General features: G+C 39.0%; 1 protein-coding gene across 1 annotated transcript; it reads right to left on the minus strand.

The window, feature by feature from the left end:
- Positions 1–31125: 31125 nt before the first annotated feature.
- Positions 31126–73161, minus strand: KDR (kinase insert domain receptor). The gene is made up of 30 exons (XM_019740175.3): positions 72798–73161; positions 69067–69160; positions 67449–67645; positions 64397–64527; positions 63988–64156; positions 63264–63403; positions 62488–62665; positions 60951–61065; positions 60697–60860; positions 58640–58796; positions 57396–57519; positions 56776–56884; positions 55798–56118; positions 53555–53701; positions 53088–53219; positions 50196–50302; positions 49640–49775; positions 49168–49272; positions 47606–47719; positions 46944–47032; positions 46195–46348; positions 43905–44002; positions 41532–41654; positions 41268–41379; positions 40602–40701; positions 40091–40196; positions 38883–39034; positions 33807–33906; positions 33227–33312; positions 31126–31489 (listed from the first exon to the last, which is right to left on the minus strand). Exons 1-30 carry the CDS (start codon positions 72862–72864, stop codon positions 31267–31269), a joined length of 4050 nt encoding a protein of 1349 aa, XP_019595734.2. The 5' UTR covers positions 72865–73161; the 3' UTR covers positions 31126–31266.
- Positions 73162–144179: the final 71018 nt, after the last annotated feature.

Genomic DNA, 144179 nt, shown 5'->3' on the forward strand with positions numbered 1-144179 from the left:
GGCAGTATTTTATCTTTTCTAATGGTGGAGTATCCCATTGTATATAATGATAAAGGGGACAATATATCAAAAAGACATAACACTTATGAATATGTATGCTCCCAATCAGGGAGCACCAAAATATATAAAGCAACTACTAACAGAACTAAAGGGAGAAACTGACAAAAACACAATTATGGTAGGGGACCTAAATACACAATTGACAGCTATCGATAGATCATCCAAACAGACAATCAATAAAGAAATATCACCCTTAAATGACACATTAAACCAAACGGACATATTTCACAATTGCAGAGCTTTGCATCCCGGAACAACAGATTATACATTCTTCTTTAGTGTGCATGGAACATTCTCAAGGATAGACCATATGTTGGGACACAAAATTAGCCTCAACAAATTTAAGGAAATTGAAATCATACCAAGCACATTCTCTGACCACAACGCTTTGAAATTGGAAATCAACTGCAAAATGAAAGCAGGAAAAACCATAAATATGTGGAGATTAAACAACAGGCTATTAAAGAATGACTGGGTCAAAGAAGACATAAAAGGAGAGATCAAAAGATACATAGAGACAAATGAGAATGAAAATACAACATATCAAAACTTTTGGGATACAGTAATAAGAGGGAAGATTATATCATTACAAGCCTCTCTTAAGAAACAAGAAAAATCCCAAATAAACAACCTAACGTTACATCTTTAAAAAACTAGAAAAGGAAGAACAATTTGAGCAACAGGTCTAATCAATGTAGTTATTTGGACTGGTTCCTCACTCCTAAACAGATTAGAAACAGCAAGATAGAAGAATGTTCAGAGACTCTTAAAGGTAAGTGCACCAATCAAAACAAAAAAAACCAAACAAACAAATATTAGGAACTCCTAAAAGCATAGAAGTCGGGAACTTTGTAACGGAGAGCGCTAGATAGTTGTAAATTAAAGAAAGTCTTAAAAAATTGAGGTTTACAATGATGCCCTAAGCCAATAAGAAAAGTTTAAATAAACTATGTTTGGCATTCTATGTTTAAGAAAACAGGGTAATATGCAACATAATTTTAAAAGATTTCATTCGAAATTTGGAAGCTTAAGGTATGTGAACAATTACATAGACATTTTATCTTTGCAGAATATCTTATTTTCTGCCAACCCCAGATAAGTGAGGTGTTACTGAACTATAGCCTGGAGAACATCTGACCCCTACGAGCCTGTTGAAACTTCTCTTACGGTAGCATAACTTTAGACTTGGTTAAACATTCTGACAGTTCTGATTCCACCATATATATGCACAGTAGTCTGGTATAGAAAGAACTCCAGCCTGGCATCAGACATATGGAGTTCAAGTTCCTCCCTGTCATTAACATCTGCGTGGCTCTAAGCAAGTCATTTATCTTCCCTGAGTCTCAGTGTCTTCACTTGTAAAAGGGAAATAATTCTATTTATCACATTATAATTAATATGTATTATTTTATATTGCATATTACACCAATATGTTATATGTAGTATATTGTATTTATTATATGAATATTATTATTATGTTTCATCAGCCTGCTGTGAGGAACAAATGAGATTATTTTTCTGTGACGTCGCTTTGTAAGGGGCAAAAAAATAATCAAAATGAAAGTAGAGTATTTGGCAAAGTAACCAGCCTTTCATCCCTTTCTTGTTTCTGATGAAACGTCTGACAGTTTTTCTAAACCCATAAAACGAGTGAGAGGCACATGGGTACAATTTCCTATAGATTTATTCTGTCCCAGCTCACCACCATCTGGTCTCCTGCGCTGCTCCCTGACCAGTGGCTGGTCTGTACCCCCATTTCTTGCTCTTATTTCAGAATGACTGCCTTTGGAGACTGGGGTTTCTCAGGAAGGACATTGCACAATCAGAAAACACTGATCTGCCAAGGCTGTAACATTTTTTTCCTGGAACCCTTTCAGGAATGTTTCACAGGAGGTGGGGGAGATGGCCCATGGAACAGAGAGTACTAGGCACCAGCAACCAGGTAATAAATGTCCAAGCATTCCTTTTCAAAATCTAATGAAGACATCAATCTTCATTAAGTCAAAGGGTCGGGGGTCCACAGCAGTGAGATTTACTGAGCTGCTTCAAAAAGCTGGAGAAACAATGACCAAAATACAGGCTATAGAGAGAGAGGCAGTGAATTCTAGAACTCGATGATATCTATTTTCAACAAGTGTTGAATTTGCCAATAGCAATTATCCCTAAACATGAGCCTCAGGCTCTGCGTTGTCGGAGCCAGCTTGCACAGATTCAAGAGAGCTGATTACTCATGGCTCTTCCCTTTCCACGCTCAGTGATGTCATGTTGGTAGCTTGTAATCAGCCATGGTGGCAGTATTTACATCATGGAACTCAGCAGGTGCCACAAATAGGGTATTTCCTCCAAGAGAGCCAGCTTACCAGCACACCACTGCTTATGCTAGTATTCAAATGTCAACAAGATGTGTGGAATCCTGAAAAAGCTTTCAGAACAGCAGTGTTGTTCTTGAATTTCCGTGTGAACCACTGAAAAAAAAAAGTTAATGTGTATATAAATATCAGAAAATCTGTACTTTCAGATTCCCAATTCACCTTCCTCATATAGCCCATCTTTTCCTTTAGGCTGAATGCAGACAGTGGGCGCTGCGAAACTGAGAAAAACCTGAGTCACTGTTACATCCTTGGCATTGTCAACTTGATTGTTGTTGTTTTTGTTCTTTCCATGAGTGTTTCCCAGGCTCTGCCCTGCACTAGTACAGAGGCTGCCTACGGAAAACAATTTTTCTGCAGGGAGTATACCCTCAGAGCTTGAGGTATTCTGGGGAAAAGGAGCAGCTCCACTTGGAGGAGTTTTGCCAAACAGATTGGATTCAGCTGAAAGGGGGCAACCTTGGTAGGGGAATACAACTTTCTTCTTTCTTTCCATACCAAACTGTAGGCTTAATAAAGAGTGGGAGAATAAAAATGCAAACAGGCACAATTTTCACTTCCACAGGCCTTTCTTTCACTAATCTCTTTGTGGCTATAGCTACCGTGTTTCCCCTAAAAATAAGACCTAACCGGAAAATAAGCCCTAGCATGATTTTTCAGAATGACATCCCCTGAATAGAATCCCTAATGCATCTTTTGGAGCAGAAATTAATATAAGACCTGGTCTTATTTTCGGGGAAACCTGGTAATGGTTTTCACCACTCGTTACTGGAAAAAAAAAAAAAAAAGATCCACAACAAACAAGTTTCAGTCACACTCCCTGTTTTCAGCCTGGATTAGAAAAGAGGAAACCATAAAACAACCAAAGTCTGTGCCTTTGAAAATATCTTACAAAAAAAAAAAGTAAAGGAAAAAAAAACCAATTCTTGAACTATGACAGGTGGTTTTCAGAGACCACTGGAAGCTTGTCTTAATGATCCTGGTGAAATGAGATACATGTGGTTGTTGGAATATCGCCACCTCCTTGTTTCTTGCTAGTAATGATCTTCGTCTGAAGGGAGGATGCTGGCCTGGGCACCATTCAATGCCACTTATGCAATTTGAGGTCTCAATTTCAAGTATTCTAGAGCCTTCCATTCATATCTTCCCTGAATCTCTCTCATATACAGTGACTAGTCACAAGATGATGAAAGAATGATGGGCTCATTGGGATGGAAAGCCATTTCATTGATGGAGGCAGTGTGTCCCGGCAGCTTTTACAAAATCTTCCTGCTTGTGGTGTCCCATACATACACAAACCTGCTGGCTGACTCAACTGCTGTCTTGCTTCCATCAGATAGCCAAGGCCATCTCAGAAGATTCTTTTCAAAGTTGGGCATGTTTTCTTGAAATATCTTATCATTTACATTATCACCCCCAAGATGAAATACTTATAAATCTACTAAATATGTATAAAATCTGTGTAAGAAAAACTAAAACTTTTGATAAATGAAAAAAAAATGCGATAAATGGAGAGAGTGCCATGTTCATAGATAAGAAGACTCAATGTTGTCAAGATGCCAGTTCTGCCCATCTTGATCTACAGAGTCAAAGCAATCTCAATCAAAATCCCAACAAGTTAGTTTATGGATATTTACAAAGTGATTCTAAAGTTTATAGAGAGGCAGAAGCCCCAGAATAATCAACACAGTATTAAAGGAAAAGAATAAAGTTAGAGGACGGATACCACCCTTTAAGTCTTTAAGACTTACTGTAAAGAAACAGTCATCAAGACATTTGGTATTAGCAAAAAATAGACAAATAGGTCAATGGGACAGAATGAAGACCCCAGAAATAAACCCCAACACATAGAGCCAACTGACCTTTAACAAAAGAGCAAGGCAGTGTAATGAAGCAAAGATAATCCCTTTAGCAACTGGTGTAGGAACAACTGGACATCTACATGCAAAAAGATGAACCTAGACACAGTCTTCGCACTCTTCCCAAAAATTAACTCAAAATGGACCACAGACCTAAATGTAAAATGCAAAACTATAAAACTCCTATATAATAACATAGGAGATAACCTAGATGACCTTGAGTAGGGCAATGACTTCTTAGATACAAAACCAAAGGCACAATCCATGAAAGCAGTTGATAAGCTGGAATTCATTAAAATTAAAAACTCTGCTTTGTAAAAGACAATGTCAAGAGAAGACAAGCCACAGACTGGGAGAAAATATTTGCAAAAGACATATCTGATAAAGAACTGTTATCCAACAGTTCTTTGTTATTTGTTTATTTGAAATAAACAAAGAACACTTAAAACTTAACAATAAGAAAACAAACAATGTGATTAAAAAATGGGCCAGAGATCTTAATAGACACCTGACCAAAGAAGATAAACAGATGACAAATAAACATATGAAAAGATGCTCTACTTTATATGTTATCAGGGAAATGCAAATTAAAGTATCAATTTTATAGTGAGATACCATTACACACCAAGCAAATGTTAGCAAGGAGGTGGAGTAACAGAAACTCAGATATATTGCTGGTAAGAATTCAAAATGGTACCGTCGCCTTAGAAGATAGTTTGGCAGTTTCTTACAAAACATACTTTTACAATACAGTCCAGCAATCACGCTCCTTGTTATTTACTCAAAGGAGTTGAAAACTTATGTCCACTCAGAAGTTTACATAATAATAACTTCCAAAACTTGGAAGCAACCAAGATGTCCTTAAGTAGATAAATGGACAAATAAATGTGGTACATCCTGACAGTGGAGTATTATTCAGCGCCAAAAAGAAATGAGCTATCAAGCCATGAAAAGACATGGAGGAACTTTAAATGCATGTTACTAAGTGAAAGAAGCCAATCTTAAAAGACTACATATTGTATGATTCCAACTATATGACATCCTAGAAATGGCCAACCTACAGAGACAGTAAAAAATCAGTGGTTGCCAGGATGGGGGGGTGGGAGGGATAGATAGGTGAAGCACAGGGGATGTTTTAGAGTAGTGAAAATACTCTGTATGACACCCTAATGATGGATATATGTCATTATACATTTGTCCAAACCCATAGAATGTACAAGACCAAGAGTGAACCCTAAAGTAATAAACTATGGACTTTTGAGTGATTATAATGTGTCAATGTAGGTTTATCCTTGGTAATAAATGTACTGTTAGGGTGAGTGACATTGAAAATGGGGAAGACTGTGCATGGGTAGGAACAGAGGGCATATGGGAAGTCTCTGTATTTTCCTTTCAATTATGTGAACCTAAAACTAACACAATTGTTTATAACACGATGGTAAAAATTGAAGTCTTCTGTTTTAGAACATGAGAGTATGTGAGTAAGTCTGGGTCCCAGTTATCTATTGTGCATTTGCACGCTAATCCAAACCTTAGTGGCTTAAAAGAATTTCTCTCACAGTCTGGGCTCAGCAAGGTGACTCTTTATTGGGGTCCCTCATTAGATTGCAACTGGATAAAGGCTGGAATCATCTGAAGGCTAGACTGAACAGGACTCCAAGTTAACCTCTTCCCATCCATATCTGATTCCACCCACAACTCCTGTGGTCGCTGTCTCCAGTAGAGTAGCTTGCTTTTCCTAAAAAGAAAATGGACAAAAGGCTGAAGCAGACACTTCAGCCTTAGTCATCAGGGAAACGCAAATTAAAACCACAGTGAGATACAATTTCACACCAATTGGAATGGCTAAAATTAAAAAGACTGACACCAAACTCTAGCAAGGACAGAGGTGAATTGGCAAACTACTTCCACAGGCCAAAGCCAACTCACTACCTGTTTTTGTAGTTTTACTGGAATACAGTCACACTCTTATGTTTATAAATTGTCTATGGCTGCTTTCACACTACAATAGCAGAGTTAAATAGTTGCAACAAAGACCACATAGCTCGCAAAGCCTAAAAGATTTACTCCCTGGTCCTTCACGGAAAAAGTTTACCAACCACCAATGTAAATCAACTACAACTCTCATACATTTATTGAAAGAGTGTAAAATGGTACATCCACCTTGCAAAACAGTATGGTAATATCTTATAAAGTTAAAAATACACCTATTTTTGACCCAGCAATTCTACTCCTAGGTTTTTACCCCCCAAAAATAAAAACATATGTTCACAAAGGACTTGTACAAGAATGTTCGTAGTGACTTTATTTATAACAGCCAAAAACTGGACACAGTCCCAGTGTTCATCAATAGGAAAACAGATAAACAAACTGAAATAAAATGAAATATCAGTCAGTAATATAAAGTAATGAATTACTGATATATGCAACAATATGACTGAGTCTTAAAAATAGTATGCTGAGTGGAAAAAGCCTTACACAAAGAGTATATACTGTATGACTCCATTTATACAAAATTGTAGAAAAGGGAAAACTAATATGGGGGGAAAAAAATCAGAACTATGATTGGATTTGATGGAGGCGGGGTTAGCAGAGATTGACAGGTTGGGCATAAAACAACTTCCTGCGCCTGATGGTGCTATCTAAAATCCTGAAAGAAGTTCGGGTTATACAGGTTTATGAATTTGCAAAATCAGCAAATATACACTTCAGTTTTATTAAGATTGATTTCCTGTTTGTATATTTTACATCAAAAGAAAAAATTGCAAATACTGAATTCTACTTAATGTTATGCAAGCTGAAATATATAGAGAGAAGCATATTGATGTCTGCAATTTACTTTGCAATTCAGTAAAGAAAAGATGAATTAATGGATGGAGAGAGGGATAAGTAGATGGACAGATACATGATAAAGCAAATATAGTTAAATGTTAATGGAAGACTCTAGGTGAAGAGTATAAAGGTGTGCACTGTCAAATACTATCAACTATGTTGTAGCTTGAAATTTTTCATAGTAAAATGCTGGAATATTTAATTTAATTTTATTTTTTTCAAAAAAAGAAGTAGCCAAAAATTCTTTAGAAAAGGGAAAGGGGGCAGATGGGCAGAGATTGTGTAGTTAGGGAGTTGCCCCTTCTTCCTTGCTATGATTCTTGCTTTATAGATAGAAGAAAATGCTTTTATAAAAAACGGACTAAACAGAGATTCCAGTAGAATGGAATTTTACAGGATATCTATATTAAGTGATTTTCAAATCCTTCCAGAAGAGGTCGGAAATGTTCAGGTTCCTGAAGTTGCAGGAGATTTCCTTGCCTGAATTTGCCATGGCCTGTTCATGGCTAGTGGCTGGTTTGGAATTGAGCTAGGGAATCCCAAATGTGGCAATCATTGGCTTCAGACTGAGATCTATTGAGAAGATAAGGTCTATAAATGGACATCTCAAAGGATTTGTTATTCGAGTATAGCCCAAAGAATGTTTACCGTACGGCCCTAAAAAAGAGAGGGAAAAGTCTCCTGTACTGTAAGTACTCCACAGAGGTAGAAACATACCTATATTTCTCATCGTTTTATCTCCAGCACTTAGTACAGTGTCTAGAACAAAGTAAAGTCCTCTTCAATAGTTGATGAACAAGTAATAAATGAATGATGACCCCTCCTGTTGGAAATCTTGGGATAGCCTTCAAAATCAATGATCCATACACTTCAACTGCCGTCACTATTCTGCACCAGTGGAAATAACTTCCCAGCAAGGTCTTGATTGACATACAATTTTACAACTTTGTGCAAATGGCCAATATGTTTCCCCATATTTTCTACAGCTACTGCCATTTATTGAACAAGTACTATAAAGCTAGGGACTATTTTAGGCACCTTACCTTCTTGCCAATCTTTGTAATAATCTTGAAAGGCAAGAATGAGATGAGAAAACTAGTGCTTAGTTAAGAAAATAATTTATCTTACTGCTAGTAGGATATGCTGCTAGTAGGACCCAAAGCGTTCAAATATAAGCTGCCTGACTCCAAAGCTTAACTACCACTCCTAGCACAGCAGAAGGTAAACGTGTTTTGTGCACTACAACACATAAATAAATTTAGAAAGGCTAATATCTAGTTAGGTTGCTTTTCCCTATGTGCATATATGGAGAACTTACTCTTGGCAAGGACCTACTGTAGGTCATGGTTGTGTGTGTGGAGTAACTGCCTAAACAATTAAAAGGAGGAAGGAAGCATATCCTCCCTGGCCTTTGGCCTCTCCCTTCCTCACCCTCTAGCAAATACGAACCTGTCCAAACCAGAAAACTCCGACTATCTCTGGTAGAAATAGTTGCCCCAGCATTATTATTCTCCACCAGCACAGTTTGTTGTTTGTTTTTTATATCTGTTCTCAGGGGAGGACTGCTCCTGGGGTTTGTTGTTTCTCCATGTCCTTCAGGGACACTCCAGAGCTCTGTTTCTCTCCCCCACTGAAGGTCTCTGAACACTGGACATGTATAAATACTCCTGCCCTGATTATGACCATCTGTAAACAATAGCACAAGAATAGCATCCATGCAGGGACATAGAGACCACAGACCTGGGGAAGAAGCTAATCCTGCAGAGAATCAGAAAGTCCCTAAAGTTTGTCTTTAGTGCAATCTGTCACTCCCCCATCAGTGTCGCTCTTCGTGTTGAAAACCTTCCTACCCAGCCGGCACCTTGTTTAGAAATGAATATCTATTAATACATGGGCCTGAGTTAGGGCAAGTGATTTTCTAGGCCATAGTCAAAATGTCAGACTGTTACAAGTAGACTCTCATGTCATACAGGTTCAATATTATAAATCACTGTTCTATTCCTGGAAACACATTCATATTTTTGGATATGAAAATTGATCAAAAAATAAAACAAAATTCCTATACATTTACTCATTAATATGAAATATACATAATCCAGAATATGTACAATTAAAATAATAATTACAAAGTTCAGACCCATCTTAATACCTAAATCCCAAAAGAGATCCACTTCTGAGAACAATGACTGAATTCAAGAAATTGAATATAGCTAGTGCCCCAGAAGCCCTTACATGACCCTACCCAATCATATTCCCTTGCCTCTTCATTCGAGGAAATCACTATTCAATCTTTAATGGTAAAAGATTTCTGGATATATATCCCTAAACAACATAATTTGGGTTTGCCTATTTTTGAACTTTATATAAATGCACTTCAACGATAAGAATTCTAATAAGTATCCTTTTGTCACTTGCATCTGTCTCTCAACGTTATATTTGTTGTTCGAGTAAGACTTTAAAATATTAATTGTGAGCTATTTTTAAATGTTCACCTTTATGAATTTTTCTTCATATATTGGAATTAGATGGACCTCGCCTTCCTTCTGGGTAAATCTCCAAATAGTCAGCATAATATTCTTCATTGCTACGTGGCTTTTTTGAATAATTTTGTGGCATATTTGACTTACAGAAATGTCTTTAAAAAGAAAACGTTGGGGGAGGTATCACTTTGTGAGGGGTGTAAATGTCTAATCAGTATGTTGTTTAGTACACCTGAAACTAATAAAAAAATTATTCACACACACACAAAATTCCATCTTTAAAAAAATATTGAGGATGATAACTCCATTCTCTCTTTCTTTTTCTTCCCCTTCTCTTTTTCCTTCTCCTTTTGCTTTTTCATCTCCTTCTCCTTCCTTTCCTCCTTAAATATCGTTAGAGACTATCTCTGAGGCGTCCTACCACAACTCATTTCACCCTTCCACAAACCCATGATATGTGAGAACTAGTAGATCCACAAGTCACAAATGAGGAAACTAAAGCACAGAAATGTGAATTACATTAGTGCACTACAGACAGCCAAGAGAGATGTGAAACAAAAATCAAGGAAACCTGGAAAATAGAATGAAAATCTGCAATCACCAATCCAAGAGACTTTCCGGAGAGAACAAAAGGAGAAGAGAGGCAATATTCAAAGAGATTGTAGCTGAACATTTTTTGAGAATGAAGAAATAAATAACTCCTCAGGTTGAAAGGGCACATTAGGTCCTGAGCACAATAAGTAATAATAAATCTACACGTAGGCTCATTGTAATAAAACTACAATTATTAAATTCAAAAAAGAAAAACCTTAAATCTGCAAAGGAGAAAAACCAATTCTCTCCAAAGAAACAGCAATTAGACAGCAAACTTCTCATGAGTGACAATAAGTACCAGAAGATAATGGAATAATATGTTCATAGTTATGAACATACGGCTAAGAAAGAATTGTATAACTGGCTAAACTATCATTCAAGAATGAAGATGAAATAAAGACATCTTTAGACTGACAAAGGTTGAGGAAGTTTTAATGCATAAATTCTCATAGAAAGGAATGTATACAAGAAGAAATTGAAACCAGAAGTAAGACATGAATACAGAAGTAATAATGAACCCCCAAAATGGTAAATACGTCATTAAAATTTAAAAAAATCTTTTTTGAAAATTTACTTATTTTAGGGAACTTAAATTCTAGTTAACATGGTAGATGGAGATGGGAACAGTTTAAAGTGAATGCATTTTAAATTCCCATGTTGCTTGAGAGGAAACTAGAAATAGTGATTAATGTTTTACTTTGTTCAGAACAGGTAGCTTTTCTTATAGAGCATTGGTTTTAAGTATTCCTTTTATATAAAAAAAGTATTTTTATATTTTCTAATTTTAAAAATAATAGTATCATTAGGCATTATATAACAAAGCTCAGATAAGATATGTAGTTTTACAGTGCTTTAATATCTGATAAGATTTTACATTTGTAAAATTAATGTATTTTTAATACTTTATACTTGTGCAAAAAGATTTAAGCTATATTTTGAATGCTCACTCTATTTCCCCAAAAAAGAGCTTTAGTCATTAAGGGTTGAGTATTCATGAAAAAAAGGGTTGTAACATTTCGAGTGGTATAGTTTGAACTTGAAGTTGCCTGCTACAATCTGGAATGGGAGTCAGAACACCTCAACTTTCTGTGTGATCCTGGAGAAGACATTTTAACCCTCTGGATGTTAGTTTTCCATGTCTAAAAGGTAAGAGTTATATGGTCTCCAAGAATCCTTCCAGTAATGTGTTTCTAAAGCATTCAGATTGTTTCCAAAGGCTTACTGTTTACAAAGGATGCTGCGTAACATCTCCGTGCAGATAGCCTTCTCCTACTTTTGTTTAATTCAGATTAATTCCTCAGTATAAATTCCCAGGAACAGGATTTGTATGTGTAAATATTTTAAGGCTTTAAATGCAACTGACCAAATACATTCTCTAAATTGCTCTCCTAAGGCATTGTACCACTCATATTAATTGATAAATTGGTAATAGTTATTGAAGGCTTTAAAAATATTCTTAATTTCAAGTCTGTCACTCCAGGACTAGGAATAGATCTCTAAAAGAAAGAAAAGAGCAACACAATAGTATTTATCAAACTACTACTTATAATAAAGAAAACTTGGAAAAGAAACACACATCATACAATGAGGGCTGGTTGTTATGACACATTTAACAACAGAATACTATGTGACCATCAAAAGTCAGAATTTAGAAAAATATTTAATAACATGGGAGAAATTCTCACAGTATATTTTTAGTGAAAAAGCAGAATTATAAAACACCTTACTGATGGAAGGAGAACTGACTCTGGGTGGTGAACACACAATGTGATATACAGATGATGTATGACAGAATTGTACACCCGAACCCTATGCAACTTTATGAGCAATTGTCACCCCAATAAACTCTAATTAAAAAAAAAAAAATGAATCTTTTTTGAAAAAAACACCTTGCATATTATAATCCCATTATAACTTTATATATGTATGTTTATATATAATATGCACACATATACACACAAAATATATATGTATGTGTTATTAATATTTGGCTGCTAATTATATATATATATATACACACACCCTAAATATATATGTATATATGCAGTATATGTATACATTCAAAATATATATATATGTATACATAGGAAATTAAAATCACTTATTACTTTATTTTCAATATAATAATTAATATTTGGTTTTAACCATAAATATGCTATATATGCACATGTTTAGAATATATATTCACTATTACTTTTAACCTAACATGGTTATTATTTGGATTTATCCATATATATGTATTACTATACATGTAATACATGTATTATATAATGTAATATATAATGTAATACATATATATTATTTGTATTTAACCATAGATAGATAGATAGATAGATAGATAGATATTCTATTAGGTTGGTGCAAAAGTAATTGCTGTTTAAAAAGTTAAAAATAATTGCAAAAACCCAATAACTTTTGCACCAACCTAATAAATATATATATATAATTTTATACAATATATTCATAAAATCACTCTTAGTAAAGAGGCTATTATAAATAGTACCTGCTTAAATTAAAATATATGCATTCTATATTTAGAATATATATAGATATATAAATATTTATATATATTTATATATGTGGTTAAAGCCAATATCATTGTTAGGTAAAAAGTGTAAGTGATTTCATTTCCTGAATTTTAAAAACATACATAACTTTTGTGACCTGAAAAAAAAGCAGTGAAGAGAAAAATAAAGCCAAACATGTAACTCCAGTTCACCGCATCATTCACAGTGACTGATACTCTGGTGAGCACTTGAATTGCCTACCTCATCCATTCTTCATTTTCCTTCGTAACAAACCCAGTTTCTTCAGGCACACAGCCATGTGCTTCGTGGCAAAGCCATGGGTTTGGACCACCTTACCCCTGTTTTGAGGAGGTTCCTGATTGACCTGAGGATTATCCCATTCTCTTTGCCAGTGATTGATTCAGAAACGGGCCAACTCTGACCAATGAGCCATCAGGTGAAGTCTAGGGTGTGGGTGCGGGCTTCCAGGCATCATTTGCTTGCTTCTGAGAGGTTTCTCTTTTTTTTCCTTAGATTATCACGTCTGGACCTGCTACAGCACTCTCACTTCCTGTGTAACACTGAAAGTGCCACTGAAGACAGAAAACCAGAGAGATGGAAATAACCTGGATCCCCGTGGTGTCAGAGAACTGCTGAAGCACACTCTACCTCTAGACTATATCATGAGGTGATAAATATTCTTATTGTTTAAACCAGTGCTTCTTAACTTTCACTGTATCAGAATTTCTGGGGAGATTTTAAAAACCACCAATCTCCGGGTTAGTCTAAGATAAAGTCAGGGTCTTCAACGATAAACCCATCTGAGACAGGGTTTTCTGTTAGTTACACCTGAAAGTGTTTTGACTGATAGAGACACCTTTACAGCCATCCCATCATTGTTTTCCTTAGATTTAAGGGGTTTTCTCACATAGGTTCTTCTTGGAACTGAGATCTTTTCTTCTAAAGTAGGCCATTACTGATGTCTGTTTTTGGGGACCTAACAAAACCCACCCAAAGCCTGCTCCATGTGACTTTGTATATTTGCCACATGTTGAGGCTCAAGGATATGGATGAATCTGCTCGATCATTTCATAAAAGTGTTTATTTTACGTTTTCAAAAAGTATTTTGTGAAGCATTACTGTCATGCGGGGGACCCTGCTCGCTGCGCCATTTGTCATGCGGGGGACCCTGCTCGCTGCGCCATTTGTAATGCAGGGCGGCCTGCGGGGTCTCTGCTCCCGCTCCCCATACAAGAACGCAGGATATGGTGAGGCCAAAAAGGAACCCCCATGGAGCCATAGGTAGGGGAATCATACCACTATATTCTCTCTGGCGGCACTATACTCTCACTGGAGGCTGGATTCACACTGTCCGCAAACCGCCATCCACGTTTGCCAGCCCAGCCGCCATCCTCTTGCTAACCCCCATTCTTCTTCTCTCCTTCTCTCTTCTCTTCTTCGTAGCCACAGCAGTTATATTGTGGCCAATGGCTCACTGGTTACAGCTGACAGCCAACTAGCCACAGCTGATGGCCATGCAATCACAGTTGGCCATTTACTACCTGAGCCAGCACCTGTCTATGTGAGGCCGAGAGCCTGGAAACTACTCTCTGGGGCTCCGCCCCCACACTCCACCCCTACAGGCTCTCGCCTCACAATCTACGCGACAAGCGTCTTCCGCGAGGGGACCTGTGCGAGGAGCCTGGGGGTGAATGCAATATCCTGGACACAGCCAGGCTCTCTGGGTACAGCCAGGGTTTCTCAGGGCACCACCAGTGCTTCTGGGCACGGCCAGACTTCCTGGACTTCTTAGGGTACCACCTGTCTTCCCGGACACAGCCAGGGTTTCTCAGGGCACCACCAGTACTCCTGGGCACTGCCAGACTTCCTGGACTTCTTAGGGTACCACCTGTCTTCCCGGACACAGCCAGGGTTTCTCAGGGCACCACCAGTACTCCTGGGCACTGCCAGACTTCCTGGACTTCTTAGGGTACCACCTGTCTTCCCGGACACAGCCAGGGTTTCTCAGGGCACCACCAGTACTCCTGGGCACTGCCAGACTTCCTGGACTTCTTAGGGTACCACCTGTCTTCCCGGACACAGCCAGGGTTTCTCAGGGCACCACCAGTACTCCTGGGCACAGCCAGACTTCCTGGACTTCTTAGGGTACCACCTGTCTTCCCGGACACAGCCAGGGTTTCTCAGGGCACCACCAGTACTCCTGGGCACAGCCAGACTTCCTGGACTTCTTAGGGTACCACTAGTTTCCCCGGGCACAGCTAGGGTTTCTCAGGGCACCACCAGTACTCCTGGGCACTGCCAGACTTCCTGGACTTCTTAGGGTACCACTAGTTTCCCCGGGCACAGCTAGGATTTCTCAGGGCACTGCCACTTTCTCTGGGAACAGCCACACTTCCTGGACACAGCCAGGGCTTCTCAGGGCACCACCACTCTCTGTGGGCACAGCCACACTTCCTGGACACAGCCAGGGCTTCTCAGGGCACCGCCACTCTCTGTGGGCACAGCCACACTTCCTGGACTCAGCCAGGGCTCTCAGGGCACTGCCACTCTCTCTGGGAACAGCCCGACTTCCTGGGCACAGCCAGGGTATCTTCAGGGCTCAGCCAAACTTCCTGGACTCAGCCAGGTCTCTCAGGGCACTGCCACTCTCTCTGGGAACAGCCCGACTTCCTGGGCACAGCCAGGGTATCTTCAGGGCTCAGCCAGACCTCTCAGCGCACTGCCACTCTCTCTGTGCCTCTCAGGGTACCCTGCTGGAACAACAGCGACTCACAATCAAGGTGCTTACATATTCTCAATGGCGGCCAGTCAAGACAAAAGCAAATATCCCCCAGTTCCACTAACAACAGTTCCCAAACAAACAGTCAAGCGGTCCATTAAATTAGGGATGGAAGGCAATTCCCCATAGTCCATAGTCATTCACCAGGGCTGTCCTGGGGGTGAGGGACGACCTTGACCTCACCCTCATCTCCCATGGAGGACTCAGCAAGTGTTACCTCCTGGGACTATAAGTCCTGCATCCGGGCTGCCTGAGCAGGAACTTCCCCGGCCCACAGGGCTGCAACGACCTTCGCTTTCTCCGGCCTGTGCTGGTTGGGGAACCGTCCACATCTTTCCACCTCTCCACGGGGCTCCATCTCTCCAGCAGCTGCATGGCTTTTCCTGTGCTGGTGGGAGAACCGTCCACGTCCTCCCACCCCTCCACGGGGGTCCAGCTCTCCGGCAGCTGCTCCTCCTGGTCTTCCAGAGACTGGGTGTTCATATGCACAAACTGCTCCACCGTCCTTCGGGGAGCTTTGGCCGGCACCATACCCTGCCGACTACGCCATTTGTCATGCGGGGGACCCTGCTCGCTGCGCCATTTGTCATGCGGGGGACCCTGCTCGCTGCGCCATTTGTCATGCGGGGGACCCTGCTCGCTGCGCCATTTGTAATGCAGGGCGGCCTGCGGGGTCTCTGCTCCCGCTCCCCATACAAGAACGCAGGATATGGTGAGGCCAAAAAGGAACCCCCATGGAGCCATAGGTAGGGGAGTCATACCACTATATTCTCTCTGGCGGCACTATACTCTCACTGGAGGCTGGATTCACACTGTCCGCAAACCGCCATCCACGTTTGCCAGCCCAGCCGCCATCCTCTTGCTAACCCCCATTCTTCTTCTCTCCTTCTCTCTTCTCTTCTTCGTAGCCACAGCAGTTATATTGTGGCCAATGGCTCACTGGTTACAGCTGACAGCCAACTAGCCACAGCTGATGGCCATGCAATCACAGTTGGCCATTTACTACCTGAGCCAGCACCTGTCTATGTGAGGCCGAGAGCCTGGAAACTACTCTCTGGGGCTCCGCCCCCACAATTACCTTTAACACAATAGTTTCACTGTATTTTAGCAAATGTTGAATTTATGTATGACTATGAAGTAAATACAATATTTGAATAACTTCCGTGTTTAGCTGGTACATTGTGGAAGGTACAGGGCTCTAGAATCTTCATACAGTCCATTTTTATAAATTGCCAATGTCGTGCGGGAGACCCTGCTCGCTGCGCCATTTGTCGTGCAGGGTGCCAGGCGGGGTCTCTGGTCCCGCTCCCCACATAAGAACGCAGGACATGGTGAGGCCAAAAAGGAACACCCATGGAGCCATAGGTAGGGGAGTCATACCACTGTATTCTCTCTGGCGGCACTATAGTCTCACTGGAGGCTGGATCCACACTGTCCGCAAACCACCATCCACGCTTGCCAGTCCAGCCGCCATCTTCTTGCTAGCCCCATTCTTCTTCTCTGTTAGCCTAGCCACAGCAGTTATATTAGTGGCCAATGGCTCACTGGTTACAGCTGACAGCCAACTAGCCACAGCTGATGGCCATGAAATCACAGTTGATGGCCATTTACTACCTGAGCCAGCACCTGTCTATGTGAGGCCGAGAGCCTGGAAACTACTTTCTGGGGCTCTGTCCCCACAGCCAACAAGCTTCAAAAAGTTTGTTCATGCCAGAATATTTGTAAAATCACTCTTAGCAAGGAGGCTGTTGTAAATAGCACCTCATTTAGAGAGCGCAACAAGCTCTCAGAAACGAAGTCTGACCCAGCATCAATTCTCAATGTAGACCATCAAAAGCCCCATGTCTGAACAGTCGGTGGATACAGTGGGGGAGGGGAGGTTGACACCGGAATCTTGTTTAGATAAACAGTGGGGGGAAAAAAATCAGAGAGCCATAAATAAGAATGACAGCTTTCAAACGGATCCATCTCTCCATCTAACCAGGCACTAGGAAGCAAACTGGTCTGAGGAGACATAACTCTGCACCTTTCGTTAGAGATGGCTGTACAAATTAACACAAGCTGTGGGCTGCCAATAAAACATTATAAGCCAGGCCTGCAAGATGACAGGATCACTGTGGGAACCCGGTCAGGCCTACCTACCACACTACTGATGGTTTTTCATGCCATTAAATAGCAATTAAGTTAATAATTGCAGTGGTTTATCTCATTGCTCGCTCGCTGCTGCTTTTAGCCCTGAACTCAAATGTGCTGTTCCTCAGCTTCTGCCAGTGAGCAAGAGGGAGAGCTTTATCAGAAAGTGTAAAGATCACTTTGTGATTATTATTCTGTCTTAGAGCAAGGCTACCGTAACCTAAGTGCCTCTGTGCAGCTCCTGCTGGGATGTTATCTCCTGAAGGCTCTGGAAATGAGTACCACGGCATTTAGATTTCCAGCCATGCCTGCACCACTCCACCCACACACACTTTTAAGAAAAATTTAATACTGGGCTGTCTTAAATCACACAAAATGGCAATTGATAAGATAGGGAGTACACTGTTTTTGTCTCAGCATAGCCTGGCTGCCTGGTCACTCTTTATGCCAGACCCACCTGGTTCTGGCTGACCACAAAGCTTCTTAACTTTCTTGCCATCCGAAGTCATTTGCACAAATTGTCATCTGGTGCACTAAATGCTCAAGAGAGGCATACTGTTCCCTTCAACACTTTATAGAGCAGGCCCCAGGAAAACTGTGGTCTCAGAACCTCAGCAGATTGCAAAGGTCAGTGGTAGCCTGCGACTAACTTTTAATTAAATGCCTGCTGGGAGACTCTCTTGTCATTTAAGAAAAATCATTAAAGCTTCTACTTAGAGCGATTCAGTCTCTAGTCAGTAGATCCAAGATCCAGCCAGCATTTTAAAGAGAGCAGTTATGTCACTAAGCATTCACATCACAATTTGCCTCTGCAGTGAATGTAAACTGGATTCTCAGATCAGACATTTTCAGTGTTCAAATATTTCTGATTGGAAGATACATAAAGGAAACCAGAACAGAAAGAGAATGTCAACTCCCCAAAAGGTGTTATGCCAACCACCCATCTTTAAGTCATCTTATCCTGCCCAGGCACACAAACACTGGAGACCCTGATTACTGGAGTTCTAGCTGGCCAATTCAAAGGAAAGAGACTGTCTCTAGATTTTGCTTAAAAACCCCAAATTTTAATTTGCAGCCTTCTCCCCAGCATCCTACCCCAACTGTTGGTTATTTGCCTGAAAAGCCCTATCTCTATAAAGTTTGAAGACACTCAAAGACATGATTACAAGTGCTGTTCACTGATTGCTTTTTTCTTTCACCATCTCAAAAAGTTTCCAAACAACATAAAGTCAACTATGACTGAAAAGCCCCAAATGAATTTCCAAAGATCAGGCTAGACCAGGCAGACAAAAATGGGGACGGAGCAGAGCATTTTGTTATAGGTGCTACTAACATATTCATCGAATACATTTTATTTTTGATTGTCTTGATACCAACTGGAGTCAGGAATGGCAGATTTCTCCACAAAGCTTGTGGAGAGAGGTTTCTAATGAGCCCTGAAGTATTTGTTATGAGTTTAAGCTTCTTGAATCAGCTTCTGGGATTCAAACCTGAATCAACTACGTCCCAACTGTATAATTTTAAACAAATAAATTAACCTGCCTAAACTTCAGTTTCCTCATCTGTGAATTGGTGATAATATTAGTCCCTAGCTCACAGGGTCGTTATGAGACATACATTACATAATAGATATATAAGTGTTTAGTACTCTGCCAAACACAGATTAAGTTCTTAATAATTATCAATTATTATTGTTTCTTATTATTTATATTAAATCAATGGAATTAATATGGAAGTGCCATTGGTACATCTGGTGAGGACCATTTTATAGCTACTTGCCCAGAAATAAGACTTAGAGTCTCCTTCCTTCAGCTTTAATGGCCTTGCCAGGCACCTGGAGGGGCACCTGTCAGATCTGGAGGGGCACTCAGCCCTCACCAAGATCAACTGGCAACTTACCACAGTGCCAAAACCTGTGTTCGCAGAAGACACTAAGTGAGCTGGCTGCCATATTGAGTCTTGATATGACTTCTTCAAGACCCCCCTCAGAGACGACACTCTTGCCCCCGCCTCACCCCCTCCCCTGCCCCATCTTCTATTAGGGAAAAAAAGGCCCAAAGGCCTTCGGTCATTCATAGCTGTGGCTCTTGCAGGTCCTTCTTCCTTTGGAGCCTAGGGGTTGCTGAAACTCCCGTAAACTCAGCCTCTTGATCCATCATTAGTGGCTATGCTAATGATCTGGCAGGAAAAGATACCTGCCCTTGGTTCCCCTAGGGCAAATTCACAGTAATTTATGAACTGGCAGAGCACCCCTTCCTCATGACTTAATATGCTTAACAGCTAATTATATCTGTGTAGGGATTACGCTTTACATTGTCCAGCTTTACGGAAACAAAACCCGGGCTTCCTCAGAATCCCTTAAACAGCTCCTTATCTCTGAGAGGGAGATCTTTATCAGGGCCATGTGTTAGAGGGCCTGTGCAGTTTCTAAATGTCCCCAGGAAAGTCTGGGGCCTAATCAGTCCACAGGCCCAAGGAGGGGCCTGAACAAGTTCCAACCTGATGCGGCCAGGAGGCCAAAGTCAAGAGGGGAGGTTTCTCCCTGTCTTCCATCCTCCATAAACCTGTCAAAGGCTGAGTCTGGATCGAGATAACCCACATCAGCTCCTCTCCCCAGGTAACCAGGGCTCCTGTGTTGACCTTCATGCAACATGGAGCTTGAGTGTGCAAATCCCAAAGGATTAGGGGTACCTTATCCAAAGTCAAAGAGAAATCTTTGCCCTTTCAGGGGTGCTGAAGAAGGACTATTTTGGTGGCAACACTTGGCTTTTTAACTCATAAGCTAACCACACCCTCCAGCTCCTAAGGAAACAAGTCAACACCAGCAGCTTCCATTTGCCAAGATGGCAAGTTAGGCCCCAGCAGGAGAAGCAACTTGCTTTACACGCAGTTTTCTCAAGGATTGGGAGATTCCCAGCCTTGGCAAACACTGAAAACACTCCTTCCCTTGGGTTATAACAATTCAGTTAAAGACCTCATCTTAAGGAACTCTTGGGGGAGGGGGACGGTGGAGTGCAAAGAGCAGGAAATGTCTCCCCATGTGAGGAGCCCAAGAGCCAGAGAGGCCCTGCTGGAGCTTTCCAGCCTGTGACTCACGGAGCCACTTCCCTGCTTAATCCAGCCTGGACTCCAGCTCCTCGGTCACTGTGTCTCAGCATCTCTTCCTGTCTCCATTCTGCCCAGACCTCTGAACAAAACAGAAGTCTGGAGTCCATGGCAAAGACTGAAGTGTTGTGTATATATTTGAGCATCATCTGTGGAAGCAGCTATTTTGAAAACAAAAAAAAATAACTTCCCTGCCCTCAGAAGAACTTGGTGAGCTCTTATAAATGCCTACTTTTACCATTTGAGTCTGAAACCTGGGTTATCACCTCTTGAAAAAAAGAAAGCAGGCAGTACATTCCTTTACATTCATAATGATAATAGGTAAGGCATTTGTTGAGTGTTTATTATGTCCCAGGGACTCTATTACTGTGTTTCCCCGAAAATAAGACCTAACTGGACCATCAGCTCTAATGTGGCTTTTGGAGCAAAAATTAATATAACACCCAATCTTATTTTACTATAATATAAGATCGGGTCTTATATAATTAATATAATATAATATAATATAATATAATATAATATAATATAATATAACCAGGTCTTTTATTAATTTTTGTTCCAAAAGACGCATTAGAGCTGATTGTCCGGCTAGGTCTTAGTTTCAGGGAAACAGGGTCAGCACATCTATCCATTACTTTACTTAATCCTCACAACCTTATGAGGTATGTATTGTTATTATCTCCACTTCATGAATGAGGAAACTGAGGCTCAGAGAGGTCAGGTAACTTGCACATGATTACACAGTTAATAAATTACAGAGTCAGGATCCAAACATAGGTCTGTCTTACTCAAGAGCCCAGCTTCGTGATCTCTAATATGCTGGGCTGAAATGGAACTTGGAGACCACCTGGTCCAAGTGGTGTTCTGATTCCTTAACTCCTTACAACTCCTTAACTCCTCTCCAGGAACTTGCAGAACAGCCTCTACTACCCCACGGAAGGGTGAATCCATGAGTCACGAAGGAAAGAACATGTGATTAGGAATCCAATGATCTAGGGTCTCCTACTCTCGTGGTTTCTACCCATTGATCTAATTTGCCATTTGGGAAGACAAAAGAAAGTCAGAGTACTTTCCATGGAAGCCTCTTCATATATTAAAAGAGAGCCCTTGCATACCCTGTAAATCTTCTCCAGTTGAACGATTTCCAGTTTCCCAACCATTCTTTTTGTAAGACCGTCTTGGTCACCCTCCTGTGGGTATGTTGCAGCTTGTCAAGTTACCTCTTAAATGTGGTTGCAAGAATGGAGTGTCAGAATCCAAGTGGGTCTGACCAGTTTGGAGACAGTGGGAAAGCTCCCTCCCTTGATCTCCGTGTATTCATCTAGTTACACAACTTAAAATTTCCCTCACCTCTTTGGAAACCCCAACATACCCTGAAAACACAGTCAACAAAAGCCCCTGAGTTTTTTTGTGCTCTCACTGGTGGCTAGAAGAGCAGGTGAAAATACCAAAAGTCAATTTGCTGAGAGCCAGTTGGAGAAAATTCTATTTACCAACTGACTATTTTATCATCGCCTTCCATAGATATTGAGTGCCTACTATTGTCAGGCACAGTTCTAGGCACTGGAGATAAAACAGTGAACAAAATAGACAAAAATTCCTGTTCTGTTGGAGCTAACATTCTTAGCATAATGGAATTGCTCTGGCCACCTTTGAGTTCTTCTGATTCCTTTGACTGTCATTTCAATAGCGCCTCAAGTAGCATATAAACCTTAATTTTGTATTTCTAGCAATCGATAAGAAAAATTCAGCTTTTCATATTGATTTGATTATTTTGGATCCCTTTGCAGAATTTCCATTTTAATGGCAAATTTGTAACGTAATCTTATGCTGAAATTGATTAATTTGAATGAATCACTGAAAATGATTAAATACATTCATGAGAAATGTAAGCCTGTGTCCATCAACTTTGGAAAAATTGAACATTCCACAAAATTCTGCTTCGAAGACAGAGTTAGAAGCAACACATTACAACTTCAGTACAAATTGTTGTAAACCATCCAGAAAACTTCAGTACAAATTGTTGTAAACTTTATAAATAATTCTTAAAGATTTGGGTTTATTGATAAATTTAATTTGATGAGTTAATCATTGGGCAAACTGATCATTTGACAAACCGATTTTTAGCAAATTGGTCATTGTCTAATTGACTTTGGCAAAGTGATATTTGTTAACCAATTTAAAGCCATTGTTAAAGCCATGATGCTCCATCCCAAAATTGGTGCAGAAAAATCAAATTAATTTGAGTCAGCCTTTGAATCCTGGCCAGTAACCTTCTCTCTCCCTCTCTCTCTCTCTCTCTCTCTCTCTCTCTCTCTCTCTCTCTCTCTCTCTCTCTCTTTTTATTAAAGTACAGTTGACATACAATACTATATGAGTTTCAGGTGTACAACATAGTTATTCAACATTTATATACCTTACAAAGTGATCACCATGCTAAATCTAGTAACCGTCTGTCACTACAAACTTATTATGATACTATTGACTATATTCCCTGTGTTGTACATTATATCCCTGTTACTTGTTTATTTTATAACTGGAAGTTTGTACCTCTTATTCCCTTTTACCTTTTTTTATCCATCTCCCCACCCCCATCCCCTCTGGCAATCATCAGTTTGTTCTCTGTATCTAGGAGTCTGTTTCTGTTTTGTTTTGTTTGTTCACTGGTTTTTTGTTTTGTTTTTGTTTGGGGTTCCACATATAAATGAATCATATGGTATTTGTCCTGAGTCTGACTTATTTCACTCAGCATAACACCCTCGAGTTCCATTCATAGTGTTGCAAATAGCAAGATTTCATTTTTTATGACTAATATTCCATTAAATAGATAGATAGATGATGATGATGATGATGAAGATATAGATAGGTAGGTAGATAGATAGATAGATAGATAGATAGATAGATAGATAGATAGATAATAGACAGAAATGGATAAAGAAGATGGGATATCCCATTTATTGATGGACACATGTTGCTTCCAAAGACTGGCTATTGTAAATATGCTGCAATGAACATCAGGGTACAGATATAAAATTAGTGTTTTCTTCAAATAGATACCCAGAAGTGGAATTACTGGGTCATAGATAGTTCTATTTTTAGTTCTTTGAGGAGCCTCCATACTGTTTACCATAGTGGCTGCACCAGTTTGCAATCCCACCCGCAGTGTACAAGTGAGCTCTTTCTGAATCCTGACTCTATCAACTACAGTCTTCCTACTGTGTTTCCCCGAAAATAAGACCGGGTCTTATATTAAGATTTGCTCCAAAAGATGCATTAGGGCTTATGTTCAGGGCTTGTCATCCTGAAAAATTATGCTAGGGCTTATTTTCCAGTTAGGTCTTATTTTGGGGGCAACACGGTAGGTGCATGTCTTCCAGCACTTTGTTCCTCGTGCTATGCACATCCTTATATAAGTGTCATGCAGGGCCTCTGTTCCCGCTCCCTGCACAAGAACGCAGGACATGGTGAGGCCAAAAAGGAACACCCACAGAGCCATAGATAGGGGTTCATACCTCTACAGTCTCGCTGGCAGCTGGGTTGGAGACACAGGAAGCAGGAGCTGCATGATCCGCAATCTGCCGTCCACTTCTCTGCCCACCAACCAACTTGCCAGCGTAGCCACAGCAGTTATATTAGTGGCTAATGGCTAACCGGTTACAGCTGATGGCCATCTACTCCCCAATCCATCACCTTTCCATGGGAGACCGAGAGCCTGGAAACTGCTCTCTGGGACTTTGTCCACACAATAAGTCTTTAAATTTAATGGACCAGGGAGAGCAGTAAGTTCCATACTGAACTACGCACTCCTCATTTATTATCTCCGATTTAATGAGATAATATATGAGACGTGCATAGCTCAATGCCTGGCATATGGTAGATGATCAACGGTGGTTTTCTGCCCTTCAAGCTGGTCAGGTCTGAGTGACTACAGAGCTACTTGAAATGTCTATCACCATGAAGTAGATAAACCTAATGAAAGTTAAATCCACAATGTATATTTATCTAAAAACCCTAATGTGTCATGATTAAAGTTGCTCTAATATATGTCATCCAAAATTAATACTCATTGGTACTTATTTTAAGTGAAAATTATTAATTAATTCTGGAAGATCTGACCCAGGAATGGTTTCTGGCATGACATTCTCTCATCTTGCCCCTCAGTCAAAGAAGCAATCAGCTCCCCTCAAGTACAAAAGACTATAAGAATAAAAGCTGGGCAGAACACTGAAATTCACTGATGAATAAGGTGATAAGAAAAAAATGAAGATGTTTCTCTCACTTTATGACAGGTCCTCAAGGCAATTTGCCAACTATATTAGACAGGGGAAGGGGGGAAAGGCACAGCAGTATATCATGATTTATCCACGATGTTTAACTAAAAGAAAATTCATTTCTGTTGACTTCAAGTACAGGCTGCTTAAAAGATTCTCAAGGTGGTTTATTCAGGAGCGTACTTTGATTTGTGAAACAGTTGTATTTATGCAATGTTGCATGTTACCTGTTGTTTTAAGATGACCAAGGAGAAGTCGTTATATAAACCAATCCCTACTGCAAAATTCCTAGTAAAACTAATGACAATGATGGAATTTATTCTTTCTGTACTTTGGATTTGCATCCGCTGGAAAAGTTTAAAATGTAGAACAGTATTAGGTTGGTGCAAAAGTAATTGCTGTTTAAAATGTTAAAAATAATTGCTAAAACCCAATTACTTTTGCATCAACCTAATATAATGGACAACACAATGTTACTTATGTTAAAACCAAAGGTTCCTTCTGTGTTGCCACGCAATGCCTGCCAATATAGAATTCTTCGGAGCACTATCAGAATCTCATCTCGTTTTACAAGGGAAATGCAAATTTTGCAACATGAGGCAAACCAGACAAAAAGAAGTCTAATTTCCTCCACCTTCTGTAAGATGGCTTCTTATCTGGTTGTTCCCATGAGCATCCTGACTCTAAATTTAGGTTGAGTGCCCCCATGGTGGAATCTATGTATGACAATACCTAGCAGGGTTCTTGAACTCAGATCTGTATTCAAGAAAAACCGAATAAAGAATGAGCCAATGATGAGAACTATGCTCAATTTGTTAAGGTGAGACCATACAGATACTTAGACAATTGTGTAATAAGATTGGAGTTCCTTCTCTCTGTGGTTCTGTTGCTAACCCTTAACCCATGCAGCTAAGGAAATAGTCTTGACCATTGCCTGCTAAGGTGCCTGGTACACAGTAAATGCCTAACAAATACTCACGAAAACCATCAGTGAGGATCCTTCTGTGTACCTTACTCTGGCTGGTCACCTGATCTACAGTGCGAAGACTACATCTTGCGTTAGGGTTCCTATTAATTAACTGACTTATATTAGTAATCTTAATATTAGTAAACTTAATATTAATAAACTTTTAAAAAGAGTATCTGGCACATTGTAAGTGTTTTATAAGCACAGTTAAATATAAACACACAAAGAAATAAAGTATAACTCGCTTAAAGTTTAGTATGAAGGGCTGAATCTTTGGTACTTCTATGGAAGGCCTTGCTTTTCTGCAATATATGCTGCAGGATATTGTCTGCCAATTTTCTTGTTAACCTGGGGAATGAATGTGAGATGGTTTTGGTCATCATATATCTAGCTTGAATTCCCTACTTTGCATCTGGGTTTTCATTTGCATTTATGCTCTCTCTGTGGCAATGAATGGAATGTTTTCAATCCCCTTTGTCAGGATAAGTCATTTCAGCTTAAAGCAATCACCCACGCAGCATAGTACTGGGCTCTCATTAAACCTCTCCTGGTAACGGTAGCTCAGAGGTCTCCTGATGAGTCATTCCATGCCCCATATCCTGTGAGCCACACATGGGCTCAGAGTCAGGCAGTGAGAGTACCTTTAACCAAAGAACTCAACCCAACTTTCCTGAATTTATTACCCCAAAATGCTCCTTCCTGAGGAAGGGAGAGGACAAACAGAACAAAGCATGGATCAAAACTAGAGCAAAGTCCCGTTTTCTTATTCCCTGACATTTTTCTATTGTAATGTATCTAAAAGTTTAGAGCATCAAATAAGCTGAGGGTACACTATCACCAGTATTGATAAGTACACCAATCGTAGGTTCTGAAGTACTTGGAATAAACAACAGATGAAGCTAAAATTAAAAGCAACAACAACAAAAAACTAAACCATATATTTTTGTTCTTTTATTTCTAAACAAAAAAAATTAGTGACATTACTGAATTTGATGTTGTTTTATAGATGTCAAGAAGTTATATAAAGGTCATGTGTTGTAAAGAAAGTAAAATCTAAGGTACAATTAGAGGTCTTCTCACTAACATTTACTTGGTATCAATCAATTTACTGTGATACTCATCTTATCAGTAGTCTTCCTCAGAATACTTTTTCCTTAACTCAGAGCCCTTATCTTTGAGTCAGACCTCTGCCGGGGCTGGTCTGTCCTGAGCTACAGAACTGCAGGTCAACTTCGCTGTTAAATTTCTCTGTAGGTTGCTCCTCCAAGATTTCTCTATTTCTCTCCCTTCAAAACCAGAGTAAATGACTTTATTTTAACTTTCTCATGTCTTTATCACCTAAGTGTATCTGGTAACTTTTCCCAAAAAAATTGGAATTAAAATTGCTTTCATAAAGACTGCCCAGATTTTCACTTAGGTCTAAGCCCTTACATGGAACAGACTCATTTAGAAATTGCAATTTTATAAAAATGATCAGTAACCCCTTTGAGCTCCGCTCACTACATTCCTGGGAAAGCATGGACATGGCATGACTACTGCCACTAAGGGGAAAGGGCATGCAAATGTGGAACGATGTGTATGAAAAGCAAAGGCTTTCGTTTTGTGGGTTTGCCTACATTTTATCACCTTGGTGATAAATAGCTGGGTGAGAGGCAGAAAGCCATGCCAGGGGAGACAGGAAAACTGGGTTAACTACAAAGTTGTGGGTTTGAGATTTTTACTTTTCTTCTTTCCTTTCATTGAAGAGGACAAAGGAATGTGCGTTAATAGGAAAACCTAGTCCAGGGGTAATGAACTTAAACCTCCGACAACTCTCATCTTTCCTGTTGATGTGGTCGAGGAGAAAGGCTGGGGGTGAGGGTGGGAGCGGGCGTGCATGATGGGCAGAGGAATAGAAGTATAGTGGAAAGAGAGAAACAGAAGGTGAAGGGATAGAGGAGTTTGAGATGAAGGAAAAAAACAAACCAAGTAAAAGGAAAGACGGAGGGAGGGCAGGAGGCAAGGGGAGACAGTGTGGCCTCATCTAAAACACAACAAATGCCTCCAATTAAAGCTTTGAAAATAAGACCATGCAGGAAACCCTTTAAAAAGCCACAAAGTTCTCTTCAATACAGGGGCAAATGAGGAGAGAAAAGGGGCTAAGAACAAGGGGTGTGGAAGACAGAAGAGAGAGGAAGGAGAGGGCCCCCAAACCTCACCTCCTAATCATTCTGCCTGAGGAAGTATTTCTTTATAAAGTGCGAAGTTTCAACTGAATCCAAATTCCTGGCATTGGAAACAGTGCCAGGGGCCACTTATGAGAAACATAATCTTTTTCCTAAAATGAAGAAATTTATGAGAAAATGTTCTCTGAGGTCTTCTCCATCTTGAATAACCCAGACTCTTCTTCCATTCATTTATTAGACAAGAGTATCTAGGAAAGCAGAGGCCAGACCTGACCTAAGTTTAACAACACCTGTCAGAAAACCCTAATCCACTAATCTAGCCAATGGCCCAATCTGTAAATGCTGTCACCAGGCACCACACACACCCAGAGCCACCCTCTTCTCCTCATAAAGTTGTACAGAACATCTCAGTGAGATGATAGAGCTTAAAAAATGATACAATGTATATTTTCCCAAACATGGGATACAGAGGTATATTTAATAAATGGTGAGGCCACGATGACAGCTGTTTGAAGAAAACAAAGTAGACCCCCACCTCACTCCATATATGAAAATAAATCCCAAATGGATTTAAATGTAATAAAATAGAAAAGAATAAAATTTAGAATTTTGGATTATTTTAGAACTGGGAAGATCTTCCTTGGTAAGATTTAAAAACCTAGAAACCATTAAAAAGGGATAGGCTATTTGATTATATAAACATTTCAAAATCTTATATTAAAAAATACCACTAAGAGTAGGGCTACTCATTTGTGCCAATGATGTGTTAGATAACTCTACTCACTGAATTCAGGCAAAAGTAATGATTGAAAATGGCATCACTGGATCTGATGTTCTGACACTACAAGTATAGAGTGAAACATAGGAAATGATCAGTATGTGCCATACTTCCCTACACACCTGTCTCAGCATCTCTCATCCTCTGATTTTTTATTTTTAATTAAATTTATTGGGGTGACAATTGTTAGTAAAGTTACATAGATTTCAGGTGTACAATTCTGTATTACATCATGTATATATCATGTTGTGTGTTCACCACCCAGAGTCAGTTCTCCTTCCATCACCATATATTCAGTCCCCCTTACCCTCATCTCCCACCCCCCCACCCCCCTTAAAAATCATCCTCTGATTTTTATGGTTGGCTAGTCTAACAGGCGTGGGGTTCACTGAAGGACCACAAATACCGTTAGACTACTTATCATGTATGTCTCAGTCCATGAGGCATTACAGAATTGTACACCTGAAACCTATGTAACTTTACGAACCATGTCACCCCAATAAACTTTAATTAAAAAATAAAAGAATCTCAAAAGTGCTTGGAATGTAAGGAGAGAGAGAGAGAGAGAGAGAGAGAGAGAGAGAGAGAGAGAGAGAGAGAGAATTATTTGGGTCACAAAGAAGAGGAGGGAGAGAAGCAATTATACCTCAAGCCAGAATTATTTACCCTCAAATAGTTATGATCATATTATACCATTATATTTTTTACCAAGAATACATTTATTGATTTATCAAGTATATAAACATTTTATGAAAATATCCTTTATAAGAAGAATAAGGGAACAAGTAAAAATGAAAAACAACCACATGGAAATTATGTTGGATTCCCCTTTGTCCATTTTAGAAATGATAGGTACAGTAATGCAACTTTGCAAGGGGATTCCTTCAAGTTTTCAATTTTTTTTTAATAAAATGGCATCAATTGCTGAAAGCATTATGACCTTTGTTATGCTACATAATACTGATCCAAAATGTGAGTAGTATGAAGTTCATTATATATAAGATTTTAATATATTACATTTGTTTCTACATAAACAGACTATAAATATATGTGCCATAGCATGTTTTATAGTCATTGTTCCCAGCATCTCACACTATGGTACCAAACGAAAAATACATTTTGTTTTTTTAGAAAGAAAAGAACAAGGGCAGAAACCAGTAAAAATAGCTTTACACGTTAAAAGTCTACATAATACAATACATGTTGTTACAATTTTGGCTATAACATAATTTTGAAATCTGACTAATAATTATTCAGAGTGTGAACAAACCAAATCAGCTTTCACCACGGTGTAGAGGCCAAATTACTAAAATACTGACTAGTTGGGGGTGGAAGGGAAGGAGGAAGGCATGGGTAGGACAGAAGGAACAACAAAGTAAAATCCTTCCTGAAGCTGTGACACCACAGCTTGATACTGAACCCACTGCATTCAGGCTCAGACATATCACATCGGGACAGATACGTGGGTATTCATCCAGAAGCAGCCCAAAGCTGGTTTATACAGTCAGAACTCTTCAACACGACAGGGAACCTCTGTCTGAATGTCCTTTCTTTGTGGTGTCTGAATAAAGGATCAGCCTGGGAGACCAGGAGCCAGAACTGCATCATTTCCTTCCTGGGCCTTGGCCAGGAGACACGTAAGAGTCCGGAAGGAACTCTCATTAGGAGTCGGAAACAGCACAAGGAACTCTCCTTTAGCCCAACTGGGAAGAGCACGCAACCTTCTAAAGCCAGTAACCTCGTCTGAAGCCTTTCTGTTTCCTCGCAGACTCCATGCCCACCTCCACCAGAGCCAACAGGACGCATCCACAGGCTCCAGCGCGCTCGCAAAGCAAGCCAACATCTTCCTTTCTATCCACCCCAACCTCACACGTAACAGTTGGCTCCGGACCCACATCCTAAACAAAGCTTCTTAGATGGACTCAGCCCTAAAGGTCTTTCCCATCTTCAACACCTAAAGCACTTCCATTGCCTGGTTTATCTTCTAGTTTAACCTACCAATTCCCAGGTATTGCTACTTCTTGGAGGAGGAAGCCATTTCTTGAACTTCTTTTGTTAAAACCTGTGGCAAGACCCATAGTAGGGGGTATCACATGTTTTTTTTTTACATGAATGAAAAAGAGAAGAAGGTCAACACTGGGAGAAGACACAGACACATTCTTGGGTCACAAGCCTCTCGTCAGGAAATGCCTAGGGGACTAGCTCCCTGCAGCCTGAGGTTCTTTTTTTTTTTTTGAAATGAAAATCAAATGTGGCTACTTCCTGGTGGTGGAAAGAACAACACTTGAAAATCTGAGCAGCACCTCTCGTGTGATTTCCAGGAATGGGGGATATGGGTGCCTCCTTTTAAACCGGAGAAGGGCTCAGTGTGGTCCCAGAGTCAGGCTGGAGAATCTGGGCGGCACTGCCAGCTTGTGGTCCAGTCTCCACCAGCTTTAAAAGTTCTGCCTCCTCACTGGAGTACACAGTGGTGTCCGTGTCGTCGGAGTGATACCCGGACTGGTAGCCACTGGTCTGGTTTGAGCCTTCAGATGCCACAGACTCCTTGCTTTTGCTGGGCATTAGTCCACTGTGGAAGAAATGGCAATCAAGTGAGTTGGTGGAGAGAAGGCAGTTCTTTTGCTTCTTACCCTAACCCCATTCCCCACCTCATGCTGGCTATAATTTCCCTGGAGACAACAGCCCCTATCTCTCCCACTTGTCAATCAACATATCAGGTTTACTCAGACCATGTCTATTTTCAGGTACGAGCATGAATTAGTCATTGCAGATAAGTCCTCTTATTCAGGTCCAGGTCTTTCAAGCCTGAGATGACATGAAAGGCAGTTCTCCTGAGTTATGCACAGGCTCCCACCAGTGGAACATTTTTATGGCCTTGCAGATTGACAAGTTTGTATACAGTGATAGAAGCCAAAGGGACTCTTTCACGATCTGAAAGGAAATTGGGATGTTCTGAAAGTCCACTTGTGCTTTCCTTTCCCCACACTGTCAATTAGGGGATTATAAGTCATGTTATGGTGTTAATAAAGTTCTTGAGCAACATTAAACTTTAATAGGTTGAAGCGTGTGCGCAATCGAGCCAAACATGTCAAAAACTGCTTTTTACTCATCAAAACCACATTCTTTGGAAGGACTGAGGACCTGGATCACTCAGCAGCAAGCAGAGAATGTTTTCAATGGTGTGGATTCCTGACAGATGGTAATCATGTCAAAGCTTAGATGTGTAGGCTGTGTTGATCCAAAACTTGGACTTACATTTTCAAAAGCCATTCTGAGATGTGGGTTTTCCCCCGTAATAAGTGTTTTACCAAATTATTCACGTTAAATACTGCAAAAAAAGATTTTATGTACTCTTTTCCCATATATGGTTTAAAAGTTATTTCAAATAACTAGAAATGCATTACTTCTTTGAATCCAATCCCAATAAAACAAGTTTAGTGTCACAAGCTATGGCGTGGCACAGAGTTATTGGTGAATAAGTATGTTTTGAATCAATAAATGAAACCTATGACTGGCTCTCACAATTTCTTACCTTGGGTCTAAGGCAAACAATAAAATCGCAGAATGGCACAATTTAATTTTTTTTTCAACATGAGCATCACACAATAACCTAGGGGTGCTCCCATTTTGTAGAACAGATTATAAGTAGATCAAAATCTCTATTCTTACCAAGAGTGAACCCACTAGCAAATAAATAACTACTCTGTATCCTATTATTCTTATAAGTACAGATTTTCATTCCTTTTTTAGGTTAAAAGCAGATATATCTATTCAGAACAATTATGGAACCACCTAGGAGAAATTATATCCAAAACCAAATTTAGTTTTTTACCCACAATTGAGTACTTAACTCAGCCAATAAAATTTAAGTGTCTTAAACAAATAGATATTGGCTTATTTATATATCATACTTCTGAAGGACAGATGCGCCATTTATCTACAATTTTGAAAATTCGTCCGAGTCCACAAATATTTTAATCACCTCAGTAATTTTAGGGATCACACCCAATGACCTCTTTGTTATTTAGCCAATACCATATAAACCACTGACCACAGTAAATATACTCAGAAATTCCCTAGTATTCATCATTCTCATAAAAACTGACCAAATCCTTTAATTTCAGATTCCTTTTTAGACTTGCCACTTAATTTGTTTGATTTGTTTTAGTTCTTTAGTGAGGTTGATGCAAACTTGTCAAATCAACAAAGACACAAAAAGGGAAAACTCTGTACCTACATTGAATGTCCTAAGTTCCTTCCAAAAATTCCTCTTTAGATTTGTCTTTTCTATTTGGCTAAGCCTTACCTAAAAGACGGAGCTAATTTGGTTCTGTCTTCCAAGGTTTTCAGCTCTTCTGATGCAAGAACCATACCGCTGTCGGTCTGGTTGTCCTTTTTAAGAGACAATGAGATGACACAGTTGATAAGTGTATACACTGACCAACTACTTATTTAAACTGATTTCTTAACCCATCTATCAGACAACACATTTCAATGTTCTGTAGAGGGAGGTAAAGGTGTCATAGCCAGAAACTGCAAGCTGCCACCACTTCCTAGAAGTAGACCCAGGCCAGGAAGAAGAGAGGAATTTATAAAGAAGAAGCTAAGAGGCCCATTTCCATCCCTCTTTTCACAATGATGCTATTCACAGTTGAGCGGAATTGGGCATGAAGCTACATTATCTTGAACCTTGGACCAGGGACTTTACTTACGAAAAAATCAAGGGGCCCCAATAAATTCTATTTCCATAGTGACCCCATGACACAGACCCTCAAGGATAGCCTTATAAAGAGGCTCCGAGACTCTAATGCTTAGGCTAATATTTATATAGCTAATGTTTCATCCTTTGTATTATTTCTAAGACTATTTTTAAAAGATGTACTTACATCTGGGATTACTTTTACTTCTGGTTCTTGCATTGGGATATCTTCAAATGTTTTTACACTCACAGGCCGGCTCTTTCGCTTACTGTTCTGCAGATACTGACTGCAAAAGAACAAATATTTATATTTCAGTGGTGGTATATTTGGCTGCAGATTCCACAAGTGATACCTAAGTTCATTATCTTTCAGCCACAAATTTAATAGCGACCTTCAAAACATCCTTTGGAAAAAGAAAACCAAAACAAAAATCTTTCTCTGCTAGCACACATTGAAGGCTTAATTTCCTGTGAAAGGCCATTTAAAAGTATAATATAACTGAGGGGCCTAGATGATCCCCTGTTCCTTTGAATCATACTTCTGAGGTCTAGGGCTGGCCTAAAGACAACAACAGCAAACTAAGTGATCAACTGCCTTCTGCTTGGCTTCCCGATTGCATGCGATTCCTCCATTGAGTTCTCAACATATTACTGAGTGTCTCACTTCTTTCTGGCCATCTCCAAAGAGCAACCATTCAACGAAAGCTGGGCAGAGGAAACACCTGTAGATCTCACTGAATCTCACTGTAGGATACTGAACCCAGCAGGATCTGAAGACACCCTCCTCTGCCTACATGTAATAGAGATTTAGTGTATATGCAGGGAGAGGGGCTGCGTCACACTCGCCCCTATTCTCAGCCCACAGAGTTGCTGGTCTTAAGAAAGGGCAGTGGTTCAAGAGTCACAAGATACTCTGTTTATTTCAAAGTCTACTGCTGACTACATAAACTTGGGAAAGTCATAACTATTTCTATGCCTCTGTTGCCCCATCTTTAAACTGCACTGGCTTTCCCTCTCTCACTCAGAAAGATGAATGAGGTGGTCAACGGTGGGTGGTAAGTGTTCTTAGAATGATGCTCTATCAACCAAAGCTTGTTTTCCTCCTTTGAATTCCCAAGGGTGCCAGTTTCCTTCAGGAGTCCCAAGAGTAGGACTTTTCAGGCAACACATCACCTGGCCTCAGGATGTGCTCCTTTCCTGTCCCGCGGTTTTGGGTAAGTCTGAGTGATCTGGTTAAAACTGCCCACAGCCGAAGTGGAGAGAAGGCCAGTCCTTTCCACAGGGAGGGACAGCAAATTCACTCTTTGCTCTGATCCTGTGTACTTCCCACCCAGGCAGCCCTCTGCACGTCCCTGTGTTTTCTGTGACCAAGTGGAATGAGGACTCACTTGGGACAAGGGAGAAGAATGGAAACCGAGTCTCCCTCCCTTCCCCCAGGAGGCTGGCTCCTCCCTACAGAGAGGAGAGAATGAGGATCACCAGTGACATCCTCACTCAGGAAGCTCCACAAGAAAGAGGACATAATATACATGGAAGGAGAAAAGCCCACTTCTCCTAAGTCCGGTCCCTAAAAGTGGCGGTTACTAAAAACTATTGGCAGGATAGTCAATCATTCATCCTCTCACTCACTCAGGAATCCCTTCATGAGAATCTTCCACGTGTCAGGCACTGTGCTAAATGCTCTTCAACCATGATCTTGTGGCATCTTCACAAATGGTAACTCTCTAGGGGTGGGTATTATTATCCCAACTTCAGATGAGGCACTGAGGCATAGAAAGGTTAAGGAACTTGTCCAAAATCACATAACTGGAATATTTGATTTATTATTTTAAGGGCAATGAACAATCACTGAAGGATTTTAACCATGAGATTGACCAGGTCACACACGCCTTTCAGAAAGATGACTCTGGGTTGAGTAGGGTAAGACCAGAGGCAACGAGATGAAGGAGGGCGCAATTCCACTTATCTGAGAGATAGAAAGGCCGCCTGACGATAGAAAGGGGATGCTCACAGGGTTTGGACAAGTGGGCGGATGCCAGCGGTATCTGTATATAGAGTCACCTAGAGTTGGTGAGCTGGGGCAATCACGTGGCGGCCTTAGCAAGGACAGCGCCTTGACTTCGGAGATCAACAGCTCCAAGAATTGCATGGCCCTTCACAGTTAAAAAACCATTTTCATGGATATCATTACATCTGCTCCTCACAAAGTTACCAAATAGTTTGTTCTTTTGTTGTTGTTGTTTTTTAAATTTCCCGTTTGGAGATGAGGAAACTAAGGCTTAGTGAGGAAATGGCTAGAACTGAAACTCAAACTTTGGTCTCAGACACTAAAGTCAATGTGGGGGGGAGGGGTATTGCTTTGTTTGTTTGTGTGCTTAACCCTACTCTACATTGACTCGCTGGGGGGAGTATCAGGAAGGAAAAGGAAGAAGAGGGCCGTGGACATGACTGTTCAAGTTTTTATTAAGCACCTACTATGTGCACAACCCAATCCTCTCCCATGTGTGCACTGACTGTGTGGTAGAAGGGGGGAAGGTGAGTACGTGGAGTGTGAGAGAGACCAAGGGTGGGGAAAAGAAAGTGTTACTTAAAGCTGTCTAATATCAGAGCCAAATTCAGGAACATTTCGCCAGCAAGCTGTCCCAGGAGATCTACAAGGAGCCTTTAGTCATTACTAACAATGAACCAAAATGAAGAAAATGTGCTATAACCTTTCTCTGAGAGAAAATTGAAAAGAAATCTTTGATAAGGTGCTTGGAGTGGGAGGTAAAACTCCCAGGGGAAATGATGGAGCAACCGCAGATGGTCCCCAAACTACCTTCAAAGAAAAATGAGTGCAATTAATGTGTGTTTTCTTGCCGGAAGCATACAAACTTGAGGCCAGACCTGATCCACAGGGAAAATGAGAGACAAAGCTCAGTCTAGACACTGGTGGTCCTTCCTCCTCACCCGTCCCCCACACACTTCTCAGCCTCTTGCTAAATGAATGCTGAACACATATTTTTTTAACCAGGCAACAAATCATGAGTCTGGCTCCTACAGTGATGTCTCTGTCCAGCTCTATTTATAATGCAATGGAATTGAAAATTATAAGGGAGAAGCAAGTGAGAAAGACTCTTTGGCTTTTCTACTTGACTGGAGACGTGGAAGAGGGAAAAAGAAGTCTGCTGAGAGGTACCCCAGGCTCATCTCTTTCTCCCCAGGGGAGCAGAACCACAGAGAGCGTCAAAATGAAGTGTGCTGTGTGCAGGTGCCTCCATTCTGCCTTTCTTTTAACCCTGATGATTAAAATTGAGCATGGAGTCTTACTTTTATAAAAGGGGAAAAGGTGGAGGGGGTTGGGAGGCGATGCAGACAAAAGATTCCAATTTCTATTTCATTTTTCAAATTATGGCTGGATAAAAGAGAAACTGGACTGGAAAGACCAATTCAAAAATCACAGACAGAAAATAGAAGCCAGGCCTATGTTCGGAGTATGGTGTCACATTTGTCCACACTTCTGGGGATAAATGTTAGCAGCCCTGTCTTAGATCCAGCATTGCATTTGGCACTTCCATTACACAAGCATGACTTCATCGAATCTCAGCACCACGTGCAAAGCACCCCAGCGAGCCAAGATGCTGCCGACTTGGGTCCTCACTCCACCTGGTCACAGAAAACCCAAGGGATAGAGTTCATGATCAAATGGCTTTCTGAGAAAGGAGAAGGCGGTAGTGTTACGGGAATAATTACCACACCAGAAGGCCAGCTGAACTTGAACTAGGGCTTTTTTAAACATGGGAGTGGACCTGTACAGCCTTTCATTTCATTACTCTTTCTCTCCGAGGGCTCCTCCTTGGTGTGGGGGGAAAAAAACAAAAAACGGCACTGAGATGACAGAGGAACTGGATTCATTCCGGGATGTAATTTTGAGCAGCTCACATAAGAGCTATCATTTTTAAGTGCTCCCTAAGTGCCAGCTACTTAGAAATGCATTATATCAGTAATTCTCAAAACAATAATTTTCCAACAACACCAGTGACCTTGCTTGGGTCTCAGTGAAGACCTGCCCCAGGTCACACAGCTGCTAAGAGGCTGACTTGGGAGAGCACGCCACTTCTATGTGACTCAAAATCTGGATCTTGAATCACAATATTGTATTCCCCCAGGTAATCAATCACTCAGCCTCATGCTCACCATCTACATCAAAAAAGATGACAGTTTCTACCTTGCCTAACACTGAGAGTTCTCAGGTGGGCAAAATCTGATAATATAAGGAAAGGTTCTTTGAAAAATGCCTACAGTTCTTGACACAAAAGGAATGGACGGGTCACTTGTTGGCCTTCTAACCACTCTGAGCTCTCTTCCCTCTCAGAGCAGAACTCCTGCTGCTCAGTGGGACTCCTGGGACGGACTGTCCAGGGCGCCTCCTCACCTGCTACCTGGCAACCTGCCCACGTGCCGGAGCTCCGTGCCCCTCCCTGCAGCCACAGCACACTCAAGCGGGCAGCCTGGGCCCACGTGGGTGTGGGGGTCCAGTTACAGGAGGAAGACTCCCAAAGGGGTAGGAAAAGAAACAAAGCAAAGGGAAGCAGTCCCAGGCTCAGTAAATGGCAATTTTAATATCATACTGTAGAAAATCATATCAACTTTTTCCTTATGCACAGGTGCTGGGAGAGAGAAAAAAGAAAGCTGCCTTCAGAACCCTTTTACAAATCAGGAAAGGACTGCAGTGCATGTGTTTTAAATAAGCCAAGAAGTCCCATTATGCAAATAAAATGCTCAAAATCAGACTTGGGCGGGGCTTTGGGGATGTGCTGTCCAGTCTAATTCAGGGCACATCCCATGGCACACTGTACCCTTAGCCCCAGAGGCATAAGTGTGTTTTCATATATGCATAGAACCCTTCCTTCCTGAATCTTTCCTAAGCCATTCAATTCCCATTAATAAAAGAGTACATGGGGATAATTTAAATGCAGATGTCTTTGTAAAATTGGTCTCTTTTTCTGGAGATTAACAAACTGTGGCATGCCAGCTATTTGCAGCTGCAGGGCTTAGCATTCTGAAAGGAAGAGCTATGGCAGCAATGTGGGCTACAGATGGGAGGAAACACACCTACCCAGGCCCTCTTCAAGGAGCATTTCCCTTTATATTAGTCTCAGGGCTATGGTTAACGGTGGAAGTGGGATGCTGCAGCTTTATAACGTGTCTTCCTTCCATTCCCCTCCCCAAGATGACCTTGAAGCCCCCCCCCACGCAAGGGGATACTGGCCATATACAGTACCTGATTCCTGCTGTGTTGTCATAATGGAATTTAGGGTCACACACTTCCTCTTCCTCTATACAGGAAACAGGTGAGGTAGGCAGAGAGAGTCCAGAATCCTCTTCCATGCTCAAAGACTCTGATATCGGAAGAACAATGTAGTCTTTGCCATCCTGAAACAATAAACACAGAATGCTATTGTTATGGCTTCAGTCCTTCAACGGCTTTTTCATGAAAAACAAAGGCCAAGGGGGCTTGGTTATGGGGTATGTTGCCTGGATATCTGAATGTAAAACTTGAAGACAACATTAAAAATGGCTTGTCCACACCAAAAGGGCACTTGAAAGGTATATGTACATGAAAGTATGTTGAAGGCGTTCATGAATAATAAGATCGGTGAGGGGACACACAGTGCTGTGCCTACAATAAAGACGAAGTTAGCTGTGGTCACAGATGCAGCAACAGGACACAGCTCCACGCGCCGGGTCCTTTAAAGGACACGTCATCCAATTTTAGCCTCTACATTTCAAGGCAATGGAAAAACGATGACAGTCTAGAGAAAAACCAATAAAGGTACAGGAAAATGGGTCTTCAAAAAAGAGGTTGCACAATTTAACATTATTTCATTAAAAGAAAGAAATAAAGGGTAATATGATACCTTTAAATGTTTGGAAGGTTTATGATAAAAACAGATTTGACCCATTATCCCTCAGCTGTTCAAAAGAAAAGCAGAAGGAAATTGGCTTCCATTCACTGTAGTAAGAGGTGTTGACTGGAGATTAAATAACTTTCTCGTGGTGAGGGCTAAATCTAAAATGGAAGTAATGGTGGCCTAGTGGTTTTACCGAAAAAAGAAAAAAAGCCATCTATTGTATAGGGTTCAGATGTGTTTTTGCTTGCAGAATGTATTAAAAACTCCATCATTGTTGATATTTTGTGGATTTTTTATTGTTGTTATTTTTACTTTAGAAGAGCATCTGAAGACTTAACAAAAAGATACATTGGTAGGAACAGAGTGGTCTGCTCCCAGGTTATGAATTAGGATCTTATCTACCTAAAACAGTAATGACAGCTTTTAGAAAATCATTACTGTTAAGATCTGGAAGAATATGGCTCCTTATTCAGTGGCTGGGAGGATAGCCTGGTGGCCGTGAGAAGATATAGGCAGTAGAGGGGCCCTTGACCACTAAGTACTCTTTGTAGAAGCTTCTTGGATGGAGGTCACAAACCTGCTGAGCATTAGCTTGTAACAGATTTCCCAAATGTTCCACCAACTCTGAAAACGTGGGTCTCTGACTGGGCTCCCCATGCCAGCAGTCAAGCATGGTCTGGTACCTAGAGAAGCAAAACACTGATGTCACGAACAGCCTCTTTCCGCCTGATCCAATGCTGCAAATAAGCACTTGAATGAGTACACATTTACAAAGAATCTACCAGGAGCCAAAATGCAAAACGGGGATACATCAGACACTGGTGTTCCCCTACAATGGAGCATTCAAGTGTGCGTAGAAAATAAAATTATAAATCAGCACGTAATAGAAACTAACAGGTTGGTATAGATAAAATGCTGTTATTTCAAGCAGAAGAGATGACTCTGTGCTTGAGATTACCAAGGAAGGACTGCAAGGGAGAAGCAGGACACGAACGGGGCCATGACGGTGTATATAATGCCAAGTCTTCTAGGTGGGGAGAATTGTGTGAGCAAAGAAAGAGAAGAAAGGGGTATTTTTAAAGTCTTACATTTCTGGTGTGGTATAATCAGGGGCTCTCATTCTGGTTCCTTCTTTCAATCGCCTACAAAAGTCCTCATCAATCTTTACTCCAGGATATGGAGAAGCACCTAGATTAACCACAGGAATGGGATGTTATTTGACTTGATTTATTCTTATAGAAAGCCCTGGCTGAGCCTGATTCTGGAACATCATCACCAATATCCTCATCACCTGTATTTCCTTTCCTTTCCTTTCCTTTCCTTTCCTTTCCTTTCCTTTCCTTTCCTTTCCTTTCCTTTCCTTTCCTTTCCTTTCCTTTCCTTTCCTTTCCTTTCCTTTCCTTTCCTTTCCTTTCCTTTCCTTTCCTTTCCTTTCCTTTCCTTTCCTTTCCTTTCCTTTCCTTTCCTTTCCTTTCCTTTCCTTTCCTTTCCTTTCCTTTCCTTTCCTTTCCTTTCCTTTCCTTTCCTTTCCTTTCCTTTCCTTTCCTTTCCTTTCCTTTTTCCTGTCCTGTCCTGTCCTCTCTCCCTCCCTCCCTCCCTCCCTCCCTCCCTCCCTCCCTTCCATTTTACAATCCTAAGCTTCCAAAAAAGTTTCACCCAATAAAGATCTACTAAAAGAGAGGAAAGGTATATTAAGGCCACTGACTTTTATTGTATTTGAAGTCTGGGTGGAGGGACCAAGAGAAGTGACTTACCTAAGGAAAATATTTCCCAGAGCAAGACACCAAAGGACCACACATCACTCTGAATTGTGTACACTCTGTCAAAAATTGTTTCCGGGGCCATCCATTTCAAAGGCAGGCGTGCCTGAAAGGGTAGAAGACAAGGAATCAGAACCCAACGTAGCAAATATCTGAAGGAAAACACTTCCTTTGCTCCTGAATACAGGTTCTGAAGCTTGCTAAGAGGTGTTTGAATTCTGTAACTTAATAGACACTGGGTTCATCTTTGAAACTTACATCTCCTTTTCTGACATAATCTGGGTCTTTATAAATATCCCGGGCCAAGCCAAAGTCACAGATTTTAACCACGTTCTTCTCCGACAAAAGGATATTTCGTGCTGCCAGATCCCTGTGGATACACTGCAAAAAGAATTATGTGTGCATTAGGTCTCGGCACAGCTGATCTTTTCTACATCTGTTGTGACCTCATGCTTTAAAAAAAAAAAATCCCACATCAGAAAACCAACTGATTAACAAGCACCGGGGTTAATATCTTTTATCAACACTTCGAAAAAAAGTCTGAGTTTCATTGAGACACACATCTGCTTATCCCATAAACAGTCCCAGACTTTGGAGTTAAATAATTAAGTTATAGTATGATGAGGGAGTCATAAATAGACTTCTCTTGGACACAATTAAGAATGTGTTTCTGGTCACATCCACACATCCCTTTTGCCTGGCTCCATATACGGTTAAAACATGTTATTCTAAGGGAGGCCCCAGAATGGGATTTATTTTGAATGAATGCACGGAAATCAGAAACAAGGGGCTCTCGCTGGTTTGGTGCCCTTTGTTGGTTTCCCCATTCCATATGTAACTAAAGCTGGACTGGCTCTGATAAACAATTCCCCATGGGGCTCATCCTGTTTTCAAAGTATAGGATTATCATACAGGTCTATTAAAGCAATTTTAGCTTCTCACTAGTTAAGTTGATTCTCTGGTGCACTAAAAAGGAAAACTAATTTTCCTTGGCTTTCCTTCTATTCTTTTCTGCTCCCCAGTTTCTCCCTTCTCTATACTCCCCAACTTCATACTGCTAAGCAGGTTTGACTCTACCTGGTAGATTTGTGAGAGACTAAGAGTCTCAGGAACTTTGAGAAATGATTTGGATGAGAATTCAAGTCTTACATCTGTGTAGAAGTGGTCGTGTGAGCCAAGCATTACTGACCACCCTGCACCTTGCATCTTGTAGCACTTTCCTCTGAGTGAGGCATATTCAAAAGTACGTTACCTAACATAAATGAACAAGACAGGAGATTCCAAACTACAGACAGCCCTTCCTACTTTCTTCCCAACCTAAGAGCTTCCTTTTTCAGCCCAACAATGAGGTGATATTCAAGAAACCAGCTGGTAGATAGATGAAAGGCAAGTTAAAGTGTCTCCCCCCTCCCCATTCTCATCCCCGTTACTGAAAGGAACCCTGACTAAATGGCAGCCACTGGTCTTAAAAAAATAAGAAAAAAAATAAAAAATAAAAGTCTCCAAGAAGACCTTTCTCTTTGGAAAAATCCTGTAAAACTTTATTTCTCTCCGTTGCCCATGGGAGAGACAAGACAAGAGCTCCTGGCAAAAACATCTGAGATCCTAAATCCCTGAAAGCTGTGATAAGCTTTAAACTTCAGAAAAAAAGTGGGTTAGGGATTTCACCCTAATTTAGAAAGCAAAACAAAATAAACAAACAAACAAAAAATAATTTAAGTCTTTCTTCCCCCAGTAGGTTGCCACAAATGCATTTTGTCAACTGATAATTTTTCTTGAAACTAAATTTGAATTGTTCATGTTTAATGTCAAACCATCCATTTTATCCTTTGCAAAGGGGTGACTTCAACCAACCTCGCTCCCTCTGTGGTGTTTACAACCTTTGGAATATTTGTAACTTGTCACGTCCCCACCTCAGCCTTTGTTTGGCCTACTTTTCTAATTTTAGCTGTTTTAATCGCTTTCATCTGAAGCCTGTCCTTCCTAGATTCTAATTATACTACTAACAAATACTTCTTGATGGATGGTGAGGAATGTACAATAAATTAAAAATAGATTCTCTCACACCAAGATATTTTCAAGGCGTGGTCCCTCACCTCTTCCAGGTTATTACTCAAATGTCACATTCTTATAAAGCCTTCTATGTCCGCTTCTTTTAAAACTGAAAATGGACACACACAAACACAGCAGCACAAGCATGTACAAACATACCGTTCCTATATGCTCTATAATCCTTTCCTGCTTTTTTCCCCATAGCTCTTACTCCTGTCTAACCTACTATGTATTTTACTTATTGATATTGTTTACTGCGTGCTCCACCCACCAGAATGTAAACTCCACGAAGCCGGAGAGTTTTGCCTGTTTGTTCACACAGCCTCCTTAGTGCTTAGAAGACTGTCTGCTCTTAGTAAATGCTCAATAAGTAGTATTTATCAAATGAATTAATTTCATGAAATACTTAAACCCCCTTAATTAACAGAAATGGGCCTTCCCAATAGAGCTCTTCTAATAGCCCAGAGTGGTGAATGAAGTACAGTCCCCAACAAACACCCTGTGCCTGGCACTCGACATCTTATTTCCAAATCTGTGCTCTGAAAAGATACTTTGTTTCCTCTTGAGCTGTCGTCCTACCTTCCGTGAGGCTAAAAACTCCATGCCCTTAGCCACTTGGAAGCTGTAACAGATGAGATGCTCCAAGGTCAGGAAGTTCTTGTACAGCTCTTCAGAAACTGTCGGAAGATGCAGGAGGACCCAGATCAGTTACTTTCACCAGAAACTATCTGTTTCTAAGAGTAATCTTCATTGTAAAATGTGGGAGCTACATTTCAGGAAACAGAAACGTATAGAAAATGCTTCTATCTTCTATAAGTTTGCTGAATACCAGTATGATTAACATTCATCATGTCCATTAGCAAAAAGTTTGGTTTTTTTCCATTTCAGCCAACTGAACTAGCAAACCCGGGAGGCAGAATGGAGGTAAAATTTAATGGGGTGAAAGAGGACTTTTAACAAATTTGCTGTTTTAGACGGTTGTTGGTTGTTTTTTTCCCATGTACCCAGAGGGATAAACAATAGTTTCATATCAAGAGCTCTAAAAATAAAACAGCAATATTCAGGATCAGTAGGTGCCTGACCATTGCGGTATGTACCTGAAGCTGAAGCTGAACAGTGATGGGTGTCGACCGTGGTTTAATATATATATATATATGGTCACGGGATGTGGAGTGCAGGGCAGGGAATGGGGTCAGTGGAACTGTGGCAGCTGTGTGCGATGTTGGAGGGGTGGTAGATTGGGGGAGAGAGGTTGTCACTTTGTGAGGGGTGTAAATGTCTAAGTATTACATTGTTTTGAAACTAATAATAATAATAAAAAAAATATTTAGGGTCATTGATTCTTTTCTCGCCAGGCTTTGTCCTGGGACAAAGGCAAAGGTCAAATTATAATTTACAACAGAAAACTAAAACTACCGGAAATATATTAAATTCTCTCACTTTCAAGCTGAGAAAGTCCTGTAAACACATTAAATCTGGCCTGTGAGGATGTTTTTCTCCTTCAAGAATACGAATTGAGACATGACCCAACCATCAAGAGAAAGATGAATTTACGTAAATTGGTGGTATTTTCTTTCATTCAACTGGTATAAATAAACACTAAGACATTAACGGGTGTTTCAACATGATCTCTTAACTTTAGTTGGATAAGATATGGCTTCTTTCCTGGAGACAAATACCAAAGTAAATGAAAACTCAATTGTAATAACCTTATAAGTATTAAAAAGGCTTCCAACAGTTTTCTCAATGACTTTGTATGCTTCGGGGTAGAAGGCTGTCAGTGAACAATTAGTGAAACCCCTTCATTTCCCAAATGAAGAAATGGAGGCAAAATTCTAGGCCAACACTCTTTGTATTCCAATTTACTACCTCCATCCCTTGTATGTTCAGCTCACCGGCTATCATTTTGTGAGTGAGCAGAATGGAGCAAAAGTGGCTCCACTCAGTGTAGGTCCAGTTATATGAAGGCTCGACAACCTCCCCAGGCTTTTCTAGACCACATTGTAGCCTCACACTGCCCGCCTGGCTTCTAAGGAAAAGAACTCAGATTTCACTACTATCTATGGCTTTATGTCAAGGGAAATAGAAGCAAGTTTCTTCCACTATTTATTTCATGATTAGATTCTTTTAAGCTCATGCCTCAAGAGAAACCAGATGTCAGGAAGCCCCATGTCTACCTCCAGGGAGCTCTCTCTGCTCCTTTGGAGGGAAGTAGATATATAGTGTATCCTGGACCTGGAAGAAGTCCTAGAAGTTAGACTGGAAATACAGCTCTACTCATAAGGAGCCCTAAAATATCATTGGAAGCATAACTGGATAAAGAAAAGTGTATTTACCAAGACTTTCCTGAGGAAGTATGGCTGGAAGGAAAACTTGCTAAGCCACTTAGGGTGGGGTAGAAACAACAGATGGCCCCTACACAGCCTTGGAGAAGGTTAGGCATGATTAACTGAAAGACTTCTATTGTGCTGGTGACATAGGCAATGCTTAGGCAATGGGGAGGCTAATCAGCCACCAGAGAGCCTCTTTGGTCCTTCCAGAACATAGCACTGAGCCTCTCCTGCCAATAAATGTTCAACTGGTATTTTAAGAGCATTGGTTTGATCGTTGCTGACTGTTGAGCTCTCCCAGGGTACCGAGATTTCTCAGGCCAGCCAGGCTTTGTCTTACAGTCTAGCCCGCTGCTTATTTAGAGCTTCCACACTTCACCTTTGGGGAGACTCAGTGAGGGCAGTTTAGAAATTCAGGTCTCTTTCAAATATTAGGCAGTATTAGACGTTTCCCGTGGCAAAATGCCTCATAACACCCTGTCATCTTGTCTGTTCCTACAAGAGCAGGTGTGAAGTGCAGAAGAAGCAATGGCAGGTACCTTCTTCCTCCTCCACATCACTGAGGGATTTCTCCTCAACGAATCCAGAGCTGGCTGAACTCTGGCTACTGGTGATACTGTCCAAGCGGCGTTTGGGATCCATGGTGATTTCCCCAACGTATTCTTTCCCTTGACGGAATCGGGCCCCTTTGGTCTATAAAGAAGCACATGAAAAACAAACTCCTTGAATACAAAAGAGATGCCTAAAACATAGTAAACTTTGGAAACAATTGTAACTACTAAAAAGAAGGGCATCGATATCTGGATCAGGCAGTCTCTGGGCTGAAATTTTGGACACGTGTTCTACACAATAGATTTTCTTCCATAAAGCCTAGCTCCTTCTTTAGCTTAAAGAGATAAATGCCTTGTTTCCAGTTTCACTCAGACACACTTTCAACATTAGAGTGTTCCATACAGAGGGATTTCTATTCGCTAGGGCAAATTTAACTAGGGGAGAGAGAGAATAATCCAGGGCTTTCCTTCCCTCCATTCTTCCCTTAATCACCCCTACCTCCTTCTCCTCTCAGGTACCATCTATGATGGGTCAGTAGATTAAAGTCACAAAAATAAAACATGAGAAGCATATGTCCCCCAGAAGGTAAAAGACAAAGTTATGACAGCCAAAAGGCAATGTGAGAAGATTCCTCAAGAGTTCTTCACAGAATTTTAACGAAAAACATTAACCTGTACCACTTTGAATTTTCCTCCATTTTACAATGTAGCCAGAGTTGAGTTAGGAAATAACATACCTTGTAGGGGACAAATTCACTTCTCTTGCTCCTTAAGTAAGTTGATAGGTTTCCAAATTTGCAGAATTCCACAATTACCATGAGTGGGCCTGCAGACAGCACATGTCAAGAAAAGAAAATGTGTTTTCATTCATGTTTCTCACTAAGTGTTAAATATGTTTTTAAACCAGAAAATATCATAGAAGAGTCTACAACCTTTCGATAGGGACAGGATCATAGAAATCAACTGGTCATAATCACCTTATATTGTAGCTTTTCTTTTTCCAAAAGGCAATTCCACAAGGTTGACAAAATTTAAAAAGAAAACCCACCCAGATGCTTTTCAACACATCACCTAAGATGACACCATTTCAGGGGTAACTGCTATGAAGGTCCTTTGCTTTCAAGTTTTTTGAGAAGTTTATTTTTCTCATCTGAACACCTATTACACAAGTAACAAACTGTATTACAGTGATACGACATTTTTTAATTCACAGGAAGTTCTAGAATTAATTTATAGTGCCCATTTAACCTCCATGAAATATAATTATAGCTAAGAATGCTTATAACTAACTATCCTAAGTTAAGGAAATCAAGGCCATGGGAGTTGAGCGGTTTCCCTCAAATACCAGCTGAGAAGCGTACGCCCAAATCAGGCAACCAGAACCATTACAGATACTCACCTCCTGGCTTGGTACAGGCACCTAGAAGATTCACCACATTGAGATGGTGGCCAATATGGATGAGGATCTTGAGTTCAGACATGAGGGCTCGGTGTTCACTGTGTGTTGCTCCTTCTACAAATACAGGGGGAAAAGGGAGATCATAAATGTGAGCATTACCTTAGGAAGACTGATGCATCTGTGCAACTTACTCTCCAGGGACAACACAACTGTAGCCCAATTTACAGACTACGTTACATTCCCCCAAAAGTCAAGTATAAATTATAATTTTTAGTTCTAAATCAAATTCTTACTTTAAGTGCACCCAGAATGTTTGATATGTAAAGGAATCCATTGTGAAGTCTTTTGCAAAGTGGAGAATACGTCTGCAAATGGAATCATGCCCAGATTTTCTTCTTTTACAAAACTGGATTTTCATACATCAGGTTTACTATGTTTCTTAGGCCCTGATGATTTCAGTGCTTCCTCATAAGGAAGCAACACCATGTATTAAATATCCTCATGTGTTAGGGGCTACGCTGAAGTTCCTGCCAATCTGTGCTGAGCAGGAAACTTAACAAGGGCCAGCTGGCAAGGCCAGTTGGCACACACGGCTGATGAGGCTAAGACGGTGAGTTTGATCCAGTACCGACCAGTACACTTCCCTCTAATCCAGACACAGTCCACACCTTCCGGTCCTGATGAGCCAGATCAAAATGACATATGCCCTTTGCCACAAGGGAGGACAGGCAAAAGGACAAGATGGCTTTGAAATGCACAAGACCTATGGCAAAGGGTAGGTGGCATCGTCTCCTTCAGTGAAAGCCCCTCACGATTGGAGCAAAGAGCTCTATACACACCACCTCCCCAAATTAAAACGGAAAAACCAGAATTGCATTACTATAACAATTGGTTATAAAGCTTTTAATTTTTTAAATATCACCCATAGTCCTGTTTTCCTAGCACAACCGTTCTTATTTTGGATATTATCTGTCATATGTGAAATCTTTTATGTATATTCTTTTTTTTTTTTTTATAGATGATGTAATACAGAATTGTACACCTGAAATCTATGTAATTTTACTAACAATTGTCACCTCAATAAATTTAATAAAAAATAAAGAAAGAAAGAAATAAAGAAATCTTTTATGTATATTCTTAACTCTAGGGACCATGCTGTTTTGTGCTCTACTGTTTTGACTTATTACATCAAATTTCTTTTCATATTTCTGGATGGTCTATAATTATCTTACTAATGCACCATAATATATTGAAAAACAGTGTTGATATAACCAAGGTTTTTTTCTTTACCTATAGCCACTAAATACAGTTGTGCAAGTGATGCCCTGCACAAGGACCCCCCGGTAAGGTGGGGAAGTGCGGGGATCCCTGAAACCCACCCCCAGCTTTGCCTGCCTGGCTGCGCACCCTGGCATGAGGCTATAAAAGAGGAACATTTTTCCAATTTGCACAAAGATGTGTAGGCTGACCGCACACTTGGATAGTAACTATAAGCCATCATCATGTTGAAAGACTAGATGGAACAGATACAGGGATATATCACCATGTAATGTTGCTTTTACCTTTCAGCATTTTGACGGCCACTGTCTTGCAGGTTGCTGTCTTGTCAATTCCAAAGGCATCTGCTTCAATCACTTGGCCAAAGGCGCCACGGCCAAGAGGCTTACCTACAGTAACCAAGGGCAGCAGCAACAAAACAGATGGGTTAATACACCACCAGAGTGACATGCAGAGATTCAAAGCAGATAGGGTGACCACACACCCCCATTTAACATGAACAGTACAGTTTACTTCTGTGCCCAGGTTTAATTATTTAATATCTCCCCTCTCATTCTCCAAATGTCCCGCTTCGGATGGTCATGAGGGACCCGACATCTAAGTGACTAAAAAGATGATTACTCAAATTCAAGAGATAGAGTGAACATTCCTAAACCAGAATTCAACATTTGAATAGACCAGATTGGTCATCATCCTCAAAAAAGAAGAGATGGCCTGATAAACCCAGTATCAAATCGCTGTCACTTGAAAACACACCTAGTTTCAGCCGGTCTCTGGGGAATTCCCACTTGCTGGCATCATAAGGCAGCCGTTGACAGTGCTCATCCAAAGGGAGTTCATCCGGGTCCATGACGATGGACAAGTAGCCTGTCTTCAGTTCCCCTCCATTGGCCTGGAAGGCATTACTTCTTTAAGTCACACATACTCTGGTGTTTGGCTGTTGTTTTGTGTATTTGTTATTGTTTTGATGGCAGCCCCATTCCTGATGTCTCATTTTCAAATAAAACTCACGGCCTTTAACAGTAGTCCTATTATAATCCTGTTTTCAGTGTCCCCTCAACTCCCAAATGCATTCAGTTCTTAAATCTTAATTACACTAGACAGTCCAAACCCTTTTCCCCTCTAGAGGCTTCTATCAATTAAAGCCCTATGCTCCGGCCAACAGAAAGTGGGCAAGAATGTTATTGTATGGAAATAAACTGTGTCCATTGAGCCAATAATAATGGGAAGAAACAACTCAAAGAGCCCTAGTCAGCTTTCATTAATCATGAAAGCCAACGTGCATGGCATAGAAGAGAAATTATTTCGTTACCCGCTTCACAGTCCGTAGAATGATGACAAGAAGTAGCCAGAAGAACATGGCAATCACAGCAGTGCCTACCAGAATAATAACTTCCAAGTTTGTCTTTTCCTGGGCACCTGGAAAGACACAATGGAATAAGCATCAACAGTTAGAAACTTATACTTTTTGATATAAGACAACAAAGTTCAACACTAAAGCAAGATCTCAAACTTACCAACATTGAAAAATCCTAAACAATAATAGTCACAAACTTCTAACTTGGATGAAGTCTGTAATGTTCTTAGTGGATAATTTAAAGTTCGCAAAATGTTGCAAAATGTCCTTTGATAGATGAATGGATAAAAAAGATGTGGTACATATACACAATGGAATACTATTCTGCCATAAGAAAAGATGAAATAGTGCCATTTGCAACAATATGTATGGATCTTGAGATTATTAGCTAAGTAAAATAAGTCAGACAGAAAATGTCGAGAACCACATGATTTCACTGATATGTGGTATATAAAACTGAAAACAACAAAAGAACAAGACAAAAAAAATGAAGAAACAAAAACTCATAGACAGACAATAGTTTAGTGGTTACCAGAGGGTAAGGGGGGAGGGGAGTGGTAGATGAGGGTAAAAGGGATCAAATATATGGTGATGGAAGGAGAACTGACTCTGGGTGGTGAACACACAATATGATATATAGATGATGTATTACAGAATTGTACACCTGAAACCTATGTAACTTTACTAAAAATTGTCACCCCAATAAACCTTAATTTTTAAAAAAAAATGTTGCTCATGAAAATTTCCAACAATAAAATCTTAAAATAATTAAGTATAGAACTAGTAATGTCTTCAAAGACAAAGTGTTTGGAGGAAGAGCCAACTTTGATGGAAAGAAAACAGATCATGTTCTATTAAGAAGAAAAGTATTTCCATTTGGAGAAGATAAACATCTGGTTTTACACTGATAGTCTATGTTTTGATCTATATAGAGTTTGAGAAGGGATCATTTAAGAAACCAAGTAGGGAAACCTTTGGCCAGAGAGTTATTGATGATCACACACCTACTAGGTGCTCTCACATATCACTTTAAATGTGTCATCCTACTTAATCTTAACAACCCTCAGTTTTCAGATGGAGAAACAAGCTCAGAGAGGTTAAGTTACTTCATCAAGGACACACCACCAGTTGGTAGAATGTTCAAGAGTTAAACAAGGTCTGTCTGACACCAGTTAACCATTACATTACCCTGTCCTTGTGTATCAGGAGCCTGAGTGAGAAAAAGAGAGAGCCAAAATGAGCATATGCAACATGGTCTGGCCATATGAATTTAAAACCACTCATGAAAAGAAAGAGAAAAAGCTAGAGGTCGACAAGGAAAGCTACAGAAGCTCAGCGCTCCAGAGGACAGCTCTGAGTGGAGAAATTAAACCCAGAGGAGGCTTTCCACTACGAGTGATTAGCAAACAAGTGATAAGGAAGCAATTATCACTTAGGGTTCTCATCAGATGAGGGCAGTGTGAAACAAAGCTATGAGTCTCCCACTCACAGAAACCTCAAGAACGCAGAAAGACAAGTACTAAGTAATTAGTTAGCAAAATACGAGTTAACAGTTGAGAGACACGCATCAAGGATATTTGGAAGTAGACTTTGTTTCTCTGGTGGTCCTACTGAAGTAACTTACACATCGAGATTTTAAAACCCATTTATGCAAAGTAAAAAGTTCAAAGATTCAATTGTCTATATAAGTTTGTGTGTTAATATTCCCATAATAACATTTGGGAACCTAGCAGGAAAATTAAATATTTGCCTCTTCCTTTCTTAGTATTCTCTTCAGGTGAGAAGTAAATGCAATCCCTGTGCCAATATTACCTCGTTGGATATCAGTAACCAGCCACAGAGAGTTAACGGAGGTGAGACAGAGTACAGGAGAGAATTGAAGTCTACCTTCGGATTTGCCCTAAAACAGGAAGCACGTTGGAAGTGGCGAAACCACCACATCACTTGAAATCTTTATTTATTTCATGCACTTGAAATCTTTATTTGCAAGTGCAGTTTATGAAATGGTAATAAGCCTACTGATTTGAAAATAAATCAAGGTATTGAGATGCGATACTTGGCAACAGAGATTTAACAGATTAAAGGGAGTACATCCTAGACTTTGAGAGACACGTTAAAATGAGTTCATAGAAACCCGTCAATTCCTCCATCTGTCACAATCCTTCTTTCTTCCCCTTGCATATCATTCTTTCACCCACATAATGCACTTTCCTTGTCCCCCTGATGGGTTATTTTTTTAAAAAAAGGCATAGGAATACACTTCTGAAGATAAAATATTCTGTCACAAATTACCTTTTCCATCTGACAAAAATGCCAGATTTCAAATCATTCCTGCATATACATACAAGTTTCCTTTCACATTTAGATAAGAACCCAAATTTTTCCATTTCAGAGAAGCAATGGTCTATTGTTCACAAATGAATCTTAATTATCTTTAGTCCAGGGAAAACTATGAACCTTTGTGACTATTTGGATAGTGTTGATTTTCATGGCTAGGCAGTAATTCTAATGTTTTTCCAAATAAATATAGAGGTATCATTCCATAACAAGTTAATTGAGCCATTCATATGAAGAAAGAATCAGGGAAAGGAGGATATTCTATCTGCCTGGCTATTAATTTTTCTACAACGAGAACTGCACAGATAGAAATGTGATGCAAACAGGATGAAAATAACAGTAATTATGCTTTCTGGTTAAAATAATATATACTTATAGTAGAAAATTTACAAAATACAAAGAATATCAATAATCACCTATAACCTTCCCGAAACCTAACGTGTATGAGAATATGTAAGATACAAGCTAATTTTTAAAAACCATCTGATATGTTTATGAAGTCCCACTGACCTTCTACTATGAAAAATGCCTCCACTTTTGCACACCCAAGGACATTGCATGCCTGGCAGGTGTAGAGACCTTCATCCTCCTTCCTCACCCTGCGAATAGTTAGGTTCCGGTTTCCATCTTTCAGTACGATGCCTGAGGAAGGAAAAAAAATGATTATTTTTATTTACAACATGGTGTGGTGGAGTTTTTCAGGAATATTTCTAAAAATATAAATGTTGCCCCTCATCTTGGGCTATTATCTAACTCCAAATAGTCATACAGGATCAACTGCTGACCAATCACTACTGGCTTCCATAAGAATTCAACAAGGTTCTGAATACTCTGATTCTGAGTCTATGAAATGAGCTGGACCATGGACAGAAAGAGTGCTATTTTTTTCTTCCTAAGACAAATCAAGAAATAATATTGATTTTAGACATCTCCAGGAAAATTCTGCAACCAAAGAGAGATAGGCATGTTCTATTCACCTGAGTCCTCCACAAGTGTCTCGTTATCTTTAAACCATGAAATCCGTGGAGAGGGATTCCCAGATGCTGTGCATGAAACTTCGATGGTTTCACCAATACTTGTTGTCTGATTCTCCAGGTTTCCGGTCATCATTGGTGCCATACGTTCTATGCACACACAAAAAGAAAACAGAACATTTAGGTATCGTGTTTGAAATGCTTTGAGTATTAGTAAACTGCTGATTTACCAAGCTGAACACACACAGAGGTTGACAACACTACCACTGGTCACTGAATAAAGTGAAGTGAAACCAATAAGTCAGGACATCTCATACAGATGACTGTATCTCTTTGAACATTCATGTTAGTGATTCAAGCTGGTAACCACATCACAAAACAAAGGTTGTCACCCTTCTGGCTTTTTCCTCCAATCAGATATGGCTTCCCTCCCATGAAAGTTCTAGCCAGAGGTACCCTAGAATTCTGCCATGTTTCTCCTAGAAAGTGCAAAACTTCAGGGTAATTCAACAAACAAAAAATGCCTTATGTGTACTTGGTACTTTTTACAAATCTCATTGATACTATTTCTGTCACTCACTCTCAGTCACAATGGACTACATGACTACAAAACAAGGAGTGCTAGCCTTATTTTACAGATGAAGTAACTGCAGTTCAGGGGATTAAACGACTTGCCCAAGTCCCTGCAACAAAGTAAACAGGTGAACTAATAGCATCTGGTGAGCCTAAAAGACTAGTCCAACGCTTTTCCATGAGAACACAAGTAAAACAACAATAACCTAAGGAAAGTCCAATTATTTAAACTTAAAGAAAATTAAGCCCAGGAGTATTTGTTTACATGTACAGCAAAACTTTAGATTTACCCTTTTCCTGTAAATCATCAAAGTGCTGTGGCAATACCTTGTCCAAATCAACTGAACATCAAAAGGGATCTTGCTGAAAGAATCCATTTCAATACTTAGCAAACTGAAATTACCTCAATAAGTAAACTATACTGGAGTTAAAATAAATGTCCTGGATTCTAGTCTGTTTCTAAAAATAATGTTCGGGAAACAACCTGGGGGTCCTTAGGGAAGTAACCAGCTCATTGTGGGCACACAGTTGCTGGGCACGGCAAAGCCAGGAGCCTCTTTCACGTCCCTTTCTGAATTCTTCCATTAGCTTGAAACCAGACCAGTCACCAAGGTGAACAGAAAATATGGTCATATGTGTGGTATGATTTGAAGAGTCCTAGAATGACTTCACCCAAAAATATCTCTTCTTTCTACACCCGAGTCTTACACTAGCAAGTCTTACACTATTCTAGTGTCCATGTGAAGATACCTCTTAAAATATGCAAAGGCCTCTGAAGACGGTATCCTCAAAAACTGGGTATAGATTAGTTTACCTTGGCAGTTCCCCTTCGTAACAAAAAAACAAACAAACAAACAAACAAAAAAAAACATATGCATCCTAAAAACTGGGTAGGACACAAAGAACAGGAGAAAATGGAAGGCAATGGCACAAAGAGAAACTCCCCAAATTTGCCTGATCTGCCAAGACAGAGCCATGGCTACACAGATTTTGTGCAAAGCACAAGGTTAGATGAGGTGCAGAGAGTGGCTTTGAAGGGAATTTTCAAAGTTATGTGCTCATTAAAATTGTCATCTCACAGACCTTGAACTACGCTGAGATGACACAGAGGTACAGGCTTTAGTGTAGCACCCCTCCCAGGGGCTCTCATAGGTCCTAAACAATCCCCCCATCACATCCTTCATGCAGCACGTATCCCACTGAGCATCTAGCACATACTGCTATGTTCTCGGACTGGAGCATAGCATGGAATAAAACAGAAAAAATTTTATGTCCACATGGACACAGAGACCTTACTGTACGATGACTGCCCGTGGGTATCTGTGTTCTCATCCGGTCTACCTACTCACCCTCTTAGCTTGTGCTAGACATTCAATAAATATGTGTCTATTTAACTAAATGAATGCCCAAGAATAAGGCAGAAATTTCCCTGGTTCAGGCCAATCCCTTGCAGAGTTATTCCACCTTCACTGGTTGGAAAGACCCCTGCTAGTTTCTCTTTTTAATACATCACTTCACCATTATTAACTTCCTTCTGCCTCAAATGAGTAAGACAAGTGTGTACCAATCAACTTCGCAAGTGCTTAGAGGACGGCAATCTTGGCCCAGCACCTGAAAGCACTACATTTAAGGCATTCTGAGGGCCTCTGGGAGATGCAGGGTTGCCTCCCTACCTAGGACTGTCAGCTGCCTGACCACGCAATGTCTTTTCTTGGTCTTCCTTTCCTGAGCAAAGCAGACGTAGTTTCCTTGATCCTGCAAGGATGCATTCTGGAGCTCCATGATCAGAATGACATTTGTGCTATTAGAGAACATGGTAGCATTCATTTTCGAAAGAGCATCCAAGTTCTTGCAAACAGGTGGGGGCACAGCCTGTGGGCCAAGTTTGTACCATGTGAGGTTCTCAAATGTAGTTCTGTCTGCGCTGCACAGCAGAGACACGCTCTCCTGCTCGGTTGGCTGAGTGCCAGGATGCAGAGTGATTTCAGGACCCCCTGAAATGTAAAACCTGTGGTTAGAAGATAATGATTCAACGTGGGCAGCACACGATCGTCTTCTTATTGCTTTCAAACGGCTATAAAACACCAGGAGAAGTGAAGCTTTAGCAATCCCAGATGATATAATACAAGGAGGCAACAAAACTGGACAATTCAGGTCCCAAAATGTATTGTTTTACCAAAATATATTATTTGGAAATGTAAATTTATCAACTCTCCAATCAACTAAAGCTTAGCCATAAAACGAAGATGAATAGACAAAACCAGCATCGGGAGGGCACTGCTCCTGTCACAATGGCTTCTACAAAACCAAACCTTGTCAACTGGTCAGCAACAAGCCCACCAATATTGACTGAATCCCAATAAGCCAATCACTGTGCTAGGCTCTGATGACAGAGACATAAATATGATGCAGGACTTGTGATTCAAAAGCATGTGTGAAACACTCTCTCTCCAGCGAAGTCAGATGTATTGACTTCACATGAGCCCAGGACCTACCTGAGGAATTTCAATTCATGAACAAAAGTATCATTTATCAATACAAGTCCGCTTCCTAAATACCATGCCACTCATAGGAATGGCAAGGGCTACAGCGTATTAGACAGCACCCACTTGGCAAGAGAACCAGCCCACCCCTCGGAGAGCAATACTTACTGGTCACGTGAAATGAGATAACCCTCTGTCCTCTCCCAACTTTGTTGACCGCTTCACATTTGTACAAAGCTGACACATTTGCTGCTTGGATAACAAGGGTACTTACAGTCTGTGAAAAAAAAAAACACAAAAATCCCAGGCTATAAACAAAGGAGGCGGTGCTTATGCACATTCATTCAGGCTAAAATCCAGCCATCCCCACAACCGCTATGACCTGCCTACTCCACTCATATTATACAGTGACCACTCTCAAACCTATGCAAGTATAATTATGCTGGTGGAGCTCACACATTACGCAAAATGGGCTTTGGAAACCATGTGTTTTAATATAACATAGTTTCTCATTTTCATACTTGTAAAATCAGAATCACCTTACAACAGATGTATAGATTTAATGGCATATGTGTTTTATCTTTCTCTAAGCTATGAATAAGACATTGGTACATCTAAAAGTCAACAGTGTTTTCAAACTGACTTAATCTGCTTGTATTTTATCATCTAATTTATTTGATTATCAATCTCTAATATTTCTCACATATTATACCCTGTTTCCACACCATCCTTCCATAAAAGAGAGCGAAAGAGAGACGGATTTTCAAGTTAAAGAACTTCAAACTCACCTTGTTTTTTCCTTCAATTAGGGCAATTTGATTTTTGTTGACTTCAATTTTATTTCCCCCTTGGAAATCCTTCACATTTCTCCATTCTGTACAAGTATATGGGTTTGTCATTGATACAGTTTGACTATAAGAAAAAGATAACAGATCGTATTATGATCTAATATTTCATTAATTCAAATCAATAGTAAGGAAAGGAGCCAGACTTTGGTTATTATGTTCGCAGGAGTAACTTTCAATGCACCCTACCATGTTACCAGAGTTGGTGCCAATAAAAAATAGGCCTCAGCAACGAAGGAAAAGGTTCTAGGTAGATTCATTCAGGATACAGGAGGGAAGCAGCTATTCTGGGAATAAACTTCCATTCATAAATTGGATCGACAAGACAATTCAAGTTAATTTAGTTCAAAGGAAGCCAAGGAAACTCAGAAGCCACTGGGCTCCTTAAAGTAATCTCTCTGGGACTATGGCCTTTGTGTAGGAAATGGTGAGCATCTGAGGAAGAAACTAGCAGTGGCCATCTCAAAAACAACAACAGGAAGTGAACTGCGTAGGGTGGCGGTGGGTGGCTTGTTGTTATTTTTTTTTTTCCTAAGGATGTCTGGACTTGTGTTAGAACCTGATAAGCTGGGCCTGAGGCTGAGGGCTGCAGCTGGGTCTATCTGTCCCCTGCAACCAGCAGCACTTCCTCAAGATGAACCTTCTCCCAGATAAGGAGAGATACTGTATTCACCAAGTGATTTGTATAAAGAAAGAAAACACAGATGGGCAATTAGTGAGGTGAGCAAAGAGCCTGCATTTGCAAAGGTACAGCAGGGCTAACCTAGGAAGAGAGAGCTAGCTAATCTCAAAGTAAGGGGGGTGGAGGGTGGGAGATGAGGGTAAGGGGGATCAAATATATGGTGATGGAAGGAGAACTGACTCTGGGTGGTGAACACACAATGGGATTTATAGATGATGTAATACAGAATTGTACACCTGAAATCTATGTAATTTTACTAACAATTGTCACCTAAATAAATTTAAAAAATAAATTTAAAAAAAGAAAAAAGAAAAAAAAGAAAGCAGGATGCCCCAAGGAAAGACATCTCTTAAAACTTCAGATAGAGAAAGGTGGAAGGAGACCACAGTACCACTCGAGGGATAACTTTCTTAAAGATAGCCATCTCAGCTTAGAATGGAATCAGATCAGAGCTTGGCTGGAAGAAATGCAAGACGGCAGGAAAAGAGGGCACGGCCCTACTCACGTAGGGTTGTAGGTACACTCTTCCTCCAGCTGCCAATACCAGTTGATGTAACTCGGGGGCGGAACAGCATAGACCGTGCACGTCAGCGTTTGGGTGGTGCCGTATTTGTAAGAGTCCACGGGAGAGATGAGAGATTTCTCGCCAATCTGGGGTGGGACTAGATATGGGAAAAACAACTTTTGAATTGTCAATCAGCTTTGAGGAATGGAAAGCAGAAATTTTCAGCAACTAGAGCCTACGTATTTCTTAGCGGATGATTTTGCTCCCATTTGGTTTCTCAAAGAATATCTAGACTTGGAAACAGGAGACCTGACTTCTAGTGATACTACTACTACTGTTACTACTACTACTAATAATAATAATAACAATAACAATAATACAATAAGTTGAATGACTCTGTGCACATCTCGCCACTGTGTGCCTCAGTTTTTCTCATCTACATTATAAGGATAATTCTCCTCGTCCTCCAATCTCATAAGATTAGGGCAAAACGGAAAGGAAATAGTTGCGAATAATATAGTAAATACATTTATTATGTAACGAGTATTGCTCTAAGTTCTTTACGTTGACTAATTCATTTAATCCACACAACCACTATTATTGTCCTCCATTTTACACATGAGAAAAATGAAACATAGAAAAGATAAATGACTTGCTCAGGGTCACTCACCTCTCCTGCTTCTCCATCACCTTCCTCCCTCCCTCCCTCTCTCCCTTTTTCCTTTCTTTCTTTTTTGGCTCCAAAGTCATTCATGTGCAACTATTTCCTCATCACCTTCAACCTAAAGCCTTAGATTATACTTTCAAAACCTTGACTTCTTTTTTATGTTTATTTTATATAGCAGGGTAAATGCTAGGGCAAGTCAAATGTTTAGTTACTTCATCAATTAATGATATGGGGTAATTCGCTGTCCATTTTTACATCTTTATTTCTTGTTCATTTCCTTCCCCCCACCTTTACTTATCAGCTTTCCACCTTTTCTCCACTCCCCAATCCTCTACTCCCAAGTGGCTTCTAAGCGACATTTCTGGATGCTGTTATCTTTAAAATACTCCCTGAAGCTGATAGCCCAGCAAAGAAATAAAGCCAACTTCAACAGACATACAGAGTAGGGGCAGGTTATATGGGGAAGCACCTTCATGTCACATGAGAAGATTCTGAAGTTTTAATATGGCATGCCAGCAGGGAGAACAAAGAATTATAACAGAGAAGAGTTTCCCAAACTGTGTTTGGGGCAAGATATTGATGAACTTATTGGTGGAGGAGGGGATGCTCTAGTCAAATAAGTTTGTTAAACCTTGAACGCTCTGTATCTCTCCCCCTGGAGAATGGCAAAACACATTTGCATATTAAAGGCCCTGAGAAGTCCTGCAATAAAGACACCTGCTTTACATCAACTTAGCATCTCCCACATTTACTTGATTATGACACCCCTTCCCACCCCCCACTCCCCCAGTCACTTATGTATATCTTTCAATTTGGGAAAATAAAGTTCAAATCATCCTTAAATCAGTAACTTACTATCTTAGCTTTCCAGCCTCAGAGTCAGATCCTAGACTCCTGCTTAAAAAAAGAAAAAAATGGAAACACTTCCAACCAGCCGACAGTGTCAACCTGCCTGGGCATCACAGATATATCAACTACAAAGTCAAATTAGAAGCTTCCCACAAAATTCAAAGAGAGTCTTACACATGTGCATGCTAGGTATGTAATGCCATGAGACAGGAGCAAAGTTAGTACAGCTTAAACTTGTGAACTGTCCCCACAGGCATTCTTATTTCACAGCATTTAGCCACCGAGGGGAGATCTACTTTAATCTTGCATTTGACCACCAGACAGTTCATTCATATGGTCTCTTAAGCAAACATGTCCACTGCACACTGTTCTACATCTCATTTCAACTCCACTGCTCTGGACCATTTTAATACACCAGAGCCCATTCATGATGTGACTGAAACAGCAGGCAACCAAGGAATGGTGGCTTGGCTGTTTAGGAAGACATAATCAAACTCTGCTTATAAATTTTGGGCAGAGAAGGAAAACTGCATGGACTCACCATTCACAACCAGAGATACTACATGGCTCTGTTTCTCCTTTGAAATGGGATTGGTAAGGACGATAGTGTAATTTCCTGTATCTTTTTCACTCACTTCCATAATAGTCAGTACATGCCCCACTTTAATTGTGTGATTGGACTCAATGGGTCTTCCATTTTTATACCTATGGGGGGGAAAAAATCCCAGGAATCAGTACAATTTAAGGATTTGCTTTCATGTGACACAATGCTTTACATTTATTTCCAAGAGTTACCATTTTATTTCTGGGGGAGGGTAACCAAGGCACTTCACGGGCACTCTCACACGGTCTCCCACCGTGGCTTCCACCAAAGATTCCATGCCACTATCAAAGGCAACAAAAGGTTTTTCTGGAAAAAAATTAAAAAAATTATTCTCATAAATTTCAACTTACTGTAAGTGGTCATTTGGTTTATTATTTCATTTCAAGTGAAGATGTCTGAATTCAGAGAGTCCCCATGTTTCCTTGCTATAGGTCACATTCTAGCTTCTCCCACAGCCGCAGGCTTTGTGTTTGCTTTGCTCTCTCCAAGTTCACTCTGCAAGCTGATTGACTGCTCAAGTCTCAAGTCAAGCATTTTCTCCTCTGTAGCGCTTCCTCGCAGTCCCCCAGGGATGCTTGGGTGCTCCTTGTCCTCCGCTCCTATGACACTACACATACCCCACCTGTGCCTGAGGACTCAGTCGTCACACATCTTTGCTTCATCTACACCTTGCTCTACTCTCAGGCATAAAATGCCATTCACAGCTTCATAAATTTATATCTCCTGCCCTGACTTCTCTAGGTTCCAGGTTTATATATTAAATATCTCCTTTTGGATGTTTCATGGGCATCTCCAAACGAACATACCCAATCCTGTTTCCCCTCATCTAACTCTCTTCTCAATCTTCCCTATCTCAGTAGATAAAATCACCACTCACTCAGGTGCTCATGCTAAAAACTCAGAGGTCATATTCCATTCTCTTTCTCTTACACTCCACGGCCAACGAATCAATCGGCAGATCCTTCTTGGGTCTGTCTTCAAAAATACATCCAAAGTCAGATCACTTCTCACCACTTCTACCTCTGCCACTTTGTCCAAGCTACTCACCATCTGTCACCTGGATTATTGCAATTAGCCCCCTAATTAGTCTCCCTATTTTTGCCTTTACTTCCCTTAAAAAAATAACAACAACAACCAAAAATCATAGTAATCCTATAAAAACATAAGCCAGAACACGTCTCTCTCTCTCTGCTTAAAACCCTTCTAGGCATTCTCATATTATAAAACCCAAAGTCCTTACCAAGGCTTATAAATTGGGTACCACATAAATTATTGTCTAAACTGAGACATTTATGTGAGTGAAAGAGCATAAATAAGAAATTATTTGCTCAAAGCCCCACAGAAAGTAATTAAATCCAGGTTTCTCCAACTGCAAAGCCCATGCTTATTCTAGTAGGACTCTCAGCCTTGCAATAAAATGAAAATTTAAAAACTATCTTAGATAATAACACTCTGCTTGTAGTAATAATAATAATAGCAGCAGCAACAATTACAACAAGTACTATTTAGTGAGCATAAGTGATATACTGGCCCTTCTCATCATTAATCATTAAAGTTAGGATTTGAACCCAAGTTATGCTCTTGACCTCTAGGTCATGTGGCCTCCCTAGCAAGAGTTCAAAAATATCTTCTGAATGAACAAAACAGGAATCACTAGTGGATCTACATGTATATAAATTATCTCACTTTGCACGGCACAGCATAATTCCAAAGCAGATCTTAGCTTACCGTGGATCCTGACGAATGTGCTGTTCTTCTTGGCCATCAGCCCACTGGAAGCCACACAGGTGTATGACCCTTGGTCACTCCGGTTTACATTAGCTATTGTGAAGGTGCTCAAAAATGTCTTCATCTCACTCCCAGACTGGGCTTTTAGTTCCCGGTTTACAAGTTTCTGATGCTGATGCTGAAAAAAGAGTTTACTGACTTTCCAAAGTCCAGCATAACATTACCCAGTAGCTTCTAGATACCCACAACACCAAGTCTTGGCCCTTGGTGAACACTATTTACTGCTAATAGAGTGACTTCAGAACTTTTATCATATTTAGACAACAAATATTTGGTTTCAATAGAAATAAATGGAATCAAATGAATTAGGATTCTTAGAACCTCATATAGTGGGAATGAAATCGATATGAACTGCAGAAACAGGCAAATAGGGCCACTGTTTTAGGAAAAATGTGTCTCATGCCACTTCTTGAAAAGATCAAGGACTTTGGAGAACAGAGAAACAACACAACCTGGGAAGATGTAATTATTCAGAGAATACTACTCATCACTGCCTGACTATATCAGAGTGAGACAGAGTTCTTGGCGTTGCATCTTTTTTTCCATGGATGCTGTCTGTTCTGCAATTCTCTTAAAATGTATGTATGTGTATATTTGTGTGTGTTAAGGCATTTACATTTTATCTGGCTAGAGAGATCCCTATCTCTCGCAAGCAAACTCTGTTGGGGCTGATTATCAAAATATTTAGAGATCTGGCTTTAAACTGTTAGTGTTACCTTCAAAGAAGGATATTCCCAGGTGAAGTCAATCCCCACATTTAGTTCAGTCCTTGCTGTACAATTTAAAACAAGCTTCTCTCCAACAGACAGCTCGATTCCGTGAGGGGGGCTCAGAACCACATCATAAATTTTGTACCCTAGAGCAAGTAAATTGAAAAAACAGAACGTGAGAGGGAAAACAAATCTACAACTTGGCACATTTTTAAAAAAATGATGCAACTTTAAAACATGCCATATCAGCTTTCCCCAAGGGCCTCACCAATACTTGGTAACTCCCAGAAAAAATGGCCCACAGAGATTTACTAAGCACACCTATGGGAATCTTAGAGATGTAGCCCCATGGATAGAAAAGTGGTGAGATTTGAGTAGTCAATAGCCAAGGGCGCCAGCTTTAGTAAATTGCTGAACTTTCCATAATACTGGTATAATTAAAAGAACTGATGCCAAGCAATGCTCTGAACATTAAGTTTTCCATAAAATACGTTTCAGTTAATAGTATTCTTCTTCATTCTCAGTCTTGGCAAGAAAAGAAAAAATCTTGATTGCACATAGGTTTATTTGATAGAAAAGCGTATAGATATGAGTTGCCCAACACCATATTTTGAGTTAATATATTTTTCAAATCCCTTACCTTATACCTTGTACCTTAATCTCTAGGATCTTAATATAGAATGCCTTTATTGTCTGATAACAATGATGTAGAAAAATACTGTCTTCTTACCTACAACCGCAACTATGTACATAATAGACTGATAACTTTCATCATTAATTTTTGCTTCACAGAAGACCATGCCAGCATAGCTAATCATGTAGCTGGGAATAGTGAAACCTTTCTTGCTGTCCCAGAAAATTCTGTTACCATCAGGAACAAATCTCTTTTCTGGATACCTCTGGGTAGAAAAAGAAATATCAAATATTTAATCAAGTGCTATCCAAAAGTGGAGCCATGTAAAATGACTACTAAAGAATTAATATTTTTAAGAATACAAATTGATTTTATTTATGGTCATTTTGACCCTCCCTAATGGATCTTTAAATCTCGTTATTGATGTTATATTATAACTGGCTACCCATCTTGATATTAGCTAAAAATTATGCAAATGTAAGAGATGACGGAAGATGTAACTTACTGCACAAAGTGACACATTGAGGTTGGAAATGGACCCAAGACACGGAATCACCACAGTTTTGTTTTTGTTCTCCGTGATGTACACAACTCCATGTTGGTCACTAACAGAAGCAATAAATGGAGATCTATAATCTAAAAGAAAATTTAATTCCGTTTAATTAATGGTATTAAATAGAAAAGTTGGTTATCTTTCAGGTTCATAAACTCTGACCAGAGAATTCATGGTCATGAAATGTCATGGGAATGACATTTCACATTAGGCAAAGGAATCCACAGGTCGATCTGCTGGTAGATATCTGGCTCCAAGGATATACTGCAGGAGGGGTGTGTGTGTGAAAAATCTGAAAGAAAACTCCCAGAATGGGAGTGACTCCTTTTGTAAGTATCATGAATAAGTAGAATATATTTTATAGGTTCCACATTGAAACAGGTCGATCATTATAATTTTTTTTCAAAATGAAGGAACTCATTTTTCATATACATTTTCATATACACTACATTTTTCATCTGTATAGATTTTAAAGTAAACTTAAAGTTAAATCTGTACACTTTACCTACTCAGTTTTATTGATGTTAAAAAAAATCCATGTTCCCTTTCTCTATGCAAATAATGTAAATGCCATGAAAATAATTAATGGATTCCAAAAGACCTTTATTTCTTAAACAAAAAATAACTAACAATTTTTGAATTCAACTATTTCAGAGAAAATTTTATGTGGGTATTTTAAGACTGTGAAGACTAGGATAAGATTCTTTATAAAATAATGTTTAATAGGTATCGCATTTAGTTTAAGATTCAGCAGTCGTTAATATCTTCGATGACAAAAACTTGAAAAGCCACCATGGCAGAGTGAGAAAAAAACAAAAGAGATTTTAATGTCATTGAACATTGTTCATACAATGTTAATACGCTGCTGGGGAACTACCCCATTCCTCAGAGATAGAGATGATGTGGTGTGAAGTCAAGTTTGAAATCTCAGAGAGATACTGGTTCAGACTGTTATGCCCAACACACCTGACTGAGCATTTTCAGAGCTCTTCAGTATGGTTGGACCAAGTGAAGAAAGAGTTAATTAAACCAAAGGAGAGAAAGGCAGCTAATTCTCTGGAACAGCAGAAGTTTGGTTTCCTTCCCAGCTGGAAAGCACAGAAAGGCAGCCAATCCAGCCCATCACATGCCATAGCCATTATCTTTCAAAGCCAGGATCCACTTCCTGGCTCCATCCACTGGTGGAGGGGATGGGGTCAGAAGACTAGGGAAGTAAGATGGGAACCAGAGGGAATACTAAAGTGCTGTCCATAGGGAATACTTCAGTGTTTTCCTTCCCATTGTTAAACTTAATGACCAAAATCTTAGAGCACCTCTTAAACAGGAAGCAGAATTTGAAGGTATACTCAAAGATGAGCAGTGTACAAATAAACAGGCCTAGGGCTTGCTACTTCTCAATGTGACCTACCTTTCATCGACATGCTAAGAAATGTCGCATACTTTGCTTACAGAGCAAGCCTTTCGCTTGCTTTACTGATGCCTTTGGAAGCTAAATTAACCCCTTTACGTAAGACTAAAGCTATTCAGTAAATCAATTGTATTTCAGTATCCCCAAAAAGGAAACAAACAAAATAAACCCAAACAACCACCCATCCTCTCAAAATAAAATATTTACTGAAACTCATGAAATGGATTTTCACATGTCTCCAAGTTTCCTGACTCCAGGGAGAAGGAAATAACGAAATATTATGGGAAAGGTTCATCTTGTAGTCTATTTCCAGACAGACTGAAAGCAGGAAATCCTTGCAATCTTCTGAGAAAGCCTGGTCTCCCAAGACTGCCAGATCAAAAGGAGCCAGAAATTCTTGAAGATCTGAGCCCTGTCTCTTTCAAATTCTGCAGAGGGGAGGAAGAGGGCACAGAATTCCATCTTGGATTGTGCTTACCCTGGACAAAATAATTCTCAAATATTACACAACCCAGGAGTGGCATACGTTATTTTGATGTGGTCTCCATTTTTCCATTGCACTGACCATATCGCACAATTGAAATATAAATGGAGATATGCAACTGTGTTTTCCAAAGCTGAGAAAATTCCTGCTCTATAAAAGATGATTCTGGAAAAAAGTCTAAGCCATCTTCACTTCACTCAAATCCTCTGGGATGTAAAGAGGTATATAAATGTCTAAATAAAATGTCTACAAAGCTCATCTTCACAGGGAAAAAATATTTAGTACATCCAAGCAAAATGCTATACACCACTTACATTCCCCTAAATTATATGATAGGTATCTCTTTAGTTAAGTCGGGTTTTCACAGGGAAATTCAGGTAGAAGATTTTTGAAACACAAAAGAAAGAATAATTCATATGATAAATACTAAATACATGTAACATTGCATTTTATCCTACATGGATGTTAAGTCGGCCCCCATGGTGTCAATCCCAAATTTCATACTGTAGAAGGATATGGCATATCATCCAAGATCTCAGACCACATAAGCAAAGGAAACAAACATAGTCCTCGAAAGGCCCTTTGAGGCAGCATCTTCATTTGCTCCAGATTATGGGAATTGTTTATTAAAAAAATATAAGAGGGAAAAGAAGAGTTCCTATGTACCAAAAAGTTCCAGAGTCCGTGGCTGTTTCCCTGTGCATTCTTGGGAAAATCTCCTACTCTGCTATAGATAACCTATCTCTCCACAGAAACCGCTCCATAATTCACTCCGAACCTTCCTTTTCAAGTATTTGAGTTTTGCTTTTTTTTTCTCAAACATCAGAAGGCTTTTTATAAATCTGCATAGCCAATTGTGCACACAGATTTCCCTTGGAAACACAGATCAGAACAAAACTAATTGGGCAAAAGAGATATAACAGGGCCCAAGCTCCAGAACAAATCAATGAGTCTTATCCTCAGAGGAAACCTTGGGAGAGAAGAGTTTTGTATATTCCTGTTGGCAAAGCGCCTTTTGGGAGAGCCTTCGGTGAACTCGATTCTTCTTTGTGCCTATTGTGTTTTATAGCTGGTAAATCAACGTGGGAAATGAATTTCTTTGAAGCTCTTACCTTGAACGTAGACATAAACAACCGCGGCCGTGTCTGTATCCCTGTAGAAGCACTTGTAGGCTCCAGTATCATTTCCGATCACTTTCGGAATTGTGAGTGTCTTACAGAAGAAGCCGTCACTGCACTCGGTCACCTCCACTCTTTTCTCAGAACCACTGTGATTGTTGGGCCAGAGCCAGTCCAAGTCCCTCTGTCCTCTGAAAAATGAATTCCAGGGACGTATTAATGTGAAATGCCACACTATGAGGCTGTTTCTAAGAAAGCAGAAGTTTTGGTTCTCAAACTTATTACACTTCTCCACAGAGTCACAGACTTCTACCAACAATGACCGGTTCTATTGATAAATGACAAAAAGCCATCGACTCAGCTTCAGAAATCACTTGTAGGGATCCTGAGTTTCCTATTAATTAACTCATTCATTCATACAACAAATGTTACCAACATTAGTAAAGACTGGAGACAGAGCAGTGAACAACAACGAAAAACCATGTCCCTTATGGAACCTCAGTCCCGGTGGACCAGGAGATGGGCAACACAAAAGTAAATAAACCTCACTAAAGCTGACATCCTTAAAAAAGTAATTAAAATGCAATTTTTAAACCGTGGTGACAAGTACTATGGACAAACTATAGATGATTCAAAGAAAAGAGGGAAGAGTTCTGGAAGAAGGGGACTTAAGGAAGTGGGCCATATGGATATCGGGAAGAACAGTATTCCCGGCAGTGGGAACAGCAAATGTAAAGGCCTTGGAGTGGGTATATAGGCAAAGTATTAGGGGAGTGGCAAGGGAGCCAGAGTGGCTAGGTAAGAGTGGGCAAGCAGGAGAATAAGAAGTGAGGTGAGGAAGGAAAGGATGCCGCTGTCTGAGAGCCTCAGAGGAACCAATGAGGAGTTAAAACATAGATTCCTTTTATTGCAGCATTTCTCTGCAAAGTCCGAAGGCAGATAGTCAACGTCAAGAAGAACGTAACATCATTGAGCCTTCTTTCAAAGAACTTGAAATTTCCATGAAGTTGCAGCTACATTCATAAATCAATACCATGAGTTCTTGCTAGCAAGTGAGAAGACAGGCATTCCAGAATATCAGGTGGGAACATGAAGTCCATTACCTGTGCAGAATATGCACTCAGCAACATTAATGGCTGAATATTAAATTGCTATTACAGTCAGAACTTTATCATGAAATAAAGTTCATGAAAAGGACTGAACAAATACCCAGGCGGCACTCTGAGTATTATAAATACGGCCTAAAACTTCTTCAACTCTATCCTTTAAGAGAATGTCCTTAATTTTATTTATCCATTCAAAATTTATTGAGTATCTACTATATACTATATACTATACGCGAGGTGCTTTACTGATTATTAAGATACGTGTGTGTGGTGGTGGTGGTGGGGGATGTTGGCAGACGGCAATAGAAAATAAATGCCAGCAAAATCGTGCCAGATTTTTGGAAGAAGACCTTTCTCATTTTTCCGTTATTACATAATTTCTTAGAAACCTCACTACTTATAAACAATTACTATAAAACTATTATAATTCGGCTATATGGAAATTATTTTTACTCAAACAATAAGTTACTTGACACAGGAAATATGAATCTAAAATCAATCCTTACCTGCAAGTAATTTGAAGAGTTGTATTAGCCAGAATTGTAAGGATGTCTTTTTGTATGCTGAGCCTTGGTGGATCAAGAAAAACACTAGGCAAACCTAGAAACAAATTAAATAAATGAATGTAGTTGCCACTGAGTCAGACCTAATAGGAAACACCTTCTATACACAATGCACACTCCATACTTTAAAAGGCCTCTTCAGCAATTCATTGTGGAAAACTGTGAATTTACTTTTCACCATTCCCAGTAAAAGTTCACAAGCTGTGTCATAACAGGAAGAATGGGCAGATGGTCATAAACCAACACAACAGTTCTGCAATTCACGGAGCTAGGGTGGAGTTCCTGTTTTCCTGCATTGCCAACTTCAAGGTCTTACAAAAGGATATGGGACATTGAAACCAAGTGAACCTTCATCTGATGATCTCACTCCCTTGGGAAAGGACCCACTGACATTTCTTATAAAACATAGGATGCACACATTCGACTAAATTGCTGATTAATGAATACTACTTAGAGAGATTTTCTATATAGTTCATCTATGTACCCTGAAGGGGATGGCAGTATCCATGACCTTGACTCATTTTCCTTTATCAATTTTCTAGTTCACTTCCTCTGCTAACTGAACTGCCAAGGTTCAAAGACTGTACATTAAAACTAGTTGAGAAGAATGGAGTAGAATACCTTCCAGCGTGATATAATATGCCTATTAATATACTTTTCCTCAGAGAATGGGACTAGAAAAAGCGCAATGCTAATGAGTTACAACTGGGGAATTTCAACTTAATAATCAAAGCTCTGAGTTCCTCCTGATACCAAGCTTGGAACACAAGAAAAATGGCTTTACCTAAGAATACCATGGGACAGATTTCCTCACCCTGGGTTACTCCACAGCAAGAAAACTGAGTTCTCTGTCAGCTAAATGTGATGAGCTACCAGGTGTTGAAAAAACATCAGAGAAAGAAAAACTGTCCACGATGCTAGGGCCTTAACTGATATCCAGATCTTCAAAACCCCACTTTAAAAAGAGATTGATGCTGGGCAAGCATCCAAGCTTAATATGATCACTAACTCACATCTACTAAGAACAAATGATTCTCTAGGCCTAAAATGGCATTGACCTTGTTGGGCAAATAAAAGATTACTAGCAAATAGGAGAGACTGTGAGTAAACAGAGTATGAGCAAATATCCAGGGCAAATATCCAACGCATTGAATGTGTGGACCCCAGTATGAACAGCTGCAGGCAAAATGATCTGATCACAGATGTTCTCACACACTCACCCAGATATGCAAAGTAGGTTGCTGACATAACTGTTGATTTGTTGATCAATAGCATAGTAAAAAATATAATCAAAAAAATATTTTAAAACCCTGGAAATTAAATTATGTCAATAAATCTCAGAAACGAATTGGCTTTGGTACTGACTTGTGTTTGGGGCAGTGGTTCTTAGACTTTAGGATGTGTCAGAATATTCCTGGGCCTGCAAATCTGCATTTTAACAAGAATTGCAGGTTACTGGATCATACATGATCTATGGGCCACTCTTGGACAGTTATTGGCCTGAGTGGTCAGTTAATTAGCACAGCACTTTTTAATAGGAAAGAAATAACTAGCTCCAAAGTAGGCAAGCAATAAAGCAAAATGTTTAAGAGCAAAAGAAAAGCCTTCCCAGAATGGAGTCCCTCTTTGTCTAAAGAAAGGAAAATGAAAACAATTCATTTGGATGAGCACAGATATCAAAATTGCAAAACACTAGGTTGAGAAACATGTCAAAAACAGTAACTTAATACGATTCACACAATGATCCAAATGAGAAATAATCCATTATTTGAGCACATTCATATGGGGGGAAAAAATGGTAGTAGAGACTAAGCTCTGCCCACCCCACCACCAAAATAAGAGATTCTTGAAGCTCTCTCATAAATTATTCTACAGATTAATTTACACTCTAGACACACTTTCCCACTTAAAAAATAAAAAGTTAAGATATGCCCTCCATTCGTGGGAAGCCAAAACAACACCATACTAGTCTAGACACATCTACAACAACAAAAAAATTATAGAAGGCTATCAATAATGGTAACTTTGAATTCGTTTCTGTAGACCAACACTCAATTTTTTTTTCCCATTAAGCTTCATTCATGTTCATTGGCAAGTTTGAGTTCTACTCTTCAGAAAATTCTAAAGACATAACTATAAGGAGTACATTTGCTACTACTCAATAAAAAGCCCTTCTATGTTCAAGTCCCATAACCAAAATTAATTTGTGCACTGTTACCCTTCCAGCTCAAAGGCAGGAAGGAAAAACAAGAGTGCCTCTGTTTCCAGAATTTGATGGCACCAATTATAGCCCAATCCAATTAAGCAAGTCACACACTCCAAAAGGGCAACCTCATCATTATATTCAGGGCAACCCGATTAGTTTACTACTGCTGCGCTATGAAACACCCCAGGCTTAAAAGCAACTCACTTCTTTGTGGGATACAGAACAACCACATGTTCCAGACCTTCATTCTCTCCCCATAAAGGCAGAGAGAAGTCTTGTCAGGGACAAATGAATGTCCATGATGGAGCTGGCCCTGATGAACCAAGTCATTAAGAAAATTCAATAACTATAGACAGATGATCTTGTTACTGTATATGTGTGCCTTTTTTTTAAAGACCTAATTCTTTTCTTTTGATACAAGGAATTCTTCCCTAACTTATTTGACTTTTTTTTTTTTTCCATTCACCACCCTCTCCCCTTCTCACCCTCTAAAGAGTGGAAATCTGGAAATCAGCAAACTGTGGCTACAGAAAAGAGATGGGGGTGGGGGGCGGAGAGGAAGAAAGAAAGGAAAAAAAGGGAAGATAATTTATTGCATCAAGAGCATGTGTGTTCCTAATCTTGCAGGAGATAAATATTTGGTGGCAAGGAGAGAGGCGTGTGGCGTTACATCTAGGTACGTAGTCCCGCTAGGTAAGTTTTCAGAATGGGAACTTCTGACCATTCGCTTACCGCAAGAACCAAAGCTCTCTGAAAGATGTTAAATTGTTTTACATAGGAAGGTGACTGTTATTTGGAGACACTTTGGGAAGCTGTCAAAGCCCTGGGTCCAAGCCCCAGTAACTTTCCCTTCTCTACAAGGAGACCAGCGTCCTGCACAGAGGAAGGGAGAAAAGTTTCCTTCCCCCAGGACCCCACCTCATACAGTGGATGTGTATGTGAGTTCGAATCAGACTGGAATAGCAGACACGCGCCGCCGCTCCACTCCTCCAAAGGCAGAGCTGATGCACGTGCGATCCCAGCGAACTGGCTTGCGCTCCCTGCAAGGCTTCCTACCCTGTGCGCGGATGAGGGTGGTAAGCGCAGCGGGACAAAGTTTCACCGCTGGTTCCCGCCTGAGGGAGTAACTCCTTCCTGCTAGCCTGGGGCGCCTTCCCACACGCACCTCCCGAGACCCGGAGGGTGTGTAGGCTCCGCAGGACACTCTCCAGCCGAGGCCCCTGGCCCAGACCAGAGTCGTGGAAAAGAAACTGGGCTCAGGAGACCACCAACTCGCAAGGCAATCTTGGGCCAGTCGCAGAGCCTCAGTTTCCTCATTGGTAAATGAAAGAACACAAGTGTCAAGTCATTTTCAACTCTCCTGCTATGTGATTCCGAGTTAGATCCGGCCTCCAGGTCCTCTCCGCGACCCCATCTCTCTGCCCGCACCCAACCTCTCCGCCTTCTTTCTAAGGAGCGGGTTCCTTACCCACAGAGGCAGCCCGGGTCTCCACGCAGAACCACAGAGCGATGGTCAGCAGCACCTTGCCCTCCATCCCTCACCTCGCGCGAGGTGCAGTGCCCAGAATTCGGGCGCCGGTTCTTTCTCCCCCGGCCTGCCCCGCGAAGAAGGCGTGGAGGTGCCACGCGTGCCGCAGGGCAGGACTACGGAGCGCGAAGGGCGAGGGTGCCCTTGCTCCCGCCGCGGCTGCAGGGGCGTCTGCGGGTGCTGGTAAGAGAGGATATCCCGGTTTCGGGACACCGCCGGGCTTTCTGTAGCGCGCAAGTGATGTCCCCCGCTGCAGAGGAAACACAACCATGCACTGCCTGCTTTCCCCGGTCCGGGACTCAGTACAGGGTGGGAGCCGGGACCGAAACTCTAGAGCGCAGGGGCGGGGCGATGCGGGGCGGGGGAGGGGGCGGGGCTCCCTCTCTGCGGCCTGCCCCACCCCTCAGCCGGGTACCCGGCCAGAATCGCTGGCTTCCCACGCCCACCTCACCATCTCACCACTTGGCCCGGGACAGCGCCTGGCCCGGAATAGTCCGAGTGAGACGGTCCCGGGCGCAACGACCCCGTTTCTGGCGGAAATAAAATGTAGCCCGTAACGGGTTCTGAGCCACTCCAACGTTCAATCGGTTGCTGGTCCCCCGAGATACTGGGGAGCAATATTGGGAGCGCAACGAGGGACACTGCGCCCTCAGGAGGCGCGCGAAAGTTTGGGAAGGGCCTCAGCGCTGCGAGAGACTGAAGTGGCTGGGGAACAAGTTGCGGATCAGCAGCGGAGTGAAGCAACTAGGGAGACGCGGGTACTGAGCCAAGACGCACCCAGGATCGCAAACTGGCCGTGATTCCAGCCAATACGAGTGTTTTGCTTGGCCAGCACAATTGAAGTTTAAAAATCTGAATATGAATGCTTTTAGTGACAATATACACCTGCCCAGCTCTTCCAAGTTCCCACTATTTCTTCATATCTGGAGGCGTCAAGTGTTTTTAAGTTACCTGCCTAGCCCCAAAAGGCATTTAAATTTGAGACACCCCCCCCCAACCTGGCTTTCGCCAAAAGACCCAAGTCAGGCCTCCAGCTGGAGGTACTCAGGCTCTGGAGTCCAGGGTCATCCGTCCGTCCTGCGTGTGAGGCTCTTGGTGAGAAAGGGCTTTTGTGCACTGTGTTACCCCAGGAGGAGTCCCTAGCATGAGTCTTCCTGGGCCCTAGGCAGAGCCCCTTTTCGAAGCAGACCTTCCAGCCGAGCTACCCTTAGGCAGAGGGAAAGGAGGCCCGGCACCTGGCTTCACTGGGGAAGCAATGAGGTGAAAGGTTCCAGATCCTGGGCGCCCAGAACACGCTGTGCAAAACCTCACAACGCTCTCCGCGTGTGGAGACTTGTGGTGCTGTTGGGAGGAGAACTTGAATTCCTTTCTGACCAAATTTGTTCCGTCTTTTCTCCCCAGTTCTCCCGACTCCTGGGGAGGGACATCAAATGCCCCCCAATTTCATTAAATAGGGATCGCCCGGATCCCTCTGTCTCCTTCCCAGGTGCTTCTGAATGACAACTTCAAGGACCATCGTTCAGGGAGATGAAGAGGTAGAATTCTTATTTCTACATCTAGTCCGAACCCCTCCTCCTGAAATACTCAATTAATGTAAAGTGTTGCTTTTGTTCCGCTATTTTAAAAATATTTTACTGTATTTACTCTTCTGCTTTGCCAGGTTGACAGTTGAAACACTTTAACTCTGAAATATGCATATATGTAGTCAAAAAAACTTTTTTTTAATAAGAAAAGGTTTCGAATGAAAAGCCTTTCCTTAGGCTGAGGCAAACATTTTTATCTTTTCTTTTTTTTCCCAAGCAAAAGCAAATTCTGCACACATATAAGTACAGCTTTATCACCTTCTTCCTTCCACAGAGTAACCTTGGTATAAATACTGTTGGGGTGTATGCTTTTATTTTTAATTTAAAATGTAACTTGGAGATCATTCTACATCAACCCTCAGGCTCCATCTTGCTTTTTAAAATAGTGGCATAGTGTTCCACTGTATGCATGTACTAATATTTAATCCAGTAGTTATTTATTTGTCAGGGGCAGGAATATCCTTAAAGAAACTCCCCGCTTCCTGCTAGTAAACTCAGCAAAGAAAACAGGATGGGCTCTGGCAAAGTTGGATAAGGGGGAGGGAGATGGAGCCTGATTTGGAGAAGGCAATTTTTCTCCATCTATCGCCAAACAATTCTCCTCTCTCAGCCTGATTTACAATTCATGACACTTCCTCTTCCATGTCTCACTTAAGAAGATAGTGTCTCCTCTGAATGCAAACCAGAACCTGCAGGCCACGGTAATAGCCCCCTGTAGAAGTCTTGGAGGAAATGATGCATCTTTGATGGCCACAAGACCAGAATTTGGCAGGGTCTCAATGAAATCAGTCTACCACATTCCCTCCCACACAGTGCTTAGAAGTGCCTTGTGCTCATGAAAAATGACAATGTCTGCTTTACAAAAAAAAAGTCGGTCCCCTGTGCAATACCGTTATCAGGCACCATTGCAAAGGAGTGATTTCGTGAGTTAATCCAGCAGTACAGGTATGACCACCACCTATCAAAGTGCTCAAATATGTTCAGTGCTCCATAGATAGAATTCAGACACATTTGGAGGTAAAATAGCAAAGAATGGTGCTACATGCACAGACTCTGGGGTCACACTGGCTGGGCTTGACTCTCAGATCTACCCCTTATGGTCCATGTGGTCTTGACCAATTTACTAGCTGTATCTCTATGAAACACAAAAGATGATAACAGTACCTTCTTTGTATGGTTTTTGCAAGAATTACAGGAAATATTCCATGTAAGGCACTTAGACTAGGACTTAGCACCTTGATAAGCACAGGAGCCTAGCACATAGTAAGCACCTGATACACATTAGGAAGCATTCTGCAAAGATTATTTATACTACAGTGCACCATCTCCTTCATGCTGCTGAGACCTAAACTGCAAATACGGCTCATTCATTCAACAACAGTTTTTGAGCACCTACTATGTGCTAGGGAATATACTAAAGGCTGGGGTTACAATAGTGAAAAGAAAAGCAATAACAGCATAAATGAACAGTATTCGCCATAGCTCCACCCACGGCAAATTTAACTTAATCACAGAATACTCTGTATGTCCAGCTACTTCTTTTGACTTTGTGTACACAGAATATACATTGTTCATATCACCAAAGAACATACTACATAAATTGTACTCCATGATGCCAAATTTGGTTCCATCACCACCAGTATTTTGGATTTCATATCTTGAAAAGTAAATGTGAAGACTAGCAAAAGGCTAGGAATTGTGGAAGTTAGATGATGAGTACATTAGGGTTCATTTTACTATTCTCTTTCCTTTTACATGTTTAAAATTTTCCATGATAAAAAGTTACTGTTTTAAGTAACTAAAATCAAAGTGATGTCCAGTCTAGTATAATACTAATGACTTTTCCACTGTCAGTATCTTGATGTTACCCCTGGGAAATGATTGAGGCAGGTGGACAGGAACTTGTGCTTTTGACTTCATATATTTCTATAACATTTTGTCAGAATAAGAAAGTGTTACTTTTACAAATAAAAAATATAAATCAAGATCAACTCTGTCTTCTAGTGGCTGTTATATTTTGAAATATTGCCATTTCTTGATTATATATTTGTGTGTATATATATATATATATATATATATATATATATATATATAATCTTGTCTTTTCTTCATTTAATTTATTTCCAATATTTGTAATTTGTTAATGCAGAACCTTTGACAACATTGCCAGATGTGGGCTCCATTTTATAGCTGGTCTGTATCCATGACTATCATGTGTTGAGAGATTATGAGCGTACCCTTCCTCTCTCATTATCCATCTTCCTTACATACTGACATTTATTTTACTCTCTTTGTGATTTATATTTTTAACTTAAAATATACTTGCACGTTCAAAAAAAAAAAAAAAAAAAGGCTAGGTCACTACAAAGCCAGGCTTGCCTTACATGTGTTTATCTGTGATTGTTTTTATTCATGAAGTCTTACATTCTAATAAATGTAAAACAAACTCCCTGTCCTTTTTGTGAAACAGATGAAACAAAACTTCAATACATTCACCTGCAAAAGAAAATTTTCAGTTGCTATGGGGGTCGGGGGAGGGAGTCCAGTCAAAATGGTGGCAAAAGTAAACACTGTGCTAGCTTCCTCCCATGATCAAATTAAAATTACAACTAAATTATAGAACAGTCAACCTGGAGAACCATTTAAAGAGTAGTTGAACATAAGTCTTATAACTAAGGAAATAAAGAAGAAGCCACATTGAGACTGGTAGGAGGGGTGGAAATGCTAAACAGGCTGGTCCCACACCCATGTGTGTCTGTTGAAAATTGCGAGGGATTATCTCAGCTGCAGAGGTACCCCCTGAAGAGCGAGGGGTCCTAGCCCCACATCGGGCTCCCAATCACTGAACATCAGTGCCGGGAAGAAGAGCCTGTACAACATCTGGCTATAAAAATCAGCAGGGATTCTGTCTATCCTGGTGAGACAGAAGGCTTCTGGAAAGGGCCTGTGCACAGACTTACTCGCTCACAGGTACTAACCCTAGGCTCCTGCAGAGGAATGTTGGCTTGGGAGGCACCAGGGAGAGACTGAGTTCTGTGGCTTCAGAGCGAGGCTGGAGAGACAGCCGCCATTGGCCCTGTGTTGAGCCCTCCTCTTGTGTAGCCAGTGGGCAGGTGCCATCTTTCTTGCATTGAGCCCTCCCCACACAGGGCCAAATCTGAATCTGCACTGGCCTAGTAAACTGTACTCATTCCATCCTGGTGACTCCTTGGGACCCCACCCCAACTAACACGTGCAGAGCCTGAGGCTCTTTTGGCTTAGGTCCGAGCTGCAGTCTTTCTTGGACAACTCTCAGGTGTCTGTGGACTCCAACCAGGAGGTGGCTCTGTACATCTTGCTGCATGGACCCAGGCTCAGCACTGACACCAAATCTGAGTCTGCATTAACCTGGTGAACACCACTCACCCCACCCATGTGACTCCCTGAGACCCCACCTCACCCAGTTTGTGTACCTCAGGAGGCTCTTTCAGCAGTTGAGCCCCTCAGGCAGCTGGCAGGTGGCAGCAGAGCTTGAGGTGCCCTGAACCTTTTGCTGAGCTGCCCCAGGCCTGGTACAGGTGGCAGCCAGCCTCAATTCACAGTATGGCCTCTCCCCCACACTTCCAGCATAGGCAACTACCAACTGAAGATCACTATGTAGCTCCCACCATGTAGCCCAGAGCTGGTCACAGGCAGTGCTGGCCTTGGCCTGAAACACAGCCCCTCCCAAGAGTCACCAAAACCAACAGACCCAGTGGCTGGCTTCAGACAACAACAGAGCACCACCTAATTATCCCTACAAGCAGCACACCCAAAGGGTAGTCTTGGCAGGCACCAGAGTGAGTGGACTCCTGCTCCATGGTGTCTATCCCCACACAGCAGCTTATAAGCTGTGGTCATGGCCAATCCTCACAGCCAGTCAGCCTGAGGATCATTCCTACCCACTGATGTCCCAACAGAAAGGAAGGCTCAATGACAATAGGAGGACACACACACAACACCCACATGGGACAACTCTGGAGCATCCAACGCAGGCAACCAGGGAGATTGCTTCACTAGCCTAGTAGGACACCTACTACCTAAGGCTATGCTGCCAAGACTGGGAGACATAGCAGATCTACCTAATATATAGAAACACAGAGAGGCAGCCAAAATGAGGAAACAAAGAAATGCATCCCAAATGAAAGAACAGGAGAAAACTCCAGAAAAAGAACTAAAAGATGGAGACAAGCAATCTGCCAGAGACAGAGTTCAAAACACTGGTTTTAAGGATGCTCAAGGAACTTAGTGAGAACTTCAACAAAGAGATAGTAAGTATAATAAAGGACGTAGAAGTCATTAAAAAATAACTAGTCAGAAATGAAGAATACACTAGAAAGAATCAACAGCGATTCAATGAAGCAGAAGATTGAATTACCAATTTGGAAGATAACAGAACACACCCAATCTGAATAGGGGGAAAAAACTAAAAAAAAAAAAACAAAAAAAAAACAACAAAAAAAAACAAAACTAAAAAAAAGAAAATGAAGATAGTTTAAGGGACTTTTGGGAAAACATAAAATATACCAACATGCATATTATAGGGGTACTAGAAGCAGAAAGGAGAGAGCAAGGGATTGAAAACCTATTTGAAGAAATAATGACTGAAAACTTCCTTAACTTGGAGAAGGAAATAGACATACAAGTCCACAAAGCACAGAGAGTCCCAAAAAAAGATGAACCCAAAGAAGCCCACACCATGACTCATCATAATTAAAATGGCAAAGGTAAAAGACAAAGATAGAATTTTAAAAGCAGCAAGAGAAAGGCAGTTAGTTACCTACAAGGCATCTCCCATAAGACTGTCAGCTGATTTCTCAACAGACACTTTGCAGGCCAGAAAAGATTTGCACAAAATTTTCAGTGATGAAAAGTAAAGACCTATAACCAAGATTATTCTATCCAGCAAGGCTATAATTTAGAATCAAAAGAGAGATAAAGAGCTTTCTATACACAAAAAAAACTAAAAGAATTTATCACCACTGAATCAGTATTTTAAAAAATGTTAAAGAGACTTCATTAAAAAGAAGAATAAAAGAACATAAATATAAACAATAAAATGACAATAACTACATGCTTATCTGTAATCACCTTAAATGTAAGTAGATTAAATGCTCCAATCAAAAGACATAGGGTGGCTGAACGGATAAGAAAACAAGACCAATACATGCACTGTCTACGAGGTACCCACTTCAGATCAAAAGACACACACTTACTGAAAATAAAGAGATGGAAAAAGATATTCCATACAAATGGAAACGGGGCAGAGGAGTGGGGCGGGGGAGCCAGGGGAGAAATACTTATATTGGACAAAGTAGACTTTAAAACAAAGGTATAACAAGAGACAAAGAAGAATACTACATAATGATAAAGGGATCAATCCAACATGAGGAAATAACCCTTGTAAATATTTACGCAGCTAACATAGTAGCACCCAAATATATAAAGCTACTATTGATGAACATAAAGGGAGAGATCAATAGCAACACAATCATAGTAGGGGAAATTAACACACCATTGACATCAATGAATAGACCTTCCAAACAGAAAATCAACAAGGAAACAGTGGCCTTAAATGACACATTAGACCATATAGAATTAATTGATATTTTTAGAGCATTTCACCCCAAAGCAGCAGAATATATGATAGGCCAATTTCCCTGATGAACATAGATGCAAAAACCCTCAACAAAATATTAGCAAACTGAACTTAGCAATACATTAAAAAAATCACACACCGTGATTAAATGGGACTTACTCCTGGGAAGCAAGGTTGGTTCAATATCTGCAAATCAACTAATGGGATACACCACATAAACAAAATGAAAGAAAATCATATGATCATATCAATAGATTCAGAAAAAGCATTTGACAAAATACAGAATCCATTTATGAGTCTCAGCAAAGTGGGACTAGAGGGAACATACCTCAACATAATAAAGGCCATATATGACAAACCTATAGCAAACATCATATTCAACAGTGAAACACTAAAAGCATTTTCTTAAGATCAGGAACATGACAAGGATATCCACTTACAAAACTTTATTCAACATAGCATTGGAAGTCCTAGCCACAACAATCAAACAAGAAAAAGAAATAAAAGGCATCCAGATTGGAAAGGAAGAAGTAAAACTGTCATTATTTTCAGATGACATGATACTATATATACAGAACCCTAAAGATTCCACCAAAAAACTATGAGAACTGATAAATGAATTCAGTAAAGTAGCAAAATACAAAATTAATATTGAGAAACCAGCTGCATTTTTATACACCAATAACAAATTATCAAAAAGACAGATTAAGAAAACAATTTCTTCAAAAATTATAATATATATATATAATTTAAATATAAATTATAAAATATAAAATAAAATAAAATACCTAGGAATAAATTTAATAAAGGAGGTAAAAGATCTGTACTTGAAAAATTATAAGACATTGAAAAAAAATTGAGGAAGACACAAATAAATAGAAGTATATACCATGCTCATGGATAGGATGAATTAATATCGTTAAAATGTTTATACTCCCCAAAGCAATCTATAGACTCAATGCAATCCCTACCAAAATACCAGTGGCATTTTTCACAGAACTAGAACAAATAATCCTAAAATTTATATGGAACCAAAAAAGACCCCAAATAGCCAAAGCAATCTTGAGAAATAAGAACAAAGTTGGAGGTATCACGCTACCTGATATCAAACTATACTACAAGGCTATAGTAATCAAAACAGCATGGTACTGGCATAAAAACAGACATATAGATCAACATAATAGAACAGAGAGCCAGAAATAAACCCACACATATATTGTCAATTAATATATGACAAAGGAGGCAAGAATATACAATTGGGTAAAGACGTTCTATTCAATAAATGGTGTTGGAAAAACTGGACAGATACTTACCAAAAAAAATGAAATTAGACCACCTTCTTATACCAATACAAGAATAAACTCAAAATAAATTAAAAACTGAAATATAAGATCCAAAACCATAAAACTCTTAGAAGAAACCATAGGCAGTAAACTCTTTGACATTACTCTTAGAAATATTTTTTCTGATACATTTCCTCAGGCAAGCAAAACAAAATAAAAACAAATTTTAAAATGGTGCTACACCAAACAAAAAGATTTTGCCAGCAAAGGAAATCATCAACATAACAAAAAGACAACCTACTGAATGGGAGAAGATATTTGCCAATGATACATCCAATAAGGGGTTAATACCCAAAATTTATAAAGAACTCATACAACTGAATACCAAAAATACCATCCAATTTAAAAATGGGCAGAGGACCTGACTAGACATTTCTCCAAAAAGGACATACAGATGACCAATAGACATATGAAAAGATTCTCAACATCCCTAATCATCAAAGATATGCAATGAGCTATCACCTCACACCTGTCAGATGGCTATCATCAAATCAACAACCAACATATGTTGATGAAGATGTGGAGAAAAGGGAACCCTCATGCACTATTTGTGGGATTGTAAATTGGTACAGCCACTATGGAAAACAGTATGGAGGTTCCTCAAAAATTAAAAATAGAACTACCTTATGACCCAGCAATTCCACTTTTAGGTATTTATCCTAAGGAATCTAAAACACTAATCCGAAAAGATATATGCCCCCCTATGTTTATTGCAGCATTATTTACAATGACCAAGGTATGGAGGCAACCTACCTGCTTATCAATAGATGAATATCTATTGATTGGATAAAGAAGAAGTGATACATATCTATTGACTGGATAAAGAAGAAGTGATACATATATACAATGGAATATTACTCGGCCATAAAAAGAATGAAATCTTACCATTTGCCACAATATGTATGGACCTAGCAGGTATTATGCTAACTGAAATAAGTCAGACAGAGAAAGACAAATACCATATGCTTTCACTTATATGTGGAATCTAAGAACAAAATAAACAAACAAAACAGAAACAGACTCACAAATACAGAGAACAACTGATGGTTGCCAGATAGGAGTGGGGTTGGGGGGCTGGATGAAAAAGGTGAAGGATTAAGAAATATAAATTGGTAGTTACAAAATAGTCATTGGGGGATATAAAGTACAGCATAGGGAATACAGTCAATAATATTGTAATAAGTATGTATAGTGCCAGATGGGGACTAGGCTAATGGGGTGGGGGTCACTTTGTAAATGATATAAATGTCTAACCATTATGTTGTACCCCTGAAACGAATATAAAATAATGCTGAATGTCAACTGTAATTGAAAAATAAATAATTTTTAAAGAAACCATAACATTTAATATTAGGAAATAAAAAAGATTGATGATCCCTGATTTAGGCCAGAGGACTTTGGAAAGCTATTACAGCTAACACACCCATCCTTTCTTTTGACTTTTGAATAATTTGGTTTTATGCTGTAATCTATCTATATTGTAAATTTGTGTCCTCATTTCTTCATCTGTAGAGGATAATAATGAAGACAACCTCAAAAGAATTTTTCAATTACTATAAATATGTATGCGTATGCGCCCTCCCAAACTCTCCTGTAGAGTTTTTGTTATATTTCACATAAGGATAAATAGAACAAATTTTGAATGTGGAAAGCATTTAGGGAATTTAAATAATCAACTTAAAATCCACACAGCACCAGAAAAGGATGTTAGAAAATAACAAAAGTAGCCAGCACTTATTGAGCACATCCTTTGAGCAGGCACTAATCTGAATGCTTCACTTCCTCCCTCCCTTCATCCTACAATATCTCATGAGGGCAGTAAGCACTATTATCAGTTATTAGTAAAAAATACAGACTAAAGACAAGAAATTACTTATTCCTATTTTAAGTAAATTTTCCTTTGCCTTCCTAAAAGTCTTGCAAAGAAAAGTTGTTTTATCTGTTTGTAAACAATTAATGCATAGTTTTCTCACTGTTAGTAAGTGACATGATACTAATCAAAACACTCTTTTCTTTTTAAAATAATAATAATAATAAGAATTGCCAGGTACTTTCCTTGGATTATCTTATTTTAATGTTCACAGTAACTCAATGGAGAAAATACTATAATTTTTCTCCTGCAGGGGGAAGGGAGATGAGATTTAGAAGGTTTAAGTTTAACTTTTCCAGAGTCTCACAACTATAAGTGGTGGAATCAGGATTTAATACTTGCAGAGAGGTATTAAATATCCAAGATAGATCCCCCTAGCACACACAATTTCTTGTGGAGGACTGGCTTCTTTCAGGGGGTGAGGCTGTGTGAATTGATGCCACTGGCTTCCTCAGCTTCCCCATGATAATCACTTTCATCTTCCTAGGTGGATTAAAGGCCAAGAGTCACTTAGGAGAATCACTTTGGGATGAATACCCAAGGAAGAATGAAAGGTAATTAGATCTCCCTTCCTCTCACCCCAAGAATTGCAACCCAACTGGATCTTCACCTTCTACCCAATCCCTACCCTACCCAACTAATCTTTTCCTCCAAAGAAAAGCAGTTGCTCCTATGCAGATAGTCATTGTTCATTTGGGGAATTTATTTTCTGCCGTGAATTTTTTTTGTCCTTTAGTCTCCTGAAAAAATTGTATTCATCCTTCAATACCCAGCTCAAATGCCCTTTCCAAAGTGATATGTTTTAGTTTTTTATTCAGCTCTCTTCTTCAACTGAGACCCTTCCAGAAGAAATAGGCAGAGATAAATCTTACCTGAGCAGGTAACTGGGTTTAGAAGGATAGTTGTTAAATTATAACAAGAATGGTGAAATGTATGATGATGATGCTTATTTCACAAAATGTATTTTGTACACCATAGGCATATTGTGATACGTCTAATTAAATAGAGCTATTGTCAAAGGTACTGGGGGGTTCAATTGTATGTGCTAGTCATGTATCATGTACCTTAATGATCATTCTGAAATTCACATATAAATAATAGTCTTATATTTAATAAATATATCCAGAACTGTACTGAGTTTATACTTTATCCTAGACAAATTAGTATGGGCTATTTTGTTATTCACAGAGCTAGAAAATTACTTTCTGTTTCCTGTTCACTCAACACTTATATGACAGATGATAGATGATAATATGTTTATGTGAATGATTCCCTCTCTAAAGCAAAAATTAGGTCAAATTTATTTTGTATTCTTAGTGCCTAACACAGTCTTTATGCATACTCACCTCTCAATACATGGATGAATTTCCAATAATTTTTGTCATTTCCCTTTCTGCTGCTCTCTGTTTCTCCTTCACTTCCCCCCTGCCCCCGCCCAGAATTACGTCTCTTGAGTATCCATCAAAATTATATTTATAGAGAGCAACTTGTTGGAATAAACAGAACTATACAACAGCAACATATACACAACTACAGTGAAAGAGTTCTTAATTTATTAATCAGTACGGATGGAAATATGTTTTTTTATTTTGAGTAATGAAGAAAAAGAAAGAAAAAGCATTTATAAGATTTGCATGTGCTATATAAGAAATGTGTGACCTGAGTTTCACGTCTGTGCCTTTTGTAGATTGTAACCACTTTCCAGTGAATTAATACCATCTCCCCTCTTAAAAGCTTATCAAGTTTTCCAAGAACCAAATAGTGAAAAAAGAAAAATGCTTTTGCTTCCCAGAGAATTGTTACAAGTCACTTGCCCCTCACAGGAAGGATGTATACTTGTATACTTCTAGCTTAGCTGTAGTATTAGTTTGCACTTCTGTTCACAATTTTAAAGAAAAAATGGTAGTGTTTCACAGTAATGTTGCTTCACCAGTACTGAGAGTTAGTCAATGACAGCAGAAAAGTTTTATGTTTTTGTATATAAATTTAGTCTCCAGAGTTTCCAAAACATTGGTGAGTAGTCCCTTGAGGCACAAATAAAAACTCTCTCTGGGAGTGTTTCTTAACGTTCGTTTCTAATACATCATTTCGTGCACTTAATAAAACCAAATGAAACAACTCACCAAGGAACACCTCACACAGAGAGAAATTTATAAATAAAATGAAAAATACAAGTTCAGATCTAACTGATAATCATCCAAAAATTGGTCAGGCTGGTTATAGGCAGATGAAAGGCCAGAAGGGAGTCATTTCACGCATCTGACCACATAATATAAATAGAAGCTCCAGATGTGGAGAAAATGAGTCCAGTAACAAAGCAACACATCGAAAATATTAGACATTAAAAATTGTCTTTAGATTGTATACAAAAACACATTTCTTTATCGTATGAAAACTTGACCCTACTTCTCCCTAAATCTACTTAGTTGTCTGTTACTTTTACCTTTCCTTCATCAGGAAAGTTCTTGACAGAAGACAAGCCAACCCTCACCTTATCTCCACAACATTCATCCCACTGTCTGCCCTCGATTGATGCTCTCTGTTGCTTGGCACTCACAACACTGTACATGCCTACTTTTCCAGCCAATACCCTTCAGTGGCTTAGGCTCCTTTGCTCTACCCTAACCATAGGGAATCTCCAAATCCATCTATAATTATCCCTTATCTTCTTCCTTAACTTTCTCAGGGATCCCATTCCCCTTTGTGTTTTCAACTATCTTCTTTGTAGGCATAACTTGCAAAATATTGCTTTCCAGCTTTGATTTTCTACCGTAGTTCTAGACTCTAATCTCCAATCCTTTCTGGACATCGCGATGTTTGTGTTCCATCAATCTCTTAAATTCAAAGCGTCCAAAATTGAACTCCTACACTGGCTCTGTCAGCCTTCTCAAGCGTAGAGTCCTTCCAGATGCTTATACTCCATACCTTGCAGCAATGTTACTACTCCCCTGCCTTTTCCCTTCCACCCAAATACAAGCTTGCGTACATTATTTACATCTCTAATATCCATCCCCTATTTTCATTCATCAGACTGCCCTGATTTGTGACTATTTTGCCTTTGTTTTAGAATATTCCAATCCATCCATCACTCCACTGCCAAAGTTATCTGCCTAAAACATAAGGTTCATCTGTATTTATCTTTGACAGTTGATACTTGCACACAGCTTAAAACTCCAAATCCAAAGGCCTGTGTTCAAAGGTTTCACTCCTTGCCTGGTTCCTGTTTTTCCAGCTTTCCTTCCAGTATACCATATACATACTTGATATTCCAGCCATATAGGGTCCACTGGCCACTTCCACAAAATGCTTTATCCTCTCTTGATTACAGACTTATGCTCAATGTGTTCTTTGTTTAAAATGTACGTTATTCCAATATCTGCCTATAGGAAGCTGGCCTTCCTCAAACCAGGCCCCAAGATGTCTTCTACATCCCTACCCTTCCTGCCCTGCCCACCTGAATTACTCTCTCCTTCATACAATAGTCAGGATTCCTTGGGTTTTATGCAACAGAAAAATCAAATTGAGTTTGCTGAAATGAATCAGATCATGTTGCTGTTAAGTCATAAGCTGGCTTCAGCTCGTTGTGTCCAGAGTCTCGGTGTGTCATCCTGCTATTTTTCTCGGCGATTTTCTCAATTCTGCCCTCAGGTTCTCCTCATAGTAAGCAAAAAAAAAATGGCTATAAATCCTCATACTACATTGCTCACAGAAAGAAAAAATTCTTTGCCAGAAGCTCTTGAGAACAAATGAGGAAAACTCTTTGTCTTCAGCAAACATCTCCTTGCATCTCATTTGCTCATCCCTACATTAGTTACCAGGGGGCAGTACCTTCGTCTGTTCAGGCTGCAGTAACAAGATACTACAGACTGGGTGACTGATCATCTATAGAAATTGATTTCTCACAGTTCAGGAGCCTGGAAGTCTGACATCAGGGTACCAGCGTGGTCAGGAGAGAGCCTTCTTCTGCAGACTTCTCTTGTATCCTCACATGGCAGAAAGGGCTGGGGAGCTCTGTGGGATCTCTTTTACAAGAGCACTAATCCCATTCACGAGGCCATTCGTCTTCATGGCCTAATCACTTCCAAAGAGTCCACCTACAAAGGCCATCTCCTGTGAATGTTAGGATTTCTACATATGAATTTGGGCAAGGACACAAACAATCAGACAATAGCAGGTAGGAACAATGCCAATAGATTTAGATCAATCAGAGTCTAGTTCTGAAATTAAGAGTGCAGCCAATAACACCAAAACAACATCACTCAAATGAGAAAAGGACTATTTCTCAAAGAAAAAGCCAAAGGTTTTTGTAGAAACCAAGAGACAATGGATGTTAAGGAGACAACCAACCAATGACCACTATATTCCTCACACTCCAAGAACCCATTATTCAATACTGTTGTAGCGTATATGATATTCTGCTTTACATCAGATTTATTTGGCTATGTGTGTCTGTCTTCCTCATTATATTATGAGACAAAGAGCAGGTTTAGTGTCATTTTCATAATTGTTTTCCCTAAACTTCCAATTAATTGAAGACAACAAGTTTTCATTCTTCTTTTCTTTCATCCACTGGTGTCATCATAACAATAACTAACATTTATTGAGCTACCATGTAAGCATTTTCCATGTGTTGACTCCCTTAATCTTCACCACCAACCTACAAAGTAGGTACTATTATTATCCTCATTTGATAGATGTGGACACTAAGGCCCAGAGAGGTTAAGTAACTTGCCCAACGCCATGTAGCTTGTGTGTGGTGGAGCTAGGATTTGAGCCAAGGAAGAACGAATCCAAAGCTACACTCTAAAGCAGACTCTTATGTGGGTTCGTCTCTCATTAAAATATCCTTCCTGGTAAAAACAGTCTCTAAAAAGCTAATTCTTGTCCCTCAGCCTTCCCAATCACAGCATCACTCAATCTTGCCAATTCTTCTTTCCTAACATCTGTTCTTTCTAGTTTGTTCTTGTATTAAATCGACCATCCAAGTTCTGACCATCTCTTGGCTAGACTGCAGAAACATGTATTTGAGAATTAATCTTCTATCTTCAGCCAAAACTATCCTCCTAGCCTCAAGACTCTTCTTCCTGACCTGATCTCTAATATCAAATGTTTAATGTCTTTCAGCTCATAATCATAAGAGAATAAAACCATGAGGAACTAATGTTGGGTCATATTTGGAGTTGTTCCTGACAATAATTCTTGTGGGACAGTGTGTCAGTTAATTCGTTGATGCTATCCTTCCTAAGATGGAACTCCTAGAATTGTAGGAGACTCTCGAGAGATAATACAAACCAGTCTCCTGTCTTCAATCAACAAGTCGTTAGCCACTAAAGACAGATCTTGATTGTTTGCATCTTGAAAAAGTATTGAAAATATTCTCCACAACCACACTTGGCAACACAGAATTTCTTCTAGCAAGTGACTATGACAGACTCTTTCCAAAATGTCAACACCATGAGGTTTGGCCCCACATTCTGTACCCAGAAAGCTGCTGTAGTGCCAGAGGTCTGCTCTTTAAGTACAGGTGGCAGATTGCTGAGCAATCCTATTCATTCAGCAATTTATTAATTTACTTTTTAATAGCAAGGTAACTATGGTATATCTATGCAAACATCAGAATTTAGACTTTTAAAAGTATTACCCGTGAACTAGATATACTGTTCTTGTTTTTTATTAGAGGATTTATTAGACACTTATTATTTCATTTAAATTTTAATTTTATTTTATTGGTAATTTATTTATTAGAGAATTCATTTATTAATGTTAAACAAGTGGTTCTCAATCCTGGCTATACATTAGAATCTCCAGAGTTTGGGGGAGCTTTGAAAAAATACTGGTACCTGGCACCATCCTACATAAGTTAAGAATCAGAATCTCTGGGAGGAAAACCTAACCAACAGATATTTCTTTGTGTTCTAATGTGATTCTGATCACATTAACCTCTTGTTAAACTCTCGTGCATGAGAATAAAAAATATTCTTCCAAAAATTAGAAATGAAGACATGTATCATAGCTCTAGGACTGTTTCATCCATTGTGTACTATTGTCACCATGAGCTTTCTAAAGAGTACCAAAAATATGTGAGAAAATTTAAAAGAACAAAATAATTTATCCTTAGAAAACTCAAAATTACGAAAAATGCTTTTAAATATTTTTTCAACCAAAAACATATATTTAATGTGAGATGTGAGTTCATTTTAATGTATTTGCCATGACTCAGGGTAAGTCTTCCAAAAGTAAGAGTACCTACAATACAAAAAGGTATTATAGCATCCTCGGGTATTTCAAATTACGGTTCAATATTTTTAGTCTGAAATGGTGCCACCTACTACTGAAGAAAGTGTCAAGGAAATAAACAAGTCCAAGGTCAACAGTCTGTTAACAGCAATTCATTTTGATAGAAGTATTTACCACTTTCTAGGTCTTAGCCTCAAACAGAAGATAAGCTTTTATGTTTATTGAAGCAACGCTCCCATTTTTTCTGAGTTAAGCTTTTTGCTAAATGCTATTCTGAATGCCAGAACTGCTTGGGGGAGGTTGGGAGGGAGGAAGACAACAAAATTGAGTTTCAAGAAACATGAATCATTTAAATCAGTTTTCTGATCTGAAATCAGTGTAGTACATGATGTCGTCTTTCACCCTTCCTAGCTCCTAAAGTCAAAAGACAGAGTTGGAGTAATATGTAGAGCTAGCTTTTATATCCAGTTACAAGAAGCTTTTAAGGCCTAAAGTGAGGACCCCAGAACTACAACCATCCTTAAAATTCTTTATGAGCATGTTTGAGAACGTTTAAAAACATCTGTATGTGTATGCTTGTGAACAGAAAATAGACTAAAAACATATACATCCGAATTTAACAGTGATTAATCCTTGGTGAGAAAAATACGATGACTTAAATTTTCTACAAGAGTCACGTAATACTTTTTATACATATACGCGGAGAAGAAAGGGAAGCTTAAAAATAATTACCCCTGAGGATGAGGGTTAGGATGGGAGGGTAGAACAGATTTCATTTATTACTCTATACTCTTTTATAGTTTTGAATATTTTCATTGATAATTTGAAATCATAATTTAAATAATAATAAACATAACAAATTTTGAATTTTTAAAAAGCTATTAAAGGCCATACTCGACATCTCATTTGCCCAGGCGGATAAGAAGGTGCTTGGCCTTCTCTCTCCTGCTTACAGAGCTTGGAGTAGCTCTCTTATAATACTCTCTGCTTCCTCATGTGTTTCATGGTACTGCCAACACATGATCTTGAGAAGTCATAAGCGATCAATAATAATTCATTTTAAAAGCTAAAATGTATTAAGCCCTTGCTGTATAAAATGTTTTCTTATACGTTATCTCATTTTCTTTTCAAAGCAATCCTATGAGGTTCAGAAAATGTAAGCATCATTTTTTTTTAATTAGTTTCAGGTGTACAAAACAATGTAAAAGTTAGATATTTATACCCCTCACAAAGTGATAACTCCCCTTCCCCAATCTACTACCCCTCTGACATCGTATTTAGCTGTTATAGTTCCACTGACTCTATTCTTTATACTGTACTCCACATCTTGTGACTATATACCATATTTCCCAGAAAATAAGACCTAGCTGGACAATCAGCTCTAATGCGTCTTTTGGAGCAAAAATTAATGTAAGACCCGGTCTTATTTTACTATAAGACCGGGTCTTATATAATATAATATAAGACCAGGTCTATAATATAATATAATACAATATAATACAATACAATACAATACAATACAATACAATACAATACAATACAATACAATACAATACAATACAATAATATAATATAATATAATATAATATAAAAGACTGGGTCTTATATTAATTTTTGCTCCAAAAGATGCATTAGAACTGATTGGTTAGGTCTTATTTTCGAGGAAACACGGTACATATATTATATGTAATATAATATATAATATATATATATAAATATATATATATATATATATAATTATAGTTGAAATTCATTATTATTCAACTTCAGCTTCAGGTGTACAGTGCAGTGGTCAGGCATCTACACTGTCTCCATGAAGTGGTCTCCCTAATAGGACAAGTGTCCATCAGAAACCCTACAAAATCTTTACAACATTACTGATTATATTCCCCAAACTAATTTAAGCGTCTTTGACAGTCCACACCACTAGTAAATGGAAGAGCCAGGATTAAAGTGACATCTTTCTGGCTTCACAAACCAATGTACTCAAATGGAAAGAAATTCAAGTTGTGAAACAATCAGGAAATTGGAACAATAACTGGATGTCAGTGTAAGCTAGAATATTTCTGCTGACATAATCTCTAAAAGACTTTGTAGATCTCCTACAACTCTTCTTGAACTTCACTCTATTAGTCAAAGTCCACATCTAAAATCTCTTGAAATAAGTATTTCTTTACCTTGGGTTTGTACTGAGACTGCTGCGGAACAGTGCCCTTAAAATTTCTGAAAAGCCCAATTGTCCAATTGAATAAGCTCTGAGACAACATCTTCAACCTTTCTGCTAAAATGTCTGCCTCTAGTGTTCAAAATGTTCCTTTAAGCTCACACCGGTAGTCTTCTCAAATGCCATTACGCCTTTGCTAGTAATCTCATTAATATTCTTTTTAAATACAATTTCTCTTACATATATATATATAATAATGGTTTAATAACATTTTATGTGGAGAAGTTTTAATATACAGGGTTTAGTCCATATTATATTTTTTATTTTACACTGATTGGTTGATTGAATTTTTAAAATTGATGCTTGTTCAATTCTTCAGCATAGGTCCTTTCTTCATAATTAGCTCTTTAATAACTATCCCCATGACTGAAAGGGGGGAAGGATCCTTTAAAATATATTGCATGTAACTGTGAAGGGGGAAGGATCGTCAAAATACAGGGAATTCACATTACCTTACATGTAAAGGCTGCTACTATTATTTTTTAAATCAATTTCCTATGGAGTAAAATCGGTGGTATTTAGTTTCAAATGGCCTGTCTTAAAGACATTTTCCTCTTCTCAGTCTTCCATATTTGTTTGAAAGGAAAGAACAGTACTGTAGTAGAGGGGTGGGAGCTTTGGTGCCAGACTAACCAAGATTAGAACCTCAGGTCTGCTACATGGGCGATTTTAACCCTGCTGAGCCACTGTCTCTTTTTTCTTTTCTTTTCTTTTCTTTTCTTTTCTTTTCTTTTCTTTTCTTTTCTTTCCTTTCCTTTCCTTTCCTTTCCTTTCCTTTCCTTTCCTTTCCTTTCCTTTCCTTTCCTTTCCTTTCCTTTCCTTTCCTTTCCTTTCCTTTCCTTTCCTTTCCTTTCCTTTCCTTTCCTTTCCTTTCCTTTCCTTTCCTTTCCTTTCCTTTCCTTTCCTTTCCTTTCCTTTCCTTTCCTTTTCTTTTCCTGTTGTTTGTTTTATTGTATTAAGAACACTTACCACGCGTTCTATCCTCTAAGTAGATTTTTAAGTGTAGAACAGAATATTATTATCTACAGGCACAATGCTGCACAGCAGATCTCTGGAAATCATTCATTTTGCATAACTGGAGTTTAATTCTACCAAACATTTAAAGAAGAATTAACACCAATCCTTCCCAAACTCTTCCAAAAATTGAATATAAGAGAGCACTTCCAAACTCATTTTATGAAACCAGCATTACCCTCATACCAAAACCAGACAAAGATACCACAAGTAAAGAAAACTACAGGCTAATATTCCTGATGAACATTAATGCACAAATCCTAAACATAATACTAGCAAACCTAATTCAACAGCACATTAAAAGGCTTATATACCATGACCAAGTGGGATTTATCCCTGGAATATAAGGATGGTTCAACAAACAAAAATCCATTAATATGATGCACCACATTAACAGAATGAAGGGTAAAAATCACATGATCATTTCTCCAATATTCTTTAGGATTTTATTAACATGCTTCTCAAAGTCCTGGCAGCCTCTTCTGACCACTCCATTCAAAAGCCACTCCTGCATTTTTAAATGTTCTAGAAGCACCTCATTTCCAGCTACAAAAAACTGCGTTAGTTTTTCTATTACTGCATGAAAAATTAGACCAAAACCTAGTAGCTTCAAACAATAAGCATGTATACAAAGAATTTTTATAGTTCATGAGTGTGGTCCAGAATTCAAGGATGGTTTACTAGGTTGTTCTCATTCCAGGTCTCTCATGAGATTGTGGTCAAGATGTAGGCCAGGGATTCAATCGTGTGAAGTTTTGATTGGGGCTGAAGTACTTATATCTAGTGTGACTCACTCACATGACTTTTGACAGAAGTAGTCAGATCCTTGATGAACACTGGGAGTCTCCACGGAACCACTGAAGTGTCCTCATGACATGAAAGTTGGCTTCCCTAGAGCAAGTGATCCAAAATAGCAAGGTGGAAGCCGTAATGTGTTTATGACCTAGAATTAGAAATCATACACTATCATGTCCACAATATCCTATTACACAGTTCAGACCAATTTACTGTGGGAGGACGTCAATACCAGCGTTTGAATATCAGAAGACAGGGGTCACTGGGGATCATCATGGATTTGACTATCATTTCTCTCATTAGTACTTAATAGTTTTCAGCATCCAAATTTTGACCATATTTTGGTAGATTTAGCCCAAAATATTTCATGTTCATTGATGCCATTGTAAATGGTACTATTTTTTTAAGTGTTAATTTCCAATTGTTTTGTGCTACTATATGAAATACAATTTTTTAAAATTTATTTATTGAATGTATTAGGGTGACACTGGTTAGTAAAGTTATGTAGGTTTCAAGTGTACATTCCTATAATTCATCATCTACATATCGAAAAAATATAATTTTTAATATTGTCCTTACAATCTGTCTCCTTGCAAAACTCACATATTACTTCTAATAGCTTTTTTGGTAGATTCTTTGGGATTTTCTATGTAGATAGTCACATTTCTGTAAATAGAGACAGTTTTGTTTCTTCCTTTCCAATCTGTATGTTTTTATTTGTTGGCTTATTACATAGGGTAATATCTCCAATATACTGTCAAGTAGAAGTGAAGAGTGAACATCCTTGCCTTATTATACCCATGCTTGAGAAGAAAACATATAATCTTGTTTCATTAAATATAAGAAGTTTTCATAGATTCATTTTATTGGGCTGAGGAAGTCCCCGTCTATTCCTAATTTAATGGAAGTTAGTATGAATGAATGTTGAATTTTGTCAAATACACAATTTGCCAGAACAACCATATAATTATCTCAACAGATTTCTGAATCTATTGAGATAATTATATGGTTGTTCTGGCAAATTGTGTGGATTGATTTTTTAATCTTGAACCAACTTTGCATTCCTGAGATTAAACCTCGCTTGGACATGATGTACTATCTTCTTTATATATATGGCTAGGTTTGATTTGATAATATTTTGGTAAAGATTTTTGAATTGATGGTCAGGAGGGACATTGGTCTATAGTTTACTTTCCTTGTAATATCTATCTCTGGTTTAATTATCACGGTAATGTTAGCCTCATAAAATTAGTTAGGAAGTGCCCCCTTCTCTTTTATTTTTCTGGGCCATATGTATTTATAGGTGAAATAACATTATTACCTTGGATTTGCATAAAAATAATTTGCAGTAGATTTGGGGAAAAGCCCAAGAATCTGCATTTATTACAAGTTCCCAGGTGATAATGATGATGCTGGCCCAGCAACCACAAGAGAACTTCTGCTTCAATATAAAGCCTAAGATTTGAGAAATTTCAAACTTCTCACAATTTAAACCCTGAGTCAATCCAAATAGAATATTCTTTAGTTCACCAGCTACACTGACTCTAAATTCTGTTTATTTCAGCAAACTTGTATGGACACCTACTATGTACCTGACCCTCTGCTAGCCTCTGAAGGTACAAGGATCTATATTGATGCATTGTCCCTGCAATTGAAGATTTTATAGTCTGACATCATTATCTTTAGTCATATTTATTAATTTTAGAAAATATTTTGTTCAATTCTAAGCTGTTTTATTTGGAATGGATTATTTTTAACTTTGCTTCTGTAAAACAAATTAACAGTTGAGCTCATCTTGTAATATAAAATATTATGGTGTTTTTATACATCTTGGCCTTACACCGTAGTCCAAATCCTCCCAAGTTTCCCCCAGAAGTGACCTTAGAAATCATCTCATTCATCCATCCACTCCCATTTTACAAAGAGGAAACAGAATCCCAGAAAAATGACTTGACTTCCCCAGGATTACTAAGCTAGTAAGTGACAGGGCTGCAACTAAATCCAACTCATAATATAGTGCTCTTTCCATCAGATCAGGCCTCATGCTTTAAATTCCACCATCAAGGCAAATAATGGATTCCCATATATATGAAATATTCCACAAATTTCAATGGAATTTCACAATTACATTAAATTGATTGAAGATCTTTGTGAATTAAAGGAGAAAGGTGCAGAGAGACGTGTGAAGGGATAGGATAGGGGTTGTGGTAGCCATAGTAAAGGTATTAGTAATAGTAGTAAGGTACTAATAGTAGTAGTAATCGATAATTTATGTGCTATGTACTGTGACTTTCTTAGAACATTCACACTTCTCAGTAACCCTATGAGATGTGTACAATTATTATACCCATTTTATAGATGAGGAAACTGAGGCACAAAGTTTAGTAATTTGCCCAAAGATATGTGGATTTTGCACTAAATTCCGTCTAATGGCCTTAAGTAAAATTAATTCCCCAAATGTAACCAAATTCTGCTAGAAGGAAGATGTAAATAATACGCAATCTTTGTGTAGAGTTGCAAAGTTCTTCAAAGCCCCTTAAACTTTTGGGGAATTTAACAAATCTCATTGAGACAGTTGAAAACAGAAGGAAATGTGAAATTCTTTTTTCTATGCCTGTTAAAGCAAATTTAAGGTCTGTTCTTCTGAACAGGTCAAATATTAAATAAAAAGTGCTCTTTCAGCAATTGGGATTCATAAAGAGGTCAACAGGTTTTACTGGAGTGGAGCAAGCACCAGGTACACATACAGATACAGACACGTACACACACACACACCCTCATTCAATTTCGTGTATAAACAAACATTACTTATACTCTTGGGAATTATTTTTCACTATCTTTAAGCCAAACTGGTTTCACTTGGCAGACTGCAACACCTACAGGTGGCACCTATTCTCTGTGAAGTGTTTCCTTTTCCCAGAACTGAGACATTGGCACCACATACCTCCTTGCCGTTCTTGACATCTGTTTCTACTTACGTGCCAGCTAAGGCCACCTGACCCATGAAGGGAAACAAAACAAAGGTTCATGGTCATTGCCTACCAAAATGTCTTGTTTTGGTCCACCGAGACCCTGGAAACACAGATTGGGAAACTCAAATGGGATGCCAAGTATGGGTCTACCTTAGGAAGGGGCTGTGGAAAAAATATTTCCCTTATTCATGTGTTGGTGTTGAATAGAAAATACAGTAGAACTCTAGAGTCTAAGGAAATCCATTCAGAAAGTGACTACATATTGCACTGCAAATTGTTGCAGGGGGGCTATAATGAATATAGAGGTATAAAGCTTGCCAAGAAGAAGTTTATGAGATTAGCAAATCACAATATATACATTAGAAAAATAAACATATAAGGCTAAATATATAGCATGTCAAATTTACAGGACAAGCAATAAGTATCATAGGCATTCCTTAGAAGGAGCAAAAACCAAGGGCTGGGACGATAGGAAAACCTCAGTGGCACTGAGACCTAAAGAAGAAAAAATTAACTTATTTTGTGACAAGTGAAATCACTTTCTTTTAAATACTATGCCAGCATGAAAATTACCAAGTCACCTCTCTCCTAAGAGCTGGACTTCATGCCATCCACGAAAATCCTTGTCCATATTTCCTAAATATATTCCTTTTCTGCTTGTCTTCTTTTCCTATAGTCAGCTTTCAATTATCTGTAGCTGTTGAAGATAGAAACCAAAGAGGATCAATCTAGGGAGATGTCATACCCTTTATTTTTGCCTTCAGGCTCTGTTTCCAATTTTCAAAACTTTTACTAGAGTTGGTAACAAACACGAAAATGTAGTGATTTGAAGATAGACATGCACAAGTCTACGAACTTACCTATAACAATAATATTCCTTGCAATATAGGATGATTAAAAAGGTTTCCAACCTGTGAACAACCTTAATATCTATCAATAAGGAATAGTTAAATATATTGCTAGTGGAAAAGAGCAAAGTGCCAAGCAGGTATGTCTCATATGATCCCATTTAGTTGAAACAAAAAAGGACATCGTACCTCATAAATGCACCTCATGAGCAAATCAATTCCAAGAGGCAATGTGAGAAATAGTTAAGAATGTCGGTATTGATGAGACTGGCAGCTGACTATATTTTTTATTTTATTACTTTCTGTGCTGGTGGAGATTTTTTAAAAGATATTACATTTATCATCTTTAAAAATAATCCAATTAATATATAGATAGGTATATACCAGCATATATAATATTTACATTTTTGCTTTTCAGATACCCCATTTTACCAACAAGTAACCTAAAGACATGCACTCAAAGTGAGGTAGAATATTAACAAAAGGGCCATAAAAAATCAACCATTAGGCATGAAGAATGGTCATTACACACAGTGTTTTATTTAAGAGTATTGGTCATTGTCTCACAGAAATTCAGATTTTCCTCACGCAAGAGACACATGACTATTTTGACTCTGGGGTGATAATAAGTAGTCCAAAGCCTCAGAAGTTTGAATTCAAAGCCGAAACAACACATGGCTCATGGAATTGATCATAAATTGTGAGAGGATAAAGGTTTATAAAGTGAAGACATGTTGATATGATGCTCTAGTGGCGGATGACATTCTGTGACAGCTGCTATCCTGGAGCAAGACTCAGGAGTTCAAGATGTCCCAGTGGCCTTTCTTCTCTGTGCCTGTGGGAGGGAGCCCCAGGCAGAGCGGCCAGAGGGCTGTAAACCCTGTGTTTGGGATCTGAAGGTGAGTGGGAGAGGCTCAGCCCGTTACGCTGATGCACCAGTTTGGGAAAGTTAGTTGACACAGCCCTTTGCCTTCCTCTTGGCTTGAATAAAATCAGGAAAAGTGGGTTAGACTCAGTACTTTCTCTGCTCTCCTCGGGGTCCACATGTTTCCTGACCCTTGACCTTTTTTTCTGTCCACGGGCAGTCACCTGCACACGGGCTTAGCTGACAATGACTTCCTGCCCAGTTCTATGTCCTGGACCCAACATTGGGCTTCATCAGTCTGCCCGTGTCTTCTGCAGATGATTCGCTTCATGTCCACCACCGTCTGATCATACCGTTGCTTAACCATCCCATCAAGGTGGTTTTCTTGTTTAATGGGAATGGGAGTCTCTCTGTAAAACCCAGCTAGGTGATTTACAGAGTTAAACATAACCCCAAGGAAACTGGCTGGACCTCCATAATTTTTAAGGAGAGTATAATGGCCACATCTTTAAGGCTGATGATTGCAACATGTGCTCAACACTGGCTGTTCAGTCCTTTGTCTCCTTCTAGATAAAGGTATACAAATTGGAGGAGCTCCGTATACAGGGATGAGTCAGCACCCTGTGTCCATCTGTCTGGTTGTATCCTACAGGAAGCTAAATGTATATCATGAATGACACAATCCCAAATCTTACTACAGTGCAAAGAGCACTGAACCGAGAGTCAGAAAACCCGATTTCCATACCAGTTCTGCCACTGATAGAGTTGAGGCCTGTTTCTTCATTAGCAAAATAAAGGAAAGGATCACTAAGGTCTTCTCCTTGTTATGAAATGTTTGATTCTGTGGTTCAGCAGCCAGCTAAGTGCATAGAATGTACTTGGTTGTATTTTTCTACTCCATTCCAAGATCTACAATCAGGCTGTCACACAAATGTTCTGGAATGAGGCAAACCTCCCCCACAGTGGTAAAGAATCAGGACCAATTATATTACCTGTCAATTGTGCTACTCTCTGAAAAACTTAGTGTACTTTCAGAAATTATATTATACTTCAACGATGTAATTGGAAAGCTGGGTTTAATTTTCTCCATGATGACTTGAGAAACTTAGTGTAGCAGAAGAGATAGATAGATAGGAGAGAGAGAGAGAGAGAGAGAGAGAGAGAGAGAGAGAGAGAGAGAGAGAGAGAGGTGGTTGTCAGAATTAAATAGATTATTCATGTAAAGCTTTTAGCATAGTGTCAGACATACAGTAAGTATTCCATAATGTTAAAAATTATAATTATTATTACTTAGGAAATAGTATGTATGTTACTCCTTCACCATCATTCTGATCACCAGTCTCCCTGCGTTACACACAAACCCAGAGATAACCAGTGCTAGAAGTTTGGTGTGTGTGTTTTTCCTATTACATCCATAGATATGTACACCACACACACACACACACACACGCACGCACGCACGCATGCACGCACTCTCTCTCTTAATGTTATAGCTTCCAAAGGTGGATTGTAAAAAATATATTGTTTGGGTGGATTGTACAAAATATATTGTTTTGAAACTTGATATTTTTTTTTGCTTAGCAATATGCTTTGCAGAGTGTTCCATATCAGATATAGACATTATCAATACACCAAAGTATATTCATTCATGTTCCTACTGATGGACATTTAAGTGGTCTCAGGTTTTTCAATGGCCATCTTTTAATATTTCTTTTCCTCATGTGTGACTATTTCTGTAAGACAGATTCCTATCTTGCTGAGTCATAAGGTATGGGCATTTAAGTGTCTTATATACTCTGCCATATCATCCCCTAAAAGGACATTATCAATTTATACCCCTATCAACAATTTAGAAGATTATTTGGTTTTCCACAACTTTACCAACACTGGATATTGTTAATATTTTAAAAGCTGCCTATTTGATTGGCAAACTATGGTATTTTTTAAAGATTTATAAGTTTCTGATTAGTTTTGAGATTAAACAGGCTTTGTGTAAACGTTTACTCTGTTTTACCTTTTCTGCCAAATCTTTATCCGAAAATGTTGCCAGGAAGTGTGAACAAGGCACTGTACAGTATCCAGCTGGTCAGATGATCACGATTCTGGGTACCCATTTCCTCATGTTAACACGAGGGAAGGTTAGAGAAGAGGAGAGTAGTTTTTTATTAGAGTTGTTGCTTCCTTATTCTCGCTGTTTTTTGATTTGTGTTTTTTCTATCGTTTGACTTGGAAATCCAAAATTCTAAATTGGTACTATTCTAATAATACTGTCTTATGAAAAGTTTTCTCAATTACATGGAAAAAAAATCTAATAAAATCTATGATAGCAAATTTCCTTAAAAATCTTAACATTAATACTCACTGCTAATGGAAACATGGGGAAAAGCAGTAAAGCAGTGCTGGTTGAAATCCATGTGCTGCAGTCTTTAGGGAAAGCAATCTATTAAAGTATCTATTAAAGTTTAAAGTATGTACACACTTTTGTCCCAGAATTCTACTCGTTGGAATCGATAGAAACGATAGCACTAGTAGGAAAGGTTGTATGTACAAGGTCAGTGTGCAATCTTCAATGTCAATATGAATCTCCTGGGGATCTTGATAAAATGCAGATGTGAATTCAGTAGGTCAAGGTTAGAACTTGAGAGTTTTCATATCTATAAAACTTCAGGTGATGCCATTGCTGCCACAGACCACACCTGAGTAGCAAGGATATTTATTGTAGTGTTGTCCATTAAAAATTAAATTAAAACCCAGAAACAATGAATGAACACTCATCCACATCATTAAAAATAATATCCACATCATTGAGATTAAAAAAACATCCATATCACTAAGAATTATGCTGACATTTAAAACAAGAAAATAAAAGTATACTGGTTGATTAGGAGGGAATTCCAAAAGCAACAGGCAATAAAATAGTATAGCATGGCTTCTTTTGCTGTACAGAAGCTTTTAGTTTGATATTGTCCCATTGATTCATTTTAGCTTTTACTTCCCTTGCCTTTGAGGTCAAATTCATAAAATGCTCTTTGAACCCAACATCCATAAGTTTAGTACCTATGTTTTCTTCTATGCAGTTTATTGTTTCAGGTCTTACGTGTAGTTCTTTGATCCATTTTGAGTTAATTTTGGCACATGGTGACAGAGAGCAGTCCAGTTTCATTCTTTTGCACATGGCTATCCAATTCTGCCAGCACCATTTATTGAAGAGGCTGTCTTTTCTCCATTGTATGTTTTTGGCTCCTTTGCTGAAAATTATCTGCCCATATGTATGTGGGTTTACTTCTGGGTTTTCAATTCTATTCCATTGATCTGTGTGTCTTTTTTTCTGCCAATATCATGCTGTTTTGATTATTGTTACTTTGTAGTAGAAGCTGAAGTCAGGGCGTGTGATACCCCCAGCTTTGTTCTTTTTTCTTAAAATTGCTTTGGCTATTCAGGGTCTTTTGTGATTCCATACAAATCTGATGACAAAACAAAGAGGCAACCAACCGAATGGAAGAAGATATTTGCAAACAATGCCTCCAATAAGGGGCTAATATTCAAAATATATAAAGAACTCATACAACTCAACAACAAAAAAACAAACAATCGAATTAAAAAATGGGCAGATGACATGAACAGACACTTCTCCCAAGAAGACATACAACGGTCAACAGATATATGAAAAAGTGATCACCTTCACTAACTATTAGGAAAATGCAAATTAAAACCACAATGAGATATCACCTCATACCAGTTAGAATGGCTATCATCAATAAGACAAATAATAACAAGTGTTGGAGAGGCTGTGGAGAAAAAGGAACCCTCATACATTGTTGGTAGGAATGTAAATTGGTATAGCAACTATCCAAAAGAGTATGGACTTTCCTCAAAAAATTAAAAATAGAATTACCATATGACCCAGAAATCCCTCTCCTGGATATCTACTCCAAAAATCTGAAAACATTTATCAGTAAAGATATATATACTCTGATGTTCATTGCAGTATTATTTACAGTGGCCAAGACATGGAAACGACAAAGTGTCCTTCGATAGATGGTTGGATAAAGAAGATGTGTTATATATACACAATGGAATATTATCCTGCCATAAGAAAAGATAAAATACTGCCATTTGCAACAACATGGATGGACTTTGAGATTATTATGCTAAGTGAAATAAGTCAGACAGAAAAAGTCGAGAATCATATGACTTCACTGATTTGTGGTATGTAAAATTGAAAGCAACAAAGGAACAAGACAAACAAACAAAGAAACAAAAACTCATAGACTCAGACAACAGTTTAGTAGTTATCAGAGGGCAAGGGGGGAGGGGGGTGATAGAAGAGGGTAAAAGGGGTCAAATCTATGGTGATGGAAAGAGAACTGACTCTGGGTGGTGAGCACACAATGTGACATATAGATGATGTATTATAGAATTATACACTTGAAACCTATGTAATTTTACTAACCATTGTCACACCAATAAATTAATAATAAAATAGTGTAACATGATCCTATTTTTGTAAAACAGTGGTAAAATTCCATTTGTGATTGTGTGTGTGTGTGTGTGAAAATACTATCATAGAACAAATATGATAGTATGGTTTTTAGGTTGCTAGTATTAATTACCTTGTGGAGGAAAGTAAGGCAATGTGGGAGGGAGAAAGAACATAAGCACAAGAAAGAGAAGGGAATGCCCAAAGTTTATACTAAAAACAGCATGTTTGTAATCATACTAATGGAAATTAATGTACATGTGTGACTACGTGTGTAAAGAAATTTAACTGTATAAAATAAAAATAAAATTTAACACAAAGATCAGACGCTAGGCTATTATCTCCGACTATCTTTTCAATTTTGGTTAAGTCATTTTCCTTCCCTGGAACAGTTATTAGAGATGAATTGAACAACTCTAGTAATTTCTATGGTTCCATCTAGTTCTAAATTTCTATGACTGCAGCCATTTTGGAAAACAGTCTGGCAGTTCCTCAAAAGGCTAAGCATAAAGTTGCCATATGACCCAGAGATTCCACTTCTAGGTATATACCCAAGAGAAATGAAAACACGTGTCCATACAAAAACTTGTACAAGAATGTTAATAGTAGCATTATTCATAATTGCCAAAGAAGTGGAAACATCTCAAATGCCCATTGACTGATGAATGGATAAATAGAAAGTGGTGTATCCACACAATGGAATATCATTTGACAATAAGAAGGAATGAAGTACTGACACAGGTGCTTCAGCAAACCTTGAAAACAATATGCTAAGTGAAAGAAGACAGTCACAAAGGAGCACACATTGTATGATTCCATTTATATGAAATGTCCCTAATAGGCAAATCTATAGAGAAGGAAAGTAGATTAGTGGTTACCTAGGGTGCGGGGGTGGGGAAATGAGAAGGTTGTGGGGTAGGGTGATGGCTAAAGGCCATGGATTTCTTTTGGGGAAGATAAAAATGCTATAAAATTGATTGCATAATGGTTTCATATATCTATCAACATACTGAAAACCATTGAATTGTACACTTTAGATGGCTGAATTGTATGGTATATGAATCACACCTAAATAAAGCTGTTTAAGAAATTCTATGACTAAAAATAAATTTCTAATGTGAAAGAGCAAGTAACTTCTTTTATTTCTTGAGATTTTTCCTAATATTGGACTTAGAATTATTCTCCTAGAAAAGTATTAATAAAACCCCTAACTTCCTCCTTACCAGAAATTTTTACTCATTTTTAATATAGCTTCTTATATTCATCACACCAATCTAAAAAATGTATACAATGGTTCCCCTCTAAATTAATGCTCACCAACCTTAAATGACCCAAGCAATCCTATTATTTTTTTCTCATTCTCCAGGAAACCTACTCCAAGCCTTCCTCACTTCCTTTAATCCCTTTACTCCAACATCATGGAAAAAAGAAAAGCCAGCCATCAGTTGGAATGCCTCATCTCCCGTTATCTATCATGTCAATCTACCTACAGCTGGTCCTGTCCTATTTTTGTTTCTTCTGATCTAAAAATAACCCCTTCATCTGTGCTTTGGAACCCATCCTTTGCCACCTTCCTAGGACTCTAAGACTAATAATAATCCTTTCTTACTCCTGGAGGTGTTTCAATGCCCACTCTGCTTCAATGACTGTCAGTCTGGTCCCTAGACTCATTAAAGTTTATGATGCGTGCCTTACGTGAATAGTGTGGTGTATATCTTTTTACACTTATATAATATAAACACACTTACCATACTTAAAGCTCTCAATATTGTATTTTACAAAATAAAAGGGATCATAGAGTTAAGACATTCTTTTTAGTAGTTGTATAATATTCTATTATATGAATGTGTTATAATTTAGTCAATTATTCCTTGATAGGTTATTTGGCTTGTTCACAGTGCACTGGTAAATAATTCTGCAATAAATATCCTTATAAGTAAATCCCTATGTCTAGTGCTTTTATTTCTTCATGCTAAATTCATAGACATGTACTGCTAGCTCAAAGCCTGTGTTAATTTAAATTTTAATGGATGCAGATATGTTTTAGCAATTTCAAAAAGTTTCAGTAATTCATCTCCCAACAACATATGAGTATCTTTCCCCCCAGCTCTGGCCCATATTGGATATTGTCAATATTTTAAACTTTGACCAATCTAATGGGAAAAAAAACCACAGTTATTGCATTGTTATTTGTATTTCCAAAGTACTAGAGAAGTTAAAAACATAGACCTACGGCAGATAATATCTCTAAGTGTTAACCTACAGGTTTTCCATGTTCTCTCAGTGGTACCTTTCAACTCTGATGGCTATTTTTCTATCATTCCAACTTCACCCCATTCTAAACAGAAACAAAGACTCAAAGAAGCCTCAGGCCTAAATGCAGAATAGGAAGATTTTTCCCAAAGACTATGTAGGACTGTGACTAGAAGAAGGAAGGCATGTAAATTGGAGGCAGAAATCCATCCTAACTCAGGACAGAGAAAGCAATGGAAAGACTAGGATTCCAGATCACAAAGCAGAAAGGGGAAATATCTTCTGTATCTTTTGCCAAGAGGAGCAGGAAACAGCAGCATGAAATTATTGCCAGGTAATTCTCAAGTGTACACTTTCAACGTCTTACTCCGCAGCCACTGACAATCCTCCATCAAACAGTCCTGGACCCACTGCACGGACGATAAGGAACTTAAACATCTTGAAAGATTATAGCGGTGGTGTCAGAAAGTAGGGGGAGCAGAGAAGAACTTAAAGGAATAGCTTGGTTCTCTGACCAAAGTGAAACCAAACAAAAAAATTGGGAGTTTCCCTAAAAGCCTATTAGCAGAGTATGCACTGCTTCTGTTACGTATTTATTGACCATCTGCATTTTATCTTATGTGAATTGGCAGTTTATGTCAATTATCCATTGCACCATTTCCAGGTAAGAAATCAGTTTGGGGCTGATGCTGGGGGGGAGAGACACTGGGAGCAACACAAACCTACCTTGGTGCCTTGGTGATGGGGTAGAGGGAGAAGAAACACACCACAGGAAGTGTTAACATACAGAACAGCCCAGGGTGGAACACAGCACAGAAAGGCAGGTCCCATCTCTACCCACTACTGTGAGGAAGCTCTCTACTCCCTACTCAGGGGCTAATTGTTGAGCTTTTGATTTTGCTTATGGTATCCTGTCAACAGAAGTTGTTATTGTTGTTGTTTTAGGTTGTCAGATCAATATTTTTCCTTGATTTCTTCTGGGATTTCTGTCTCGCTTAAGAAAATCTCTCTAATTTCAAGATTATATAACCATTTCTCCGGATTGTCTTCCTATGATGTAATGAAGATGATATTTTATACATTTAGATGTTTAACCCATCTGGAATTTAAATTTTTACGTAGCATAAACCAGGTAACGATCTAATTTTATTGCCTGGGTTCAAATCCACCACTTTTTAGCTGCGTGACTTTGGACAAGTTATTAAACATCTCTGAGTTTCAGTTTTACAAATGAGGATAATGATGCAGATAGTTTCTATCTCAAAGGGTTGTTATGAGGATTGAGTTAATACATGAAAACCTCTCAGAATAGCATCTGGCACATAGTGAATACCCACTAAATGATAGATGTTAACGGACCTAGTTGAAAAGTCTTGCCACCATTTTTTAAACAATTTTTTCAATCAAATATGTCCCTTTCAGCAATATAAAGTCAGCATACATACTTGGCTCTGTTCCAGACTCTCCTGTATTCCAGTGATCTGTATACAAATATTATATTGTTTTAACATTAGCTTTACAGCAAATTTTTAAATCTGGTGGAGCAATTTCCTCTCCCTAATCTTCTTTTTCAAAATTTTCTTGGCAGTTTCCCATAGTATTCATCTATATAAACTTCAAAATAATCTTGTCCCATAGTATTCATCAATATAAACTTTAAGTAATTTTTTAAAAGTTTGGTGGAGGAGTGGGGCTAAGACACCAGCTCCACCCTGTCCGGCAAGGAACTAATACCAAAGTAATACAAAACTAGTTCCAAAATTGGAGATCAAGTGTATTGTGATCCACTCAAAAGTGCTCACAACTTTTGGCATGAGGATACAAACTCCAGAAGCTGTTGGGTGGGTGAGGAGTTATTCACTCGTTCATTCATTCATTCATTCATTCATTCATTCATTCATTCATTCATTCAAACAAATTCCACTATTTCACTGTGTGTTACTCCATTATGGAGATCTAAAAGCTTACATCTGCAAAAGGACATGCGGGCAAAACAAGTCACTGAAAGGAAACTATTGTACCAAACTGTCCTTAATGTGAAGAAGTGTTAGCTTCTCCCAACACTCTACCCATTTGGCACAGCAGAGGGATTCTTGTGTGTTTACTTTAAACTGTGTTTGGCATGTATGCTTTCTAGGATAAAATAGTTTATCTGGACTTGCAAAATCATTTCCTGTCATTCCAAGATCAAGCACCATCTTGACTATAAACATGTGCTCTTCTGTCCACACAAGCAGCTTAAAGGGCACCAATTCAGGTTTCCCTTCCGATCGTGACCAGGAAGAGGCCCAATAAATATTTCAAACATAAAAGGATTGTTATAACAAAGGGGTCTTAAAATTCTCTTGGGTTATCTGAACAGCTTTCCGTTTCATTTTGTTTTCACCACTAACCCTCCTGAAATTGGAAGAATTTTTTTTTTTCACTTGGGATGAAAGTTTATGCTCAGATGGGTTGAGATTAGAAAAGAAAATGGACAACTGCATCAAAAAAAAAATGGGACTCTTATAAGTGAAGATATAAATATTAAGCGGGAGAGAAAGCTCCCGGTATGAGAGGAAGACAATCTGACCACAGGCCAGCCACGGTAATCCCCATTCGGGATGCGTCTCCTGATAGCAAGCAATTCCTGCCTCAGCGACAACTCCATGTATTTGGGTTATAAACACACACCTATCAGAGCACGTATTATACACACCTTACCGTGACATGGCAAAGAGTGCCTGGTTTCCAAGATAAGCTTTATGGAGACTGAAGAGGAAGGGACAAGAGAAGTAGGTGAGAGGCAGAGAAAAAAATACTTCCCTTAATCTTTTGATGTCACCAAAGTGATCAGTGATGAAAGAAGCATCATTCTTACTTTTCTCCCCCTCTGTACACTGAAAATAGAGACTAACTATCATCCAAGATCCTCCCGTTAAGGAGATGGTTTTCTATGAGCCTCAAACCAAATCTCAAAGCAAATGACAGTGGGTGTGTTGACTAGGCATAATTGCAAGGCATTTCTTCTGCTTTATTTCTTCAAAATCGCTCACACTGAGTGTCATTTGGAATTATCTCTAAGAGACTTTATTCCTTTCTTATACAGATTAAAGAAGTGGAGTGATAACCCCCTGGCAATTGTTATGAAAGCTTGACAGCCAAGGTAATTTATAAGAAATATAAATTTACAAAAACTACAAGTTAACAATGGAGAATTTAGCTAAATGAAGGATAACAGTATCTGGCCCAATAGAAACAAATTACAGTACAACAAAAGCATTTGGATATTATGCAATGACTTTGGATTCATTTCTGTGAAAGACACTGGGTGGAGGGGCATAATAGTGAGCCACGCAACCTCACCCCGCTAAAGATTGTCTTTCTTGTTAGAATACTACTTAGGCAATAAATTAAAGTAATAGGAGGCACTATATGATTAAAACTATGCAGAGACCATACATGCAATTGGACTTCCAATAAGGGACAAAATAGTTGCTTGGATTTCATTGTAATGAGATTATAATGTGGAACTCAAACTACAGTGTCAGTTCTTTATAAATTACTTTAGTTAAAGTATACTTCTTTTTCTTAAAATATAACTTTGGGCCTTTTCTTCCTCCAAACTCATTTACATAGTTGTTTGGGGAAAGATTTTTCTCTCTTTAGAATTCTTAAGTTTATGAACACATTTAACCTATTTAACTTTCTTCAACTATTAGAAAATAATCTGATTTGAAATCATGTAAGTAATAAGATTATATTCCCCCCAAATAAAGTTAGTTTTAACTTGAACTTGAAACCACACATCAAACCATCTATTTAAATACAGTTCTAAATAAGAATGAATTGGGTGTAGGAAACAACACAGAAACAAAGCCAATTATTCATAACACAGATGTTTTCCACAGTAAAAGAAAATAAGAAAAGGAAGATCAATAGACAATCATGGAGAAAATGAAACGGACAGCAGAAGAAGACGTGTCAATAATAATATAGCCCCAAACCTCCCAAAGCCATTAACAGTCATGTAGGAGGTTCATGTTACTCAGACCAGCTGTCCACACTGATCAAATCATACAGATAGTTCCTTTCAACAGGAGTCAATCAACAAATAGTTATAGAATTAAGCTAAATAGTAGACTCTCTACTTTAAGCAGTCATACTCTAAATCATGAGCTGAATCAGACAGCACATAGAGGAATGAATTTTAAATTCATTTATTAATACCTAATGTTTATACAATACTTGATCTTTCATAAAGAATTTTCACTCAAAGAAATTGCCTCATTTGCCCCAAAACAGAACCCTGGGAGGTAGCTAAAATGTTAGTGTAATCCTCACATTAATAAAGAAAAAAACTTGAGTCTCAGAGAAATCAAATGACTGTATTCTCCTGAGGTCACTCTACAAGTGAACCCAGCTCTCTGACACTACCACCCACTCTAGCTGAGTTGCAAAAGCAGCCCTCAGGTTTCACGTGCATGTGTAACTGTTGAGTGAAGACTCTTAATTCATCAGAGTTGCATATACCACATGAAATGTTTTCACTTTTTCAAATAACTGCTACCAACTGTTCTGTGGACAACCTCGCCCCTCCTTTTTCTGCTGGAAAATGTCTCCTTTAATCACCTCTCAGCCTGACGCCATAACTTCCCATCACTTTTTGGTAACTAAAGCAGTCTCATTTCCTTTAGCTTCCTTCCTTCCCGGAGCAGGCAGTCTAGAGTGGCCCTGGACTTGTTGAACTCAGAGGGAAGGGTGGAGGGAGGGCATCCCTGCCTTCCCACGGTGAGGTGGTGGTGCCTTTTCATGGGCCATCAGGGCTGCGGGTTGCTGGGACCTGCTGGAGGCCTCGACAGGCCGTGCCTGCCCAGGGCTCTGTCCTAGTGGCCCGGGGTGGGTGCCGCAGACCTACAACCGACAGCGTCACTGTGGGCTGGAAACGTGCCTCTCCAGCTCGGCTCCGCAACGCCCCGCAAAGCCTGCAGGCCTGGCTCCGCGGCTTCCTAGCGCAGGACCCTGCGGCCCTCGCCAGGATGGCACCTCCTCCTCACTCCTCACACCCCAGCCGCCCCTTCCCTTCACTCCGTTTCTCCCTGGGCTCTGGCACTGCTCCGGGAGGTGCACATTCACGCGCGCTTCCAGCCAGGGAAGAAGGCATCAGTCTCGCCTTCTCTCAGACACCCACGAAATTCAGATCGAAATTTTTTGGAGACTCACGCTCACTCCCTAGGCTTTAGGAAGAAGGACCCACTGAGGATGTCTGCCCCCTACCTGCATCCCCTTACCCACCGCCCCATCAACCCCAAGGTCTCCTCGCTGGGCTCCCCACACCAGCCGGGTACAGTGCCACCAGCTCGCCCGCCCTTGCGAAATTCGAGTCTGCATTGCTTCTCAACTCAGTACTGATTTTTATCCTCTGTACACTTGTACTACAAGGTAATCGCTGAAGGGAGAAAAAGGTCTCCGAAAAGGACCCCACGTCAACCATATGCTAGCGTGGGAACATGAACATTGGTTGGAAGGTAGAGGTGCTTACCTTCCCCATTTATGGTTGTAGCTTTGTTTCTAGGCCTCCGAAAGTGCGTTGCACAAAACAGACTCTCAACAAATTGTTATGCTTTTCTAATCTACCTGACCTTTTTCTAGGTGAGTTTTGTAAAACCTGATTTTAAAGAACTTGACATAATTGCATTCATTTTTTTTACACTCTGCATTTTTTGTACCTTTCACTGTGGATTTGAAGTGGCCCTTATAAAAGTAAGTAAACTTTTCCAACTTTTTAAGTTAAAAAAGAATTGTGTTAGGTCTTATTAAAGTTAGCATAATATAAACCACAAGCTCCAGGGTATGTATACAGTCTTACGCAAATGACGAAGTCATAAGAACTGTTAACAATTTATTGCAATAATAATATTACAACCTTTCACTCCTAGAATCCTTACTGTGTGTCAGGCTCTGTTCTAAATGTTTTAGAAATGTTAAGTCAGTTAGGTGGGTTGATTCATGTAGTTCTTCTCAGGATCTCTTGGGATAGACAGCCTTAGGTCTCCGTTTTCTTGTTCAGAGACAAGAAAATGAAGGAGAGCAAGATTGGACTCCAGGCTTTTGTGCCACTGTTAACCACCATACAATATTGTCTCTCTGACTTTGTTTCTGGAGAATACAAAACCAATATCTTACATGGATTTCTGTCAGCTCTAGTCATAGAACTGCCAGGGCTTGCTAAAGCTTTACACTTTTTCACAACTACCGTGGAAGAGCTTTAAGAGCATTGTATCATTTCACCTCAACTTCTGCCACCTCCCAACCACACAAGTCAGATGTGGAAACTGCAATCGCATTTTACAAATGTGGAAGCTCATTTCCAAGACATTAAGTTCCTTGGCTAAGGTCATGACATTAGTAAGTGTCAAAGCCAAGCCACAAACCCAGGTCGGCCTGACACCGGAGTCTGTGCTCTAACCCAGGACACTTTGGGTTTTGTTCAAAGTGAACTAAATTAGGCTTAAACACAACCCCAAATTCAGCCACCTGGCACAATCACTGATGCTATTATCAAATCAGAGGTTGCAAACTGATGACTTCTGCGTTTGCAGCTCCTCTGTGAAGCACTACGGATCTGGCAGCACAGGACCCAAGCTGCCCTTCAAATTGGGGCTGAACCGTAGCAGCTCCCTTTCATCATGTACCCAGGTGCTCAGGCCCCATCCAGGTCTCCTCACCCAACCTGCCAGCTGCCTGGCCCCAGCGGGCATTTAAGTTTTCAATCCCTAATCTAGGGATGCTCAGGCCAGTGCTGGGTCTCAGCCGACCTTTGCAAACTGGTCAGAGTATGAAGCAAATTCATACCAACTGAGCATGGTTTTCCTGCAGTGTAAATCTAGACATTTGAAATTGGGAAATTCCAGTTTCAATGCTCTGTTGGCATCAGGCCAACTTTACTTTACAATCCCATGTCAAGGGTCTAAGATATGGCTCTTGGTAGCAGACGGGTGGCATTAACTCTGCTCGCTGGGGAAAGTGATCCCTCTAACATAGGGCTAAAGTCAGCCTCCATTTGCATTTGGGGTCTCAGCAGTCTTATTTCTCTGTAGATTGCCACCACACATCTGCTCCACCTTCTCTTCTCCTCAGGACCTGGAAGGTAAGGGCAGTCTGTAATGGCAGTCTGAATCACGTGTTAATGTGGGGAGATGCTCCACGGAAAAGAGAAACTCGGCTTCCACAAAGCTTCAGACAAGAATGAGATGTGTAGTGCAAAGACGAAAGAGAGAGAAGGGACACCTAGTCTTTGCAAAACAGAGATACACTGAACACGATGAAGGTGGACAGACAGGGGACTAGTACATGGACACTGGCTGTCTGAACACCATGTCAGAAACACATTTGGGGGCAAGGAGAAGAATAACAGGATTTCTCATCCTGACATATTTTGGAAACTAGCCAATAGGGAAACAGTCTCATCACTGAGATATTTTTTCCTTGTATAACACCATGAAAATTAAAGACTATTGTGACATTTTATTTCTATAAATTTATATCTTGATAAATTCTTCCTTCCTGGATATAGAATACTTAGATATCAAATTACTGAAGATTTAAAAAAGCTCAAACCTCCTTAAACAAACAAAAAAATGACTTTATTTGTTCACATAACAAATTATGTCTTCAAGTATGGCTGGATCCAGATATTCGTATGGTGTCATTAGGAATTAGCATCCATCTCTGGCTCTGCTTTCCTTTATGTTGGCTTCCTTCTCTGGCAGACTTTCTGTGGTAGCAAGATGGCCTCCAGCAGCTTTAGGTATACATCCTGCCAGCTTAGCAATCCAACAGAAAGAAATGATCTCTCTCCTAAGAATTTGAGCAAGAGGCTTGGGGTTTAATCCGGTCTGTTTAATCCAGTGTTGGTCAAGGACCCACTCCAGAATTAGTTACTGTGCCCAGAAGGATGTGGTGTTCTCGTTGGTGCAAGCTGAGTGCCTTCTAGCCAGGGGGTAGTGCCACCTCCATCCACACCATGAGATAAGTGTCTGAGAGATGTGATTCTCCAAGAAAGAGATGGACTGTGTGTGTAGACGAAGGGTTGGGCAGGCCGACCACAGGTGGGCACTATCGCGTTCTTCATTCAGAGCTTTGGGGAGGCCTCATTGATTCATTTTCCTCCTCGTCCGTTTTCAGTATTGAGTGCCCTAGCTTCTGGGTTCAACCCACAAATAAACCAGAAAAGTAAAATTATTATTTTCATTGGATCACTGCACTAAATACAATAAAACAGGAGCCAATATATCAACACAGGAACTTCTTTCATGAGATTTCCTGGCTAGTTTTATATCTCTAGGTAATATTAAGCATCAAAACGTTATTCACCCAAAGTCCCACATATTAATCCTGAGGCTCCCACATTAGTAGTATAGAGCCAACTCTTAATTATTAAAGGACATAGAATATGGGAAACCATGGATAAAACCCCAGCCTCTTTTCCAGATAAAACTTCACCCCAGCTGCAGGGAGCAACACCAACTAATTTGACTTTCACATCTGGTAGAACTGCTCCCACACATGCTTAGTAGGTCATACACTCCTTGACACACTTCACAGAGTCTGATTAATTCATATCAACTTACCCCAAATTCAGAAGGGGAGCATTTTATCATTTTGGCAACAAGATTCAATTAACCAAGAACTCAAAAAGCCAATGGTGAAAATCAAGTACAAAAGTTGACACTTCAGACTGAATTCCTTCCTGTCCTGCCTCCATCTCCAAGGTAGCCAAGGCTCCCAATCATCTTTCCTGCCATCCTCATAACATAAACCTTCTTCTTTCTCATCTACCCTTCATTATTCTGTAAGTTTCTGTAACTACCGAAGCATAAACAGATCGCCGAGGAGAGACTGTAGATGAGAAATGGGAAACGTTGAAGATCGACTCTTGAAGGCGGGAGGACATAGAAGAGCCAGCTGAGTAAACGAGGAGTGGTCAGAGAAGCTGAGAGGGACGTGGAGGGGGGTTTACAATGGAGGCCAACTTAGAAGGGGCTGGCTAATGGTGTCAGGCTCACGTCATGTTGCATTCTCACCCCATTCACTCCAACTGCCAAATCACCTCCTTTAATTAACCAAAAGCCTTCTCTCCACTCTTTTGGAAATTCTCACTTGGGCTGCATACTGTACCCCGTGTGCTTGCTAACTGACTGTCCAGTCTTGATGGTGGTTTGTGCTCCTACCACTGCCGCCTGCTAACATTGACGCAGGCCTCCTGTGTGCCCATCACAGTGTCAAACACTGGGCATGAATTATCGAATTATCCGGTTCAATCCTCACAATAATTCAGAATGTGATACGTTTGCTATCCCCACTTTCCAGATGAGGAAATTTGGTTTAAAACAATAAAATAAGTTGCCCAAGGTTGACCCATTAGTAAGTAGCAAAGCAGTGACATGACTCAAAAATGGGGGAGAGAAAGAAGAAACTTAGAAAATCCACACATGACTCAATCAATTGTTCCATGATCAGACTGTTTATATTTTTAAGTAAAGCTATGATTCTCTTTTTAGAATGTCTACTGAGGAAACACTTGATAAAAACTGTATAGACTCTATTCTTTAATGGAAGGTATATTAAAATATTAGGAATAATTAAAATTATAGAAATCACTTTTTAAGACCAACATATTCTAGTAACATTGAACTCCAAATATATATATATATATATATTATTTTTTTTTTTTTTTTTTTTTTTCTTCTCAAAGCACAAATCCCTCTCTTAACTGAGAACAGAGACCCTGTGGTAGTGACTGGCTTGGTGATTTAAGCTTAAATTCTGAAAAAGAAACCTTGCAATTACAGTACTAAAAGCTAGCACACAGTGAAATGCACACAGAACGTGGAGCCAGGAGATTAGGGTTGGGATTTCATGTACTGATTAGCTGTGGAATTCAAGACAAATCTCCTAACCTCGGTGGGTTATGAGGACAATCATAATACATAGGCACTAGATTGCTATGAAGGTTAAATATGATGGTGAACAGGAAAATACACTTGGCACCTAGCAAATGCTCAACAAGGAAATTTAACTGAAATTTCAAATACACCTAGTCTTTGACCCAGCAATCCCACTTCTAGCAGATTACCCCTCCAAAAGGAAAGCACAACTGCATAAAGATATATGTATAGGATGTTTATTAAGCATTGAAATAACAAAGAATAATTAGAATGGCTAAGTAAACTGTAGTCCATCCATGGAATATTGGCTGCAAATATGAGGGATGGAGCTGACTTTTGTGTGTGTGATAGAGCCAAATTGTCTGAGTTGCATTAATGTTGCATGATCCTGGGCAAATTACTTAACCTCTTGAGGCTCTTCCTTCTGTAAAATGGGAATGATAAAAGTGGTTACCCATAGGTCATTGTGAGGATTAAATTGAGTTAATACTTATAAAATGCTTAGAAGAATAAATAGTACAAACTAAACTTTGCTAAATGTCAACTATTTTGTAACCATTTTTGAAAGGTGCTATGTGGAAAAATCTAAGTAAACGTAGCGAATTGCATCTCATTTTGTTTAAGAAAGTAGGTACTGTGTTTCCCAAAAATAAGAGTGGGTCTTACATTAATTTTTGCTCCAAAAGATGCATTAGGGCTTATGTTCAGGGGATGTCATCCTGAAAAATCATGATAGGGCTTATTTTCTGGTTAAGTTTTATTTTTGGGGAAACACGGTATCTATATAATTGCACACTTAGGAAAAGAGAGGAATATACACCTTTTTTTTTTAGTGTTACCTCTGGGGCATGGCATGAGAAAGGTGAAAGAAGATTCTCTTTTTATATAATTTGTCTAAGTGATGGCATCATGAATAATTTTTTATTTTTCATCTTTTAACATTTTTCAAAAAAATAAAAACATTAATGGTGCTTGAATGTGATGCTCCATAGGAAAGAGACTTTCTTCTTTCCTAGGAACCCCTGCAAAACAGATGCTGTGCTGCCTGGTCATCTAAAAGGTCTGAGGAGATAAAAAGAGGGACTCTAAAAGGGTTTTTCAACCTTTCACAAAGCCAAGAGAAATCATGCATTTGCTGGTAATAAGGCTGCTTAACACAGCTAAAGCAATGTGTGTCTTTGCTCCTACCTGGAATTACATCTTTTCAGTGTCATTAACTGATTTCCAAAGGCTGATAAGACATTCAAAAGGGTAGTTTTGTTTGTTTGCTTGTTTTTTACAAATTATGGTTAATTATTTTTAAAGAAAGAAAACAATTTTTGGTTTAGTAAATTCTGTTAATCATGCAAAGGCTTTCAAAACACAGAATTCAGTGGTTTAAAAGACGGACGGTAGCAGTTTTTGTCAATTAACAACTTGATGGCCTCCAGGTCCAATGTAACCTTGACATAATCTCTCATTTATTTTCACCACACAGGGAGTAGTAAATAATACACTTCCGCTAATTGGGCAGCTCTGTCCAGGTTTCATAAGTTACCTCTGGCCTCCTCTCTCCAATGTGGCCCAAGGCTTCAGCCGCTGCCAGTCAGGCCCAGCATGTCTGAACGTTTAGTCATCGCTTCGGAGCCGCTCTTCCAGGAAAAGGCTATTGTTCCTGCATTTCCTGATCACTTACTTCCTGTCTTTTTTTTTTTTTTTTCCAAAGGGGAAAGAATAAAGACCATTCTAAAATCACAGTGGATTCTGCTTAATTTCACAGTTATAGTTCATTATATTATAATGATTTACTTGATTTGGAGGCTAACTAAAAATACACCATCACTTGCCTAACCTCATCGATAGTGCCCCTGAGCCATGGGCAATCGTACATGAGTCACCTTGTTCTCATTTACAAGTCTATGTGGCCTACCACTTATTTTGTGCCAAGAGGTCAAAGAAAGCGTGTAAGAATCTCCACCTTATCAATACCAGCCTATGACCCATCTGCTGAAGAAAATGCTCAGGTACAGAGAGAATCAACACCTCGCCTCGCTGGAGAGGAAATGGCAGGCACAGGATGCTCTGGAAATGCCTCCTTTCTGCTCCTGCCTCCCCCCAACTCACATAAAGATAATAACTGGGTCAGACAAATGGAGTCCTGCTGACCTGAGGGGACTGAGTCACCAGGAGGGGGGAAATGAAGAGGTGGGAGATCAGGAAACTAAGAACCTGGGTTTAAGTCTTCACACACACACACATACACACACACACACACACACACACACACACACACACACACACGAGCTTGCTGTGTGCCAGGCACAGTGCTGAGTATTTACATACACTATCTTGATTAATTTTGACAGCTACCTCCCCCCCCCGCCCCCATGGGGTAGGTAACTTTATTCTCCCCATTTTACATATTAATATACTTATCCAAGTTCACACAGCTGATATAGTAGCTCACTCACACTTGTCCGACAGCAAAGCTGTACCATTAAACCTCCTATTTGCTGGTTGTATGATTTCTGTGAGTCACTAACCATATTGAACTTCCGTGTTTTCATCTGTAGAGTACGAAAATCTGCTACTATACTGTTTAGAATTAAATCAATGTATGTATATAAAGTATTTACTGCACCCAAAGGTTCATTTCTCCTTCTTATCTCAGCTTTGGTTTGCTTCTAGGTAAAATGATGGTATCGCTGTGTTATTGTAAGATTTAAATGAGAAAACCCATGAAAATCCTTTGCAAACCGTAATTTGCTACATAAAATTCATCATTATTATTCTCATATATATTTTAAACAAATATATATGAGCAGGTAGTCTAAACTAACCATGTAGTTTGCCAATTATCAGATTGGCAAAGGTAAAAATGTTTGGTACTACATTGTATTGAGGGAGTTAAGGGAAATTAGCTTGCCCATACATTCCCTATGTGTTTGAAAATTGTCACATCCTCTAAGGAGATAAACTTCACAACATTTGTCAAAATTGCAAATTTGTCAAAAATGTAAATAAACATTCTTTGATTGAGTTTTTCCAACTGCAAATGTGAAATACGAGTATACAAGGCTATCGATTATAGCATCATCTATACAAATTGAGGAAAAAAGTGGAAACAACCTAAAGGTCCACCATAAGGGGCTAGTTGTATAAATGGAGTTTTATGCAACAGAACCATAAATAACATTTCAAAATCTATTTACGTAGTGATGTGAAATGATTTCCAAGACATATTGCTAGGTGGAAAAAGAAAGAGGCAGAGCAAAGTTTATATTAAACCACAATACATGGCTATGCACACACACACACATACGCACACACATACACACCCCTACACAAAAGTGTAGGTATGTATACTTATTTCCGTATATACCAGCACTATCCAACAGAAATACAATGCAAGCCACAAACGTGAGCTACATATGTAACTTTAAATTGTTCAGTAGCTACAAAAAAAAGTAAAATGAAAGAGGTAAAATGCATTCAAGATATCTAAAACAATTCAAGTTTATTGGGGTGACAATTAAAAAAGATATCTAAAATATCACTTCAACAGGCAATCAATACAAAAATTATTTATGAGATATTTTACATGCTTTCTTTCATAAGTCTTTAAGTTACGGTGTGTGTTTTACACATATAGCACGTCTCAATTTGGGCTAGCTACATTCCATGTGCACAGTGCAGCTATCCACACCCTGGCACACATGGCATGCAGCTACCTGACTAGACACCGCAGGTATAGTTATCACTGCAAGAAATTGGTAGTTGCCTCTGGAAAGAAGAATCAACCTCTCTGGGAATGAGGATAAAAGGAAGAATTACTTTTCATTCTATACTTTTTTTGTGCTTGCTTAACTTCTTGCCTTGTGCATATATCACCTTTACAGAATAAAATGAATAAAATAATTTTTACGAGTTTTTACAGTAACTTCTTATTCATCCTGTCAGACAAATAGGGACAAATGATTCATACAATGTGAAGACAATTATCAGCAATGAATGACTCTTTCCTATTCCTTTTACTCTTGCATTTGTTTAGTAATTTAAAGAATCTGTCTCACTGAGGTGACCGCAGAGCAATGGTTTGCCACTGAGAGCATGGAGTCAGGCTGGAGAAGTATTTCTAAACTGTGGAAATCAGTCAGATCAGAAATGGGGCTTTATAAGTAATTTATACCTGAGTAAGTGGAATACACAATGATCCTACCTGGTGGGGATCCTCTCAAACATTCCCACCACAAGCTCAGAGAAGCTTCCATGGCAGAACACAGAGCAGGAAATTGTGGGGGGCACATGAAGGTAAAGACAGGAAGAAGGGAACAGGAAGGACAGGTGAAGAAAGATGAGGTTTCCATAAACAGGAAACAACCGTATGGCCTCTTTACCTCTTAAATCTTATGTGGAGACAAGCGGGGACCCCTATTCCTAACCAGGCTTAATCCCAGTAAATACTCAACTGAACTAAAGTGAGGTAAATTATCTTCCTCTGATTCGTTCACTCTGGGGTTAGGTGGGGTTCCTGGGATGGGGGGAGTATGAGAAAAGCAGGGTAGATTGTTTGGTTAAAGGGAAGGAGACACTGAATGTGCCAGAGAGAAAATTTCACAGAAGTCAGGGGGACATGGGATGAAAGAGAGCAGTAGCCAAGAAATGGGTTGTGGCTGTGTACAAAGATTTAGCCACTAGGACATTTATCAAAACAATGTTCATGACCCAGAAACACTGAAGGCAGCCCTAATGTTTTCATTTGAAGATTATTTGTGATATAATTCTGCTGGAAAAGCAATTACAAAAACAACAGGACACTATAATTCCACTCTTAAAAATAATCATACACACACACACACACTCACACACACACACACACACACAAATACACCTACACACATGACTGGGTGGATATTTATTAAACTACAAAGGGAAGTGGTGGGACTATAGATGTTATTTAATTTTTCCTTTTAGCTCATCTGTATTTTCCAGCGTTTTCAACAATGAGCAACCATTCATTAGCAATAATATAAAGGGAATCACAAGTTTATCTCACAACCACTGGATATACAGAGAAGAGGTAGTTTCCTTATTTGATAGGTAATTAATCCATTCTTCTTTATCCACTTGTTAGAGGGGAAACATAACTTTTCATCTTTTCTACTTTAAAAAATAGTTCAATCCAATACATGAAATAGTTCCTCTAGAATATGCACTGTCCAATATGGTAACCACTAGTCACTCGTGGCTATTTGATTTTAAATGTTAATTAGTTAACATTTAAAATTTAATTCCCCACACATTGACATTATTTGATTTCCCTTTTGATTCTTTAAAATCATTCTCAGAAAGGTACAAAAGTTTTCACTGTCTTTACTCAGAAATATTTTAGCTCTCTTTGTAGGTATCCTCAGAGGTAAAATAATTAAAAATTGGTTTTTATCTTGTATGTATTCTGTGATTTTAAAAATGTACAATAGAGATATGAGAGAATAAAGACTCAAAGAGAAATCATGAATAACTTTATGTTAGAGTGTAAGGATTATGAGTGATGCTGTTTTCTGTTTTAAATTTACCTTTAATGTTGTTATATTATTTTTTACAATAAAAAAATAACAGCTAAAATTGAAAAGAAAAATTTCAATTCCTCAGTGTCACTTGCCACATTTCAAGTATTTAGTGTCCACACATGTCTCCCACATTGGATATTTAGAATGTCTGCCTCATTGTAGAATGTTCTGTTGGTCAGTTCCGCTCCAGATAACGCACAATTTTAGCCCTCCAGCCCGCTCCCTGGCTGGTGGTGTCTCGGTGAGGTCTGGAGGGGATGTCACTGGGTAGAGAAAGAAGTCTGGCTTCCCTTCTGCCCGGCTTGGGAGGGCAGCACCTGTGGCCCGGTGGTCTTTAGTGAGCTCAGGCTGCCCGGACCTTGGGGCTCTTCAGTGGTCTTTGGGTACCCATGCAAATATCCCTCCCTCAACTTCCTGACTTCAGAGGCCGAGTCTCTATTTGTTCTACTGACGCAGTGTCTCTTGGTCCACGAGCAGGCCTGAGGAGGGCAGGGGGGAGCCAACCAGCTTCCCTCACTCCCACAGCTTCTGTGACCTACTCTGTAGTCCAGGCCCAGAGACTTCTCCTGACCTGTCACTCTGGCCTCAGCACCTCAGGAATCTGGGAACTCTATTCCATCAGGAACGCCCTCAGCCATCTCTGACCTTAAGTCCACAGGCACCCAGTTCTTCCAGAGTCTGATGTATTGAGGGCCTCTCTAGAGAGATAAAGTTGTCCCAGGCTGTGCCCAACGAGTAGGGTCAAGGCGCAGCCCTCATACTCCCTGAAATTTCTCTGGCTGCTTTTAACACACATCCTCCCTTAGAAATTTCAACTCAGAGAGGGACAACCCAGACCCCACAAGCCAGGGAGGGGCTGGACGGCTGAGAAATCTGAGGTTGAGCATTATCTGGAGAGGCACTGTTCTAAAACAACATTATGCAGACGTTTTAAATATCCAATAGAGTAGCCATGAGCCATGTGCGGACACTAAACACTTACAATGTGGCTAGTGCCACTGAGGGATTGAATTTTTCAATTTTAGCTATGACTTTTGATTGTGAAAAACAATATCACATTGCCTGCTTCTCACCTCTCCCCTCACTCCTTTTTCTCTCCTGCCCACTTCTCTTCTTCCCGTCATTCCTTGGGGTTGGAAAGAGATGGGATATTTGTTTAGTACCCAGTGTTATATGGCAGTGCAATAAGCCTAGTAACCAGCTTCTCTCATCCCTATGGCTTGAGAAAGCAAGCCAGTTTCTTCAGTGTATTGTAGGGGGAAACGAAGGAATTTAGAAAATCCCTCCTCAACACAATAGCTGCTTTCCGGCAGAATGCAATTTTGTTTTCAACATCAGGAGGGATTATTATGTGTACTTTGTCTTTGCATTCTATATGTAAGATTTCTAATCTCCACGCCCTCTCCTCATATTTTCCCACCCCACCCACTCAGGCAGATGCCCTGGTCCCTCCAGGGCCAAGGTCATTTCCTCAGAAAGATTAATCTGAAAAAGCACATGAGCAAGTTCCAAATCATTATACAATGAGGGGAAAAATCTTAATTTAAAAACTTTTTTGTTACAAGAGTTGGTTTAGACTAATTAGAAACTGCTTTTAGAGAGGAGGTAACCTCTAAGATCACATTTTTGCAACATGCAATTGGAGAGGGGGGTCAAATGGATTTTAAAAGAGTTGACACCCAAATTCTCCACTATACTAGTACTGGATCTATGACACTTCTCTTTGCTTACCTCATTCTCTCATCTAGTAAATGGAAATAACAACAATGCTACCATACATTACTGCGAAAATTAAACGAAGTTGCATATGTAAAGCAAAATGTCTGTAACACAGTAACCACTCTGGAAATATCCCATGATAATACTACAACTAAAAAGAGTAAAAACAACATTAAATGGAGGAAATTTTAAAACAGAGTAACCATAATAGCCTAATTCCTGCTTTTTTTGGCCCAGGATTAGTTTAAAATGGTTATAAGTGTAACCATTGAATGGTTTTATCTCACTGAATCTCAAAATGTAGTAGACTCTCAAGGATGAAAGATCCTTATAGATCATTATTAACTCAGCACCCCATCAAACTTTAGTTATCTCCCAACAGCAGTGACCAGCTATTTTCCAACCTTGGATATCTCCAGAGACAGGGAACTCACTACTTTAAAATGCAACTGATATTTTTTCTTTTGAGTTCTCCCCCTTGGTTCTAATTCTTTTCTGATACTATGTTACTTTGTCTCATTACAACATTTTCTCATTTACTCTTTTTAAAAAGCCATGATAATTCAAACAATGCAGCAGTGTGCAATGTGAAGTGTTATAAAAGTTTGTAAAGTAAAACATTAAAGTTTCCCCTCTTAACAGTGGTTGCTTCATTCTAGTTACTCAGACATTTTCTCTGTATACACAAGATTACATATGTATGCATTTTTACATAAATGGAATCAGATTCTATATATACTTGTGCCACTAGCTTTCTAAAAATGTATTAGTGTATCATGGACATGGTCCCATATCCTGATATCACTGCATGGACGGGCCATGATTAATCTAACACATTTCTCATCCATGGGCCTCTCACTGGCCCTTGTTTGGCCTTCTGGTGCCACTTGAAGAGTGTTGATGGTTTTAAAACAAACTCAGCTATCACGTGAGAGCTTTCTCTAAGCTAAACATCTCTAGGTCCTAATGTTGTTCCTCATATAACATAGTTCTAAATGCCTCTAACTTGCTGGAGCTTCTCTGCATTGCCAGAGGCCAACAGTGTGTCCCAGATCGCTGCTCGGGTCAGTGCCGAGCACGGGACACCAGGCCTTCCATTCTGCCGGAGAGCTTAGGACGTTACAATATTCAATCGCCAGGCAGCCAGTTTTCCTCATCATTCATACTTCGATGACCATATAATTTATCTTCCAAACCTGACACTTTCAAGAGTGGAAAGTACACTAACTGGATGGGATATGAAGAAACCAGGACTATTCAAGGTGAAATAGAGAGTTTTTCAGGAGAAACCTGAAGTCAGTTTAAATGTTAGGGCTTTTCTTGTTTATACCAACTGCTTTTAAGCCGAGCCCCAAAGCTACAGTTTATTTATTAGAAACAAATTAGCCTCCACTGCGGGTAGAATTGATTTTCAAAAAGAGCAAATTTTTATCAGATAGAGCACACACGACAGACTAACTACTCTAACTTTTTTTATGGATGAAAAATTAGACCCAGAGAAGTTAAAAGATTTGTTTAAGATCATGCGGTTAATGACATCTTTTTTAAGGGAAAAAAAATGTATTGGTGACATGGAACCAAAATTCTGACCATCAGCTGTTATTTGCCAGTCACCTGCTAGGATTTTTTAAACATATTTTTATTCAGTTAATATTAACTGAACATCTAGTATACGCCAGTCCCTGTGTTATGTGTGTGGGAGGCAATCTCTGCCCTCAGTCACTTCACCAATCTATTGACTCATAGAACCTGCCAACAAACCACCAGAGTCAATATTCTTATTGCGTTTTAGGATATATGGGAACACACAGGAGGAAGACATAGCAGGTCCTCCATTACCATTGTTTCGTTTGACACCGTTTCATTATAAGGTTGATGAGATGCCATAGAAACTTAACTTGTGTATATCAATCATGGTAAAATTGGTTTCCTTATACGCTGTTTTGCTTAAATTTGCAGAATCTACCAATGGCATTAAGTGAGGACTTACTATGTATATATATATATATATGAAGAAATGGAGGCTCAGAAAAGTGAACATATTCTCCCAAATTCACATAACAAATAAGTGGGAGAGCAGGATTCTAACCTCCTGCCTTTCTCCCAGGAATCACACCCCAGCCTGCTCCTTCCTAGCGCAGAGTTTGGTATTGGGCAGCCTTTCCTTCTTACTGTTACCTTGGAGATGATTTAAACTATAAGGGCACGTTCCATGCATGGCTCTCAGGCTGAGTCCCATCAGAGCAAACAGGCAGACGGACTACTCAAGTTTCCTTTCCTTGGTGTTTTCTTATCTGTCTTCCACCAATGGCTTGGCCTCTGTGGGTGACTGGGGTCAGGAAGTGGCATACGGTCTCTGCTTTTATTCTCTGTGTGGAAATTTTCTAATTATAGGTCACACCGAAAGTTTCCATTCTCCCCCATGGCACTTCACTCTGTTTATGTAACTTAATAAGCCGAGACCCAGACCTTTTTTTTTTTTTTTTTTTTTTTGACTTAAACCATGAAGCTTTTAATGAGGAATCAAACTCATTCCCTTATCTTCTGACTAGTGAATAGCTGACGTCTGTTATCTGCTTAGTCTGTAGCTGAAATTATGGTCTCCTCTCTGTTCAGGATTTTATAGTCTGATTATGCCTTAAACTTCCTGTGTAAATCATCAGGGGAAGTAAGAACTTTAACTCCCCTCACTACCACCACCAAAAAATAGATTCAAGCACAATCCTTTAAAATTCCAGCCTTCACAGAATAAAGAGATTACACTACAATATAAAGAAACAAGAGTTAAGGGTTCAAGATGGATAGATATGTCATGGCATCTGATGAAACAAAGGCACCCATTTAGAGCATAAAGGGGAGTGAGGTTTTAGACAATTATGTGCTTTGGAAAACACAAGCTAAGAGCCAACACTTACACAGTTTCATTCTAATCATGTGGATAATTCTTCTCTAACTGCCTAAAAAGAAATCCTCAAGTTATGCCATCTCAGTCTAGGATCGACTGGAAATGTGGTCAGTAATAGTAACTTTTAGGCAAAACCTGAACAGTAGCAATAAACTGCCCCTATAGGACAAAGTGAAAAAGAAGATCCCGCGTTTACAAGGCTTGTTTAAGCCAAATTTTTTAAAGTCAAAAAACAGCTCCGTAGGAAAGGTCCTGTTCTCTCTCTCTCTCTCTGCCAGCCATGTGTAAACAGAAATCTCTTTTGCAGAACCTCTCAACAATGGAGGCAGAAAAGGAAATATAAAAGATGGGATTTCGGTAAAAGACCCTGACCCTGAAGATCTACTCTAATATTAACTATTATAAAATTAACTTTTTAAATTATCCTCTAGGGGCTGCAGAACACACCTAAATGAAAGGAAACTAATTTATGGAACAGGCTGCCAAGTAAGATCAAGGAAGGTGCTTGCTATGCAGGAAGCAAACAGCACCAAAACAGGAGTGCAGGGCCCAGATAGAAAGGAGTCAACTGACCCCAGGGAAGTTACCGATGTAGCACAATAGCAGCCTCACCGCCACAACTTCTTACCTACCCGCCTCCTCAATGTGGGAGGCAATGTGGGTGTGTTCCTAGCACAGAGCCTGGCACAAAATCAATGCCATGGCCATTACGGTTATCGCTGTTATTTGGGAATTCCCAAGCAATGTTCATTTAGCAGATATTTGAAACCAGATAAACAGCCATTTTCCAGCTTTTAGTTTTCTTGGCTAATTTTGTTTTAACCCATGTTCCATTTTGATAAACAGAAAAAAATTTTACTCCGATGTCTCAATTAGATTTCAGTTTGTTCCCCTGTGTGGGACTATCCCTAGGAGTCCCTAAAGAGTCTGTCTTCTGTGTAGGTTCACCAGCCAGGAAGAATTTGTTGAGCTTTACTTTTTTGTTGATCATATTATGAAAACAGCACGCATTTTCTAAGGTTTGGCATAATGCAGAATATTTCATGTTTATAGTATTATGCGGCTTTATGTGATATTACTTATATATCATCATATTGAATATGTTTTTCCCAAGCATACACAAGCTACTTTCTCCTTTCCCCGACTCCTCACCAAGCCCTTCATAAAACTCACTGCTTTACGACTTAGTCTAGGAAAATATTATTCCATTTCCAATACATATTACAGGGTAGTTTTTCTGAAAAAAAATGCAACTTTGAGAATTTGCTGAATTCCTCGGAACTGAAGTAAAAACATGTTCAGGAACATAGGCGAATACAGAGAAAAGAAGAGGATGAGATTGATTATATAGACAAGTAAAAATAAATTTTATAGTCTTTAGCCCCTTCAACAAAGTGACTGGTCACCTGAGTCACCAGATCCGTAACGTGAATGCATCCAAATATACTTTAATGTAATCACCAGGTCCACTGCCAGCCCACACGGGGCTTTTGGGCAAAGTATGAAAAGGTACGTATTCTTCAAGGCACTTTCTTTTCATCTTCTGAAAAATCATTGTAATACGAGTATACCAATTTTGTTTTTAAGAACAAGAAACTTAACTCCCACCTGCTTAAAAAATGCCTTATAAAGTTGTTCAAGTCTACAATGTCGGTGATGTGAATGATGCTCCACAGAAGGTCCTCGGTCCAGTCTGTAAGTCAAGCTCAATGACACTGTTTTCCCTGGGAATCGTTTATTTAATGCCTGTTAACCCAACCCAGAGGAATTGTCTGTTGAATGCATGGATTCGTCTAGCTCAGTCTTTGGCAGCTACTATGTTCTCAATAGATATCAATTGAATGACTGAATGAATGAACAAAAGGTCCTACTTTGACACAAAAATCTACTGCAAAACTGAAAAATAAGTATGGCTAATGTTTACTGAGCATCTTCCCTACGCATCAGGCCCTATGCTAAATACATACTGTGTTTTCCTGAAAATAAGAACCTCGCCGGACCATCAGCTCTAATGTATCTTCTGGAGCAAAAATCAATATGAGACCCGGTATTATATTATATTATATTATATTATATTATATTATATTATATTATATTACATTACCCAGTATTATATTATGTTATATTATACCCAGTTTTACATTAAAATAAGACAGGTCTTATATTAATTTTTGCTCCAAAAGACGCATTAAAGCTGATGGTCCGACTAGGTCTTATTTTCGGGGAAACACAGTATATGCATTCTCAAGGAAACCCTGTGAGGTAGGTACTATTATTCTCCATACCCCTAGAGGCTTAAAGAGCTTAAATAACTTACGGAAGTCATTCCACGGATGTGTCACACACCACGTGACCACCATAGTCACTCCTAACCACTACAATGGCCAGTCAGTCTGTATCTGCATCACTCCAAGAGGCTGCTACACCCGTTGGAAACACAGTTCCAATGTGTGGTCAGTCCAAGGGAAAGAAGGCACCAGAAGCTCCACTTCCTTTTCTGTCTAGAGAAACAAAGTTATCATCGGTAATAAGGTCCCACAACCTTCCTGGTCCTAGCCAGCACGCCCAGGACTCACCTTTGAAATCAGTTAGCAGCCATTCATTCAGTTACAAAATAGCAGGCCCTTAAGTCACCTGTGGGGACACCTAGACTAATAGAACACTCTGAAATGTCCTGGCCACTAGATGGCACCGAAGCTCAAATGTCACAGAACTATTTGGAATATTTCTCCCGCCATATTATTATGGCAATTACGGTTAAGAAAATAATAACAATAACCATAATAACAGCATTATGGACACTATGTGCCAAGTATTCCCCCAAGGTCTCTACAAGCATTATCTCATCTCATGTTCACAACGACCCTTTAGGGTAGCTCCTTCACTATCTCCATTTTGCAGATAAAGAGACTGACCTTTAGAGAGTCAAGTATCTTGACCAAGGTCACACAGCTATTAAGAGGCAGAGCAGGGATTTTAACCTGGGCAACCTGACTTTCCACGGCTAATGTTCTTAACTGCTCCACTGTTCTGTTTCCTTCTATGCGGTCACTGTCCTCACAGTTAGCTGCTGAACACAGGTTCAGGGTGACCACTGATTATTTTTGAAACTCTTTTTGGTAAATCCTTTCTCATGGGGGAGAAAGAAAAACTGCATTCAGGTCACAAAAGCACGTCAAGCACAAGCCAAGATTCAGATGTACTGGAGTCACTTACTCGAGGCTACAACCTCATCATCCGAGCAATGAAAACACTGGGTCATAGCCTGCGATGCAGTGAAGCAAAGCAAGCTGGATCTGGCTGCAAAGTCTCACTTAGATGGAACCCCACCCCGATGACCTGAGGGGGAACCCTGGCTCCTAGTTACCCACCATTGGCTCTAAAGCAAGTCCTTAGCTTTTCAAGCTTTTAGTACTATACCTGTTACAAGGGGTAAATCGTGCATGTACTGTCCTTTTTACCAGGTAAAGGTAAAGCATGTAAAAGTGTTCGCTGTTGTTGTTGTTATTTAATGGTAAGTAAAGCACAATATCATGATATGCCCTCTCTCCCTGTTTTCACCTAAGCAACCTCCTCTTTAACCTTCCTGCCCCCTCCCTTTTCCTTTTTACAACTCAAGTCTGTTTCCAGAGAACGGTTCTTACAGCATAGATTTTACCCGACCTGCTCCTCCCATTCCCAGCCATTGACTCTAAAACTAGTTCCGAACATGGTGGTTAAGGCCTTCCATTGCTCACTTCCAATCTGCCTCTTTCCTCATCTCTCCCAACTTATTCCCTCCTTCACCTTTGCTACGCTGAAACATTCTCCTTATTTCCCTAGCGCTCTGTGTCTACTCATCTATTCCCTCTACCTGTCTGCGGTTTATGCTGCCCAACATCAGATCATTGGCCTTTGATTAGAGCTCATGATCTTCCTTTAAGGAATGACTCCCCTGGCAGTACATTGGGCAAGAGGGGGATGAGGTGGATGCGTGATCCAAGTCATACCCGTCAGGCCCTTGTGGCTTGAAATCTGTACCTGAGAGGAGTGACCCAATCCAGCAGTGTTAGAGTTGACCCATCCTGTAGAACATGCTCTAAAGAAAAATGTGCCACCAGTTCTGATACATCAACTCACAATGCCTACATTCCTTTAGAGGTTCAGTTTTTATTTCAATTCGGGAGCTATTCCCACAGTACCCATAGATTCCCCTCTGTGCCCTTCCCCCTCCACCTTCAATTAGCTAGAATCCATCTCTGCTGCTTGCAGCCACTAAACAATCCTTCAAGATTCAGTTCAAATGGCAACTCCTTTAAAAAGCCTCACTTCAAGCACATTGTACAGCAGTTATTTGTATGCATCTTTATTTCCCCTCTAGATTGTTTATTCCTTAAATTCAGGGACTGGGGCTTATTCATCTTTGTATTCCTAACAGCCCCTATTGCACCTAGCACATGGTCATTTCTTGATAAATATTTGTTAATTTGGATGGCAAGCCATTTAAGAAGCCATTAAGAGTTTAAAGTAACTTACAGGATTTGATGGTATTTTAATTCTGTATTCTGCAGTGTTCCTACATGTTGTTAGCTAATTGAATTTGTTTTACTATAGGAATCATCTATCCAAATTCTACAACCATTACCACATTTTCAAGAAAGCTCAAGGGCAACAGTTTGAGAGTGCTATTTAGATCCAAAGACTTCCAACTCTTGCCCTCCTTCTCCCTGCTGAAATGTCAGGCCTCTGGCAGCTGCCACCATCAGATCCCAAACAAGCCTGTGAACAACAATGGGAAGTGTGACAATTCCCTAGGTTTTTTTTTTTTTTTTTTTTCTTTTTTAAAGCCTTTACAGGAAGAGCTTGACTATGGAGAAATCTATGTTTAGACTGTTGTTTTTCGTATTTAGTTTAGTAAACTGCATTTCAAGGCCCTTAGGATGCAAGTTATACTCATTATACGCACAAACAATTTCCCCTTCAGCATGATTTTCACGTCAGAATGATAAAGGGTAACTGAGATGTGGGAACCATTGCAGTACAAGATTTACCCACAATGTAAAACCTTAAACAAGTACAAATGAACTGTTTGTCGAAGCAGATATAGATAGACAGATAGAGATAGAGATAGGTATAGGTACAGGTATATAGATGATAGATACACACACATATGTACACACATATGTATATGTGTACTATCAAACCAAGCACGATTTTTGTTATCTTTATCATAACTTTTCTCTTTCCAGATTTGAGATCATTTTGAAACAAAGAAAAAGAGAAAGATATAAAAGAAGGGAAGTTGACAAGCTTTTGGAGCCTACTGCTCTTTCCCTTACCCACCAAGAAGTCAATTAATTAAAGGCAGTCCTGTTGGCAGCAGCCATTTAGCAGAAGTGCAAGGAAAGTTTTAACTCTATTGTAAATATTCACTAAATTAGGCACCCTGCCCTAAGTTCTATGGCTTGTCCACTTCCAATAATTACTTACTAAATATGCATCATGACAAGAATGAAAAACCATCACAAAAAGCTATTCCCCAGCACACCGCATATTTCCAAAGTTTGTCTCTTAACACAGCAAAATATAAGATGAACTCAACCTATGCTCCAAGAGTAAAATCCAAGGACATCACCCACACATAAAAGCAGAATGTACAGACTGGTGAGATGGAATAGACACACTTTTCCCTATTCTTACCATTAACCACAACTAAAAACCCAGACATTATATATAAAACAAACATAAAAAGATTCTGAAAAATGGAGAGAAGAAGGTAGACTGAGAAGAAAGGAAATAATAAAGATAAGAGTACAAATCAGTAAAATGGAAAAACAATAGGGAAAATCAACAAAACAGAGAGCTGGTGTTTTGAAAAGATCAATAAAATTGACAAACCTCTAGCAAGCTGACAAAGAAAAAAAGAGAAGACATAAATTGCCAATATAAGTATCAGAAATGATAAACGGGTATCACAGAGCTTGCAGGCACTAAAAGGAGAACAAATAAATACTACCAAAAAAAAACAACCCTCTACACACATCACACATGTTTAACAATTTAGACAAAACGGACCAATTCCTCAAAAAACACAAAGTACTACAACTCACCGAATATGAAAGAAATAATTTGAATAACCATAAAATTATTAAGGAAATTGAGTTCACAATTTAAAACCTCTAAACAAAGAAATCTCTAGGTCCAAATGGTTTCACTGGAGAATTGTACCAAACATGTAAAGAAGAAATTAATACCAATTCTATACAATCTCTTCTAGCACATAGAAAAATATAAATGTTTCCTAATTCATTTAAAAATGCTAGCATTACTCTGATACCAAAATGAGAAAAACAGTACAATAAAAGAAAACTACAGACCAATAGTCTTCATGAATAAATGCAAAATCCTTGGCAAGTAGAATTTAGCAACATATAAAAAGAATTATACATCATGTCCAGTTAGGGTGTATTTCAGTGATGAAGGCAGGTTTAATATTTGAAAATCAATGTAATCTACCATATTAACAGGCTGAAGGAGAAAAATCACATGATCATATCAATCAATACAGAAAAAGCATCTGACACAATTCAATATGTTCATGTTAAACCCTCTCAGAAAAAGAAAAAAAGAATAGAGTGGAATTTCCTCAGCTTGATAAACGCTATCTACCAAAACTTGCAACCAGTATTGTACTTAATTATGAAAGAAAATACTTTCCCTCTAAGATCAGGAACAAAGCAGGATGTCCCCTAATACCACTCTTATTCAACAGTGTTGGAAGTTTTAGCCAGAGCAATAAGGCAAAAAAAGAAATGAAAGACATATAGACCATAAAGGGATAAATAAAGCTGTTTGGTTTTTTTTTTTTTCAAATGACGTATTTGTCAACATAAAAAATCTCAAGGAGGGTACAAAAAAAATTCTAAGACCTAATTAAAGGTGAGTTCAGTAAGCACGCAGGATACAAAACAAGCAAATTAAACTCAGTCATTTTTCTATGTGTTAGTAATAAACACATGAACACTGAAATTAAAAATGTAATCCAGGTGCAATCACTCAAATAAAATGAAATGCTTACGTGTAAATCTAACAAAACATGTGCAAAACTTGTACAATAAAAACTACACAACATTAGAAAGAAATCAAAGAAGATCTTAATAAATAGAAAGATGCTATGCTCATGGATTGGAAGACCCAACATAGTCAAGATGTCAATTGTTCCCAAATTGATATACTGGCTTAATAAAATTCCTAGATTGTTTTGCAGACACAAAATTATTAATTTATATAGAAAGGCAAAGGAACTAGAATAGCTAAAATAATTTTGAAAAAGAAGAACGTTGGAGGTTCAGTACACCCAATTTCAAGATGTAATATAGCTACAGTAATAATGTAAAGTATTGGCAGAGGGATACACATGCAGATAAATGAAACAGAACAGAGAACCCAGAAACAGGGCCATACAAATATACTTACTTGGTATTTGACAAAAGTGCATAGCACTTCAATAGAGGAAAAGTACCCTTTTCAAGAAACGATGCTGGATAAATTGGATATCTGTAGGCAAGAAAGAGAGAGAAGAAGGAGAAGGAGAAGGGGTAGGGGAAGGAGGAGGAGGAGGAGGAGGAGGAGGAGGAGGAGGAGGAGGAGGAGGAGGAGAAGAAGAAGAAGAAGAAGAAGAAGAAGAAGAAGAAGAAGAAGAAGAAGAAGAAGAAGAAGAAAAGAATATCTTTACCTAAGTCTCGTACCTTATATGAAAATAAATTCATAATGGATCACAGACTTAAATGTAAAAGAGAAAAAATGGGTGGAACCTTTGAAATCTAGGGCTATGCAAAAAGTTTCTAGACTTAATACCAAAAGCATGAGCCATAAAAGGAAAAATTGATAAATAAGACTTTATCAAAACTGAAAACTTTTGCTTTGTAAAAGACCCTATCAAAAGGACATAAAAACCATAAAAAAGAACCAATCAGAAATGGACAATACAATAACTGAAATGAAGACTACACTAAAAGAAATCAACAGCAGCTTAGATGAACAGAGGATTTAATCAGTGATTTGGAAGACAAGGTAGCAGAAAAAATCCAATCAGAACAACAAAAAAGAAAAAGAGAATTTGAAAAACAATAAGGATAGTTCAAGGGGCCTCTGGAACTACATCAAGCACACCAACATTTGCATCATAAGGCTACCAGAAGGAGAAGAGAGAGAGAGCAAGGGATTGAAACGCTATTTGATGAAATAATAATGGAAAACTTCCCTAACTTGGCAAAGGAAATAAACATACAAGTCCAGGAAGCACAGAGAGTCTCAAACAAGATGAACCCAAAGAGGCTCACACCAAGACACATCATCATTAAATCATAACTAAAATGCCAAATGTTAAAAACTAAAAAGGAATATTTAAAGCAGCAAGAGAAAGGTAATTACCTATAAGTGAGCACCCATAAGACCATCAACTGGTTTTTCAACAGAAATTGCAGGCCAGAAGGAATTGTCACAAAATACTCAAAGTGATGAAAAGTAAGGACCTACAAACAAGATTACTCTACCCAGCAAGGCTATCAATAAGAATCAAAAGAGGTAAAGAGCTTCCCAGACAGGAAAAAGCTAAAGAAGTTCATCACCACTGTATCAGTATTACAAGAAATGTTAAAGAGACATCTTTAAGAAGAATAAGAAAAAAAGAACATAAATATGAATAATAGAATAATAATAACTACATGACTATCAAAAATCACTTTAAATGTAAATGTAAGTAGATTAAATGCTCCAATCAAAAGATACAGGGTGGTTGAATGGATAAGAAAACAAGATTCATACATACGCTGCCTACAAGAGACCCACTTCAGATCAAAAGACACACACACTGAAAGTAAAGGGATGAAAAAATATATTTCATGCGAATGGAAATGGTAAAAACAAAACATGGAAGCAATACTTACATCAGACAAAACAGACTTTAAAACAAAGGCAATAACAAGAGACAAAGAAGGATACTACATAAGGATAAAGGAATCAATCCAACAAGATGATGTAACTCTTGTAAACATTTACACACCCAACACAGGAGCATCTAAATTCATAAAGCAAATACTGACAGATATAAACAGAGAGATCATCAGTAACACAATCATAGTAAGGGACTTTAACACCCATGGACATCAATGGCCAGATCTTCCAGACAGAAAATCAACAAGGAAACAGGAGCCTTAAATGACATATTAGACCAGATGGATTTAATTGATATTTTTAGAGCATGTCACCCCCAAGGCAGCAGAATATAATTCTTTTCAAGAGCACATGGAACATTTTCCAAGATAGACCACATTTTAGGTCACAAAACAAGTCTCAATAAATTTAGGAAGATTGAAACCATATCAAGTATCTTACCTGACCACAATGGTATGAAACTAGAAATCAATTACAAGAAGAAAACTGAAAAACACACAAACACATGGTGGCTAAATAACATGCTACTAAACAATAAATGCATTAACAATGAGATCAAGGAAAAAAATCAAAAGACTCTTGGAGACAAATAAAAATGAAAACACAAAGACTCAACAATTATGGGACACAATAAAAGCAGTACTAAGGGGAAGGTCATAGCAAAACAGGTCTACCTCAAGAAACAAGAAAAATCTGAAATAAACAATCTGACCTTACACCTAAAGGAACTAGAAAAATAAAAATAAACAGAACCCAAACTGAGTAGAAGGAAGGAAATAATAAAATAAAATACTAAAGTAAATATTTTTTATCACTGAAAGGATAAACAAAATTGATAAACCTTTAATCAGACTCATCAAGAAACATAGAAAGAGGACCCAAATAAATAAAATCAGAAATGGGAGAGAAGTGACAACTGATACCACAGGAATATAAAGGAAAGAAAATACTATGAACAATTATATACCAACAAATTGGACTATCTGAAAGAAATGGATAAATTCCTAGAAACATACAATCTTCTAAGATTAAGATGGAGTCAGGTAGAAACAGAAAATCTGAACAGACACATGATTACTAATTAAATTGAATCAGTAGTCAAAAATTCACCAACAAACAAAAGTTCTGGACCAAACGCATTCACAGATGAATTTTCCAAACATTCAAAGCAGCATTTATAGATATCCTTCTCAAACTATTCCAAAAAATTCAAGAGGAGAGAAGACTCACAAGCTTACTTTACAAGGCCAACGTTACCGATTCCCAAACCAGACAGATATCATAAAAAAAGGAAATTATAGGCTGATATCCCTGATGAATATAGATGCAAAAATCCTCAACAAAATATTAGCAAACTGAATTCAGCAATAAATTAAAAAGATCATACACCATGATCAAGTGGGATTTACGTGTTTCCCCGAAAATAAGACCTAGCCGGACAATCAGCTCTAATGTGTCTTTTGGAGCAAAAATTAATATAAGACTTGGTATTATATTACATTATATTATATTATATTACATTACATTATATTATATTACATTACATTACATTATATTATATTATATTGTAAGACCTGGTCTTAATAAAATAAAATACCTAGAAATAAATTTAACAAAGGATGTAAAAGACCTGTACTCAAAAAATCATAAGACATTGAAGAAGATACAAATAAACGGGAGCATCTTCCATGCTCATGGACGAAAAGAATTAACTTTATTTATTTATTTATTTGTTTGTTTGTTTGTTTGTTTGTTTAATGGAGCCTATTAAAATATGTTTGCATTAGTTAATGTTATGGTAACATGCTCATAGTATGCTGTTAACTGAATAAACTGGCTATAAAACATTATTTACAGCATGATTATAAATTTGCTTTAAAATATTTTAAAATTGGGCCGGCCCAGTGGCTCAGGTGGTTAGAGCTCCATGCTACTAACTCCTAAGGCTGCCGGTTCGATTCCCACATGGGCCAGTGGGCTCTCAACCACAAGGTTGCCAGTTCGATTCAGTGGGCTCTCAACCACAAGGTTGCCAGTTCGATTCCTCAAGTCCCACAAGGGATGGTGGGCAGAGCCCCCTGCAACTAAAATTGAACACGGCACCTTGAGCTGAGCTGCTGCTGAGCTCCTGGATGGGTCAGTTGGTTGGAGCATGTCTTCTCAACCACAAGGTTGCCGGTTCAACTCCTGCAAGGGATGGTGGGCTGTGCCCCCTGCAACTAGCAACGGCAACTGGACCTGGAGCTGAGCTATGCCCTCCACAACTAAGATTGAAGGGACAACAACTTGGAAAAAAAAAAAGTCCTAGAAGTACACACTGTTCCCCAATAAAGTCCTGTTCCCCTTCCCCAATAAAATCTTTTAAAAAAAAATATTTTTAAATTTATATTGCAAAGCATTATAGTGTTGGCATTCTTTTTTTGCAATATTTTCTAGCAGACACACATATGTTATGTGTATTGTCATAAGAAATAAAAAAATAAAAAGTACATTGGTTTGGGATCTGTCTGGTTTTCAACCTCATAAAACAATTAAAAATTGTGGTCGTTTTAGGTGCTTAGTTTCATTTGAAATTTGGTGTTGGTTGATATATATATATATATATATATATATATATATATATATATAATTCATATAATATATATTCATATATATATATATATATATGAAGGTCAGACAATTAAGTTCGTGAACTCATCCTAGAAAAAGTGCTACATACCTCATTGCTGAATATCACTATGGTCACCTTTGAAGTACTCCCTTTGGGAAGCTATGCACCGACGCCAGCATCTAGTCCACCCTTCAAAGCAATTTTGGAACTCTTTCTGGAATGACCATCAGAGCTGTTGTCGTATTATGTTTGATGTCTGAATGTCATCCAATGTCTTCCTTTAAATATTTATTTTATCTTTGGGTAAAGAAAAAAGTCATTGGGGGCCAGATCAGGTGACTAGGGAGGGTGTTCCAATACAGTTATTTGTTTACTGGCTAAAAACTCCCTCACAGACAGTGACATGTGAGCTGGTGCATTGTCATGAAGCAAGAGCCATGAATTATTGGTGAAAAGTTCAGGTCGTCTAACTTTTTCACACAGCCTTTTCAGCACTTCCAAATAGTAAACTTGGTTAACTGTTTGTCCAGTTGGTACAAATTCATAGTGAATTATCCCTCTGATATCAAAAAAGGTTAGCAACATCGTTGCAACAAGTTCACAACTTAATTGTCACACCTCAGTGTGTGTGTGTGTGTGTGTGTGTGTGTGTGTTTTAAATACATTTTTTTAAATTGGAGAATATTGGGGAACAGTGTGTTTTTCCAGGATACATCAACTCCATGTCAAGTCGTTGTTTTCAATCCAGTGTAGAGGGCGCAGTTCACTGGCCCATGTGGAACTCTAACCGGCGACCTTGGTGTTATGAGCACCATGCTCTAACCATGGAGCCAACCGGCCACCCACTGGTAACTCAGCTCCAAGCTCAATCTAGTGTAGGGGGCGCAGTTCACTAGCCCATGTGGGAATTGAATCAGCAACCAATCGAGCCATCCGGCTGCTCGATTTAATTAAAATTTATCGGGGTGACAATGGTTAATAAAATTACATAGGCTTCAAGTGTACAAGAATTAACATCTTTAAAGTATTTATACTTCCCAAAACAATCTGTGGATTCAATGCAATCACTATTAAAATACCAATGGTATTTTTCACAGAAATAGAATAATCCTAAAATTGATATGGAATTACAAAAGACCCTGAATAGTCACAGCAGTCTTGAGAAAAAAACGGAGTTGGAAGCATCACCCTGCTTGATATCAAACTATACTATAGTCAATAGCAATCAAAACACCATGGTACTGGCATAAAAACAGACACATAGATCAGTGGAACAGGATAGCGAGCCCAGAAATAAACTCACACCTGTATTGTCAATTAATCTATGACAAAAGAGGCAAGAATATACAATGGGGCGAAGACAGTCTATTCAATACATGGTGCTGGGAAAACTGGACAAATACATGTAAAAAAAAATGAAACTGGACCACCTTCTTATTCTATATATGAGAATAAACTCAAAATGGATTATAGACTTAAATGTAAGACCAGAAACCATAAAATTCCAAGAAGAAAACATAGGTAATAAATTCTTTGACATTGCTCATCGTAATATTTTTTCTGATAGATCTCCTCAGGCAAGGAATATAAAAGAAAAAAATAAAGAAATCAAACTGCAAAGGTTTTGCACAGAAGAGGAAACTATTAAAAAAACAAAAAGACAATCTATCAATTGGGAGAAGATATTTGCCAATGATACATCTGATAAGGGGTTAATATCCAAAATTTATAAAGAACTCATACATCTTAACACCAAAAAAATAAATAAATAAACAATCCAATTTAAAAAAAAATGGGCAGAGGACCTGAATAGATTTCTCCAAAGATGACATAGAGATTACCAATAGATTTATGAAAAGATGCTCACCATCACTAATTATCAGAAAAATGCAAATTAAAACCACAATGAGATACCATCTCACTCCTATCAGAACTGCTATCATCAACAAACAACACGCGTTGATGAGGATGTGGAGAAAAGGGAACCCTTGTGCATTATTGATGGGATTGCAAATTAGTGCAGCTACTACAAAAAAACAGCGTGGAGGTTCCTCAAAAAATTAAAAATAGAACTACCTTACTTGTATGACCCAGTAATTCCACCTTTGGGTATTTATCCAAAGGAATCTAAAATACTAATTCAAAAAGATAGGTGCACCCCTATATTCATCGCAGAGTTATTTACAAAAGCCAAAATATAGAGGCAACCTAAGTGCTCATCAATACATGATTGGATAAAGAAGAGGTGGTACATATACAATGAAATATTACTCAGCCATAAAAAAGAATGACATCTTACCATCTGTGACAACATGCATGGACCTAGAAGATATTATGCTAAATGAATTAAGTCAGAGAGAGAGAGACAAATACCATGTGATTTCATTTATATGTGGAATGTAAAGAACAAAATAAATGAACAAACAAAACAGAAACACACTCATGGATACAGAGAACAAACTGATGGTTGCCATATGGGAAGGAGGTTGGGGGAGCTGGGTGAAAAAGTTGAAAGGGATAAGGAGTACAATTGGTAGCTACAAAATAGTCACAGGATTGTAAAGTACAGGATAGAGAATATAGTCACTGATATTTTAATAAGTGTGTCTGGTGCCAGGTGGGTACCAGTCAAAGGGATTAATTTGTAAATTATATAAATATCTAACTAGTAAGCTGTACACCTGAAACTGATATAAAATATATTGAATGTCAACTGTAATTGAAAAATTAAATAAATAAAAAATAAAAACCCTGTCAAAAGTATGAAAAGACTAGCTACAGACTAGGAAAGAATGATTGCAAACCACAAATTCTAAAAAGGACTAGGATCTACAAGATATAAAAAACTCTCAAACCTCAACAGTAAAAAGTCAAACAGAAAAGGGCAGATGGGAAATTAGAGAAGGGGTAAAACACATGGAGATACTTCGGAGAAGATAACACAAATGGTAAATAAGTACATGAAAAGAGGTTCAACTCCAGAGAATGGTGCTGAGTGAAAAAAGCCAAACCCAAAAGGTACCACTATATATTTCCATTTACATAACAAGTTTGAAATGACAAAATTATAGAAATGTAGAATGATTAATGGTTGCCAAAGGATAAGCAGGGAATGAATGGGGACAGAAGAGAAGCAGTATGGCTATAAAAGGGCAACAGGAGAGATGCTTCTGGCAACGGAAATCGTCTGTATCTCGGTTATATCAACGTCAATATCCTGCTTATGATCATTGTACTGTAGTTTTGCAAGCTGTCACCATTAGGGAAAATGGGTAAAAAACTATACAGCATTGTTCTGTATTATTTCTTATAACTGCATATGCACCCACAGTTATCTCAAATAAAAAGGTTAGCTAAATTTTTTGTTATATAAATTTTATTGGGGAATGTGGGAGGACGGTGTGTTCTCCAGGGCCCATCAGCTCCAAGTCGTTGTCCTTCAATCTAGTTGTGGAGGGCGCAGCTCAGCTCCAAGTCCAATTGCTGTTTTCAATCTTTAGTTGCAGGGGGCACAGCCCACCGTCCCATGGGGGAATTGAACCAGCAGCCCTGTTGCTCAGAGCTCACGCTCTAACCAACTGAGCCATCCAAGCACCCCACAATTTTTTAAATAAATAAATAAATAAAATAAAAGGTACTGCATAGAAGGAAAACACCAGAGGAAGTTAACAAAATAAATTCAATGCAGTCTCTGCTAACTGTCATATACGGTTTCTATTTTTTGTTTTATTTTTAAACTACTAAAACTCTTTTCTGCAGGATAAAACAAGAAGACACAATAAGACAGAAATTTTTGAAGGGGTTTTCCAACCAGTTGGTTAATCGTAACATGGAAAGAGTCGAACGTTATAGTAGAATAGGATGTAGAATAAAATGAGAAAATAAACCATGGAGCCAGTGAAAGTAAAAGTATCTCTCTCATCCAAATAGTTACACGTGGCCTGTGAGCCTACAAGTCCCGCAGAAGATATTTATCACAGACAAAAGAACAGAAAACAAATATTTTTAATTAATAGATTTAGATGGAGAGAGAACAACGAAACCCAATTTCAGATTGGTATTTGATTCTCAAAGTCTTTTCTACTTTTGGCCTTCACACTTTCTGCGCATTGTGGTTTCGCAATTTGAAAATCCCAGGTGATTCTCAAGACTACGGCAGACAAAAGTAAATAGGCTCTCAGGTCCAGAAAATGTGTTGCTTTCAAAGAAAGATTTTAAAAAATTTTATAGTCAGCTTCGGTAAAATATCACTGTTGGACTGTAAAAAAAAAAAAATCACCAACTATGCATTTCCCAGACACACCAATTATAGATACGATGCATCTAATAAAGCTTATCTTAAATAATGCATTAATCATTAGTCACAAAGCATCTTTTTTATTTGTGACTTTGCTAAAATTTAACATAATTTCTCTAGGCCAATGGTGCAGCATTCATTCACATCACAATTTATGTGGTGGAATTTTCTTTCAGAATCCAGACAAAACCTGTCATAAAAGCATCTATAAATTCCTTCCAACAGACTTCATGAAAAATGTCTTTAAAGGAAAACCAAATATTTCCTGTAAAGCAAGAAAAAAAAAAAATCATTGCCACAACAGATACAATTAAGAACTCAGCCACAGTAAGGGGACAAAGCAAATGGAAGAAGAAAATGTACATTTAGTAAAACTATTTTGATTTTACAGAGATGAGACAGTCTTAGACACAACAGTTTAATTTTCAGTCTTGATATAGCCTCTGAATAAAGCAAATAATTTTAATCACTATTTCTTTATTTTAGGTTTGACTGAATTATATTTTTGTTTCATATTGTGATGCTCAACTAGCTTGATTTTTCTATTTCAAAAGAACTGAAAAATAAATATCTGAGTCATTGTCTTAAAATAATTGTTCCATAAATGTTATCTATAATATTTTATAAATGTTTTCAATGCCTTACTTTGTCATATATGAATCTAATGGAAATTGGATTAGATTTTACATATATAATTTCATATCCATCAGGAGAAATTTCTCTTCATGTGGTAGGACCAGATAAACCTGAAAGATTTCATTGGACTGATTCATGGTCAATCATTGTTAATAACACATTGTATTGAATCTATGTTCCTTGTCCCTTCACATATTTTAAAATAAATAGAGACTAATAAACAAGTGAAGAAAATAGAATTAGCTTGGATTTCTGCTCTGCATGTCTGTTGGATGAGTAAAAAGAAAAGCTGACAATGATTCAGGCACTTTTTTAAATTGCCATTTTCTCAGTGTTATTTTGGGCTGTATATTTAATAAAATCTCGTGAAAAACACATAAACACATAAACATGTCCAGGTTTACTAGTCTTTCCCATAAAAGAAGTCCATAGGTAGGCAATTTAGTGTTGATATGGGAGTACCAGATTCCTTACATCTTTCTGCTCCACTTTCCTTGGCACATGACTTTCATGGCTGTATTATTGCTCTCCATGGAAAGAGAAGTAATACGATGTATGTATAATCTATGGAGGAGGGGATTGTAAGGAATTGGCTAATGTGATTGGACTGGCTCACAGATTTTGGCAAGTCCAAAATCGGTAGGGTAGGCCAGCAGGCTGGAGACCCAGGAAAGACCTGATGTTTCAGCTTGAATACAAAGGCAGACTGCAGTCAGAATTTCCTCCATTTTGAGGGATGCCAGATTTTTTTTTCTCTTAAGTCCTTCAGCTGATTGGATGAGGCCCACCAACAGTTTACAGAGAAAGCAACTTTATTCAGTCTACTGACTTAAATATTAATCTAATTTTAAAAAAATACCTTCACAGTGACATCTAGACTAGTATTTAACCAAATATATGGATAGTGTGGCCTATTCAAGTTGATACATAAAATTAATCACTACAATAGTATAATGAACCAATATGGCTGTTGAGACTCAGTCATCATGCCTCATCCCAAGGAATGAGGTAGTGGGCAAGGGTGAAGGGCATGTAACAGTGTCTATTTCTTTTAAAGAATTTTCCTGTCAATCCAAATGAACAATTTCTGCTTACATCTCAATGGCCACCCCTTATTGCACAACAGTCTGAAAATTGTAATATTTTATTATGTTGGTGCAAAAGTAACTGTGGTTCAAAAGGTTAAAAGTAATTGCAAAAACTGCAATTACTTTTGCGCCAATCTAATAGTTGGGTAAATGAGCTAAAGTAACTAATTCTGATAATCAAGGCCCCAAAGTGAATTGCATTTATTCAGTTTGGGGGTCCATTGCACTTTTTGTATCTGTGGTATGATATCAGTTTCAGGGAACTCTAATCATTATTTAAATATTGCTTCTACTTTATTCTCCCTTTCCTCTCCTGGCACTCCAATTACACATGTTACATCTTTTCATTATGTCTCTATCTCTTACATTAGATTTTGTATTTCCATACTTTCCTCTCTCAATTCTTTAGTCAGGATATTTTCTTCTGATCTATCTTCCAGTTTCTTAACCTTTTCTTTGCCCTGTCTAATGTGCTCTTAAAGCCATCTATTGAATTCTTAATTTCAAGTAGTGAAATTTTCAGTTATAAAACTACTCTTTAGCTTTCTTTCATGCTTTCCAGTTCTCTGCTGAAATTTTCCACCTTGTCATTTAATCTCCTGAACATATTATTTTAAAGCCATGTGTCTGCTATCTCAAATACCAGGATATTCCGTCAGTTTATATCTATTGTCTATTAGGTTTTTTTTTCCCCTTGATTTTTGATCATTTGGCTTTGTCTGCTAGTATGCCTGGCAAATTTCTATTACATGCCAGACATTGAGGGTAAAAAGCTATAGAGATAATTTGAGGCTGTGTGTGATATTAATCCTCCAGAGATGATTTACTTTTTGCTTCTAGGAGTTAGTTAGAGTCAAAACAGATCACTATAATCCAATCAAGAGTTGAGCTGGCATGAAAAAGGATTTCATTTTTTTGTAAGTGTTATCTCTTTCTATTTTATCCTTACTCCTAGGTGAAAGCCTGGAGAGCCCCTCCTTCTTGGTGGGCCCTAGGTTCCAATATTGTTCCTTCAGCTATATAACATGGTAGAAAGTCAGCCTCTCAGCCACCATTTCTGTTCAGCTTCATGTTTCATCCCCCAGTTATGAACCACCCAATGCCTTGAGAGAGAAATTGGCAACAAAAAGTTGGGTCCATTTTTGTATTTTTCTTCTCTCCAGTACCTTGGCCCCTCAAACTCTGTCTTGGTAACTCTCAGATGCCTTCAAAGATATATATTTTTAAACTTTATCCATCATTTATAATGGTTGTCAGTTGAAGAACTGATTTGCAAGTTTCTGATCAGAAATGTCCTGATGAAACTCAGCCATCATGCCTCAGGAATGAGGTAGTGGGCAAAGGCTAAGGGCATGTGACAGTAGTATAGGAAATTACCATCTCTATGTGGAAAGACATATAAAGGAATATTCATACTACAATGTAGTATCTGTTGTATTAGCTATAAGATATATGCTACACTCGTAAATCACATATAGTTATGTAACATAACTATGTATGTGATATATATGATTAAAGTGATCAGTTATGTCTGCCTCCCTGATAGATTGCCT

Source organism: Rhinolophus sinicus, chromosome 1 (genome assembly GCF_057876585.1).
Source record: "Rhinolophus sinicus isolate RSI-liver-muscle chromosome 1, RSI-T2T, whole genome shotgun sequence".
Taxonomy (NCBI): domain Eukaryota; kingdom Metazoa; phylum Chordata; class Mammalia; order Chiroptera; family Rhinolophidae; genus Rhinolophus; species Rhinolophus sinicus.

Coding starts and splice junctions, on each gene's coding strand:
- KDR (XM_019740175.3), bottom strand. CDS start 72,864: ATGGAGGGCAAGGTGCTGCTGACCATCGCTCTGTGGTTCTGCGTGGAG. Junction 56,885..57,395: donor TAATTGAAGGAAAAAACAAG/GTGAGTTTGAAG, acceptor TTTTTTTCACAG/ACTGTAAGTACCCTTGTTAT. Junction 31,490..33,226: donor AAATTAGCTCCGTCTTTTAG/GTAAGGCTTAGC, acceptor TTTCTTCCACAG/TGGACTAATGCCCAGCAAAA.